This window comes from Labrus mixtus, chromosome 19 (genome assembly GCF_963584025.1).
Source record: "Labrus mixtus chromosome 19, fLabMix1.1, whole genome shotgun sequence".
Taxonomy (NCBI): Eukaryota; Metazoa; Chordata; class Actinopteri; order Labriformes; family Labridae; genus Labrus; species Labrus mixtus.
In genome coordinates, this window is record NC_083630.1 from 17153094 (window position 1) to 17297272 (window position 144179).

At 39.4% G+C, this 144179-nt stretch overlaps 5 protein-coding genes and 3 long non-coding RNA genes across 17 annotated transcripts; 3 read left to right on the plus strand and 5 right to left on the minus strand.

The window, feature by feature from the left end:
• Window positions 1-5233: 5233 nt before the first annotated feature.
• LOC132994190 (uncharacterized) lies at window positions 5234-14804 on the plus strand. The gene is made up of 15 exons (XM_061064384.1): window positions 5234-7829; window positions 8801-8942; window positions 9148-9288; window positions 9377-9425; window positions 9587-9723; window positions 10017-10120; window positions 10399-10509; window positions 10669-10932; window positions 11158-11237; window positions 11382-11594; window positions 12127-12196; window positions 12277-12408; window positions 12564-12637; window positions 12863-12932; window positions 13541-14804. Exons 1-15 carry the CDS (start codon window positions 5442-5444, stop codon window positions 13685-13687), a joined length of 4122 nt encoding a protein of 1373 aa, XP_060920367.1. The 5' UTR covers window positions 5234-5441; the 3' UTR covers window positions 13688-14804.
• Window positions 14805-15790: 986 nt separating this feature from the next.
• Window positions 15791-75839, plus strand: LOC132994075 (disco-interacting protein 2 homolog C-like). 4 transcript variants are annotated; one of them, XM_061064189.1, is made up of 38 exons: window positions 15791-16460; window positions 31515-31586; window positions 32251-32355; window positions 33138-33263; window positions 35599-35895; window positions 36721-36843; window positions 37708-37854; window positions 40424-40543; window positions 42831-43028; window positions 43988-44079; window positions 44896-45006; window positions 46860-46983; window positions 47481-47590; window positions 48003-48105; window positions 48225-48289; window positions 49352-49445; window positions 49586-49705; window positions 51056-51170; window positions 51811-51950; window positions 55250-55386; window positions 55840-56048; window positions 58404-58518; window positions 58921-59122; window positions 59240-59340; window positions 60175-60255; window positions 60369-60492; window positions 60614-60735; window positions 60970-61081; window positions 62214-62323; window positions 62644-62774; window positions 63295-63463; window positions 65387-65557; window positions 66074-66135; window positions 66225-66282; window positions 70074-70148; window positions 71060-71234; window positions 71325-71448; window positions 72564-75839. In XM_061064189.1, the coding sequence occupies exons 1-38, from the start codon at window positions 16382-16384 to the stop codon at window positions 72814-72816; spliced, it is 4872 nt and encodes a 1623-aa protein (XP_060920172.1). In that variant the 5' UTR covers window positions 15791-16381; the 3' UTR covers window positions 72817-75839. The 4 variants fall into 4 exon arrangements, with proteins under 4 accessions (XP_060920172.1, XP_060920173.1, XP_060920175.1 ...); XM_061064190.1 differs by having other exon boundaries at window positions 35620-35895; XM_061064192.1 differs by lacking the exon at window positions 40424-40543.
• A 670-nt stretch (window positions 75840-76509) lies between these two features.
• Window positions 76510-99903, plus strand: LOC132994065 (vasoactive intestinal polypeptide receptor 2-like). 2 transcript variants are annotated; one of them, XM_061064170.1, is made up of 13 exons: window positions 76510-76670; window positions 83086-83185; window positions 84997-85104; window positions 86779-86876; window positions 94658-94755; window positions 95728-95866; window positions 96013-96163; window positions 96319-96379; window positions 96750-96819; window positions 97017-97108; window positions 97759-97897; window positions 98453-98494; window positions 98581-99903. In XM_061064170.1, the coding sequence occupies exons 1-13, from the start codon at window positions 76608-76610 to the stop codon at window positions 98752-98754; spliced, it is 1335 nt and encodes a 444-aa protein (XP_060920153.1). In that variant the 5' UTR covers window positions 76510-76607; the 3' UTR covers window positions 98755-99903. The 2 variants fall into 2 exon arrangements, with proteins under 2 accessions (XP_060920153.1, XP_060920152.1); XM_061064169.1 differs by lacking the exon at window positions 76510-76670 and adding an exon at window positions 82675-82910.
• Window positions 99904-103636: 3733 nt separating this feature from the next.
• Window positions 103637-106855, minus strand: LOC132994066 (C-C motif chemokine 3-like 1). Of its 3 annotated transcripts, none has more exons than XR_009676615.1 (4): window positions 105440-105464; window positions 104106-104238; window positions 103971-104029; window positions 103637-103874 (listed from the first exon to the last, which is right to left on the minus strand). XR_009676615.1 is itself a non-coding variant. In XM_061064171.1 (4 exons), exons 1-4 carry the CDS (start codon window positions 106852-106854, stop codon window positions 103834-103836), a joined length of 393 nt encoding a protein of 130 aa, XP_060920154.1. In that variant the 5' UTR covers window position 106855; the 3' UTR covers window positions 103637-103833. The 3 variants fall into 3 exon arrangements, 2 of the variants coding, with proteins under 2 accessions (XP_060920154.1, XP_060920155.1); XM_061064171.1 differs by lacking the exon at window positions 105440-105464 and adding an exon at window positions 106695-106855; XM_061064172.1 differs by lacking the exon at window positions 105440-105464 and adding an exon at window positions 105732-105922.
• A 1612-nt stretch (window positions 106856-108467) lies between these two features.
• Window positions 108468-109985, minus strand: LOC132993936 (uncharacterized). Of its 2 annotated transcripts, none has more exons than XM_061063928.1 (4): window positions 109804-109985; window positions 109585-109690; window positions 109325-109399; window positions 108468-109220 (listed from the first exon to the last, which is right to left on the minus strand). In XM_061063928.1, the coding sequence occupies exons 1-4, from the start codon at window positions 109880-109882 to the stop codon at window positions 108887-108889; spliced, it is 594 nt and encodes a 197-aa protein (XP_060919911.1). In that variant the 5' UTR covers window positions 109883-109985; the 3' UTR covers window positions 108468-108886. The 2 variants fall into 2 exon arrangements, with proteins under 2 accessions (XP_060919911.1, XP_060919910.1); XM_061063927.1 differs by having other exon boundaries at window positions 109585-109693; window positions 109804-109983.
• Window positions 109986-125786: 15801 nt separating this feature from the next.
• Window positions 125787-129040, minus strand: LOC132994294 (uncharacterized). Of its 2 annotated transcripts, XR_009676646.1 has the most exons (4): window positions 128965-129040; window positions 128547-128651; window positions 126395-126467; window positions 125787-126061 (listed from the first exon to the last, which is right to left on the minus strand). It is a non-coding gene; the product is annotated as an uncharacterized LOC132994294 (long non-coding RNA). The 2 variants fall into 2 exon arrangements; XR_009676645.1 differs by lacking the exon at window positions 128965-129040 and having other exon boundaries at window positions 128547-128776.
• A 2413-nt stretch (window positions 129041-131453) lies between these two features.
• On the minus strand, window positions 131454-134776 carry LOC132994355 (uncharacterized). 2 transcript variants are annotated; one of them, XR_009676656.1, is made up of 6 exons: window positions 134622-134776; window positions 134078-134308; window positions 133181-134041; window positions 133014-133137; window positions 132060-132132; window positions 131454-131728 (listed from the first exon to the last, which is right to left on the minus strand). It is a non-coding gene; the product is annotated as an uncharacterized LOC132994355 (long non-coding RNA). The 2 variants fall into 2 exon arrangements; XR_009676657.1 differs by lacking the exons at window positions 133181-134041; window positions 134622-134776 and having other exon boundaries at window positions 133014-133125; window positions 134204-134483.
• Window positions 134777-136147: 1371 nt separating this feature from the next.
• Window positions 136148-137763, minus strand: LOC132994429 (uncharacterized). The gene is made up of 2 exons (XR_009676699.1): window positions 137532-137763; window positions 136148-137389 (listed from the first exon to the last, which is right to left on the minus strand). It is a non-coding gene; the product is annotated as an uncharacterized LOC132994429 (long non-coding RNA).
• Window positions 137764-144179: the final 6416 nt, after the last annotated feature.

Sequence of the window (144179 nt, forward strand, 5' to 3'; positions counted from 1 at the left end):
AGTATACCGATTCTTCACAGGGCTCTACTGACTCTGAAATAAGTCTTTCTCACAGGAGCCTCTTCATCTGCAGCTCCAACATTAATGGTCTTCCTTACAGGAGAAACAAAAGCATACCAGTACCTCAGAGTATGGAACTCTAAATTGACCACAGTTACAACCAGACATTGGTGTTGGGAGTGGTTTGAATTGAGAGAACGTAATGAATCTTCTTTCTTTTTATACAATCTTTACATAACTTTTATAATAACCCACTATAATTATCATTTTCCCTAACACCAGGGAAAATCAATAAGAATTAACCGTTATTTAAACAAATACATATATTTATACTCCCCTTTTGATGAATGATGTGAATGAGCCAAGTAATGGCTGAACATGATATTTGATTTAATTTCTCATACAATTTGTTTTTGTTTTGAAGATTTAAAAGTGAATTCATGTGTACTTCAGGGACATGTGAATTTTAAGTTGTATAAGCCTGCAGGGATGTTACTATTAAACAACACCTCAAGGTGACTCTATAGAAGTTTCTTTGGACTCTCCTGTTTTGAATTTTGATAAATACAAAATAGTTGAAACACGTTGTTTGTTTGAAAGTGAAGTTTAAATTAAAAGAAGAAGCAATACAGCCTTCTTGTGTGCGGTGAATTATTTTACAAAAAATGTATTAAGGACAGACATGAGAAAATCGCCTAATAATTATTAAATTATGCACTTCGAGAAAATAGTAAGAATATCGAGAATAAAGTAGAAATATCGAAAATAAAGTAAATAGCCTACAATTACGAGAATAAGTTGAACTGTTGAGAAAAGATCGAAATGTAGGCTACAGAATTTAGAAATACTCTTTTCCACAGTTCACCTTTTTTATCCCTGGACTTTGTTCTAGATCTATACAATTCGACTTTGTCTTCTGTGCATAAAGACAAGAAATCCTCCTCTTACTATTTATGTTTCTGCCTATGGGGACAGACAAATATCTACAAATAACAACATTTCTCCACATTTAGCCCTAAAAAAAAAATCACTTTTTATTCACATTTAGAGAAATATTTGTGAACTTTGTCATATTTACTTTTGTGAATAAAAATGTAAGATAATTTCATTGGCAAATATAAATGTTAAATATTATATCTAAATGTTGAATGTTTTATCTAAATGTTAAATGTTATATATAAATGTTAAAAATACATGTCCTGATTCTAAATATTAAGCAATGTTTCTAAACATTTAGTTTACATTCTAAATATTTATCTTTGATCCTATATATTTAGCTAAGATTGTAAATATTTATAATCAAAGCTAAATATATAGAATATAAACTAAATATTTAGCTAAGACTCTAAATATTTAGCTAAGATTTCTAAATATTTAGCTAAGATTTCTAAAAAAAAAAAACATTTATATATAACATTTAACATTTAGATAAAACATTCAACATTTAGATATAATATTTAACATTTATATTTAACATTTAGATAAAACATTCAACATTTAGATATAATATTTAACATTTATATTTAACATTTAGATAAAACATTCAACATTTAGATATAATATTTAACATTTATATTTGCCAATTAAATTATCTTACATTTTTATTCACAAAAGTAAATATGACAAAGTTGACAAATATTTCTCTAAATGTGAATAAAAAGTGATTATTTTTTTTTAGGGTTAAATGTTGTTGTGTTGTTGTTGTTGTTTGTAATACCTGCCTGGCACCTGAACCTCTTCAGTAGTTTCCATAGCAGCTGCAGGATGTTTCTTTTTGCCCTTCAAAATCAACGTTAACCGGCGGTATCAAGACACCACACACCGCGAGAAAGGCGCAGAAATCAAGCCTGACATAAACGCAACAAGAGGAGGACAGGTGACAGGTGGGTTACTAAAATGAAAACAGTGACAGAAGTCGTTTTGAGCAACATAAAGTGAAGATACATTTTAAAGTTTAGTGAAACTCGCTTTAGCCGTTAGCCTCTTCAACGTTTATTGTGATGCTTCGCTCGATCGGACGTTGGCTAACTCGGAAACGTTAGCTGCTGATTTCCGCCTGAAATCACCGAAAGATTTGTGATTGAACAGCTTCATTAACTTGACTCACATTTGCAAAAGTGTGATTTTTATGTTGCAATAACTCTCAGAGCTTCATGCCAATTGAAGAGGACCCACACTCTAAACCGAAGTAAAGCACCTCAAAGGTAAAAGAGCTTAAAACAAGCCAGACAACTGCGTTAGCTTTTTTTTTTTTTTTTTTTTTTAGCAACACCAAAGTTTCTTGCAAATTGTTTTTAATTTGTGTTTTATGCTTAAAGTTGTTTGTTAGCTAAGCAGACAACCATGCTGACTAATTATGAGTACAAAGTTCGCTCACAAGTTGCGGTTAACGTTAAAATCCGTTTGTGTCGTCCAAAAGTTCGTCTGTTTTGTGGAGAAATTGTGTTGTTTCCTTTAATGATGACATTTTTGAACACAGAGATATATATAGACATCTCATTTACTGTTTATGTTTAAAAACCATATCTGCAGACCCTTCAACTTTAACAACACGGTGTTTACTAGGATCTTTATTAAACCACAATCATTCTTGCAATTAGGCTCTATGTGTTTTGGAAACCTGTATTTTCTGCAGCTTTTTCATGACTAAATGTATTTTTTTATGCCAAGCCAACCTTATGTAGTCTGAAGTTTTCAGAATCTCTTTGCTTTATAAACAGTGAGGTTATAGCTTTGAATACAGGTCGGTATCAGCCTATATTAGGAAGACAATGATAAAGGTGATCAATCAATCTTTATTTGTATAGTGACAATTCAACAACAAATGTCATCTCAAGACACTTTACAAAAAGAGCAGGTCTGGACCTTACTCTTAGTTATATTATTTAGAGACCCAACATTAATCCGCCACGAGCACAACACCATCAACATTTAGCAAAGTTACAGTGGCAAGGAAAAACAAATGTTGAGCAGAACCAGACTCATGTTGATCAGCCGTCTGCTGAAGCTGTGTTGGAGTTAAGATTGGATAAAGGGAGATACATAAACAACAATAAAGAAGAGTTATAGCTACATCGCCAGTGGGAATGGTAAAAGTTATTGTGACATTAGCAGTAACAAGAATGTACGATAATGGACCGATCATTTCAATATTAACATGATCAACATGAAAAACAAATGGGGAGGACTGATGTAGAAGTTAGATTCACATTCACTTTTATACATGGGTTTTTTTATGAACTAATTGTTAAAACAGCCGTAAGGAGTAATGGAAAAAGTCATTGTTGACTCAGTCATTAGCTTTAGCTGGATCTCAAACAAACACTATGCTTGTGCCATCAGTGACTTTACTTCTGTCCAACCTGCAGTTTTTACCCAGACACTTCTTAGCTTGAGTCCATACTGAGGTGTTTTGGATTTGCAGGTTTTATTCATGCCAGCTGGTGTTGTGACTCACTTCCTTCTCTCCTCCACTCCCCCTGCCAGTCTCCGTGGTGACCATCAACAGCAGCAGCAGCACTCGTCCCCTTGAGTTAGCCACCAGCCCGTGTCACATGACTTCACACCAGAATCAACTGTGTCCAACTGATCCACAGGTGCAGTTAACGCTTGGAGCACTTGGTCCTGGATACTACTACTACTACTACCAGGTAGAGTAACATATATCCTTACTACACAGAAAGTATGACAACTGAAAGGTATCTCAAGTAACAAAACTATCCTGCAATTAGGTCTTCATACTGTATAGTTGTTCAAACTTGTTTTAGATTGTCTCCAAGGATGTAAGATTTTAGCCTGCTGACGAAGTTTGATCAGTTTTAGCTTAACATTAATTAAAAAAAATGATACTTCCAACAAAAAACAAAACTCAATAACTTCAGCATCTCTATTTGAATAAGTAAACACTTTCAAAACTTTAGACAGGGAAAAAAACAACATGCATATTGAGTAGACATAAATTATATCAAAAAGTTATTGTAATATGAATTTGTTATTTATAAAAGTATCAGTAATCCCTAGCAAACGTTTAATTTATTTAGAACTCAGTACTAATCTGATAAATTGTACTGACACTCGTTCAGGCGTGCCATGGGGACCTATGGAGAGGCCATGGAGTAAGGGGAGGGGGAAGAGCAGCGAGGGTTAAACTGATGTAAGTCAAAGGGAAAGGTGTCAGTGGGAGGGGGAGAGGAGTGAATGGTGGGACAGGGAGGAAGGAAGGAGGGGGGAGTTCCAAAGAGGGGGGAGGAGGATTGTACGCTCCTGAATTGCCGCTCTGGGATTGGTCGTTGCTGGGCCATGTGCTGACCCCTCAAACTGTAGCCTAACTAGGGCTCCCGCATACATTCATATACATACACACACCACATACACACATATAAAGTGGTGTGCAGCCCTCTTTTGAGTGGCAGGGACATGTGAGCTCCTTCACATTTGCTATTCTGGGCCGGGGAGGGAACAAAAGGGGAGGGGAGAGGAGGGGGAGAAGCAGGGGGGAGCAGAGGGTCTTTTCTCTTTCTGCATGTGGCTGAGCCATCGTGAGGAGCTGCTCATGATTATTGTCTCGTGTTGTGTGGACTCACAGTGTGTTCGGCCATAGCAGTCTTGTGTTTTATTCCCACTCTAGGCCAGAGAAGATGGGGTGCTGCTTTAGTAAAGAGCTCAACCTTGGCCCGCAGACTGAGAGGAGCAGTCTGTTACAGACCCCGATCCACGACGGGCTGAAAGAGGTGACAGAGCAGGTCAGACAACATGCTGCCGCTGTGGCTCAACAAGTGGGCTCAGCCATGGAGGATAAGAGTGGGGCGGACAGAGCAGAGGATGAGAAACGAGCTCCAGAGTTGGACAACAAAGTTTGTAAAGAGGCAGTCAGTGGGGACAGCTCCACGCGGAGCGAGGACGATCTTAAACCAGCGAGCCCTCACGAGGAGAAGGCGGCTATTATTATCACAAGCAGCACAAACACGCATACAAACGTGGACGCAGAGACAGACGGGACACAAACTGCCAGGGCCAGCTGCGGACCGGACCCGTATATGGAGATGCCCACACAGAGTCCAGTCCAACAGAAGCCTATGGATAATGCCGAAGTCAGAGCTTTATGGTTTACTCAGCTCCCTGATGAGCAGGAGAGGAAGACACCAGTGAGCTATTGGTCTGCTCCTGCCAGGTTACCTGACTGCCAGGGTGATGTCACAGTGAGTGAGTCGTCACAGGGGACAGACGATCATTTTCAACAACGGCATTTTGAGGATGAGGAAGTGTGTGTTGTTGCCACAACACTGGGTCAAGGTTTCGAAACGAGGACCCGGAGCTTCTACAGCATTTGTTCTATTGACGCCGATGACCTTGACCACGAGCACGTCCACAGCCAAAAACAAACAGCTGGAGCAACACCCTCACCGCACACAGCCGAAGAAGAAACAGCTGCTCTGCCCTGCATGTCTGAGTCCTCATTCCCCAGCCAATCACACAGAGATCAGACCGCAGACTGTGAGTGGAAAACAACTCGCCGGTCACATGATGACGAAGCGACTTCAGCCCAATCAGGTTCTGCAGATCAATCGTCTACCGTCCCGCCACGGACGCACTCGGACAACTCACTCCCAGCACAGCAGACCGTCTCGCCTCGTCCGGTTGAACCCTCCACCAATCACATAAACATGGAGGAGTCTCAGGAGTCCAAAGCACAAGGCTCCCAGCTTGAAGACATGAACTGTCAGACAGCTGCTGAAGACACAGATGAGTCCAAGGAGGACATGTTGATGACATCACCCACTGATAAAAAGGCATCTGTTGAGGGATCAGAGGTTAAAGTATTAACAGAGGACAGTGTGCGTGTATTGGAAGAGAGTGTGTGCTCGGGGAATTACATGGCAGCACAGGGAGACTTCAGTGCCACAGAGGGAATATTGGACAAATTCCAGGGGGAGAAGTTGGATCAGAGTGGGGATTCTGGCTTCAATCCTCTGCAGGAGTCTGAGCTGTTAAAAGAGCATCAGACACAAAGCTCACAATCAGCAACTGCCACTCGTCACCTGAATCCTTCTAGTCACAGCCCCAGTCCTTTAAAGCTTGACTTCAAGCCGCTGCTTAAAGAGGAAGCTTCTCTGCCTCTGTCTGAGATTGAGATGGTTAAATCGTCCCTGCAAAGTGAGGCCATCCCTGTCACTTTCTGCCACAGCGAGGATGTCCGTGACAGCAGCGCAACAGACACGACTTTAACAGAGGTGTCCTCAATGTCAACCATCTCTGCTGTATCATCATTGCCCATCGAGCTGACCGCCTTCTCCTGCCACACTACTCTGACTCCTCACTCAGAAGTAAAAAACACATGTCAGCCCTGTGACGCCATCACATCTGACAAGTTAGATTTCAATTCAAATTGTCCAACATTGGAACTGATGAGCACAAGGGCTCCTAGTCAGCATGATGACAAACAGCCCAACATGAAACCAGAAGATTCTGTATTTCTTCCGAAGCATGGCTCCGATGATCCTTTTCAGGACTCCCTCATGAGCGGAGATGACAGACAGGCAGTCAAAAATCTGGAAATATGTCAAGATAGCAAACATGATGTGATAGGTGATGTGAAAGTTGTTTTACCTGCAACGACTGGAAGCGCCTTTCATCTTGAAACAAGGGATGAACATTGTGACATGCTGTCAGAGCCCTGTAACGACTTCATATCTGTAAATACAAACTTCCCTGTTCACAACCTCGAGGGCCTTGAGAGCAGAATTGAGGATTCAAGTCTCTCTCAGCCTCCTGCTACTGAAAGTGAGCTATCTGTTTCTACTTCTTCTACTCCTCCTCCCCCTTATTTGTCTCTGTGCACATCATCTGAGGAATTTAAGCAAAGTGTTTTACCCGAAACTGAAGCTAAAATCATTCAGAGTGGATGCAGACAAATCCAAGTGCAGTTAAATGCACCAGAGGAAAAATGTATGCATGTACCGGTATGTGAAGAAGGAGACACGACAGCTGCACTGGAGTCACAGACTTACCCGCCCCTTTCTGTGCCAATCAAACATGACTCTGCAGTTTCAGTAGAACAGCAGCTACATACTCTTCCAACAGCCTCTGAAAACACAGCATTATTAAGCGCCAGTGTTTTCTCTGACAGTGTAAATCCTCATGTGGATATCAGCCCACAGAATGATACTGCTGACTGTTTACCTCAACCTGGAGAATTATCAGATGGAGTTCACTCAGAGGAGATGAATGAGGAGAAGATGTCACTGGGGAAGCATCCTGTCATCAGTGAAACTCAAAATATTTCAGTTACTGATGAGACATCTTCCCTAAAATGTGAGGTCCAGGACGATAGCAGCATGCATGACCTATATGTGGTTCTTAATGACCGTAGTTGTCCAGATGACAACAATTCAGTTTTAAACTGCAAGGAGGACAACACCCGGATAAATGTGGACCCAGGTCAGATTGATGCTTTTGCCTCAACTCCATCATATGAGATTCACTTCCTGCGTCAAGAGCACACAACTTCTGAGGAGGGCGAGAGAGAAGGAGGGATGAGGGAGATGGTGTCTGAGTTGCTGGGAGAGGATGCTGATGCATCCATCTGCCGCCTCTATCCCCAGCCCTGGATCAAACTGGGTCTGGAGGAGAGCTGCGGAGGCTGGGCTCAGGGCCCGTCTGAGGCTGATCTGGGTCAGGGTGAGGGTGAGACTAAGACGGAGTCGGAGCAGATCCCGACCTTGGTGTCAGAGCTCCAGCCCTCTATGGCTCTGCTGGGAGCGTACCCCTACAGCACTGTGATGCCTCAGGGACCCTGTGTGTGGGACTGGCACACAGACTGCACCCAGTCTGTAAGTGTTACTCTAGGGATGTTACTATACCAGAGTTTTAAACTTTATTGTGATAGTTGTAAAAATGAAATCATATTGATACCAGTTTTGAAACAACAGCAATAAAATTCAGTAATTTCTTGTTTAACTTACCACAAAAATTGCAACCAAACTGGTTGCACAATGTCTAAATATAAACACAAATGTTGCCATTATATTTTTTATTGAGACATTCTGCAGGAGTTAACGTGCACATTTTGATAAATTCTTCATCATCTTAACCCCTTTCTTATAATGAAATAGATGTGTTTTTTTTTTTTAACTTCTGGACTTACCAATACTGTTAATCATTTACAAGAAGTGTACAAGAAGATATTCAAGAAGAAGATTATATTGTGTTAGAACATGTGGTTTCAAAAGTGGCAAAGTGTTGAAAAGTACAGATGCATCAAAATTTTGATAACCTTAGTTCACTGTGCACGGCAGAGAGTTTGGTTCAGTTAAAGCTTTTCTTTCGATGTCTAATCCTAAGTAGAAAAATATAGATGCATAACTGATTCATGGGCAGACAGGTTTTGTTTTCTATTGAAACATTCACACAAAGAATTCACTCTGAGCAGGTCAGCATGAAGCATCCACTACTGGAGAGAGGCACAGAGTCCTTTTTACACAGATGTTACATAAGGGTTTTATGTCCTTGATAGAGGCACAGATTTGTATAAATCAGAGAAGGAGTGAAAGAACAATAAGAGTCTGATGCTACAAAGTGAGGCTTATTGAGACTCTTCTAGCCTCTTCAGTTATTTAAACAGATTATATAAGAAATGTATGAGAAGAATTTCTATCTCTTCCTGACTTAAAAGACCTGCAAAAATGTGGGCCATTATCTTGTCTGTGATGTTGTTTTCAAATTAAATATGCCTTTCACATATTTCACATTTTATAGCGTTTTTACAGATACATTTAACTTTCATGTTTTGTATTTGTTTCAGACACCTGTTGCTGCCCCGAGCCTTAACCCTGACGCTGAGGTATGGACCAATCACAACTTTAGCCTTGACATCTCTGGCCCCACCTACCTGCAGACCCAGCAGCCATGGCTGCAACTTCCTGATGATCTGACCAATCAGGAAGGTGGGATGTAGTTACGATTTAAACATACCTGGTTCAATATTCTATTTAATCAAATTGTGAGGTTTACACTCCAGTCCATTTATTTTGTGATGGAGATCAATTTATTTTTTGATCCTGACAAAAGCAGCATGCATTTCTGAATGACTGTCTGCATGTAAATCATGGTTTGTGTGTGGTTGTAAGATTATGTTGGATTATTTATAAGGATACATGCCAGAGTTCCAGATGGAGAATGTTCTCCTGGCTGAGGGGGTAGTCGAGGCAGATCCTGGCACACTAGAGTACCAGACGCTGACTGCAGAAGCTCCTGCAGTTAACGGAGAGCTGGGTGGACCTACTGTCAAAGGTCAGTCCAATCCAGTTGTTACTTCTTTAAACTGTTTCTTTTTCTGTAATGGGACTGACGTTTCATTGACTTTATTTTTTAATTTCAGATGAGATCAGACAAGAGCTTCAGAGCGTACTGGAGTCCTGCCTAACCAGGTAACATCTCACGTCACACCTTTATCAACTCATGCTATCAAATATTTAGGGGATGAATGTGTTAAAGAAACACGCCGCAGATGGTACCCCCCTAACACTGCTAATAATAAACCATATATGGTAATAATATTTTTCTTAACCATCTATCTGTCCCTCCACAGGGAGAACCTTGGAAACGACTTGTACCTCAATTCGCAAATGGATAGTGACCAGTATGTTTCCATAGCAACTCTGGCCAGCCTTGATAAGATCAAGACTTTAAGCACGGACTTGGACCTCATCTCCGAAATTCTGAAAAGTCAGTAGTTAATTCTGTTCATAAGCATGCTAATGAGATTATTTTGTATTTTGGGTGTAAATGTGTCCTCAAGAAGAATTTTGATGATTTACTGAATGAGAGAAATCAAAAGCATGTGTGGAAGTTTATCAACTTTAATATCGATTTAAAAAATAAAATAAAATAATTCTTCAGTTGAAACAGTCCAAACATGAGAAAGTTAAATCAAGATTTTCTTCTTGCTTTTAAAGCTAAAAGTGAGACCAGTGGTTTATTGTTGTCCTGAGATATTCTGCTCTGTTATTGGCTGACAGCGCTGCCGCTGGTCCAGGTGGCTCCGTGTGGACAGAAGGTCCGTCCCCGTCAGAGTAGATGCGTCGTCATCCTGCGAGAGATTCCAAAAAGCACACCTCAGGAGGTAAGAGCAGCCTGCTACACAGACACAGCCCTACACATCACTTGTTAACTTCTAGACATGTTTTTACAAATCAATGCAAACAAAGGTTAGTCACATCTTCAAGCTGGTGATTCTTTTGAGCTGTGAGTAGAAACCTTTGTTTATTGTTTCAAATGATTGAAAGGAAGTCCTGACCCTTTCAGTAAGAGTTGTAATGGTCATACTGTTAAAATCCAGGGTTTTTAAATGTAACGTATGGACTCAATGATTTCAATTTAAACTTTCCTGTTGTTGTGCAGGAGGTCGAGGCTCTCTTTGAAGGGGGCAACCTGCCAAAGTTCCTGAGCTGTGAGTTTGTGAGCAACGATAACTGGTTCGTCACTTTTAAATCAGAAACAGAGGCTCAACAGGTAAAATACAACCACAACATGCGGTGACTATATTATGTTTAGAATTCTCAACCATAATTGACCTTATTTTAAGAGAAGGACTGGTACCAAACAGTGTAGTTTGTGTCATTGAAAACAAATGATTCACACACTAGCGTTAATGTCTCTGCTCGTTGTTAGGTCTACAAGTACCTCAGAGAAGAGGTCCGGGTGTTTCAAGGAAAGCCGATCATGGTCAGGATCAAAGCCAAAGCCATGGCTGTAACTTCTTTCGCACCAAAAAACGGTTTCAGGCCTCCGCAGCTGGACCAGTGTGGCACCCAATACAGCTCCTTCTTTCCCCAAAGCACCTTCCAGCAGCCGTGCCACACCCACATGCCAGCACAACAGCTGTACGACTTCACCAACGAGGTGTGGCCTACCGGATACCAAGAAGGAGCTGAGGTGAGTCCTTTCAAGATGAGACTGTATAATGGAAAGATGTGCCAGGATGATCATTATAACAGCAATATGTTTTTATTTATACTTCAACATCAAAAAGAGTAAGATTGATGTATTCGCTGTGGGTTTTGGCTCATTGGACGTGTTGACCTTGTGGAAACTTTCCATCTTGTTTTTCAAATTTTTCACGAGCAGTGAGAGTTATCTTTTGTTGTTTTTTGTCCGCAGTCTTCGGCTCTGATAAATGACTTCATGAATGGATTATCAGCATCTTCCATCTTCAAACCTCACAACCCACACAGGCAGAGGTAAACTTATCATTCTGTTTTTCTTCATCTGATATTGAAATAATGGGTATAAGAAGAAAGCAGTCATGTAATTATGAGCTGTGAGTAGAGCAGCTCACTAAATAAGTTGATCATGGGTCGCTTTTGACTATTCATTTTCTTCAGGAGAGGCTCTAGGTGGTCAGGTTCCGGAGAACGTTGGCAGTCGTCCAGTCAGAATGGTTCTTCCAACCAGTCAGAACAAGCACCGGCAGAGCGCTCGTTTTCTCCGACAAAGCGTGGTCGAGGACGGTCGAGGGGCAACACACGCAATCCGAGCAGAGGTGGAAGGTCGGAGCTCAACAAGCCGGGTGTGTCATCTGCCTCTGACCAGGGAAGGTAAGAAAATAAGCTTTCACATCGGCCCACACAAAACAAACCAACAGAGTTTGATTGATCCTGACCAAACAGGTGTAGTGTTGAAGCACCTCTGGATCTAATTCCATCTGTCAAGTGTATTTGTTAGGATGGAGATGTAAGCTTACACATAAAAAATAGAACATAAGCAAGAAAACAGTCAAGCCAAAAACAACATAGAACTGCAAAGACGATCAAATGATAAAGACAATAAAAGGAACAGCTGGTGGATTTGGGGGTTTAGGCTTGAATTGCACTTAATCTTCATGATGTTGCCGTAGTTACAGCCGTGGGCCTGCAAGGAAGGGATGATTTATAACTACAGCGTCTGTTTTCTGTTTAATTCACTCTTAATGACATTTAAGAAATGTTGCTCTTCTGAGCAGCACCCCTTACAGTCCATGAAAGATGTGCACACCTTCTGTACTATTTTCACCATTACACTTAAATGCAGGTGAATTATAAAGCAGTATTTGCTGTAACATCTCTGACCTGCCGTGTGTGTCCTCTGAAGGAGAGGAAACTTCAGCCAGAGGAGAAGAGAGAACGCGAGGACATGGGACAAATCTGCTGGAAACGAGCGTGTAAGAAGCCTGCGAGAATTGTAAGTGATTTTTAAGATAATTTTGTTGAGACTCTGCATTGACTGTGTGTGTTTGTGCAGAATGCATCAAATCAGTCGCCTCCACGTAAACCTCCGTCTCCTCCTCTGGAGCTCGGGCTGTCCAGCTTCCCTCCTCTCAATCCTGCAAACACTGCCATAGCAACGGTCCCTGCAGCTAATGACAGCGTCAAGGTAACCAAGCCTCTCTCTGTATGCCCGATACACACGCACACTCACACACACTTTTATCTAAGTATTAAGCATAACAAGATAATATAGTCTCTTTTCATAGATGAAACCCAGACTGATAAACCTTAACAACACACATGTACTTTTGTTCATCACAGAGTCCAGCCAAAAGCAGCAGTGTGTGTCCCTCAGTGCCAGCAGAGCCAGCAGAGCCCAGCCCACTCTCACAACAGTGAGTATATATTAAATTCTGCAGCATCTGTTGTGGTTCTTCTTTGCTGCTAAAGTAAAACATGACAGAAGAAGCTTGTGCTCTGGCTGCAGATGTAGTTATTTTTTCTCTCTTGCCTCGCTCCCTGGATATTTCAAACGTGGACTTTGATCTGTTTGCCAGTTGTCATGGTGCCAGCTGTGCTCTGAGCTGTGTGTAGTGAGATTGTTCTGCTGCTCTCTGTAGGAATGTGAAGGAGCATGCAGAGACGACCAGTGAGGCCAAACCAGCCCGGCCTACACAGGAAGCAGTCACAGTAAGACTTGTTCAGTTCATTTATGATTGGACTTTTTCTCCCATTTTTATTTAAGAACTATTGTAGCATTTAAAAAGCATTATTTTAAGAAATCTGAATAATAACTAGTCATTGCATCAGAAACACAGAATAGTGACAGAAGAACATGGGAATATATTTTCAGCTAAAACCAGATAGTTGATAACTCATTAGTTACTGAGAGACAACAGTCCAATTGGCATTCAGCCACTTTCTAAATCACATTGCGTACATTAATTGGCATTGTGATTTAAGCTGGGAAGTGGGTCAACATGCCTAATGGGTTTTTAACAATATAATGTTTGATCATTTGGATGGCATTATTATGAACTTCTAATCAGTATTAATAAGAAGTACAAGTAATAGACATGTGGAGGACTTTGAGAGTTTACAAAACTGGAAAATATGAAATGAGAGTAGTGTTACTTTGAACTCTCCATTCATGTATTCAGATTATTCTGATTAGATCTCAGACTGACTGTAGAGAGAACAGAACAGTTAGATGTGTGATCTGTTTGAAAGCCTTCAATGTGCACGAGAGCAAAGGTGTAAAAGAGACTCTGACCCCGTCCTGTGCTCTGATTGGACAGGACTCCAAGAAGCCGAGCTACGCAGAGATCTGCCAGAGATCATCAACCAATGATCCGGTGCCGCCCAATGACCTCCCATCTTCACAGACAGAGCATACCCTGACCTATCCAGGCCAAGTGTCCGGGCCAGCTCTGTGTCCTCTGTGATCTTATTGGTCGAAGCGAGAAACTTTTTTGAACCAATTTTGTCCTTTTGGCCTCATAAGCTGAGAATGTGTTGTTTTACTGTCCTAATTACACAAAGCAGCTGCCTTTTACTGTAACAAATAACCTGTGTGTACAGAGAGATGTTATATAACACACAGTGTAGCAAGAGTTTAGGGGATTATTACATTCAGCACCAAACTTAACCTTAAAATCAATTAAATTTAGGTCTAGATTTAGAAACGTAGCCCTTTAAAAGCACTGCTGACATTCACTGAAGCGGGTAGTGGTGAAAGAGATCCGACTAATGCTACTGTGGGTACGAAGTCTCTGACCACTCAGGATGTTAAAACCAATGTTTCAGGTTTTAGAAAGGCAGCTGTAGAGAATCAGAAACTGTTGATTTGCTACTTTATTTCAGTTTTATTTCTTGGTTTGTAGTTCAGATCAGTTTAGAGCCGGGTTCCATTTTGATTTAGTCTTGTTTTGCTGAGGGCACTGGCACTTCTTTTTCTGCCGTCTGTGTGCGTTTGATGTTATTACGCTGTACAGGATGTTCAGCAATGATTTTTCCACACACACCTCTGGGTTATTCTTCAGTTCACACTGCTGCTGAGGACACACGTGATGCTTTTTCTCTAAATATTAATTCTACTCAGCCAGTTTGTTTCAGTTTTCAGAATTTGGTTTGAAACAGACATTAACTTCCACTTGAAAAGCACTGAATATTAATACTTTATCCTTGCATGATTTTTTTATTTCATTTTAAGAATTTAATTTATGCCATATTTTTTATTTCATTTGAAAAGGAGTGCTTTAGTGTGTTTCAGGTTTAGTCTCACCTGTGTTGGAAAGAAGTCCAGTTGATGTGCTACAGCTTCCAAATTGATCAGGTGTAGCAGTTATTAATTGTCCATCAAGGAGCACTGTTTCAGCACTAAGAAGTTAAACTCTATTTGATAACTTGAATTCGATTGTAATTAGCCTAAAGCTCTTTTGTTAAACATAAAATTTTAAATGTTGTCATGGAGAAAGAGCTGGCATGGTTGTGGCACATGTTACTTTGTCTGTACAGATGTACATATTATTGAACAATTATTAAAGAAGTGCCTTTAAAGTTTCAAGTATTCGTTTTTTGTCTGTGTTAATGCAGAACTTTTAAGTCCGACCTTTCAATGCTGCGTTTAGTAGCCCACTGCTTCTTGTCTTGAATTTCTACATTTTATAAAAGTTTTTTTCCACATATAATATGTTTTAAAGCCTTAATATTCTATATGACATTCTGTATTTGAAACTGCTGCACCAACATACCAAGCATCACTAAACTGAATTTCCATGTAGTTATTTCTGCTAACCAGCAGATGGCAGATGAGTCCCATCATAACAGCCATTAGTCCATTATGTGTCCCGGCACTTGTTTACAATGAGGATGATTTGATTCCTGGAAGACTACAGTCTTAATGAATGTGGTGAGTAATACTAATGAAATACACCAAATTAGAAGCACAAATTGATGCTCACTTATGTGTTACTGCCACATTAGGCTTGTTCAATCATACAGGACTTAATTAAAGGCTGCTTGACCTTTAATATTAATCACATTATTCTGTTGGGGTTTAGTTTCCACATGCAGATAATGAATAAAGAACGACCACACTCAAAGGCAATGTGCAGGGCAATGCAAAAGAAAACGATTACTGCTAGTATAAATACATCTGCAGACGGTGTTAATCTTTAGAAAGAAAGATAACTGTAATGCCTCTAATATATATAAAACATTCAGAATGTTATCAGAAAAGGTTAATCTATTCTGCAAATGGAAATTAGTCACATACTTTGATTTTTTCTGGTTTAACTTTGTTTCTCCAGGAAACATACAGCAAGAAGTTTGGAAAAATAAAGAAGACTTTTCATGTTAGTGTTCCATATCAGACATCTAACAGTAAAAACATTTTTTTAAATTCAGGTCTTTGTGTTTGAATATTTCACAGAGAGTGTACTCTGAGAGAATAAATGATGAACTAAAAGGAGGTAACAAAAGCACTGATGAAGATCACAAGTTGTGTCTGAAAGCACTTCAAGATTTAATCAAACCTTTAGACATTTAAAGTTATTCATGTATTTTCATAGTTTATTTTAAAGTTTTATGTAATAAATGAACCTAAAAATACAGTTTAATAATCATGGTTATTTTTAAAATATTCTAACATGGACTAAGTACTAAACCGCACGTCACTGTCCTCTAGGTGTGGTTGCTCGCTGCGCCCCCTGTCGGTGATGATCTGCACCGCCACCCCCCTCCTCCCCCCCCTCCTTCTTTCGTAGAGTCACGTGACACCAGCGGCAAGAAGCTGCAAACAGCTCTGACTCTGGGGCTGCGCGAGCCTCATCATCATCACTATCACAGATACAAACACCGCAACGGCAGCGACGAGAACCGACCGAGCAACCGGGGTCTTTACCGATTCAAAGAGCCGGGCGCCATGGCGGGCCTCCGCTAAAACGAGACCGAGATTTATCCTCTTTGTTCTCCCTCGACGCTTCTTAGTCTTTCCGCGCCTCTGCCGAGGAGGGGCCGCCGAGAAACAGCTCTTCCTTTCCGAGCGAAGGAGGAGGCAGGAGTAGAAACAGCAGCAGCGGCGGCGGAGGCGGCAGCAGCGCTGTAACCGGGGAGGTGTTTTCTACGGAACGAGACGAATGGCGGACCGTGAGGCGTCGCCGATACCGCTGGAGATCCGAGCCCGGCTGGCGGAGCTGGAGCTGGAGCTGTCAGAAGGTAAGAAATTATTAAATTCATGGCGAAAAAAAGCGCAAGCCTTCCCCCCCCCCTCCTGTTTTCCCTCGTTATCCCGTTATCTCATCACCACCATCATCATCATCATCATCACCATCCACACCGGGAGCCTTCCTACTAACGGAATCTAGCCGTTCATTCCTGCGGCCCCCTCCTCATCCACCTCCTCCTCCTCCTCCTCCTCCTCCTCTCGTCCCCTCCCGCTCCTCCCATCCAGATGTTTGTCAGCCACCGACCGGCCTGCCCAGCTCTCTGTAGCCGGGAGAGGATGAGCGCAGAGCGGGAACACACTGCGGGATTCGGCCGCTGCTCTTTGTCTCCGCGGAGGTGCAGCTTTTAAAAAAAAAAAAAAAACACCAACACTCGACCAGGCCTATTCGCCCGAATTGGGTCCGAAATCCAACCCGTTGTTTGACCTTGAGACGTTGACACAATCAGCCGAGCCTACCTGTGTGTGCGTATGTGATTCTGTGTGTGTGTGTGGTGTGGGTTTATTAATAGCATTGCGATGCAACGCTGCGTGACAGAGCAGCACAGAGGGACAGTTTGGCGTTTGATGCCCGTGATCTCAGCCTCCTGCCTCTGTGTATTTGGGGCCTGCAGAGCAGCTGAGGAAGAGGAGGATGCTCTGGAATATTTTTCTCCCTCCCTTCTTCTCTTCCTCTTCCTCTTTTTTTTCCATGGGCAGATACACAAACTCTCCTTCTGTGGGCCATTGAATCTCAATCACAGCAATAAACCCTGCTGTTATTTCAGCATCTCAGATAGGAACATGGCATTTCTGCCTTATATAATGGGGATGGCATCTTTTATTCATGCAGGCTCAGGAAGGCCTACATTGTGAGGCTGGAAGCCTAGATACATGCTGGATGTGAGCCACCCTTTTGCCTGAAATGTTTCATTTATTGTTGATAAATGTGCGCCAGTGTTAAGAAACACAGATGTGTGTATGTGATTCTGAAACTTGGGTTCATTGTGTCGCTTCGCTGTGCAGAAAATAATTAGTTTTACTCGTCTGTCAGTCTTGTCAGATCTGCGGTTTAACCTGTCTTACCTGCAGTGATGTGCAGCTGTAGATACTGTCTCATGACAGAGACGATTAAACACTGTTTCAGGGTGTAGATTCTGGGGCAAAATATGAATAAATTAGTGTGAAATTTAAATGTACAGACAATCGGGAATCTGCAGCTTTAATCCGCTAAAAACATCAGCACAAGCCTTTGAAGCAGTGAAACCTCGACAGATCAAACTGTCCCCTCTCCTTCTGATCAGCCTCATCATTCATAAAAGCCTTTATTTTCACCCACTGCAGTGACACACACAGACTTTAAGGTAAAACTGAGGCAGCTGCAGGCCGATTGGTGCTACTAATCCAGCTGAGATTGTTTATCAGAGCAGAACCTGCTGCTGGCAGATGTTATTAATGATGGAGACTGCAGGAGGAAGTGGGTACGTCACGCCCAGACGTCAGACAGCATGAAACACTCCTAACACTCAGGTGTATGAAGTCTTGTGTGTGTGTATGTGTGTTCAGGACTGACAGGGTTATTGGTGGATCACAGCAGGATGAAAACCTGACAGGCGTGATGGACGTGTCGGTGTGTGCGTCTGTCACTGGTGCTCTTCCAAAACAGAGGGCGAGAATGTGTTTGCTACTGTTCATTTATGAAGAATGTAAGGCTGTGTGTGGTCACTTCAAAATAAGGACACAGTGTGCAGGGTAAATTGATGGCATTTTTTTTAAAGAGGATTTAAATTGGTTGGAAAATAAAACAGTTTGTCAGTTTTACTTGTTTTACATTGTTATGTATTTAGTGTCAAACACTGTTTGAAAAAAGGAGCACATTTTCAAGTTTGATGCTTATGATACTTAATAAATGGCTTAGATAAGTAAATGATCATTTCAGCACTAGAACAAATAGTTCATAATAGGAAACATCCCAAAATTCAGGGACATCAAACAAGTATTTGAAGGGGTTTACTAAGTTTTTAAACCACAAAGACCTGCTCCCCAATAAGTCGAGTGTCTGAGGACACAGCTCTTATTGAAATGCAAAGTATTAAACCGCAGGCAACAATTTCCTGTCAGTTTTGATGGCTTGCGCCTCGGGATGAAACTTTTTCTACGTCTTTGAGAACCTGCGCTCCACCTGTTTATTAGATAAACTCAGCAATCAGCCCAGCTGTGGCAGATAAGCCTCTGCCGCTCCCTCGCTTAGTGTCGCCTAAATCATATCATCCCTGCAGTGTTGCTGTGACCTCCAGGCATTACGCTGCTGTTCTCGAGCCTTCAGCTGCTGCTCTTTTGCAGATGGGACAAACAGGGCTGTTGATGGTTGATGTTTCTGTTGCAGGACAGCCTCTTTAACGGCCAAAATGTATTGTTGGTTCAGGAGTGGTCTGAGTGACAAACTCCAGCACTGAGATGTCCTGCAGACCCTAAATTAAACATTAAAGATATATGCCAAAGCTTGCAGATGCTTCTGTTGTGATTAATGTCCTCAGGAGATATTTTGTTGAGGATTATTTGAGCTAAAACAGACGCAGGATTTGTGTGAGGTGTCCAAAGTGTTGAATAATGAACTGCCTGACCAACAGAAACAAAGAGAAACAGATTTCAAATGTCCACACATGCATTTCAATCAACATAGTGCTATTAAGGTGTGACTCCGACAGCACATTTCTCTTCTTTGCTGAATATTTCAAAGCATATCAAAGCTTGGTATAGTGCAGTGTCTGTATTTTCCCCAACAACACTCATGGATGTACAGTTTCTGTGCTTGTGCGTAAAAACAACAATGTGCAGCTGTTGCCTGAAGCGCTGTATTTTAGGTCATTGTAGACTTGTTTTTCTATATCTGCATTGCCTCACGATGCACAGAAATCACCTTCTTATTGTTCATGAATAATCTCTGATAAATTATATTAGATTATGTTGTTAATTTAATTAATCTGTATGAATTGAACTAAGTAGTTTTAAAGATGCTGTGGAATATAGTTTGTTTCTGAACATGAATGGAACTGAATGACTCTGATTTGACTCTGACTCTGTCTTACTTTGGAGGCAAGCATAGCTGTGATAAAGAGAAAGGGAATATACAGTATATATATAATTAAATATGTAGACGTGGTTTAATATAAATATAGTTAATAGTTTTACTGTTGTTCTGCTGTACTTATCAGCAGTTAAGCGCTCAGTGAATCTGTGGAATTATTTATATACCTAAATCGATTTCTAAATCCTACATCTGTTCTGACTGTGTACCTTTTGAAGACAGCAACATCTGAAAATGAACTTCTGTATTCAACACATTCAAATTAAAACAAAAAGAAGACTCCATCTTGATTTGGATATTGTCAGAAGAAAGGCACCAATCAGTTATTTCCAGTTCCGATCCAATTCTGCAACATATACCGATCCAATACTGATTCTTATATTTTTTTTAGAACCATAATTAATAGTGTTGTTGTCTTTTGTATCGTGTGTAAGGTTACACACCGCCGTAGTAAACCCAGCATTGCATTTCTTATTGTAAGAACAAATAACAATTAAAACTATTCAAAATAAATGTATTTGAACGTTGTGCTAACTTCTCATACAAACAGGTAGCAGAAACAACTGTAAGGTTTTCAAATTAAATATTCTAATCTAAAGTGCAAGAATTGTACTTTTTTTTATCATAGGAGCTGTTCCATCTCGTCTGAATGTCTGAATGGAGACAATTTGTGGGCACTGGCCGTTCGGTCTGAAAGTCTTTAAAGCGAGACATGTGTTGTTGTCAGTGTTGTTCATGGTTCAAGAACCTTTACCAGGAGTTAAATTATCTGTTAAAGTGTCCTACTCTCCAGAACATCTGCAACCTGTGTTTTGAAATGGAAAAAACAATATAATATGTTTCTCTTTGACAAGTTTTTTGGGGCTGCACCCGAGCTGCGTCAAATTTCAGCTCACCAAGCTCACTGAAATCCTAAACAACCCCATGCAACCCTGACATTTTCTAGATCATTTCAGAACATTTTGGACCTGAAATGTTCAGGACTTAGATGTTGCTCATACACTTACAGCAGGAGTTGGTCTTTGTCAAAAGCTCGCACAGCTCAAAATTTTCCATTTGGTTAATGTAAAGGACAAAGAGAAGTTGTCCTCTGTAATGGTGACTGTCTCTGTGTTAATATCACGACAACATAAGGATATTTGTACAACACAAACACAACAGTGGAAAACATAATTCAGGGAACGGCAGCAAACAGTTAAAAGTATAAAGCAGATAAACTCCCCTGAACGTGAACAGCATCATCGCTGCGTCCACACATCGGTTCATTCCGATTTCACACAAACTTTTAACCTGCGGACTAGCAAGAAAAACTCAGTTTGAAGGTCAGGTTAGTAGATTCTAAGGTTTGTTTTTCCTATATGCAGCCTACCCAGTCAATGTCCAGGAATTTTAGGGGGTGCTGTGCATGTATGAATGGAACTGTAGTTAAAATCAACATACCGGTAGATGACCTGAAAACTCTGAAAGTAGGCTGTCTACCCAACAGCCGGTGCCGAGGAAAATGATGATAAATAATCATCTAAACAAGAGGCTTATGTAAGTAGAAGTTTGATGTGGTGCTGAACTACTTGGTGCTTTTTCTGAAACATTTATCTGAAGAATATTAAGAGGAAGACTTTCTCAAATGTTTGATTTTGTCTAAAAACAAGAAGCTGTACAGAAACTTCAACTAAATAAAACTTACTTTAATCTTAATTTGTATCCAACTAAAGAAAGCAAGTGACACTGTTTATGTTGAGACATTTGGTGCTGGCTTTGGTCCTTGACATTTTTCAGCATTGAGGTTTGATACTCAGCCTATTGATCACTAATGCAGTATTCTAAATTTGACTGAGAAGTCACAGAACAAAAGCCATGTGTTTCCGGTTTAGAACTGGAAACAAACCAGTGACAGCTCACAGAGGCCTGCGTTGGTGTGTTATCAAAAGAGAGCAGCTGTCAGTCATTTGTTCGAGATGACGTTGGTACAGCTTCATCTGACTACAATGGACAGAGTTAAACTGTGGGCTGCATCCGTGGGTGTGTTGTGTTTTTATGACTAAGAAAACTAAGAACAAAAGATTTATGATTGACTAAAAATCAATATCATGATTTCACAAGTCTCAAATAACAGTCAGTTATGTAATAAGCTATCATCTGGTCTCCTGAAAAACTTTAACTCTGTTTTTTTTGCTAATCTTCTGAAAAACCGTGTTTTAATATGTCAAATTAGTAATGAATAGGTTTTTAGCATTTAAAAAGTAGCTTGTTTTAACTAAAGATATGCAATTCATGTGAAGATGTTAGGTGTTTAACAAAAAATATTTCTCTCAACATTAGCAAATCTAGTTCATCTGAAATTTTTAAATATGTTTAATTTTCTTTTCTATTTATTATTGTATTTTTTGCCACCGTTATTATATTTACTGATGAGAAGACTGAGTATAAACACACAACAGAATATGGTTTATTATCACATTCATGTAACATTAAAACAAGTAATATTTTCTTCCAAAAATAGATCTTAGCTTTTTATTCATGAACATGACTCTTCATGGACTGGTTTTTCTTTTTCAAGACGAGGCTACTAAAGGAGTCATAAAATAATTACATGATTTAAATGAATTGAAGTAAAATGTTGAAAATATCACCCCACCCCCAATAACTAATCTTACAAGAGTGCCAAATGACCTGATTCCTTCACTGTCTGTTCTCACAAAAAATGTAGGACTAGATTGTCTGTTCAAATAGCTATTATCAACCCCTTTGCTAATTATTTTACGTTCACCTAAAATCTGATCAATGCAATGTAGTCAGACCAGACAGCAGAATATAGAATAAATGTCGAGGATGAATGAAGAGAGTTTTGAATTTTTTTGACCCAATACAGTAGTTTGTTGCTTGTGTTTTTGTCATTAAGAAAACACCGAAAAATGTTATACCATTTTAGACCAATTTGAATTTTCATTTCCTTGAACAACTGATTGACATAAAGTTCCGATCACACAGCATATTTCTACCAGCTTCCAGTTTGTTGTTAAGAGAAGCCAATATGTTATCATCTCCCGGCCCAAAGTCAGAAAGCACTCTTTCCTCTATGAATTGGGACTGCATCTAACAACAGCTAGAATACTGAATAAGTATTTTTCTTTCTTTTAAAATGTCATATTCTTTGTGGTGCTGGTTTAGCTCAGTTGGTTGAGCAGGCCCCCTGTGTACTGAGGCTACACTACTTCGTACAAATCGCACGTTTTCTGCTGATCTTGACGCTGGTCGATGCATGTCATCCCCCACTCTCTCTCCACATTTCCAGTCTATCTTCACCTGTCTTGTCAGAAGAATGACAAAAGCCCAAAAATAATATTTTTTGAAAATTCGGTAAATCATTGAAAATTAGCCAAAAGTGACATCTTACTGTACGATTTTAACAAAACAAGCTGATAAAAGCTGAAAATACTCACATTAAAGAGTTTGAAGCGGGCAAATGTTAAACTTAATCTGCCCTTTGCTCCTCCATGGTGCATTGAATGACACTAAAAAGAAGTAAATAAAAATTGGAAAAAATCCAGCAGCTCAGAAACAGTTTTCTCTGTTTGTGCGTCTGTCAGATTTGATGATTTAACCTTTAAATTAGATCAAAGTGAGGAGTGGGAGAGATGTGGAGAGAGGTGTCAGGCTGAGCAGTTAATGGATTAAGAAAATGATGTCTAATTTTGATAATTAATGGACCATTAGTGTCGTTTATTGAGTGAAAGCACTTATCTTTGCCTGTTTTAGCTTTACAAAGCGAAAAGTTGAGTCTTGTAGCACCGCATCAAAGGTTTATTCATATCACCGATTTGTGAAAGGTTAAGCCATAAAAGTGTAACAGATTATGTAAAATATGCATCAGTCATGGCATCAAACTGCTCATTTTAACGATAAAAAACCTCAAGGATTCGAAATAACCAAAAAAAGCATGTATTGATATATTTTGATTTTTTTTAATATATTGGCTCTGTTTTTTTTTTCAATTAGAAAATGATTAATATGTGGTGCAAGTTTGCAGCTTTAAATATGAAACATGTTACTTTCGATGGGTCTATGATGAACATTTTACGTAAGATGACAGTAGAATAATAATCTTAAACTTATTTTTAAAGTTTTTTCATTTTTTTATTAAGTACATTTACATTTTATTAAGTACGGCCGATGATGATGCTACATTTTTAAGGACATAAAGAACCCAAATTGACAGGAAAAAAACGTGATTTCCTCTGTGCCCTGACTGTCAGCACCTGTGTCCGATCAGACTTTCGTGTGGTTAAAAACAACACTTTTGCTCTTGGTTTTAGGCTTATTATTGATAGTCCTCTGGTGGTATAGTTGGCCTGTGTGTGTGTGTGTGTGTGTGTGTGTGTGTGTGTGTGTGTGTGTGTGTGTGTGTGTGTGTGTGTGTGTGTGTGTGTGTGTGTGTGTGTGTGTGTGTGTGTGTGTGTGTGTGTGTGTGTGTGTGTGTGTGTGTGTGTGTGTGTGTGTGTGTGTGTGCGCTCAGTCCACCCCGGTCCCTGCATGTGAGTGTGACAAATCAAGTTCCTCGCTTCGCATGACACATCGGACAGTACTGTCCCAACATTTCTTGTATATCTGCATGTGTTTGTGTGTTTGTGTGCGCCTATGTGTGTTTGTGTGTGTGTGGTATGCCTGCTGCTGAAGGTAGATTTGGTTACCATGGTGGCTTTGTGGGTGGACTGACTGTTTATGATGATGCGATAAGGGAGATAGGAGTAGATTAAATAAAGGCAGGATGTTGAGGAAAAAGAGCAGAGAGGACAATCAAGCAGAAATGAACAGATTAAGATGAAACTGACATTGAAGGATAGACAAAGTGATGGATTTGTTTTTTCGCTTTTCAATTTCAAAGGTTTTTTTTTTTTACACATGCCGACCAAACAACCTGTCTGTCGATTCTTATTCTTAATTCAAACATTATTTTAACCTGGGGGAACTGTAGTGAACCGTTCAAATAAAAAATATGTAGCCTATCAACGCATCAGACTGTCTGAAGTAGGTTGTAGTTGTAGTACTCTCAGCATAACTTGACCATTGCATGCACCTTTGACCTCAGTAAATTAAGACAGTCATTTTGTAGAAAAAAGTAACAGGCGTTCAATTCAGAAGATGCAAACTTACATTTGGGAAACTCGTCTCTCTGCAAACATCTGCCCACTGCTTTGGTGGAGAGAAACAGGGCGTGTGAGATACCTGCAACTCTACAAGAAGGCTGGCAAATGGTTGTGTGTACCGGGAATTTCTGTACGCTCTGAACGGGTGTTGTCATCAGCAGATAATATTGTAAATAAAAAGTGAGCTGAACTCCATCTATCACGTTATAAGATTAGACTAGACGTGTTTCTGGTTATTGACCGGACCAGGCATGTGGATGTTATGCAGTGAGGACGGAAGGCTACAGGTGCTAGAGCTGCTAATGTTAGCCACGCACAGCAAACCAAATGGTATTGTTAACCATAACACAATTTTAAATAAATAGAGCTAAATTTTGTGTTTTATTTCCTGTAGACTAGTTGTTAAGACTGAGTTCAAAATCTCAATTTAACCAAGTAGGAAATTAGTTGGAAATTTCAGAAGTAAACAAGGCAGGTTTAGGGAAATTCAGCATTTCATCACATTGAGCTGGGCTCACACTGGTTTCTTGTGCTGTCGATTTGTGATGCAGTTGCCCAAGATAGATTTTTAAACCAAGTGTAAACAGGGTTAAAGTTTTCCTGGTCTGCATTTTCTGTTGCTTACTGGTTTGATGCATTCCAGAAACACTATGTTAATATTTAATCTACAAACATATATTCCTTTTTAAGCGCTATAGTTTTAATGTCATGAAGTATTTAGATAGTTGCCTGTTATCTTTCTCTGGATAGCAAAACTGGCATATTTGGGTTCTAATCAGTTGAAAAACCTCTCATGAAGATATTAAGTCGTGCTTTAGAAAAATTAAAACAGAGTTTGAGTCTTTAATTAATTAGTTTGTTCTGGTGGAAGCTGTTGGAAGAAGGCCAAATCTGCAAGTTTGTTCTTCAAAATAAAACAGAGGATTCAATCAGTAAAATCAGTGATGATTTGTTAACCACAGGTGATATCACATGTTTGAATTAAACCTAACAAAATTGGTTGTTGCCGTTTTTCAAACCTTTTAGCTAAAAAACATCAGTGGGAGAAAAAACTCCAACCCGCAGTGGGCCGCTATCGATTCTCTCTCAGCTGTGTGCCGTTAAAAAAGCAGAGTGTCAGAGAGCAGAGAGGAGAGGGAGCGACAAGAAGGAGCAAAGTAATTAGGCTGCCAATACAGACTGGTACAACACACACTCACATCACACACACATCACAGATACAAACATATGCACTCATCCTGGCAGGTATCATTAGCCCACTTCTCACATCTGACGCTCCAAATCCAAGATGGCTGTCTTGGGCCTTCTCCTGGAGAACCGTTGCTTGGCAACTCCCTCCCTGCTCTGCTGCGCTGCAAGTGGAAGATGGCGTCTCCCTACGGACGTGTGTGTGTGTGTGTGTGTGTGTGTGTGTGTGTGTGTGTGTGTGTGTGTGTGTGTGTGTGAGAGAGAGAGAGAGAAGAGAGAGGGAGTAGAGAGAGAGAACAGGCAGGAACGTTGTTATGCTGCAGTTGATCTGAGAAAAGGCCTCCCTCATATTTAACACACACTCATACACAGGCACAGAGCAGCACAGATGAGCAGATTGGACCCAGATGTTCTGGCCATCCTCCACGGTTAGATTGTGAAATGCAAAGTCTGTTCATTCTCAGTCTCTATCTATCTATCTATCTATCTATCTGAGGGTTTGTTTTGGTTGTAGTTATTAAAAACATGGATACCAGACACTCCTTTTGTTTCCTTCCTCCTGTTTTTCAGCCACATTTCTTTCACGACTCTCTCTGTGCAACACTTAAACCCCAGCGCTCTGCATCAGACCCGTCTGCATACTGTCCCTGTTTACTTTATTATTCCAATTGCAGTACCATTGTGCATGTTTGCGTATTGCAGAAATCTCCATACAGTGAAGAATGGATTGGTTACAGTGCGTGCTCAGTGGAGTTTTGTCAAAGTGATTTGAAGTCCGGAGACTTCTTGGGACTATTTTGTGTATGAAGCTGAGAAAGACATTGTTTCTTTATCTAATATTTATTCTTTTTGTAAACTTGATTTTGAAAATTGCAGTTGCCAGTTGTCAATATTTGTTTACAGTGATATTTGCTCATTTGTGCAGAGCTGCCACTGTTCCCTGGAGCCATGGGCTCCCAGAAAGAATCTGTGTGCAGACAGCTAGGTTCATCTTTCAGCAAATAGAGTGATTGAGTCAGTGCACAGTTGTGATAATTCTACTTATGGGAGAGGAAACAACAGGTTTAAAAGCAGCGAGACATCATAAAAACCAATAAGACAGGTGACTCAGGATATTTCAGAAAACTGGTGGATATTGTAAAAAGAGTCAGCACTGGTTTGATACTAATGTGACTTATCTACCTGTGCTCCAACCGATTGCAGAATAATGAATCTTCAATTTGTGCTGCAGAAAGTGTTGAGAGTGTTTCTTAACCACCCAGTGTTTTTTTTCTGTATGGTATGTTCTGTCAAATGGTTCTTGTAGAGATGCAAAACTATAAATAAATACTTAAAATATATAATCAGAGCACACTTTTCTGAATAAGCTGACGCCATTTTTACATAGAAAATCTCCTCAGCGCACAAACGTCCACTGTCACTCACGTCCACTGAACCAAACAACAGCGTAACTTTTGTCTCAGCGTGTGATTTTACGTTTCGTTATGGTGTTACAAAAGTGCCAAAGGCATGACAAACACCGCGAGCTTCTCGTATATAAACTCAGACGCATGCACACACAGCGATTTTTCATACTGCCGAATTTGATGTTTTACAGTGACGCTGTTTCGGCCCCTGTTACACGAATACTACTTCTTATGCCGGCTCAGCAATGGAACCACCTTGCCCCACCATCACCATTACTTAGTTTTGTATTGATAATGAGGTGTGACAGTCCTATCTTGTACAATGCAGTTTAAAAGAGGGTTATTTGATTACTACTTTTTTAAATACATCATTGCCACATGACAGAAAACATTTGAGCTACTTCTGAAAATGTATTTTGGGCCCTTAAAGGGGCTGTATGTAACTTTTTAAATGTATAAATTGTTTTTTATCACCCATTAATAAGCGAACGGTTAACTGATGTGAAAAAGTAGATGTTCCCATCTGTGTTGCCTGAATAACCTTTTTTCCCCGGGTCGTATTTTCCGCGAAAGCTCCAGGAAGTGACATTTTATGCACGTTCTCAACGTCCTCCTCACTCCGCTCCGCTTACAGAGATCAACAGAACAAACTCATCACACACTCCCGCTACAGCCAGAGGCCGCCTTCCACACACTTCTATCCGCCCGAAGAGCTCTCAAAGGGGGACAAACTCATCACACACTCCCGCTTTCAGCCAGTGCCTGCTGAGACTGTCGTTTGTAGGATGGAGAATGAATACAGACACACAGACTCCTTCACAGACTTTCACATGTGTATGACCACTTACCTCCTCTGTAAACATTATGTCGGTAAATATCAAGTGTTTCGTGGCCGATGATGATGCTCGTTAGTGTACGTACGAGCACGCGAGCGAGAGCGAGCAACAGGTTACTGGTGCAGTTCGCCTAACAGCCATGCGGTATCACTACAAACGTAGTATTTTTGAAAGTTACATATAGCCCCTTTAACATTAGTAACTGATTAGCTAACAAACTTTGAAGGATATATATTTTCAGTTTCTGGGTTAGCCTGGTTATATACTTCAGTAAATCCCATATTTGGTGAATCTATCTTCTAACAGGCTCTCACGTTCTCAACATTATGAATACCTTCTTCCTCTTTGCTTTAGAGCTCCATCATTGTCAAAAACTATTGTTAACACACTCAGGAACCACACTTTTGTACTGGATGAGATGTTCCTTTATCAAAACAAACAGCATGCTGTACATATAAACGCCATCCCACATACACCGACCTGCTGCCCAAAATACTAATCAGAGCATCATATGTGGATTAAACTGTTGCTTAAAAATAGTCCCCAAAAATGCCTCGAGAGTAAAGGCCTTAAGAAGCTATTTTAGGAAATTACTGAGCCTTTATAAAGTAGACATTAAACACATATGACCTATTTCATTATAACATCACTCAAGAAAAAGATTACTATATTGAATTAATATTGATGAAAAAGTAAAAAATGTCCACTATAGCATGTATTTAAATGAAGGAATATTAGCTACAAATCCAGTAATTTAACACTAATTTTGTTATAAAAGGGCAAATCTTGAGTGAGCGCCTGAGCAGGGTTAACTTCCAGTTAAACTCATGGTTTGTTTTTTTCCCTTTATTCAGAGGAGAATATTTCTCATGGTGTTAAACGATGCACATCTGTCAGCTGTCTTGCTTGTAGCTTATTATCACACCAGCGTGTTTCTGTGCCCAGTCGTCTTTTGCTGAATGTCTTTCCCTGTTGTGTTTGATTTGTCTCCCTGTTGTTGCAGAATTAAACATCTCTGTGGCATACAATAATGATCAATAATTGGAAAGCTGGTGTGCTGCAGTTAAGCGGCATTAAATGGGGACAAACGAGGACGTGTTAGCTAACATTAGTGCTGCTGCCAGAAGCCTGGGGCTGCGACTGGCAGGTGGTAGTTGTCATTGTTGGGGGTGGGGGGGTGGGGGGTGTCATCAGTTGTCACCAAGGTAGCAAAAACTCCCCCCTCACCCCCTCAGGGATTGTAATGAGCTTGTCTATGACTGCCCTTCCACACTGACCTCTCTGTTCATCTCTACTATTGTCATTATGACCAGTTAAGTCCTCTATCGCAGCCTATTTATATTTACAATGAAACATCGTGATTTAACTCTAGTTTAATGTTTTTATTATGCAGTTTAAAAGAAGTGGGAATAGTTTATCATATATTTTATGGATTCCAAACCGCTCACGTTTTGGGCAGGCCAAAGTCTTTGTTAAGTTCCTTGTGTTCGTTGCTATCAAACTGTGCAGGAGGCATGGCTTGTGATTTGTTGAAGGGGATCTCGAAAGTTAGTTTATCAAAAGATAAATACACAAACAAGATAATTCTTTGTATCTCAACATAAAACCTAAAGGGACAGCTAGTGGACAGCTTTAGCATGAAAATCAAGTTTTAGCTTTGTCTGGCTAATGTGCTGTAAAAGAAATGTATGTCAACATTAAAGTCTATTTTTTGATTCAGTGGCACTTTAGATAAAAGAGTTAATACAAAGCAGCAACCTCAAGTGTAAAAATAAGCCAATGCAGAAGTGCAAAACCTGCAGTTTGTTGAGTGTCCACTATAGCTCTTTGCCTGTTGTTGACCAAAAGTTTTATAGTCAGCATTTCCAATATGGCAACTACCATCGATGGGATCCCATAAACAGCTCTTCAGAAACCAAGTGATGGTGTCACTCAGACTTTCCCCATGATTATTTACAGTCTATGATAAATGCCAATAAACATGGATGTTGTTCAAGGCTCGAGGCAATCAACCCAAATATAATGCAGTGTTTTATGTCAAAGCTCAGACACCATTTGAGGATAATTCTCATTCAACGAGAGGTCCTCTATGAAGCAGGGCTTTTAACTGAGAAACTACGTTAAGAACATTCTTTGTGACATTTTCTTATTAAAATATTCATGGTACCCACTGCTTCCCAAAACAAAATGTGGTGAGAAGAATATTATTTGATTGTCTGTTTCAAAAGTAACAAAAAATGTTGGAAGCCGTCCTCCTTGATTCTATCACAAGATTCTGTAGGTGGTTTCGGGCATTGTTGTGGACACAGATCATGAGGATGTTGCGACATTGAAAACTCCTTTTGGTCGGGGTGACTTTCTGCAAGAGTAGCAAAAAATAGTTTTAGTTAGGGTAGCAAGGAAAAAAAATACAGCCCTGTCAAAGACTACTTCAAGACAATATATTAGAGGCGAGAATTTCATCACTCGGAATCAGAATCTTGAATCATCTGTATCTGGATTTATGTAATTGCATCCACTCTGTTTTCTCTTCATGCACATTACTGAGCGCTTTGTTTCTTACTCAGGTTTTTTGTGCTGTTACCAACATACATTTGGTGATGTTTTGGGCATGTTGTGCAGAGAGCTTGGATATGACACCAATCTTACTTACCTTAACTCTAAACGTCTGGCCCTTCTTTCCTTTCCTTGGCAACAAGGTGACCCTTAATCCAGGCTTGGCGCTTGTCTCGCTTGTCCGTCGCAGTTCTCCACGACGTCTGTTTTGCCCTTTAGGTTTTCTTGTGTGGATGAGTCGATCTTACCGTTTCAGAGACAACAAAATGGAATGAAAGATGGACAGAAAATATGTTAAACTGTGGTGAGAATTTCAAGTATAAGTAAGTGTCCTGAAGTGAGAAAGCACTCAAGTAGAGTTCTTTATGCTAATGTTGGTCCTCAACATCATAATTACTGAACAAACAAACTAGCATATGGCTTAGGGAGGTTTATATGGGAGCTGCTGCAGGAGGAGGTTGACTGACTAACCTCTACCCCATAACAAAATGTGCTACATTATTCTTTTTGTCACATTCTCCATTTCCATCAGTATTCATCACATCATTTTTTTTATGTTGTTTCTGTTATGTTTTACATTTTATCTCTAATTAACAGTCTAGACAGAGACGTTCAAAGACTGGGAGAGACAGAAAAGGTTGGCTGTCAGGAGACGAGTGTCTCAAACTGAGGGCGATGTGATTCATATGGTGACTGTCCAACAAGCCACCAGCATTGCCCTTAAAATAAAAGATTCAATCCTCCATAAAACCTGTTCTTTAACAAATAACTTTCTGACTAAATTACCAAAAGCAGCCCACACCGCAGTCGCTGGCTCTCTCACTCTCTATCTATCTCTATTTGTTTGCAGGGGACATCACTCAGAAGGGTTATGAGAAGAAGAGGCACAAGCTGATCAGGGCATATGTTCCACATGCTGGAGGTAATTTAGCAACCTCTGACCCCGCCACACACACAGCCCCCCTCCTCCCTCGCTGCTAAAATCTTCACATATATCACTACGAGGATATCGATCTGGTATCATGACAACTACAGTAGCGATGATACTCTCTTCTATCGATTCAGTCTTCAGCCGCCGCCATTAGTGAATGTAGGTTAAGACTCCCTCGAGCTCAGCTTGGGCCTGCTCCTCCGTATCTCAGTCTCTCTTCACCTACGCACTCTCACACACACACACACACACACACACACACACACACACACACACACACACACACACTTCTCACTGCAACTAAAACACACTCACATCCATCACACAGCTGGGGGTTTTCTATCCCAGACATGGGTCCCAAAATGTTCAGGGATATTCCGTCAGCGAGCAGCAACACACCTCGCACATTGTTCTACTTTTATTTCATGTTGATTTTAATTATTTTTCTTTTATGAAGTCAGAAAAATATCATTTTTCTGCCGATTCAATTCATCTCCATGTTTGTTTTTCCTTCGTGCACTGCTCTTATTGCTTTTGTGAAACCTGTATGTGCATATCTGTGTGTGTGTGTGTGTGTGTGTGTGTCTGGGTCTGTGTGTGTGTCTGTATATATGTGTGTGTGTCTGTCCGCCTGTTTGCCCTTTTGCCTCTGTAGGTATGGAAGGGCCCATGTCCCATCGGGCCCAGCTTGGCCCGCCCTCTGCTGCACGTTTCCACCGGCGACGGACCTCCGGCACCAGAGATGAACGCTACAGATCAGGTACAGAAGCTACACCGTCTCAAAAAATCATAGTTTAGCCGTTTTCATTTAGTTAAGTACTCTCATCTTAAGACAGTATGTATTGCCTAACAATTTGGTACTTCTGATATTATCAATCATTCAAATAAAGGATGTTGTATAGTTTTTCCACACGTGGTATCAAAAAATTATTGTTATATCAAAAATTTTGTGAACCTTATCATGCACAGGACATTTTTTTATTATGACGGCAGATTAGATTAAATGGATCCTTCACATAAAACAAATAATTAAATCCAAGAGTGGTTTCCCAGTTAACGCAGCTTTGAATTCTTCTCTTATGTAAACATAACACAACAAAATGAATGTTTAAAAAAGGCCAGAGCGTAACTTCTGAGGGAAGTACTGCATGTCTATGAAGTTGGGAGATATCCGAGTGTCAGATTTATAAAGAAGTAAAAACGAATTGAAATTTCAGTTGGTTCGAGAGAACTCATTGACACCTTCGTATAAACTGACGTAAGAAGAACTAAACCATGTCAATGACTTGACTACTTCTTGGCTTTGCTATTTCTGGTTAGCTTTGATTATGACTAAATTAAACTATGGCAGAACATTGTAAATTACTTTTAGGTTCTATAAGATATTACTGGTATTATTCCTCGCAGCCATGGTATATTTGGCTTAGTTATGCTTCCAGTATGTTAATTTAAAGATTAAAAAATACACACCTACTAGAGCAGTTATCTGAGCCAGGAAATATTCTTTGTGAATGAATCCCTCTGTTTCTCTCTCTCCGTAAGACGTCCATACTGAGGCGGTGCAGGCCGTGTTGGCACGTCATGTGGAGAGGAAGGTCGCCGTGCCGATGCCTTCCAAGAGACGCTCACTTGTAGTGCAGACCTCCATGGATGCTTACACGCCTCCAGGTGACGAGACACTCACATGCCCTCCTCCTCCTCCAGCCAAAGCACAAACATATACCCACCCTTTTACAAAGGAACTCCTGTATATCTATATGACCAAAGCTAAGGGAAGTACAATTTTGGAATTGCTCCACTATACTCCACTTACTTCAGGTGGCTGTCTACTAGTACTCGACTCACTCACCTGCAACTGACAAGCTAAGGCTGTCCGAGCTGTCAGCAGGGAAAGGATTTTTTAAAAAGAGAACAATTTGTCTTTAACAAGAAACCGCTGTCACAATGCTCTTTTCAAATCTGCCGGACTCCATTGACAAAAATAGTAATTTATCTTTCAAACACAAGCGTTGCTGTTTCACTGCAGCCTCCATCAGGTAGTTTGTCTGTCTGTGGGACTTTGATGTTTTAGGGGTTAAGTTCAAATCTGACACATTTTGCTCACTACACAGCAACAAGAAAAAAGTATCTGATTGAGGCAGCAGCATACGAGCTACTCTTGTCTTCCAAGGTTAAATTTCAGTATTTTTCAACGTAGTCTGGTGTGTTTAAGTGATGATGAAACAACCGATTCTGGCCGGAAGAAAAGAGTCTTCATTATTCAACAAAAAGTTCTATCTCTGTAGGGATCCTTCATGTGATGTTGTTGGCCAATTAAACAACAAACAAGTCCCTCTGTGGGGAAAAAAATACTTTAAGTAGAAGAAAATGAAGAAGAAGAAGAAGGGCAACCTGAAAGATTAGGTGGGAGGTATTTTAACTCATTGGCTTAGGAAATCTACTGGAGAGAATCTTAACCTTTTGTACCTATTAGTCATTAAAACACCACATAAAGGTTAAAAATAGCTGTCAGGTTGTCCAAAAGTAACACAATTGAGCATTGAAAATCTAATATTTTTCATTGTAATATTCATCGTTGGTGGAAACTCATTGAGGTGAATATTATTTGACTGAAATTTGCTTTTACTTAGAATTAATTGTACGATTTAAAAAAGCTTTAGAACTGAAAAAGGCAAACACACACACACACACACACACACACACACACACACACACACACACACACACACACACACACACACACACACACACACACACATTGGTTATCTGTGCTGAACTGGGTTGTACTAAGCCTGAAATTTGCCCCTGGAGAGGCTGCCCTGTGCCCAGACAGGATTAGGTTGTAATGCTGCGTCTCTGCTCCTCGGATGGATTTTTTATTCTGACACAGAAACACACTCACTTCACCAAAAACTGCAAACAAGCACATTTCCTGAGGCATGCATACTACTGACAGATTTACAGTAAAAACAAACCGCAGACAGCCGGTCAGCTACTGTAAATGTGGCCTGTCATGGAAAAAGAAAAAATACTGATTATTACCTTTATGTTTTCAAGTTTCAGTGCACTCTGTAACCACCGGACGCTGGCTGAAAGGTTGAAGTTGACCTTTAACTAAAATCTGAGCTCATTATATTTCACATAATCAGAGATGAACATATCATTTGGTTTTGATTTAATTTTAATGAAGGAAATGTAATAACTTTGTTCAGCGGCAATTTCCCTTTTAACCTTTTGAGAAAAACCTTAATCCAACTTGACACCTCCGCAGAGCGTCACATGAACCTGAAATCAGGTTAGAGACATTTAGAGAAAGAGAAGAGTTCAGAGAAATCTTGGTGGAAAGTCTTTTTCTAACTTCAGATTTCTGTTTGAATTAGTGTTAATTCAGCCTCTCTTTTTTTCCTGCTCCTGTGTGCTCAGATGATTACCTCTTGTTTAAAGATTAAGTTTCTGTCTCTGTGGCTCTTCTCTGATGTGCAGCCTGAAGCCAGTTTTAAACTTAATTGCTTCTTGTTGCTCTTCTACTTAAGCTGACTAATTATTGACATTTTGGCTCTGCCAGCTTGAGAGCAGGAGTCTGCTCTGCCACTCATGAAACGTCAGTGATTAAAGTGTTTCTTAATGCTCTGCTTCTTTACTTGAGACAATAAACTATACATGCAAAGGTTTATCATAACAAGGCTCACCTGTGGAGCTGCTTTCTGAATGACCAGCATTTGAAACATTTAATAAATATTGAATTTTAATATATATATTGGCCACATTTAGCAAACTTACAGTGGCAGAAAGCAGGGGCAAAACCAGCCTCATGATGAACAGCCATCTGCCGAAAGTGTGTGGGGCTTGAAAAATAGGAGAGGAGGAGACGGGATAAGATGCAGGAAGAAGGATAGGGTTGTGGACTTCACTGACTGTTCATGCTCTCTGTTAACATTTTTAGTGTTAATGTTGTGCCAATGTTTAATGCTGACCAATAATGTCTGACACTGACTCTCAATAGGCCTGTCCCCCCTGTGCTCAGACTCCTCGTCGGGCTCAGAGGAGGAGGCGGGGCCGGGCGACGACATGTCGGGCATGGAGCACTGGATGAGCCGCCCTTCCCATTTAGGCCCCGCCCACCTGGGCTCCACCTCCTCCTCCTCCTCGTCGACGCAGAGCGGAGGCAGTGGCAACGCCGGGCGGCTAGCCGACTCGCTGGCGCACGCACACATCTCGCACCTGGCGCACTCACACCTGGCGCACAGTCACCTGGGCCAGTCACACCACCAGCAGAGCCACCTGTCCCAGTCACACCACGGTAAGACTGAACTGTTTCCTACTGGGTTTGTGGAGCGGGTTTGTTTGTGTGTCAGTACAACTGAGACAGAAAGAAGCCTCATTTTGTCTAAAAACCATTAAAGCAGCTGTTGTTCTTTCTGATTGATGTTGGCTCTTAATGAAGGGTTAAAAACAGAGTTAGGCTGTGAATGTAAAGAAAGGACTCTTCTTCTGTGCATTTTAATGTTAAACCTCTGGATTCTCGCTATTGGACACATTCTCCACAGTAAATGCCATGGTGCACTTTTATCGTTTAATTTTAATTTTAATTTTAAAATTTCTCAGACTGCAAGTAATCAGTCATTTTTAAGTCATTAAATCACATCCGTTGGTCGTCTAAGAAATGTTAGAATTTTTTTTTTAATGTGTCTTAACAGCTTAAGACAACATCTTTAAATATCTTGTTTTGTCCACAACCCAAAGGTCATCAATTTATTGTTGTAGAGGAGTACATCAACTTAGAATACATTAACCTGGAACCAGTTTGAAACAGAAATTCACAACTCAGATTTACAAACCTGGTTGATTATTGAAAGAGTTAGCAATTGCATTCAGCGTTGACAATTACTTTCTTAAGTGCAACATGTTTCACTTTTTATTATCCAGCTCTAAATAGAGAGGCTCACTCTCTTTATCTTCATTTATACACCAAATGTTGCTTCTTTTTGGCTGCTGCCTGATTACCTTTATATGTTTTTACTCATGACAATCAAAACTACACGCTAACTTTAAAGACTGATTGCAGTCTCATGTTATTTTATTTATAAACCTGACTATTACTCCTGTACTGTGTGTGTGCATGTAGGTATCGGCCACCTGTCTCTAAAAAGGAAGGGAGTTCTAAGTGTCGCAGAGAACGGAGGATCTCTGAGACGATCCTGTGAGTTTGGATCTGACATGCTGTGGCCGCCACCGCTGGAATCAGACGGTAAGACACAGTAAACACCGACCAGAGAAATTATTTCATCGTCACAAATGACATAACTTTCACTTCTTGGACTCAGAGTTCTAACTTCCCAGGAAAACAGACAGTTTATAGGTCAAGTCAAGTTTATTTTCTGTCTGAGAATGCACACTCTCAAGCCTATTTAAGACTTGAATCAAGGGTTTATTTTAAATGATGGTTTCCATTTTACTCATCTTATATTTGAGTAACTTAAAATACAATACTGTTGACATGTTTTCTGCTGAAAGTATGAGTCCAAAAGAGTCGTCAACAATTGCTTGTGAAGTCACATTTACAGTTATTAATTCATGATTACCCTAATGCAAAATTAAAAAATCACATTTTGTAGAGAATGTCCATGCTATCTTATGTCACTACCTCATATAAGTGGTTGCCATCAAAAGCAAGTTAAGGCGAAGAATTGATGCCAGTTTATAAATGGATAGTAATATTTACCTCACGTGTGACAAGCTGCTGATAAAAAAAAAAGTGTTATTGAAATTTGTGACAGTGACATTGAACTCATACTTTAGTTTAGTTTAGAGATGTCACATGTTGTATCAAACATGTAGCATTTATTTTAGTGTGAGTACACAAAGAGAGATTGTTTGGAGCAGGTATTGTGTTGAATAGATTTCCCATCCTGCCAGACCTCATTATCTCCTGTGTGTGACAGGAATGTGACCTAAATTAAAGAGCAAAGAAATGATCATCATAACGTGTTTAACTGTCCGTTATGGCAACAAAACAAAACACTCGACAAAGAGCTCAGTGATAGATCTGAGTCACCACTGGCTGTTTGACTGTTTACATCTCTCTTGCTGTTCTCTCTCCATCTGTCTGCAGAGAACCACTCGGCCCCCCCGGATGTGACGGGTTACTCGTCCGACTCGTCTCACACCCACACGGAGCGTCACCACATGTCCAACATGGGAACCATCGCTAGGAACACACAGAAGTACGGCAACGCAGAGCGCATGGAGACCGGCGATGGTAAGCGTCAAACCCCCCCCCCCCCTCTCCTGCTGTTGAACCTTTAGCTGCTCCCAAATGGAGCCTCTGAATAAAGATGGTGAAGACAGTCGGACAGAAATAGAAACTCCTTAATCAGGAGGTGAGCTCAAATTGGACCATCGCCTCAGAGAACGGACCAATTACACCGTGTCTGTTCATGTCACTCCCCTGGATGAACAGATTGGTCTTTTTTGTTTTTGTTTTACCTTTTATGTTTCAAGGAAAGCTGAGTGAGCATCTCTGTTCTTTTTCAGCATGCTTCACGATCACGCAGTCACAGCTAGTAAAGTGAGAGCTGATCACACTGACCACAGTCTGTGGTCCATTCAAGCTGAGAATTGAATGAATTGCTTAAGAAACACATGGGCCTCATGCGGGTAGCGAAACACAACCACATCTCTTATTTTAGTTTGTTTCCACGATCTGCTCCTTTTTTATGCTGAAAATTGATCCCTGAAATTCATCAGTGACAAAAGCACTTAATATCTTGCTTTTACTTGTCTTATATAGAGCAACATAGGATCTTATAAAAACTTGAATGTCATATAATCAAATTTAGCTCATTTTAAGTGATTCCTTGATTAATATAAAACATCAGTGGCCCGTTGCACAAGCTCTGTTCAAGTTCGTCCACACTAAACCAAATGCCTTCATCCTTAATCTTCAGCTAGGGTCAAAGAAAAACGCTGTCGTGGAGTGGTAAAATCGTTAACAACAACGTGAGGTTATTGAACTGCGGTAGTGTTTTGTGTATAGATTACATCTTCTCTGCTCATGTCAAACTAAAGCACGAGTAAAATCAAAGTCATTATACATTTTTGAGGGATGTAATCCATTACAGAAAACGCAAAGCTGACACCAAACAGCGGGTTAAACCCCTCCCTACCTCCTCATCATCCACGTTATCTCACCTCTCAATACGATCACCTTGACAACCGTATTTAACAGAGTACTTTACACCTGCTAGGAGCTAGGTGTAAGACTTAAGATGAAACGTCTGTCGATGTTGGAACTATCTCAGCCGGTGCAACACCTTCAATGTACTAAGTAGAGCCTAAACTCAACTTAAGTAAGAACTTATGTTGAAACTAGCTACGTTAGAACTTACTCTAAGCTGGTGCAACTCATTGCTGGGCAGGTTAGTCATATTAGAAAATATTGGTATTGGCGTATTGAGCCTGATATTATCCTTTGTTTTAAACCAGCTGCTTTTTTTATTTGTGAAGCTTTCATGCACAGCAGCACAAGAAGTGCATCCGTGGTTAACTCTCCTCCTCTCCGCTGAGCTCAGTGCGTGTAACAAACTGAGTCCACATAGGAGGCTGCAGTGCTGCTGCTGCTGCTGCTGCCGCTCCTGTATCTTTATTCAGAGTTTGCCTTGGATAACCTCCATAAATAATCGAATGCATTACTTCCATTTACTTTTTGTTGGAGTTATTGAGAGGAACTTTCATCTTACCGGTATGTCCATTTGGGCAAACTCTGTGGAAAAAGAGACACACCATAATCCTTTTCTGATTGCGTCCTGTTCTTGCAAATACATTTTCTGAAAAATAACCTCATCCGTCTTTATTTTAAACGTCTTACATGCAACTCGCTAGGAATGTTTGTCGTGGAAAGCTTTAAAAGAGGTTGTTTTGGCCGAATTTTGTTAATTGCCTCATCTGAAACCTACAGTACCTTGCAGCAGGGATGATAGGAAAATAAATAATGAAACCGAAAAAATCAATCTATCTTCAGCCTAAGTTTTGTAGCCAATAGCGGTATTCATGTTTATTTCAGTCTGTTTCATTAACAGCATAAAATCCTCACAGGATATTTAAGACAGGAATATTAAATTGATTAAGGCAGTTCTGAACTGCCTTGTTAATTTTCTACAGTCACAGAAAGTCAAACTGTAGTGAATGGTGTAAATAATTTGACAATCTGATTGTACACATATTTTTAACGTGTATTTCTGCCACGACTCGTGTCAACAATCTCTGGATATTCAGTTCTGCAACTGGCCGTGATCTCTCCCTGAGCTCTGCTGATCACACAGCCTGTGCAGGTGTTCTTACCTGGTAACATGCATGAAGACATAAAGTAATACTTTCTGTGGCTGACACACACTGCTCAGGCGTGTTAAGTTGACCAAGCACAAGTTTGGTTACCAAATAACAATAAAAAACAACCCGACAACAAACAATCAGCTATTAAACTGAATTTAAATATGAAGTCGGAGAGTAGGGTGAATAGGTTGAGAGTATTTGATGCATTTGGATATGACATAAAATAGGAAATATGACAGAGATTTAGACAAATGCTGCTGAATGAGGCCCAGTGTTTCTAAATCTTGAAGTACATTTTCCAAATTTCTAGAAATTTGGACCAGAATTCAGGAGATTTTAGTCCAAAAAGACATTACGTTTGAAGGATTTTCTCAAGTGAGAAGGTAAACAAGACTCTCTTGCAAGCCTTCCAGGCCTCAACTCTTCCTTTCCACTGTGAAGACTAAGCCCCAAAACTTTTTCCTCACGGCGTGTGTATGTGTCTGGGGTTCTTACAGGTGTTCCAGTCAGCAGTCGTGTGTCCGCTAAAATCCAGCAGCTCGTGAACACGCTGAAGCAGCCGCGCAGGCCTCCGCTCCGGGAGTTCTTTGTCGATGACTTTGATGAACTTCTGGAGGGTTAGAAACTGTCTTTGATCCTGCATGACTCGTGTTTCTGTCTGTTTGGTTTTCTTTTTTTTTTTAAGTTGCACTGTGTTTTTCCAATCTATCTCTTCATACACGGGAGTCATGAGTCATGGTTCTCTGAAAGTCTTGTGTTGGACATTTGAGAACCCTGCATGGTCCTTTTGTACAGGGGTTCGGCTACCCTCCAAAATGAGGCCTTGTGAGGGAGATACACCCGCGTTAGGATTTAACTGCAACCATGAGTGTAGAATATTATTTACTCAATGCATAAAGAAAACTTATTTAATTTGATTAAACTGTGATTTCAGGTATCTAAATAATTTCCCCCTCATCCGATTTTCTACTACTTATTAAGATTTTTGCTTTGAAACATATAAAAATGTTACAAAATATGTACGAAATAATTAGTAAATAGTAAATAGTATGTTGAGTGACATATGATTTAATTGGCAACAATTTTCTAATATTTTTAAAACCATGCAAATTACAATCATTGTTCCAGCTTCTAAAATTTGACAATTTACTGCTTTTACATTTTGTAATTTAAATGTATTTGTAATAGTTCATACCTTTAAACTGTTGATAGCTCTGTCAATAAGTCCACACAGATAAAGTTTATTCACATTTAAATACAGCCTCGTAGATTCAGTACGTTCACCATCTTGGCATCATGGCTCCCTGCAGCATGAGCTTGTGCACAGAGACAAAGATTGTGGAGTGATGATAGCGGATATTTCTCCCCTGGGACTAAAGTCAGAGCCTGCTGGCTGGATGCTAGAGAGGCGGTGGGGCTGAATAAAGAAAAGAATCAGCATCAATGAAGGTCGGAGAGATAATGCAGCAGCACTCGCAGAGCAGAGGGAGAGAACCCAATCCGCCTGCTCCTGCACTCTGAGAATCTCTTCAGTTTTTCTTGTTAATGTTAACGCAAGCGTCTCCACTAAAAGCAAAACTATGACATTATAGATCTTCTTTATAGTTCTGAAAAGTGTATTCACTTTCTAGTCAGCAAGCGTTACTCCTTAAATTGCTTCACTTTTAATTTTGATGTTTTCACACCATCCTGTACCTCCACATCTGCCTAACACCCTTAATGTCAGTGTAAAGAATGACTCCGTCCAAAGAGTAACATCAAAGATAACAGGGTCCAGATGTTGATCTGACTGCTCCTGAAAGGACACAAAGTTCTTCACTAAGCACCTTCAAAATGTATATTTTACTTGAGCTCAGAGATGTCTGCAGATCGTCTCGTCTGTCTCCTGTTTACTTTGCTCTCACCACCTGGCTGCTTTTTCTATCTTTGTCTTGAAGTGTTGTCTCTAGAGGATCTTTTATTTCAGAAACTGTACTGTCTCCTTGCATGGAAAACTATTTTTCTGGCTGTCTGTATTCACATTTGATGACAATGGCTCAAGGTTGAATCCTGCCAAATCCTGACCCTCAGATGCCTTTCTCTCAGCCAGCCAGGGGATTTAAAGCACCCACTTACTCCTATGTAGTGAAGGTGAAATTACAGTTTTTATCAATGGAGTCTTGTAGCTGATAGAGATTTCAAAACTGCATCTCTGTAGAGATCTTCTTCACAATGTTGCTGGACACTTAAAATAAGGATGTGAGTCTGTTTCTCTTTCTCTAATGGAGCAATCAGACCAGTTTCAAAGCCTTTTGTACCTGTTACTCATTTAGACTCTGAAATACTTCCCTTAATTTGCTTACTTTATACTTAATATTGTGCACTTTCATGTTCTGCCATTCTATTGCAGCATTAGAGTGTGTTTATTCACCCATACACATGTTCATATGTTTACTATAAGATATACAATCAGTCTGTAATCTGTAAAATTAAGTGCAATTAAAATGTAACAAGTAGTGATAAATAATGATAGTTAGTATTCAAAGTAGAACAGTCTCATAAGGTGTCATATATTGACAGTCATCGCTCCCACCACAGTATTGCACTTCAGCTCAATGATCTATGAGTATGTTACATACACATACTAGTTTTAAAATCTTTGGAGCCATTACTTTCCATTAACACCAACAGCATGTCTTATATTTTGCATTTCCATTTTACATCTGTGTTGATAACAGGCAAGTTTAATGAAGAATCAGTGTATAACAGTGTGATTACAGCTTCTTTACAGCTCCCTGTAAGTGCTGAAATGATTCCATGAGCTGTTTCCACAACCAGCCAACAAACTGTGGAGCAAACAAAAAAAAGGTTTGTGAGCTGACTGCTCCTGAAAGCTGACGACTTTATCCGTCCTCTGACCTCCAGTCCAGCAGCCGGACCCCAACCAGCCGCGGCCGGAGGGGGCGGAGATGATGCCAGTTCGGGGAGAGGCACTGGGGGTGGTCACCAACTGGCCCCCGTCCCTGGAGGCTGCGCTCCAACGCTGGGGAACCATCTCCCCTAAAGCCCCCTGCCTCACCAGCCTGGATACAGCAGGGAAGCCCCTCTACGTCCTCACATATGGTAACCAGACGCTACTTTAGTTCAAACAGACATTTACTTTATTGGTTAACAGTAAAATCAGATAATTAAGTTACGTCTGCTGCTGCACTCACGACGAGTCACTCTGAATGTTTCTACTTTAAGAACTGGTATCCTTGTAACGGCTCTGAATTTCTCCACAGACGTTGTTGAAGTGTCACTAACATCCCTTTAATAATTTAAGACCTTATAATATTAATAATAATAATGTCAAAGTAATATCTACAGACTTTATCAACGGATCATTTATTGTAAAGTCATACAGGGGTGGAATTGTTTTCATGATCACTGGAAAGTTTCTGTATGACATCAGGGGGAAGTGCGCAAATAAACGGCGCAATTAGTGTCTAAAAATATATTTTTTAAATCAAACACAGGCTGAAACCGCAAAAAATATGAACACATTTTGAAATGTAAAGAATCTGAAACACTTCTGCATTGGTAGTCCCAGCTACAGGTTTTGGACTGTATATTTCCAAACCTGTAATTACATAACAACTAATACTTGTGACTACAAACATGAAGTGTATTTCTGTCCTTCTCTTCAGGATAATCTGTCATCACACTAAGTTGATGGTGCTCAGGTGTGCTGGAAAATAAAATCATGCAAAAGGAGAGCTTAGCTCCAGCACACTGTCAGCAGGGAATTAAGCACTTTTATTTTGTTTTTATATAAAAAATATTTCATATTTTCCTGCACCTGTCCACCTGAAGTGCATTAGGCAACACTCACTTTTAAGTATAATCCAGGTAAACAGGACCAATTCTCTTGGTACCTCTGCCGACTGCTTAAAAGTCTTAAATGTCACTTTAGGTTGTTTTTCTTTTCCCCTGATCGACTTTGTCCTCAAAATAGAAATCCAACAACACACACACACACACACACTCCCTCGCTCTCGCACACACTGACACATTTGTATCCTGTGTCCTTCTCTCTGCAGGAAAGCTGTGGTCTCGCAGCATCAAGCTTGCCTACAACATCCTCCACAAACTGGGCAGCAAGCAGGAGCCGATGGTTCGGCCAGGTGATCGGGTGAGTCACGCTCGCCCCTCATCTAAAAGAAAAATCCCTCAGTTTTTACTTTTCCGACCTTTTTAGGCTCGTGACATTGCTTTTTGTTAGTCCAAATTGGACTGCAGTGAATCATCAGTGCAAGATACTTGAATAAAAAAAACAATATTATGTCTCTGGAGCCACATGTTGTGTTTCAAATCTTTTTGGCAGCCCACATAAATGCCAAATCTTGTGTTTTTTTGTATGTATTTGCAAACTGGTGGAAACAGCTAACCTGATTCTTCTTCACATTAACAGACTGCTAGAATTGCATAAGAAGTGTTATGCTAAGCTAGGCTAATACTCTGAAAACCCCAGATTCATAATTAATAGGTAGATGAAGAGATAGATAAATGAAGTTTCTGCAGCATTGTCTCTTTTACGTTCATGCCAATGAAACACACTGAACTTAATGGATAGATGTGAGACTGGTGTTGATTTTACCATCTTACTCTCAGCAAAAAAAATCATGAGGATGTCTTCCAAAAGTCAAATGATTCTTTTGAACACGGACAGAATGACATGGCAACCTCCTTATATTTATCAAAACAGTGATTTAATTTTCTTCATTGTATTACTTTCAACAGTTTGCAAAGCAATGGCAGAGAACATGAGTCATCCAGCAAACTTAATAAACACCAGCTGTATTTAGTCTTCAGATAAATGCTATGGTAACTTAATAACAACTCGTTCTTGTAGCTCTCAGACTACTGAGAATTAAACTTATGTATCGGGCTGCAGAGATTGAAGCATTGGCTGATTCTCACCCGTCTCTGTCTCCCTTCCCTCCCTCAGGTGGCATTGGTGTTTCCTAACAACGACCCTGTGGCGTTCATGGTAGCCTTTTACGGCTGTCTGCTGGCAGAGGTGGTCCCTGTTCCAATAGAGGTCCCTCTAAGTCGCAAGGTACATTTTAAAATCCCAATCCATCTGTAAAAATATCTTTAACAGTCTGTCTGTAGCTTATCTGGATCGTACGCTGCTGCCGCCCAGTCCCCTTCCTATATTTTCAGTCAGGCACAGGATTAGTTTCTCTGTGGAAGGTCAGGTAATTTTATTTTTTAAAGCGCAGCAGTGTATCCTTAATCCTCTCTGTTTCAGCCACAATCTGTGTTTTACCTCGAAGTCAGCTTCTCCAAATGCCTGCTGTGTTTTATTTCACTTCTGTTCTATGTCAGGAAATGTCTGTATTTCTGCAAGCTGTTGAAATATTAGACATTTTCCGACCGGAGGAGGTTTTTTTAAAGTTGTAAATACAGTTTAATAAACCTGTCTTTTTGTATCACAATAACAAGGAAGGATCACAAATCTCAGAAAGCTGTCCAGACTGTTTGAGCTCCTGCTAGAGATTGAATTCTCACCAACAACAGCCATCTTATAAAAACAGAAAAGTCTATTAAAGGAGCCTTGGACAAAAGGAAATAAAATTCAATCTCAAATCTCTTTTTATTATCCTAAAAACCAACACTACACAACAAAACCACAGCTACGACCACAATCCTCCATGTTGTGGTTTTCACTGTTGTGTTTGGTGTTGCTAAACTGCCAGCCAGCTTACCATACTTAAGCATTCCTAATAGCACTGCTAGCTCAAAGAAACCCTGGGCATCATGTTATTGGGCAGTTTCTGTCTTGGAGCTCCAGACGAAATCTTTGGGCCAGAGCTCAGAGTGTTTTTGTTCTCCAGTCTTAAGTTGTTTGCTTGCATCAAGTATTTCTGAAAAAGATCGAGACTGCACTGAGAGGAGAAAAACAAGTCAGAGACCCAACAAGTGTGACAAGCCAGAAACAAGCCCTCCTGCTGCCCCGCCATCACACACAGAATCCTGTCATCTCTCAGGTCACAGCTGCAGATCTGTGAGTCATCACCTCCTCACACCTGACATGTCTGAAGGGTAGAAGCCCCGACACCGTCAGAAAGGTTTCTGAAAGCTGAAAAACAAAATGCCTGTTATATGGGTTTTTTTCAGCCGCTGGCTGTATCACTTGACAGTTTCTGCTCACTCTGGAGCCTGTGTGAGACATGGCGGCTCGTCCTTGCAGCACTGTGAGTGTAGGGTCGGCATGGTTACGCGGCGGTTAATGCTGCAGCAGAAAATGTCTTTTGCTGCACGTTGGTCACCCCTGCTTTTCTGCTGCAGGATTTTCCATAAAATATCTCTTTCGGCTGCAGAATCACAGCGGCAGCTTTGCAGCAAATCTTACCTCTCATACCCTCACCTGGGCTGCATGTTAACAGACAACTGCAAGGTTAAAAAGAGCAAATGAAAACTAATGAGTCAAGGTGTTCATGGCTTTTTTTGTTTAAGCCGTCGTTTTGTGTGTAATGGTTTTGGAAAAGTAGATAAAAAATCCTTTATATCCTTTCCCTTTTTCTAAATCCTCATGATAAATAGAAGCTATTGTTTGTCTGTGATTGAAGAAGATCCTCAAGAAGAAGACTTTTCCTATATTTGATTTATTATCCATAGATGGTATGAAACATGGACGTAGTCTCAATGACATCACTCTTTGGTTTCTGAAGAGGCGTTATGAAGACCTTAAAATAGGCGCCATATTGGAAATGTTATACCATCCTAACTCTCAATCAGTCTAGAAACAGGCAAAGAGGTGGAGTTGAGGGAGGAGAGCCTCCTGACAAACAGCTAACACGTCCACCTGCACATTTATAAAAACTATTAGGATTCATTAAATCAAAACTGATGAGTTGTAAAACGTTAACCCTCTACAGTTTTTAACAAACCTTTATCCTCCAATAGGATGCTGGCAGTCAGCAGATTGGCTTCTTGTTGGGCAGCTGTGGGGTTACCGTGGCGCTGACCAGTGACGCCTGTCACAAAGGCCTGCCCAAGAGCGCAACAGGAGAGATCCCGCAGTTCAAAGGTGAGAGTGAAAACCATCAATCACCGTTGAATCGTGAAAGATGTTTCTCTGTGGGGGAGGGGAAGTCTGTCTCAGTGCACATAATGAAAACGCTAAAGAAAAAGAGGCAGCGATGTGGACTCTCGGGGCCCAAACTTAAAAAATAATCATAACGCTACATAAAAAAACATTAAAGGGAAATTTTGTTTTTATTTCTATAATGTTTTAATCAAAGCTCCTGTGAGGGATTTTTATCTGGTTATGAAACAGACTGACATTAATGCTGATGCTTCTTTTAGACCTACGGAAGCAAAAGAGAAAACAAACCAAAAGTTCTTCACAGTAATTGTAATATGTGAACTGTGAATTTAAATTTTTTTGTATTTAAATAACAGATGGACCATTTGAATTTCAGATACAAAGTGCTTGTGTCAGGGGTGTGAATATGTGTCTTACTTTGTTAATTAAATTGAACAGAAGAATGAACTTTCCCTCACTTTGGCCTCTCCTTCCTGCAGGTTGGCCCAAGTTGTTGTGGTTTGTAACCGAATCGAAGCACCTTTCCAAACCTCCCAGAGACTGGTTCCCTCACATCAAAGATGCAAACAACGACACTGCTTACATAGAGGTGAGCTAATAACCACACAATGAAGACGTGTTGGAGGAAACTTCAACACAAGCTGGGACTTTAGTCTGTCTGATGACTGAGGTTAACATTCCTCTGGTTTCCTTACCAACCGCTGCTGTTTGAGTCGTGTTGTGCTGCAGCTTTTCCAGATTTAATGACTTAAAAAGCTAAATTACAGAAAAGTGATTTAAAACATAGTTTGTTAAAGATACACTATGTCGATTTCTGCCGCCATGGGGGCTCTCAATCAATATTACAATAACAAAAGATGACGTTGAGGCTAGCGGGGAATCATGGGAGTTCTGTAATCATTCATTAATTTGCATTTTAAGATTTTTTTTGAAATTCTACAGAGAACTCCACAATTTCAACTCATCATTTAAAATCTGATCGTCTGTTGTTTGTGTGTCAGTATAAAACCTGTAAAGACGGCAGCGTGCTGGGAGTCACGGTGACGAGGATCGCTCTGCTCACACACTGCCAGGCTCTCACACAGTCCTGCAGCTACACTGAGGGTATGAGAGCACACACGCACACACACACACACACACACAAACACACATCCTCACACAGACATGCTTCAGTGCCAAGGTCATAAAGTAGACATCTAACAATTTTCTCTCCCTCTTTGTAGCGGAAACCATCGTGAACGTTCTGGACTTTAAGAAGGACGTAGGCCTGTGGCACGGCATCCTGACGGTAAGACCTCAGTGTTATCATGGACACCGAGTTCAGTCACCTGTAAAAATGTAATTAAAAAATCAGCAAAAGTAGACAGACCTTTGCCATTATATGTAAAACACAACAACAACCAGCAGCAATCCAAAGATTAGAGAAGGAAGGATAGTAACATAAAAATGTGTTTATGCACCCAGACACATGCAAAGATTCATGAACATACTATGAGATATAAATCTAACAATGAATACATTTATTTTCTGAACTGCGAAAAGCTAAAAATATAACTGAAAAATTAAGCGCAATTAAAACATGATAAATAGTAATACGTTTGTAATAGATCATGATAAATGTAGCCACAGTGGTCCAGTCCCATAAAATTCTTGGTACAGGGCACCGGTTTTTCTCAGTGGCTAAATTGTGCGTCCCATGTTCAGAGGCTACAGCCCTCGCATCATCGGCCCTTTGTTTGACTCACATTTACTGCATGTCATCCCCTCAATCCACTGTCCTTTCCTCTCATTTCCCCCAAATATTAAAAAAATAAAATAAAAATAAAGCGTTGGCTAGCAGTCTGCACTACTTTAATAAACTGCTCAGGTCTGTCTGCGAGAGCAAATAGACAGCTTCAGCTCATCCAGATTGTTACTACAAAGTGTAAAAAATGATCCAAAAAATCTCAGCATATATATCAAGTTCTGGGATACACTATGTTCCAGTTTTTCACAGAGTTAACTAAGAAACTCTGTTTCTGGTCCACAAACCACAGAAAGTTTTAGATCTTCTGATCCAGTGCAATCCCTTCAGATGTCTCTGGTCTGCTGGCTCCAGATAACTGGCAGTTTGTCTCAGTCTGAGCTAAACACAGTGACGCTGCCTTAAGCTTCGATGTTGCTCGAGTTTGAGACAAATTGCCGGAAGAGAAAAAATACGAGACCAAAAACCTCCCTGTTTCCATCACTCTGGATTATTTTTCCTTTTAAATTAAATGTATTTGTCAGTTTATCTGCAATATGATTCCTTTGAGTTAACCCTTTTAGCTTTAAGCCGTGATGTGTCATTATTTGTGCCCGCATTGTGCAGAGTGTGATGAACATGATGCACGTGATCAGCGTCCCCTACTCGCTGATGAAGGTCAACCCTCTGTCATGGATCCAGAAAGTGTGCCAGTACAAAGGTCAGACTCACACTCCACCTGCCACTCTGCTCAGTCATTTCTCTCCATTCAGCTGTCAGTCAAACAGATTAAATGCTAATGTCCTCACCGTCTCTCTCTGTGTGTGTGTGTGTGTGTGTGTGTGTGTGTTCCCCCTGCAGCTAAGGTAGCTTGTGTGAAGTCCAGAGACATGCACTGGGCTCTGGTCGCCCACAAAGACCAGAAAGACATCAACCTGAGCTCGCTGCGCATGCTGCTGGTGGCCGACGGATCAAACCCCTGTAAGGTCACACTGAGCCTCCACAGCCGAGCGTTTTTCTCTAACAGCAGAGTTTAGAGAGGTGTATCTGAGATAGAGAATGTCAGAGAAGTGGATAAACTCTCCAGGGATTCAGCAAACTGGGTCACTTTACAGGAATAGAGCAGAAGGTGTCCGACTACGAACATTTGGGACAATAAATGATTTTAAGCATGACTGGAAAGGAAAAAAAGACTCAAAAATAACATTTAGAAACCAGAGAATTTCTGTCTTTTCTTGTAGTTTTGCAATTTTTAGTCCTTACTCTAACTACTGTTGTCAACATTTTCAATACTTAATAATCGAAAACTAGAAATGACACAACGTTGACTGCCTAGGACTTTTATTTTTGTCGAAGTGGTATCAAAACAGGTTTCAATATCATTTTAATTTGACTAGAAAAATTCTGTTGTCAAAACATGAAAACATTTTTAACTGATCCTAGAAAACAACCTTAATGAAACCTTCAAACAACCAAAGAGAAACCATATATTATTAATTAATCCTTATGAAACAGCCCGTGTTAGCTCATCAGTTGTTTTCAAGAGCTGTGTCCCAGTTATAAACTACTCCTTGTCTGTAAGCAGCTTTTGAAATATGAGCACACTCAACCTACACCTGAGTTCAATCCACTGATGGAGACTGATGCAGATAAAATCACCTCATGAAGTGGACCCTCGAGTGGAAATTATTTTTGAGAGTGTTCACACAGAGTACACAAACCAAATGAAGAGGCTCTCAGAGGTGGAAAAATATTAAATCAAACGGAGGATGGTGGAAAAACTGCTTCAGGTAGCTTTCAAAATAAAATACAATTATTAGAAACCTTGAAAAAGAAATCAATTTGATTTCACTAATTTACCAGGGTTATTGAGTACTGTAAAACAAAGTCTATAACATACTTTTTTGCTGTCAGTATGAAATGAAGATTAAAGACAGAGCTTTGATTTTCTAAAAAAGGAAAAAAGGCCCCAAAAAAACTTGAAAGAAATTTCATATGATGCTCATACAAAGTACAACACATGGTTAGAGACTTAAACAGCGACTTTCCTACAATTCTGGCATCCGGTACTTTACAATAAGTAATTATCAACCTCTGGTCTTAAGTCGATTTTTTCAAAGTTCCAATGTTGTAAGTAGAGGCATTTAGATTGAAACCATTATCAGTAACTGTCCTGATCAGTGAGCTGATATATTTGATGCAGACAGATTGGTTAAGAACGTAAATGAAGGGCAGTCTGAGTTCCTGTTTAACATCAGCAGTTTGTGTAGAAGTGTTTCATCTCCTGAGCTGAAACATTTGTGACAGTTTGTTTGTGTTTCTGTCCGTCAGGGTCCATCTCCTCCTGCGATGCCTTCCTCAACGTCTTTCAGACTAAAGGGCTGAGAGCCGACGTCATCTGTCCCTGCGCCAGTTCCCCTGAGGCCCTGACAGTGGCCATCAGAAGGTACACACACACACACACACACACACGCACACACACACACATATACACACACAAGCTCTGATTTACCTACACTGATCATGCAAACATCTGCATGTGCAAACACACACACACACACACACACACACACACACACACACACACACACACACACATATACACACACAAGCTCTGATTTACCTACAATGATCATGCAAACATCTGCATGTGCAAACACACACACACACACACACACACACACACACACACACACACACTGAAGTATGCAAACAGTCTCATGCACACACACCTATTCAAACACACCCACATAAGGTACACCCTGTAAACACACAATCACGCATATTCAAATACACACAAAGAGGAGAAGTCCATTTCCCTCTGCAACACACACACTGTGATCACAGCGCAATAACTAATCAACCAATCACAGAGCCGGATGGTGCTGCACAGTCAAACACGCACAGACATTCATTTACATTCATAGTGTGTACACAAGTCATCACATAAAGCTGCTCAGTGACAAACATTTAAACAAACACCACACTGTGTGAATGTCCATATCTGCACTGCAGCTCTGTTCTGTTAGTTCATCAGTGTAGTGCAGATTAATAATAGTGTGGGCGTGTTTGTGTTTTGTGTTCAGGCCGGTGGAGGACAGCAGTCAGCCTCCAGGCCGAGGCGTTCTTTCCATGCAGGGTCTGACATACGGGGTCGTCAGGGTCGACACAGAAGAACGCCTCTCAGTGCTCACCGTGCAGGACGTGGGGACTGTCACACCTGGAGGTACGTGTGTGTGTGTGTGTGTGTGTGTGTGTGTGTGTGTGTGTGTGTGTGTGTGTTGGTGTCTAAAGTTGCTTACAAATTGCCAGTTTATGTTGGGATATGCACGCCCCTTTTATGCCTTGTCTACAATGTGCGGTTGTGTAGTGACGACACCGACGATGTGTGACATCGGTGCCGGCATGGCTGAACAGTCTGTGTGTGCATGTACAGTATGAATGTTTGTGTGTTTGACTCTCCCACTGTTCATCCTTTCTCGAAAAACCGTATTGCAATGTGAAATCACACACCAGGAAGCCATTATTATGCCATTGCAGATGCATGTATAAGTACAAAGTCTTACTGATGGCAGGACGTTGTTGCAGAATCATGATCTGTAAAGGGCTTAAGGTGAGGGTTGAGTTAAAAGATTAGACATTTTAACAGAAGGTGGAGTTTTAAGAAAGAAGATTTTTGTTCCACAAATGAAGGAGGTCATACTATGATAGAGTTAATACTTTTGATTTTACACGTTGATGGTTAAAACAAAATGTTTGTGGTGTATATCTGGTTGTGGTTATCTCGGGCCTCATAAATCATTATACCATAAAACTTTAAATATAAGCCCGGGTTATTCATAAAAGTTTTACGGTAGTTAAAGTTCAGCAAAATGGAGGCAGTCTCTGAGAGTAAAGAAAAAGAGAAACGCTTCTTCAATGATACATGTTTCCAACTTGTCACTTTGAGCACTCTAAAGTTGAGAGTTGCATTACAAATGTGAAATGTGCGATCATAAATTGCATCTCAAGTTGTGTTCCCAGTGAAGCACCAAAAGTGTTTTTGTTCCAGCTGAAATGTTTAGAAAGCATCAAACACTGAAAAGAAGGTAATGAAACAAAGCAGTAAATATCTGTTCTTATTCATGATCTTCTTGTTTAGTTTTTGTTGTGATGGCTCTTAGCAGCAAAATTGCGAGTGCCAGCTGCTTGTGATCAGAAAATTTACATCTGATCTATCTTGAGATCTCATTTCTTTTTTATCTGCGTCTTTATTTTACCCAACAAAGCTGAGTGTGAAAAGTATTGTTTTGATCAATATTGTCTCATTTACAAATTCCAATCTTGTCATCGATTGTTGTTTTGTGTGTTGTCAACGGAGATTACTGACCAGTTAAAATCTTGTTATGTATCACAACCTTGCAGCTATATTCCTTTAACAGTCAGAATCAAATGAAGGCTAATTACACACATACAGGTGTGTGTTTTCTGTGTGTTAATGCTGAAGGCAGTGACCACTGAGCTCTCTCCTCCTCTGAAGAGTTAAACTGTCGGCCCTCAGCGTCGTCTCGCACTGAAAAGCAAAAACTCCATTAAGTCCATCAAATCGTAAAATTAGTTTTCAGGGCGTGTAAATGTGCAGCCTCTCCTTTTCATCAATGTCCAATTTTAAGAGCGCTCTTTCTCCTCTTGACCAAACGAGTTACGTGCTTCAATGCCGATTCAACAAAAGTTTTCAATATGGCAGCCGTCTTTTGTCATCAAGGGACAAAGTCACAGTGATAGTTTTAACAAGGTGATTGAGGACATAAAGAAGCTTTTAGGACCTAATAAATCATCTTTTCAGCTCCTAATGAAAAGTCCACGAACAACAGTGAACCCTGTTATACAGAGATACTGATATAAAGCAGTAAAGAAGCCCTGTACACACACACACACACACACACACACACACACACACACACACAGCCCTGTCCTGTCCTACAACCTCCTTCATTTACATATCCATTTGGTTCTGGTACTCGGCTCTTGCTCTCCTGCAGGATTAACAGCGTTATAGACTTCAATGAGTCAGGGCGCATTTACACTAGCAAAATCTACAGATTCAATTCTGAATCTCTCAAACAATTTATCCCAAAAATCTGTTACATATCCTACAAAGACAAGAAAACACCTATTTTCAAAATTACTTTAAAGACTATCAATTAACACCTGATGATAAACAAGTGGACAACTATGGATGAACGTTACTTTAAAGATGATTTCATCATACGGTGCAATTATTACAGGATTTAAGAAAAGGCTTTTTTGTAATTCCTGAACATGTGGTTTTCATACGAGCCATGTGTAAGCTTCTACTCTCATGCTTTTATGTTTTCTTTATGTGCCTTGTATTTATATTCCTATAATGAATAATAAAACATGTTAGGAACTAAGGTCCTGGTGAAAATGACAGTAGGACTATAAAGACAGTAATTATTAAATATAACTTTATACTAAAAAAAGTATAGACTTTAGTTTTAAAAAGCCTTTGAACAATAAATGAAAGCTATACCTCGATAAGTATGAACAGATATGGATTAAGAGTTGCACTCTTGGTTATGAAACAACAGCAGCATAGATGAAAGCATTACAAGATTTAAATACCGTTTGTGTTTACCCATTGAAGAAACATGCAGTGTATCCCAAAACTTTCAGGCATAGAATAAATAACAGATGAAAGAGATAAATATGATTTAAATCAAGCCCTTTTCTTCCATCATACTCAATAAGGAAAGCTGTTTATTCCTCAAATGATTTTTGTTATTGCAGACGAATGACGTAAAAAAAAGAATTCACACATGAGAAAGTGAAAGTCTGTCTCTTATAATCCATAAAGCAGGCAGTAATCTGCAGAAAGACGCGTGTAAACCCTGCTGATCAAAACACTCAGACTGCTGCAGCGAGTCAAACATCACTGTCACAAACTCTGAGCTCCTCTCTGCAGAACAGACACGTCATGTTGCTGTCAAAGTGCACCACTCAGTGGTAGACATGGGAACTACAGCCTGACCAACACCTGGAAAACAAACCTGTTGGCTTTGCTGATGTAGTGTTTCTGACCAGCCTTACAATAAGAGAAAATCCATCTAAAAACAGAAGATTAAACATCTTGAAATGTAAACCACATGTTGATCAATAACTCCTTATAAATCCTCACAGATACAGTCAGTTATGTGTATTATTTGTTGTGAAAATAACAATAAAATATTCTTGCAAGAACTCCTGATTTTGAAGTGTTACCTGCTTTGAAGTTCTCATTCCCTACTTCCTTGGGTAACCTGGTTATGGGTAGACCCAGACAGGAGTAGATGTCATATCTGGGTCAGAAGAACCTACTTTAAGCTCAAACTGTGACGTTAACTCAGTTTATTCCCATAAACAGGTACATGTGGAGCAGATGATGCCGCTCTGTTTCCCCTGTGTGGAAAATAATGTTAGCATACTGGCAAGAGAAGATATTTCAAAGATGTTAAGCCTGTATTCTCGCTCTCCCTCGCCCCTCAGGTTTGGTGTGTGTGGTGAAACCAGAAGGCGTCCCTCAGCTCTGTCAGACGGATGAGATCGGTGAGCTCTGTGTCTGCTCCATCGCCACCGGCACCTCCTACTACGGCCTCACAGGCATGACTAAGAACACCTTTGAGGTGAGCTTACAAAATACAAACAGACTTCAAAGTATAATATTTGACATTCTGAATATTAATACAGGATCTATCTCAAATTCAGCTCTGTGTTCACAGTGACATGACGGCGCCTCCTTCAGCTTGTTATCGTCTGTTTAAAACAGACGTCCCTCATATTAGTAAAAATGTACATTAGTTACTGAACTCAGACAATTTTAATTCAACAAAGACATATGTTGTTAAAGTTGTTTGTGTTTCACATTAAAAACTCTTTTATTTGACATGAATCCTGAAATATCTTGAGCTACCTTAAATTGAGTTTTTCTCGATGTGAAATAAACTGTGACATTCAGCAGGGATATTTTTTTGGAGTGGACTCCTCTACAGTTGCCGTTGGTTTAAAACATTCACTTATAAAGAGCAGCAGTGTGGCAAGTCAATAGAAAGTCCTCATTTAAAAATCTGTGTTTGCAGGTTTACCCGGTGAGCTCCAGTGGGGGGCTGATCAGCGAGTACGCCTTCGTGCGGACCGGCCTGCTGGGATTCATCGGCCCCGGCGGCCTCTGCTTCATCACGGGCAAGATGGACGGCCTCATTATGGTGAGCGGGCGGAGGCACAACGCCGACGACATCGTCGCCACGGCACTGGCGGTGGAGCCAATGAAATTCGTCTACAGGGGCAGGTGAGAGTGGGAGACTGTTCTCTTTATTTTATGCTCTCACATGTGGAGCAGAACACCCAGGGGAGCGTTCAGAAGTCACTCCACGTTTTAATCATTCCCTTCAACAGTAGTTGAAAACCAGCCAGATGTCCAATACTGAAACATTTACTGTCGTGATGATTAACGAGCAATCATCCCACGCATAATAAATCTAATAAAGTAGAGCAATAGTGGGTGCATCCAGAAACAGTAATAGGGGAAAGTTTAATTGTGTCCAAGACCACCGAGGGGGAAATCCATCTTTTAGCTGACAGAGTCTGATGACGTTTAAAGTATAAAGAAAAAGCTCCTGTAGCAGAGATGAAGTCCCTTAGTTCAAACCTACCCAGATTAAAATGATTGTGGATTAAAGAATTTAACAAAACTTTGATTTACTTTCTTCTGAAGGCCAACTGGAGTGAAAAAGTAGGTAGGTCTGGGGTCTGATGGCTTGTCCCCTGTAAAATAAATTAAGCAGTCGAATCAAGAACTTATAGAAAGATTGTACTGCATTAGTCTGTTTAATACGCTGATCTTAACTAGAGGTGTGAGAGAATGATGAACAGTCACTTTGTTACTCACTTCACATGAAATACCTCAGAGGAAAAACAATAATTCTCTTCATTGATCAAAACTAGATCACATTTGATTTTAAGTGTCAGCATATTCATTTTTTAATTTTCAATGACAGTTCAAGATGGACTTTTTAATTCACTCATGTTCTACCACTTATTGAAGAGCCACATTGCATTGTCTGCAGGCTAAGCGAGATATTCAAGTTGCCCTCTCCTCATCAACAATTCCCAGCTCCTTCCAAGGTCTCCTTAGGCGTTGAGCTCAGCTGACCATATTTGGACTCGAGGGTGGAGCTGGAGAGGAGTGAGGAGTTAGTAAATACTTACTAGCTTTATTTTTGACTTTCGGGTAAGACAGCTGAAGAGAGACAGGAAGTGTTTGGAGGAGAGAGTGGGCGGTGACAGGCAGCAAAGGCTCATGGGGGATTCAAACTCAAAACCGCTGCAACGTGGACTGCAGCCCGACTCAACTGCTAGGCCACCATGAATACCATAAACTAACTAAGAAAATGTTAACAGAGGAAGAAGTTGGCAAATTTTCTCATCGACTTGTATACAATCCGACTTCTTTTTTTACGACGAGTGGATTTGCCACCTACTGGCCATTCGAGGAAATTCCACATCTGGCTTAATTCAGGGTTTTAAAGCTGGAGGCTGAGTTTATTTCTAATCTATAAAGTACAACACGTATAAATCACAGCTTGTGACATCAACTCTTTACATTAACAATCAAAAATGAATAGAAAAAAGTTGGGGAATGGGATTAAATGAGTCTGCTGTTTGGCCGCTCATGCAAAGCTCAGTCCCTGTCATCTTGAAGTGTCTGCCTGTGTTTGTCATGTCTTGATGTTTTATTACCTCCAGCACTGGAGAACCACTGTTTGTTTACTATAAAACCAGCCGAGTGTTTGTGGTGTGATTAGAATATCATTCCTCTCTTGTTCGTTCACTCCGCCCTGTACACGACTGAACCTGTGTTTACATCTGCTGCAGCTCGGCTTTAAGGCAGAATCAATAGAAAGTACACTGCGGTATGTGGAGTGAATCAAGGACAACACCTGCATCCAACAAACTCTAATCCCTCTGCAGTGAAACAACCTTTAATCAAACATCCAACATCTTTTACACATAATGATTGATTTTCATCACACCTGTGTTTCAGTGTAAGTTATTCTTACACTTAAAGCTTGCTCTATAGAAAAAAACATCTTAAATCACTTACTAAAGGCTCCTGTAGTCTAGTTCTAAACACTTTTCTACCAACCATTTCCTGATGCCAAATTTGTATCTTAGGGACCCGACAAGGACGATTAAATAAAGTAAAAAAGATGCATTTTTATATGCAGCGTTGCAACAAGTTTTTTGTCACGTGAGCTCAAAGGAAAAGAGTGAAATGCCCCTGCAGAGACAATCACATTTGTATGCATGCAAAAATATGTACTGCTAATGTGTGATCAAACTGTTGTTAATATTTTTCATCTTGTTGCCCATAATTTATCACTAACCTGTCACTCAGATTCACTTTGAGGTATTTAGGGGAATAAACTAGCTAGACATCCTCTCTCTGGATGGATACAGGGGTCAATAGAGACTTTACACCATCAGCTTATAAATGATTTTCTTACATGTAACAATTTTTTTTAGCCAGTCTTATTTCCAGTAAAGGCTACAGTATGATGAAATAGATAAAAAGATGATGAACTAAAGATGAGGTGTAAAAGAAGGCTGCACTGAGTCATGTTTTTTCTCCTCCGTCCTGCAGGATAGCGGTGTTCTCTGTGACGGTGCTTAGGGACGAGAGGATTGTGGTCGTGGCAGAGCAGAGACCTGACTCCACCGAGGAGGACAGCTTCCAGTGGATGAGCCGCGTGTTGCAGGTACATCACCTTTCACATTATTGTAATCATTCCACTTATTCCATTAAACACTTACATTTCTTTTTTAGTTCAGAAGATTAACAAAGATTCAGTTCTTGTGTGAATTATTGTTCATTTTCAAACTAACCTAAAGAACAAACTGTGAACTCTCTCCTAACAAAACAGTTGCCATAGTGTTTGTGATGGCTGACAGGTGCTTTCTTCATGCAGAACAGATTTAGGTTCAAAATTCAATAAAGCAGCTTTATTTTAGAGCTTTAGCAAAGGTGGGTCAGGTAAAGACAACACAAAGGTTAAGCCATAATTTCACAATAATTACGCATCAGCAGATAATCCCACCTTCCTCTGACGGCCCCTCCCACCCTCTCTCTCTCTCACACACTCTCTCTCTCTGGTCAACAGGCCATTGACAGTATCCACGGCGTGGGCGTGTTCTGCCTCGCTCTGGTCCCCGCTAACACTCTTCCTAAGACTCCACTGGGCGGCATCCACCTGTCAGAGATCAAGCAGCTGTATCTGGAGGGGGGGCTGCACCCCTGCAACGTCCTCATGTGTCCCCACACCTGCGTCACCAACCTGCCCAAACCCCGGCAGAAACAACCAGGTGGGAAAACGGGGTTTGCGTTCATGAGAATGTCATCTTGTCTGTGCATGTTTTTAGGTTTGAAGATGATTCTTGTTAATGTGTGTGTGTGTGTGTGTGTGTGTGTGTGTGATGCAGAGATCGGACCTGCCTCTGTGATGGTGGGGAATCTGGTGTCAGGGAAGAGAATCGCTCAGGCCAGCGGCAGAGATTTAGGACAGACTGACGACAATGACCAGGTAAAAATCATAGACACACAATCAATGCTTTTTGAAATAATATTCAATTCAATGGATGGCTTATTTTCCTGAAACCCTTTGAAATCTTGATGAATAAATTCAGTGCTGCTAAAGGTCGAGCCTGTTTTGATGAGTTACCAATTTAAATTTTGACATTTTAGAGTAAAAGCACAGGTGACAATTTTGACTTCATCAGGAGTTTCAAACAACTTTTGATCAAAATCACTCTTTAAGCTCCCAGACGAGGAAAAGGTTTCTGTAAAGTGCTTGTAAATGTATTCTTCAGGGGCAATTTGACGCATCAGCAGATAGTTTCTTTCCTGCTTTGAGATTTCTCTCTATGATATCGATTAAAACACTTTAATGTTTGATAGACGGCAGAGACTTTTTGCTGCTCCAGTAAAAAGTGATGCTCAGTCAGCAGTATTGATACAGTGAATACAAATGTTTATTACATATGCATTTCCCAATTTCAGCTCAAACGTGTGAGAACTTTGACTACTTGTGTGCACAAATGTCCAACTTCTCTGTGAGACACTTTATTACTATTACTATTTGTCTTCTTTAAAACTGTTTGATGCATTTTTATGGTAAACATGACGACGTCTGCACTCACAGTAAAGTACATCTATAAGTGTATTAGTTATTATCAGTAGTATTGTATTATAAGTCACATTTATTACTAAATCACAGCTTAAGGAGATGAATGTGTTTCAGCTCTAGGCTTTGGTCATCACACTGATTGCACAAAGTCCAAACACTTCAATTCAAAGTGCTCAGGGTGACAAAATCCTGACTGTTTGGGATAACCTGAGCTCTAATTGTGTTTCTCAGTTCCTGTTCCTGTCCGAGGTTTTGCAGTGGAGAGCTCAGACGACACCAGATCACGTCCTCTACACCCTGCTCAGCTCCAGGGTAACAACACACACCTCTGACCATACTTCTTAAAACTCTCTTGCTGAGATAAAGCGATTGATCAATTTATCATACAATGCTGATACTTAATAACCTTCCCTCCACTCCTCCAGGGGGCGGTGTCCAGCTCCCTCACCTGTCTGCAGCTCCATAAGAGGGCTGAGCGAGTGGCGGCTCTGCTCATGGAGAGAGCGGGTCTGCAGGAGGGAGACCACGTCGCTCTGGTTTACCCGCCAGGTCAGACACGATGCTGAAGACTGTTTCTACAGAACAACATTTTTAAATTTGAGAGAACCAGAGCGATCCCTCAACCCTCTGTGTGTGTGAGTTCACGTGTGTGTTTCTGTGTGTCCTGTAGGTATCGACCTGATTGCAGCTTTTTATGGCTGTCTGTACGCCGGCTGTGTTCCCATCACCGTGCGACCACCTCACCCCCAGAACATCTCCACCACCCTGCCCACCGTCAAGATGATCGTCGAGGTCTGACATTTTTCTACAAAGTGACACTTTTTGGTTTTGAGTTTTTAAATTGCTCGTTTTTTTAAAGACTTTGATTGACATTTTTTAATGTTATTGTTATTTTTTTTATTTTCTCTCTTTATTTACTCCTGCAAAATTCAGATTTTAGTAAGAGATGAGCAGGGTCAATAATTAGATAATTAGTTATAGTTAAATATTTATGTAACCAGAGATTCTTCACCTTTTCTCTCTCAGGTCAGTCACTCAGCCTGTGTGATGACCACGGCGGTAATCTGTAAGCTGCTGCGCTCAAAGGAGGCCACGGCCACCGTGGACATCAGGAACTGGCCGCCTGTCCTCGACACAGGTACAGCTGATTTTCTTACAATCACTCACACAGAAATATGTTCTAGGAAACTTTTAAGGATTATTAAACCCACATTTGGATTATCGTTTAGATTTACAATTTTCCTCTTGCCATATTTTTCTCCACTGTATTTTACAGGAAAACTGCTTAGTTCTGACAGGTGCTGCATCACAAGATATAATTTACTCTGCCTGTGGTGGTCAAGAAGTGTAGAGTACCTTTAAACCACAAACTCCAGTGTTTTAGTCAACCATAGACTGAATTAAAGTAGACATGGCCTCCAAATTCATGTACGGGCACTGCACAAACGTCAAATGGCCATTCTTCTTTAATGGCTATTTGCTTCAAATCTGTAGTCCACTGGGGCATCATGGTGGCTATGTCCATCTCTTAGATACAGTATACAAGCACACCAGCAGCTCTTTACCCGCTCCATAATCCTGCACTGATCTTATTTGTACACCCACAGACCTGCACACCACCGTAGGCTGACTTACTTCAAGTCTTAAAAAATGGCAGCAGTATTGTCAGATTTGTTTCCTGCGCAGGTTGATCATCGTTACTGCCCTTTAAGTACTTCCCCTGTCTGCTTGCCATCTCTGGTGTGTGTTGCACTTCAAGCCTAAAATATGTGATGTTGTTTGGATCCAGATGGAAGCAGTCCATGTTATGTGACTGTTTACTGTTAGTCTCAGGAGTCCTTAATCTGGATGGTGGATGGTTGTAAACTGCTGTACACATTCAGTCAGCAGGATAATTTTTTCCATTTTATGAAGATGAACATGAAGTTTGAACTCCTTTGTCCTTTTAGAATCCATTATTTAACACTGTCTATGAAAGCAGAAAAAGCACAAGGTTTAGTATTTCTGTGCATATAGATAAAGTTTCAGCTGTGTAAAAAAAAAAAACTCTTCTCCAGCAGCACATTTTAAATCATTGACTGCTCACAAGCTGCTATAGCTGCATTGTGGGTTCATCTTCAGGTCAGTGTTTCTGAAATGGATGCAACTCAACAGACTGTCCTCTTGAGTGTTATAAAACATATGTCTGTGTGTGTGTGTGTGTGTGTGTGTGTGTGTGTGTGTGTGTGTGTGTGTGTGTGTGTGTGTGTGTGTTCGTGTTCTTTCTGCAGATGACCTGCCAAAGAAGAAGCCTCCAGCTCTCTATAAGCCCACCAACCCTGACGGCCTGGCCTATCTGGACTTCAGCGTGTCCACGACCGGGATGCTGGCCGGAGTTCAGGTCAGCTCAGCGCTAATCCTCATCGCATGAGCAAACCGCTAACAGCCTCTTGTTCAGTCGCCCGCACACATTTTTCTTCTTATTCAGTTTATTCATATCTATTTTTATTGTAGAAGGAAATGTAGAGAGGCAAGAAACATGATCTGAGTAAAATCAAAGCAGTCACGTCTGTCTTTCTCAAACCTAACTCAGGCCTGAACCGTGAATAAGTCTGAAATATAAAGTATGCATTTTAAGAATAATCGTCTGTTTTCTGCCTTGTTTTGTGTCCGTCTGTGTGTGTCTTCTTTTGTCTCTTTTCTTATCCTCCTTCTCTCTAGATGTCCCATAATGCAGTTGGAGCGTTCTGCCGGTCGGTGAAGCTGCAGTGTGAGCTGTACCCGTCCAGAGAAGTGGCCATCTGTCTTGATCCGTACTGCGGCCTCGGCTTCGTCCTCTGGTGTCTGTGCAGGTTTGTGCGTTTATGTCTTCTTACACTAAAGAGTGCACGCTTAGTGGACTAAAGGGTTAAATGTCATCACCCGCCTTAGTCAGCATAAGAGTTTCAAGTCGGCTAAACGAATGATTCATACTTTCACCGACGATGACGTCAAATGTGTCGTTTAAACTGCAACGCAGCCGCCGTCACCTTCCACCTAAATTATGAGTGATATAAAACAAGTTGTCTGACTTCCTTTGAATAACAATAACAGAGAGCAGCAGTTGTGAAATATTTATCTGTGAAGCTCCACCATGTTTGCTCTGGTTCCAGATCTCAGCTCTGCTCAGTTTTAAATCCTCAGCTCGTAAATTGTAAACTTGGCGAGGGCAGAATTCTGCACCTGTTTCGGTAAAATAAATGAATGAGGTTTTTCTCACGTTTCTATGGAAAAACCGACAACAAGCTTTACAGTTTACTGTATACAGGGTTGTTTTATTGCATGTTACCATACTAAAGGTCTGAAAGAAAGTATGTGTCTGTTTTTGTGTAGTGTGTATTCAGGCCACCAGTCCATCCTGATCCCTCCGGTGGAGCTGGAGTCAAACCCGGCGCTGTGGCTGCTCGCCGTCAGCCAGCTGAGGGTGCGAGACACTTTCTGCTCGTACAGCGTCATGGAGCTGTGCACCAAAGGACTCGGCCTGCAGACAGAGGCGCTCAAGGTCAGAAACACACTGATACAGTGACCGTTCTAGGAACACTTGTTACATGTCTTTAAACATATTTAACCATTTTAAACCAAAGGAGGCTCTCAAGGACGCAGGACACATTTAAAGAACTCATTATGGTCTCATATGAGTCCAAAGACCAGTCAGGTTTTTAATTCATGACACCAAAGTTGTTCTTAGTTTACACAACCTTAGCTTTTAAACAGTTTGACGCCTTGCTGGATGCAACAATGAAGATTTACATCATATTATCAGATATTTTCTTGAGTTTTTTCTATGATTTTATGAAACGATTTCAATAAAATAACTTTTCCAGGAACTTAAAAATATTTACATGTTTCTATAGAACTAGTTTTCAGGTGACAGTAAAGTCCCTCTTATGGGGTCTTCCTTTTCTCATGGTCCAAGATTTATGACGACAAGCTCACTGCAAAACAAGAACAACAACATCTTATTCCAAGGTATAAAACAGAAAAAATGAGGCCTTTATTAATTATAATGAGTACAAATATCTGCCAATGAGGACGGCAGCATTTACTTGTTGAGTGTATTGAAATAAGATAATCTAACTTATTCATTCTAAAGTCAAATTTGCCTTCCCCTCTGGCAGATATCTTTACTTATAACAAGCAGGGCAGATTTTTTGTGTTTTATACCTTGAAATAGGATGTCGATCTGGACTTGTCAGGAGAATATGACCTCAGTTAAGGGATATTTTTGACTCAAAATTAGAAATACACTTTTTAACTTTTTGCGGTGCTGAAAACAAAATTAGGCTCTGCTCAATTTGTAAAGCTTAGTGACACAAAAACAATTGAGAGCCACAAATATCAATATGAAGCTGAAGGAGCTCATAACTTTTTTTTAGACAAGGCATTTTGAAAGAAATAAATCCAAAAAAAACTATTTTATCTAACTTGAAACCGGCTCTTGATTCACCATCAGAGCCCGACTGTGATTCTTCTTATTGCGGCTGATCATCAGTACCGTTGGACTCACCACTGTGAAATTAATGACAGACTGAGAGTGTCTAACAGACTTCAGCCTCTGCAGAGGATCAGGAGTAATGAACTCACACTCTGTCTCTGTCCGCTCCGCTTCAGGCTGAAGTTAGCAACGCTCTGATTGGTCACTGCTGAGTTAATTTTAGTGATTTTCTTTCTTTACGTCTCCATGGAGACTGAAGGGCCAAGCACAGAGCGAAAAGTACAAATGTTTTCTACTTACAAACACCTTCCTTAATCTGTCAGTGACATAAAACACACCGTTGCTCTTTATTTCAACTGTGATTGAGTTCTTACTTAACTCCCAAACCTCCTTATGTCTTATAGTAGGCTACAGACAAATTAGAGACTTGTTTCAAGGTGTTTTTTATTACGCTGCAGCGACAGAACAAGAGCAATTTTTTTTTACTTATAAAGTAAAATCAGAATTAAAAAGTCTTAAGTTAGATTTATCAAATTCAAGTCATTAAACTTCTTTAAAGACACATTTTTATAGTTGATAAGTCTTAAATTCTAGGTGTGATTTTTACTAAGACATGTCTGATACTATACTTAATAATAGTAATACTTCCTCCAAGCAGGCGGCCCAGGCTCGACTCCCACCTGTGGCTACTTTCCCGCATGTCGTTCCCCATTCTCTCTCATCGATTTCCGACTCTATCAACTGTCCTATCTCTCCATTAAAGGCACAAAAAGCCCCAAAATAAATCTTAAAAAAATTAAAAATAAAAGCCCATAAAATAAAGAGTACAAGAAAGAAAAGTAAAGACAGCTTTAGATGACTTTGTAAAAAACAGAAGACAGTAAACATAGACATAGGGCTGCAAATAAAATATCAATCCATCTCCTCATTAAAATCCCATTAAACAACTTGAGTTTAATGCTAAGTTTTCCTCTCTCGTCTCTCCTTCAGGCTCGAGGTCTGGATCTGTCCCGGGTTCGGGCCTGCGTCGTGGTGGCGGAGGAGAGGCCCAGGATGTCTCTCACACACTCCTTCTCAAAGCTGTTCAAAGACCTCGGCCTCCACCCGCGATCCGTCAGCACCGCCTTCGGCTGCAGAGTCAACCTGGCCATCTGCCTGCAGGTGAAGCACAGACTCACTTTAAATAAGCAGAGAGATACTTTGAATGTAGATAATATTCATTGTTATCAATAGGACACTGTCTCAACTCTCATTATGTTTCATATTAAAAGTCATTTAATCTAAAACCATTGCGTAACTTGTTTGTGAGGTATGAAGATTGTTTTTGTTCTGACTGAAATGTGAGAGACAAATGTTATTAAATACTGACGCTTGGTATAAAATCATGATGACAGATTATCTGAAAGGTCATGATTCAAAACAATGAATTTTTTTCCCCATGCGTCTTTAACTTGATGACAAAAAAAGAATAGAGAAAAACATTTATATTCCTCACAGAAAACGATTGAATGAAGTCCTATTTTTTCTTCAGAAAACAAAATGATTCTCAGGTTTTCTGAATTAAAAAAAAATCTGCTCTGTATTTCCAAATGAACAACATTGTTAACTTGTTAATTTAAGGAAACAGCCCTTTTCCCGTGTCAGTGAAATAATGATCCGTGTTGTGATTGGCTGCAGGGCACCTCAGGACCAGACCCAACAACTGTGTACGTGGACATGAGAGCGCTCCGCCATGACAGGTACTACAGTCTGTCCTGGCAACATTTTATTTAGTCAATTTCTCTCTTTTAACTTTAAACTGAGACATTTACACATTTGTGTGTTTCAGGGTTCGGTTGGTGGAGAGAGGATCTCCTCACAGTCTGCCGTTAATGGAGTCTGGAAAGGTGAGCATCATGCAGGTTCACTTTAAGATTATTAAACATGTAGGATGTGAACAGACTTTGTGTTTAAGTGTAGATGCAGTTTGAGTAAATTCAAAATGTTCAAACCAGAGTGTGAACCAAATATGGTTGACCTGATTCTGCATATAAAGATGATATAGCACTCAGACATTATGATTGGCTGAATCACTGGAAGTATACAACAACTGAAGGGGATTATTATTTTAAATGTACTCAGTGACCCATCTGAACACAGTATTTTTAAAATCCTTATTTAAGTGTAAGCTGGACATGAAGGCTGCATTTAACTTCATGATGAAAATAATGAAGCAAATGCAAAAAAAAAAATGCAGTTCCTCGATTGTCCACCAGAGGCTTGCTGCAAAAAAAATGAACAAGAAGAATTCAACATGTTCACAATCTGAATCAGAAAAAATGTTTTTGTCTCTATAACTAATTTCTTTATTGGTAAAAACTGTGCAGGGAGAATTTTGTTTTATCTCTCCTGTTTTGATTTTATCAAGGCGAAGACTTGTGCATTATACATTTTGCATATTTTGGTGTCGTTGAGTTGACTGACATGTGGGTGTGTTGTAGCTGTTATGGCCCACCTCGGCTTCACCTCTTTCCCTGTATCTAGGTTGATCAAAAGTTAGTCTGAGAAAGCATTTCAAACATGGTGACCGCCATTATAACGTCTCTTCATACATCGGGGGGTGATGTCACTGAGACTATGTCCAAGTTTTATACAGTACATCCTGACAATCAAAACTTAAACAACACAGAAAATGTATGGATGTTCTGTCCCATTTAAGCTTTTATTTTGTAAATGAGTGGGAGTAAAAAAAACAGAAAATATATGCACAGTAGAAGGAATCTCTTGCGTTTAACCTCTCCACAGATTGAGATTACTGTTCTCAGAGATGGACCTTAGACATTAAAAAGATGATTCAATGGACTCCTTCACACAGGCAGAATCCAAAGAAAGTACTGGAGCACAAAGATCACTTAAGGCAGGTGTAAGGACTAATGTTTTAGATGCATTGCGTATTCCTCAGAGTCAAGCAGTACAGTTACCGTTCTGAAAGAATGAAATACCCTCCTACTCACAGAGAGTCGTCTCTCATTAGTGCTTACTCACCACCCACTTCTAATTCTAACATAATTTCATTATTTAGTTCATAAATACATTGCAGTTATCTTTTTCTCTGCACAAACAATTGCACAATACAAATTGAAGCAGATCTGGTACTTAATGTTTTTGTCAAAAAGCTACACAAAAAATAAGTATCTGCACAAAACTGATTTCTTTCCCTTTGAGCCTCCACCTAAAAGCTGTTTACAAGACATGATTCAGGAGATCAAATTAAGGCAAATGACATAACTGGGATCTTTGAACAGTACTTTCTTTTTTCCCAAGGAGCGCATTTTAGAAAGAGGCAAGCTCACAGTGAAGAAAAATTGAGATGCACCAAACAGCAGCAAATTATAGACGGGCAGAAGATCGGTTTATTCCTGTTTTTTGGCTGCACGTCCTCCCACGTTCAGTGAGTCAAAGCAGACAGCAGGTTCTGAGTCCGTGACGAGCCCAGAGGCGTCCGTCCTCACTGTCTGTCTGAGGACGTGTGGGTGCAGGAAGGATCATATCACATTCATCACATCTCTGAAACCTGAAAACAGCCAGCAGTGATGTCACAGCGTCCTGTCACACGGTAAAGTTCACCCGGCTGCAGTGGGTTAGAAGTGAGGAGAAGCTTTACAACCAACATCTTGTTTTATCAGATCAACATTATTTTCTCAATACAGCTGTACAGCTTACTTCAGAGTTTAAAAAGATACTTGGCTCATGTTTTAGAGACAATGGGACAGAAAATATTATTCTAACTCTTCAAGACATCATGGCAGAGAGCGAAGAAAGAAAAATGATCACAACGTGAAGTGTATGACTCGCCCACATTTAGAAGATTATATTCAAGGGTGTTTTATTTTTGGAGCAGGTTTAAGAACGACACAATTCGCTGCATGTAAGTTCACGCCTGATTGCAACTTGTACTTTTTGTGATTGTTCAGCTCCGTCTTCATCCAGACTCCAGCACTTCAAATCTGCTGCTTTAATCCAGGAGCAAATTACTTTGTACTCATCCCATCACTTAGCAGCTCTTGTACCAGTTTCATTGCAGATCTCTCAGTGATCCCCATCAGAGAGGTCAGCAGGAGAGCTGGCTGAGGCTAAATATAACACACTCAGAGGCAAAAGATTTGTTTTCAGTGTCTCACAACTTTGTCAGAACAAACGAAGTCTTTATGAGCAGAAACTAATGTTGTTTGTATGAGTGTTGAAACTCTTGGTTCAATAACGGTCACTGTGTAGATCAACAAGGTTTGTTTGGGATGTTGGTGCCCAACAGAAGCTTCCAGAAGCCAGCCTTTAATGTCTTGCTTTTCCAGTTTAAAATTGCCCGTTGCAAATGAGAGAGAATTTAGGCTTTTAAAATGTCTAAATTTGCAGGGCACGGCCTTTTGGAACATTTAACTTTCCTCAAATTTTGGCCATTTTGGTTTATGTGTGAACTTCTTACCATCATGTTTGACCTATTAGCTAACCAATCACAGCGGGGAAGTAAAACTGATTTAAGATATTGAACATGGCAAACATTCAGTATGATATGTTGAACACTTAAAGCTCCTGTGAGGATTTTTTAGCTGGTAATGAAAAAAAACAGAAACGATGTCTCTTCATGAGTCCAGTTCTTGAACTTTTGCAGACGGGTCGCTGTGGTCGAGGCTTTTCAACAACACGTAGTCAAACCCTATAAGCATACTGTGCTTTTTTGTCAATTTAACTTTAAAAGGATCCGTAATTTACAAAAAAAAGGACAAGACTTGCGACAAGATGATGGGAGCCGAAACTTGTGAGGCAAATGATTACTGAGGGAATAAATCAGGTGAGAAGTAGAAAAACTTTCTCACAGGTGTCCAATCAATCAGTCTGAAACAACGTCTGAAACTCCCCCTGCTGGGCATTAGAAAGAATGCAGGCCACCTCCTCAGCTTCACTTTTAGAACATGGAGGTTGCATCAACCTACATATATATATATATACATATCTAGTCTGATGAGAGGTCAACGCTGCCAGGCTTCTTTTGAGTTCCTAATATTCTGAAAAGAAAAATGACTAAAATCAGCTTGAGGTGCTTTGACTTAAAATTCAAGAGATCGTAGAAGCTCATATATAACAAATTAAATGAATCGTTTACAGGATGAAAAGTGAATGGTTTGAAACAGTTATTGTTCCCTGTGAGGAAATAAAATCCATGTTTCCTCATGAAGCTGTGTTAAACAGACGGATTCTTTTCCTGGGTTTGATGACATGTTGGTGTTTCTTCTTCCCCCACGCTGACACACAAATAGAGGACGTCATGTTTGTGCTGGTCATCGATCAGCTCGCTGTTTATTTTGACTCAGTGCATGTGGGAGGAGGACAGAAAAACGATGTTTCCCAGTCTGTCCTGTGTTTGGATGCTCCTTGAACATAGAGTTTTAAAGTGTTTCTGTTTGTTCAGTATGTGAAAGATTAAATCTGATCAGCTGTGAAGTGTGATCACAGACGTGCAGAACTTCACGAGCTCTTTATTTGACCACAAATCAACACACGCCTGAACTGAACTGTTGAGGTGAAAGCAGGCGTTCAATTTGAACAGCTGGGTCTGTTTTTTTTTTAAGTTGTTTTGATGCTTAAATCAAAGAGTATGGCTGATGCTGTAACCATGGCAACCCATTCTTTGTTTTTTCAGATCTTACCTGGAGTTCGTATCATCATCGCCAACCCAGAGACCAAAGGACCTCTGGGAGACTCACACCTGGGAGAGGTCACGCTATACTTTTACTACTTTCTTCTTTTGTATTTCATCCTTTTTTCCTTCTTTTTTCTTTACTTTGAATCATCTCTCTCTTTAAATATTCACTCAAACTTAACTTTGTTCCTTTCTCTTTCTCGTAACTCATTTTTTGTTTCCACCTTTTCCAGTTTTCTTTTCTTATCCTTTCCTGTTATTCTTTTTTAATAATCTCTCTGTCACCGTTATTTTCCATCCTGTCCTCCGTTTTCTTTTGTCTTTCAGTTTGTACTGCTTCCTTTTGTCTCCTCATTGCTCCTTCCTTTCTTATGAAGTCTCTGTTTCTTTCCTCTGTTTGCCTTTTTTGTTTTTCTTGCTCCTTTTTTTCCAACTCTTTTTCTTTTTCTGAACTTTTCTCTTTCCTTCATGTCTGCCTTTATTTTACATTTTCTTATCTTTTTATTTTATTTATTCGCTTCTTTGTCATTTTTTTTGTTGACTTTTTTGTTCCTTTGGGTTTTCTTTTTGTAATCGATACCTTTAAACTCTTTTCTTGCAGTATTTTTCCTGTAACAGTATTTTCTGTTCAATCTCTTAAATCTATCTTTTTTTTTTTCCCAAACTTTTCTGTTGATGCCTCTTTGGTTTTACTCTTTTTTTGATTCTTCCCTCCTTTCTTGAACCACTCTCCCCTGAGGTTTTTCTCCTGAAGTTTTGTCGGCATATCGTTAAAAACGTAAAGTTTAATCGAGCTGTTGGTCTTCATGTTTTCACAGTTTGTAGTTTTGTAGGATTTATTTTCTCTCACCTCTCTGAAACATTCTGTTCTTACCTACATTTCTGTCATTACATTTTTGAAAAGATTTCATTGAAACTTTTTGCTCGTGTTTCAAATCATTCTCTCTTCCACCAATGGCTTATTCTGCCTCTGATTGGTCCTTTAGATCTGGGTGCACAGCGCTCATAACGGCAGCGGTTACTACAGTGGTTACGGCGAGGAGGTCCTTCAGTCCGATCACTTTAACTCCAGACTCAGTTTTGGAGACACGCAGACGGTCTGGGCCAGGACGGGATACCTGGGCTTCCTCCGCCGCACAGAGCTCACCGACGCCACCGGAGGTTCGTTTTCTCTCCGAGTCCTTAGTTCCCTCTCTGCTTGTGACGCCAAAACTAACATGGCGTCTCTTTTTGTTTCCTCTTGTGAAACAGAGAGACACGATGCTCTGTTCGTGGTGGGAGCTCTGGAGGAGGCCATGGAGCTGAGGGGGATGAGGTACCATCCCATCGACATCGAGACCTCCGTCATCCGCGCACACAAGAGCATCATGGAGTGGTAGGCAGAATTAATTAAAATAATATCAAAATGTAATAAGCAAAACACAATATCATGTTCTAATTTCTTCCTCAGGTTAAAAATGTCTGACAGAAAAGCATCATAATGAGCGACTGAATCCTGGTTTTCAGATGTAAAAATACAACAACCAAAAATCAGCTTTATTTGGTTTAGACCCTAAAAACGTTTCACAATCATCACTTTAAAATGATAACTTATGGAAATAAAGCTTTTTGTGAAGTCATTGAGTTCTTTAGAGGTCATGATGACTTAGAAAACTCTGAATGACGCACGCGCCTGTAAAGAAAATCTAAAATAATCAGAACTTTGCTGATTTATTACCACTGTCCTCACTTCAGCGGGGCTCTAGAAGTACCTACATGTAGGTCAAGTAGCAGAGACGGGCATTTTGGTTTGTTGTTCAAAAAAGCTCTCTGAAGCACAGGAGGCACTTTGCTCTCGCTCAGGTTGTCTCTTCATAGCTCCGTGTACAGGCAGAGCGGGGTTTGAACGTTAACCGAAACCAAATTTAACAGTGAACGTTTTTGATAATGATTTTTCAAAATAATGTCCACCTCAAAAATGACTCAAAAAGATTAGTGAACGTGTGCCCAGCCCTGTAAACAGTGTCATATTTATACACAGATCTTAGTTTCTTGTATTATAAATGTTACACTGCACTGTGACTAGAAGGATATGTTCTCAGAGACATGTGGTGCAGTCAAAGAAACATTTCCCTCTGAAATGTAGGGGAGTAGAAAATAGTGAGACTTTAAGACTCCTCTAAAACAAAGGTATTTAAAAAGTACAGAGTTGCAGGGGTTTTACAGTCAAAGAGACGCAGGAAGCTCCGACAGTCCTGCTGATCATGTCCTGCTCAGACTCAGACTCAGAGAGACGCTGGTGCACAAAATCAGACTTCTAACAGCCACAGTGTCTGATAGTTTGGGAACTCTGACAAAGTTATTAGCAGAGTGATTGTCAGACTGGACATAAGCTTGTTGTGGAGTTCTGCTGCCCCCTAGTGGTTCACATGAATCAATAACTGCAGCGTCAACAGCAGAAACAGTGCCGTTGATGATACATAAATCATTTGCCCTCCTCCTCGTCTTCAGTGCCGTTTTCCCCTGGACCAACCTGCTGGTGGTGGTGGTGGAGCTGGAAGGCTCCGAGCAGGAAGCTCTTGACCTGGTTCCCATGGTGACCAAGGCGGTGCTGGAGGAGCACTACCTGATCGTGGGCGTCGTCGTGGTGACGGACATCGGCGTCATCCCCATCAACTCCCGCGGCGAGAAACAGCGCATGCACCTCCGCGACGGCTTCTTACAAGACCAGCTAGATCCAATCTACGTGGCCTACAACATGTAGCCTGAGTGTGTGTGTGTGTGTGTGTGTGTTTTCGTGTGTGTGCGTGAGAGAGAGAGAGAGATAGCATGCGTGTGTATGCTGTGCATATTGCCGTTGTTGTTCCTTTATTTCCCCCAAATCAACATGTACTGTATTTTTGAACCTGCGTACGGTGTGGTCTTAAGTCGTCTGTTTTCTTTAAAGTCGTGTCGTGCCGGTTGGATGATTGATTGGCTTATTGATTGATTGCTCAGTGGTGTTATGATCATTTTTACACCCCATTTAATCTCGTGACCGTCACCAGGAGCTCGTCACTGTAGAAAGCCTTAGGGGGAACACTGTGTATGGGGCGATGGCTCTGGTCGTCACACCGCCTGTCGCTTCTCAGAAGTTTTAGGAGATAAAAGTAGAGCGAGAAAAAAACTAGAGACTCGTATCTGTCATCATGTTTTACTGGTCGAATCAAATAAATCCAGATTTGTGGTTTTACTTCAATTAGGACAGGGGCAGCCAGAGAACTGTAAAAATATAAATATTGTACATAGACATAATAATCTATATGGAGAGGAACCTAAAACACAATGAGGTGTAGTAGCCCCTATATGCAGCTCTCTCCACCTGCACCCTGTGTGTGTGTGTGTGTGTGTGTGTGTGTGTGTGTGTGTGTCTGCAGAGTGTGTGTCTCTGTCTGAGAGTGTGTTCACCTGTCTGTGTTTTATGTGTGACGGGGACATTTCACACAGTGTAAATGTGATTCAAGGGACAGATTTTATGCTTAAAAGAGGAAAAAGGGGGAAGAAAAAAATATACAGATACTTAAAACACTTTAACAGTTTAACACGTTTAAGCTGCAAACGGAAACACGCAAAAAAAAAAAAAAAACAACCAAAAAAAAGCTGAGTGTGTGTTTCAGTGTCCAAAGTTGACTTGACATCGGAAAACCCGTTTCCAATCCGAAACTTTCAAACACTAAAATAAGTTTATAAAAACATTGGAGGCGATGCAGGAACAGAATCTTGTCCACGTTCAGTCAGCACCGCCCGGTGTGACGGTTTGATCGGAGCTTTGTGTGTTGACTCATTTGCAGAAAAAGAGAGGACGTGTTAATGCCATAAACTTTGCAGAAGAAGCCCACATAGACACAGTTACAGCATCTTCTGATTTTTCACCTCCAGCTGAAGTTCGGCAGTTGTCTTGTGTTTTAAGACAACTTAAGAGACGGGCAAATGGAGAGAAGCCTGGCTTTAGCGAACGCTAAGTTCTCGACTCGAGCTAGCTTAGTTGGCGCGGTGCATGTGTCATTTATGCCAAATGTGGAATTCATTTGGAAGCTAATTGTGTCTAGCTAAGAACTCGCTTTAGAGCTCCTATGAGGAACTTTTGGTGATTATGGCGCCCTCGTGGACAAAGCAGTATGTGTTTGCTGTTTTTTTTCCTGTGCACGTGTAAGTAGAGTTTCAAACGAATCCTTTCATCCTGCCTTGTTTTACAGTCAAATCTTCACTCATTGAGACTCTTTGCTGTGAAAAACGTTAAAAACATTACTGCAGCAGTTTATCAACCAGCCCATAGCAGCCAATTCTGAAATCTTCAGAAATAATTCATCTTTGTGCTGATAGTCTTGTTTTCTTTTGTGGTCCATAAAGCAGCTGAAAACTCCTCACAGGATCTTTAAACAAAATGAAGCCAACAAAAACAAACAGCCGACTTCTCTGAGTGAATTGTCGTACCTCGTCGTGCAGATCGAAACGTGTCGATCACAAGCAGCTTGGCACTAAAGAAAACAGTTTTTAGTTTCATCACTTACAAAATGAACATCATGCTGTTTGAAGAACTGAAACTAGAGATTGTGACCATTAGGGATGTAACGATATACTCAACCCAAGACACCATATGCATCACGATAGGGGTTCGTGATATGATTTGATCACGTTTTCTAATTGAGAAAATCCCTACTGCAACTATTGGAGTCGCCCCCTGCTGGCCGCTAGTAAGAATGCAGTTTTACGACGTTCCATTTCGGCCTCGCTTTGAGGCTCAGAGGCCACCGCAAAGGCGTATATACAGTCTATGGTTTATGCAAAAATTAGATCAGTTTAAATGATTTCAAAGTTGAAACATTAAAGTACATCATAAGTGCAATGTTTATCAATAAAGTACTGTAGTTCATTTCAGCTAAAGTGCAGCAAAGCTTGAACATGAACCATCATCATACATTTCTAAATGTATCGGTTAAGGTGTGAACCGAGGTGCACTGTGTGAATATTGTTATTTAAAGGGACTTTATGAGGAAATCAAAGGGGAACTGAAGACTCGGCAGCCTTTGGGTGTTCAGGTGTTGCAGTTTGTTTGTAATTATTTAGAAATTATTTAAATATTAAATTTAAAAAAACAACAGCGAAACCCTGAAATTAGGTGTAGTCACCCTAACGTCATGGGAAGCATCAGCACTGCTTAAAGTCTTTTCTCAACCTCTGACCCTGCAGGTTATAAAGACGTTTATTCAGAGGGTTATGAATGGATCGAGCAGCGTTTCTTTACATCCTCGATGACTTCATCTCATTGTTCTTCATCTTGGATTCTTTCTCTTGTTTCGTCGTCTGTTGTCGACTTTTATTTAACGAGAAGAAAATAAAACTTTATGCATATCAGGAGTTTGCTTAGCGCTTGTTTGGCTGTCATGGCAACTTTGGTTTGTGGGTAGCAGCGTAAACACTCATGTTTCAGTCCCTGTGTGTGTGTGTGTGTGTGTTTGTTTGTTTGTTTGTGTGTGTGTGTGAGGTGGAGGACGTTGGATATGAAGGAAAATCCCATCAGAAAGCCGGAAGACTGGATGGGAGAGAGACTGCATGGTGTGTGTGAGTTTGTGTGTGTATGTGTGTGTGTATATTGTATGTAAATAGTGTTGATTTTGTACGGTACAAGTGTGTGTGACTTGTTTTGTACACATGATAAAAGATTAAATGACACTTTTATAAGAGCCTGCTATTGGCTCACCGTCACACTATACAGTGCAATAAAGTGCTTTGATTGGCTAAAACTCAGACTGTTTTATTTGTATTATTTGTATTCCTTCTGTGTGAATAGTTGCTCTGTTTACTTTGGGAGATTAATGCTAACATAAAAGAACACTTAACACAAATATAAAAACTCATAGACACGAGTAATACAGTTGTGAAAAGTAATGTATATTTATACTTAAATGTATTTGAACATCAAGTAAATTTAGACTTTATTTTCTACTTTGATTAAAACATTAATTGTAACTAGAGGGATTATGTTGCATCTTTTATTACGTGTTTTACAAAGTGGTAGGGGCAGGATAAATACTGGAATGACAAGAATAAAATAATCTAACCTCCACTTTCTTATATTAAAAGTAGTTCTGAGCTCAGCCACACGGTGTCGCTGTTCTAAATAAAAACACACAGCTGCTTCAGGTGTGCGGGAGCGCGCATCTGTGCGGGGTGTCCCCAGGGGCAGCGTGTGTCGGTGACGCGCACAGATTGGAGAGTGAACTGGGAGTGAACCGGACCACCGCCTCATTTCAGCTCTGTGAAATGGACTCATCAAAACAAACCATGATAAGTTCAAGAAAGCGCTTCACTTTGGACAGTTTCAGGTGAAACTTTGGTGCGTTCTGTTTATTCTGGGAAAAAATTGTTGGAACTTTTTCGGAAAACTTTTTTCTTTTTTTAAGAGGCTCAAATCGTGCGTAACGCTGAACACCGACGGCATTTCAGCGCACGTGCTTGGCTGCTGAGGATGGTGAGTCGCGAGCTGCTGCACGTTCAGGTGGATGAGGTGTGACCATGTCGTTTACGCACCGGCTCGCTCTGCTGCTGCTGCTGCTCGGCTTCTGCTTCATCCACACGGTCAGTTCATCACTAATAAAACAAACCCTTATACTCATTTGATACGTAAACAATGTCACATATTTACTATTTGGAGTAATTCAGCGTCTTAAAGTCTTTTATCGATGTTAAGAGGATTTTATTGCATTTTAAGTATTTCTGTAATATTCCTTTAAAATAACTGAACATGTTGAACTCCTGGGGCTCCACATTTTTGGTTTAATACGGGTTAATAGCATAATAAAGCTTTGTTGTATTTAATATTCACGGTATAGGTAAATAGTGACCTTATTCTAATTTGCTAATTCTTCTAATGTCCCCTGCGATAAATAAATAAATAAACCTAAATGTATTTCTTTGGGATTTCTGAAGCTGTTAGGCCCTCTAATTTCCAATTAATGTAAAGTGAATAGGGCAGCAGCTTTTTATTTGTTATTATTTAGCAATATACCTTTTTAGGGAGTTTTTAGTGCACACTTTAAAACGATTTCTGTCATATCTGTTTTAAGTCAGACAATTGGAAGTAAGTAATTAAAAAAGTAATTAAAAGTAAATTAGTATTAGTAAGACTTTATTTTAAAATAGCCACACTTTTAGGATGCAGTGCTCTTATTTTAATGCTCTGATGCTGCTTTATATTCTTAACTTTAAATTTGTATTCTTTCCGGATTCCTTCAGCTTTAAGTCATTTTAAGTTTTGATAGTCACATTTTCTTTACAACATTTAAATCTTCTGTCTTTACTGTCAAATTTGGAACTAGGGTTGTTTGCATTAGATTGAGCATATTTGCTGGTCTTGTCCATAACTGATGAAAGCGTTGAAGTCGAGAAGTTTTCACAAACTTGTGGAAAAATGCTCATCTTATTTTCCCAGAGCCTTAGTTGCTTTTTTGTCACCGTAAGTGACAAAGACAGGGAGGGAATTCTTAAATTTAAGAAGCTAAAACCAGCAAATATATTCTATTTTTGCATGAAAATCACAGAAAACGATTTATCTATCATAAGTATGTTTGGGGATTAACTTTCAGTGTTTGATAAATCATTGCATCTTTAAATGTAGCTTCATTGGAGTATAAATCAGCTCCATCTTCAGCCTGTTATTTTTAGTACAAACACACAATGATAAACTTTACATTGTGCAGCTGCAGCTCAGTTCTGTTCTGCTGCTCTGTGTGAAGACATTAATAATGGATTCACTCTCTGGCTGCTGCTGGTGATTAATTCTTAATACTCTCATTGTAGATCTATATTTAAGCTTCAGTTCTTATACAAAAAGTCATTGTCTATTAAAAGCTTTAAGATCCAGAACTGTCCCTTTAGTGGAACTCAACAGCAGACAACTCGAGTGGAAGATAAACTCAACATTTCTGCTATAGATGCTGAAGAGGTGATGTCAATGCTTAAAAAAGACTCAAGTAAGAGAAAAAGTGACTCATTTAGGATTCTCCAGAAGATAACAGCAATGGGAATGTCTAGTTGTATAAACCTGCCGTTCTGCTGAGTTTATGGATTTAAATGAAGACTTCTATTTTTTTCTGTACTTATTTCTAAAAGGTGGTTAAGAAGTATCTGAAGTGTGTAAAAATAAAAATAAACTAAAAAGGAACAGAACTGGACAAAACAGGAATATTTCTCACATGTCACACTTTCACAATCAAGACAGAAACATGTCAGCTGTGTGTGTGTGTGTGTGTGTGTGTGTGTGTGTGTGTGTGTGTGTTACAGTATAAATATGTACTGTTCATGCTCATGCTGAACGTTAATGACTCCTGCTTCCTAGTTATCCATCATATTGATCTTAGTCCAGGGGTAAAGTCCTGCTGCTCTGAATGTTCATCTCTGGAGGCTGCAGGAGTGTAAAAAAATGTAAAGTTATGAGTTTAAACTGCTAAAAATGTTCATTTAACTCGCTATTTTGAAAGATAAAAGGAAACTTGATGGGAAGTTATAATTCATTTCTGACTTCCTAGATGGACATCCTCAGCTGTTTTCCTCACCTCCTCTCCTCATGTTCCCATGTCCTCATGTCCTCATGTTCCCATGTCCTCATGACCTCATGTCCTCATGTCCCAGCCCCCCAAAAAGCCTTGTGTCCACTAGTAGCTGCATCTTTAGTTGAAAATCATTGAACTCTTGAAACATCCCCATGCTCATCAATGTAACTTCTCCCTGACCGACCAATCAAAATCCAGAAGGGGCAAGACTTCATATTTGAACTTTAGAAATAAATCCTTTTTCTTCTCACTGTTTATCTCATGCACACAGAGTCATTGTTTTCACAGATACTATTTCCAGGTCTCAAACTGCTGCCAATGTCAGGACACAGTTCCTGTCCATTTATTTTATCAAATGTTTGCTTTGTAAAATGTCCTTGTATAAGTGAATATTAAGCAACCAGAGCAATCTAAAACAGACCTAACGGGAACCAAGATAACTTTTATATTCTAGAAACTAGTGCTGCTGAGATGCACTTTGAAATGGAGGCTGTTGGAGCTGACAGCGAAAAAAAAAAAAACAGTAAGTGGACACAGGTCCGTAACTCTTCTCAATCATCCCTTCAAAAATTTTAGGATAGCTCTTATTTTGATTTGAAGAATTAAAGCCCCTAGGTGGAGTTTTTAACTCTTCATTAACTGCAAAGGCAAAGAAAACCATCTCTAATATTTTATATTTAATGCCCGTGTAACCAATTACATGTAATGTCAGACAAGACGATTGATATTCACATTGAGTGAAACTCTACCGACACATAGAAATACAGGACAAGATCAGATGCTGCTCAAAGGGGTACCACATAATCGACACAAACCGAATTCCTTTAGATTTAGAGTAACATTAACTCAATGATTGGCTGTGAAAGGCTGAAATAATCCAGCTGGAGACTCTGCAGTCTAACTCTTGAACTTTTGCATTAAAAGTCCTGCAGAGTGACGTCATATAAACTTCTCTAATGTTCTCCATCACGGCTGATCTGTGTAGTTTAAAGTCATGCAGAGAGGAGAATAAAACCTGATGTGTTTGAGTCACTCAGTTTACTCGGGGATTGTTTAGATAGAAGCTTTAGCTCGTCACTTAGGGGTCTTTCAGATGTGATATTACGTTTTTACAAGTCAGGAGATAACAGCAGCTCAGTTACTCCAGAGCGGAGTTCAGCCCATTAGAGTTATGTTATTTGGTAAATTGCAGTGGATTTCTTGCATTGCAACATCTCTAGTAAACATATTAAGATGATATGCAGCAAAAAAATGTGGGGCTAAATAAGGTCGAAGTTTGAGGTTTTGTTGAGGTATTTGGGTGACAAGAAACTCAAATATAGTTATCGTAATTTCCTGAAAGATTTCATCTATAAAGGATGTGTGTCTTTATGTGTGTCTTTGTGTTATTGTCTGTAAACTCCAGTCCCCTCTGGTGGTGGAGTAAATCAGGTGAATCAAGATAAGATTGTCCCCGTTACCATTTTCTAACTATTGTTTATATTTTGAGAAGCGGAGATAGAAGAAAAATGCAATCCCACATCAGACAATTCAAAGTTATTGTAAAACTAATGAGATTGCCTTGAACCGTATCTGTCTTCATCAGTATCATCAGCCAGGGATGTAAAACAAACAAAAAAAACATCTAATGCGTAATATTTGCTATTAAAGTATTCTCTGGTGTAATATTCTTATACCTCTAACATGTTTTATTGGTTTCTGAAGTGAAGCTTCTGAGAGGGATTCAATGAAAAGCAGAAACGTTCACCTTAAAATCAACTCCTTAACTTGAAAAACTCAAATCTTACCGTGTAAGATTTCAGTATCTTCAGATAAGATGTCATTGCTGCACTGTCAGCAAGCAAAATCCCCTCTTACCGCCTGTGAAATAACATTATTGTGAACTACAGCTGGCAGAAAACCAAAACCACAGCAGGTTACATCAAGTGCAGTTCAATGTTTTTTTTCTTTCTTTCTTCTGAGCAGCTCAATATCTGATGATGCGTTGCCAAAAAACTGTAGACAAGGACTAAAAGTCTTAAATGTACCTTGTTTTCTGCTGTACAATCTGTGATTACAGTAACGTCTGCTGGAAGACTGAATCACAAGAACTTAAAGGTCAGGAATTTAAAGGCGTACTGTTGAAGATGTATAGTTAACAAAGCATCTCGATACATCATTATATATTTTCATATTTAATATGTTTGATTAGTTTTTGCAAAACTGATTTTCTTCTCTTTTAAAGCTGAAGTCGAATGAAATGAACGACCAAGAGTTTTACATCATTGCAATTAAAAACCTCCGCTGTAATGAAGGAATTTAAGTAGATCGTAGATTTGAGAACAAAGACCAGTGTTGCATCTTGATGTTTGAATGTAAAAATGTATCACTGTGAATAAACAGTTGCAGAATTATATCTACAAACACTCTTTGCAAACAGCTCTGCCTGAATGTATGACTTTAGTAGAGGAGATTTAGATAAATATATTCTGTGTATTCTCTGTGGCCTGACCGGAGCAATGAGTTGGGCAGTGGTAGCATTAAGTATGTGTGCACACTAACTTCTGTCTTTTTAAATCTACTTAATTAATACAGATTTAGTTTTTTTCTAAGAAAAGAAAGGGAAAAACATCCTTACAAATAGGTAAAAACACATTTTCTACACTGAATTATTTCAGGACTCAAAAAGGATTTATCTTAAAAAGTCACAGTATAAAGAGCAGACAAAAGAAAATGTGCTACATTGAAATGTCACAAAAGCTTGTAGAAGCCTGTCTAAACACAACTCATGAAGCTGATGACAACATAAATCCTGCCTTCGACTGGGAATCATAGATTTGGATTATAGGATGGTAGCAGGAGTGACCGATCAGATGTCAAAGAAGGCCCAGGCCACCGTCTGAAAACGGCCCTCCAACAAATCCTATGAAACCAAAAAAAACAACAATGGATGTCCCTCTGAACAAGTATTTTCTGTATACAAGGTCATATATATGTTCTTCCTCTGTGCCATAGAGCTCTATTGTTGTCAAAAATAACATTGACAACATTTTACTGAGCCAAACTCTCGCTCTGGTTAAACCTGTGTACTTGACTCAAAGTTCAGGGTTTTAAAGAACATTTAAAAAAAAGACATATCGGAACCATTAGCTATTAGAGATGCTTCATATACACCATGGACCTACTTAGAGGCTCAGACATATAAATATATATTTTAGTTTCATGCATCCATTCAACCCTCAGAGGTCTCCTGGGTGACGGGTTGATCGGCTGTTTGGCTGCAATAGAAAGACTGATGGTGAAAACCTCAGAAGTAAACCTTCAAAATGTGTGATTGTTAAAAGTGACTTGACATGTCTGAAACACTGAGCTTCAGTATTTCAGTGTAAATAGTAGGGCTGCATACATCCATTTATCAAACCTAAACACTTCTTACACTTTAAACCTGAACAATTTGAAAAAAAGCACTAAATGAAAATTCCTTGAATATATGTATTAATCATATATAATAATAACGGCTGTTGTACACTTTGTGAGGTAAACAAGATGAGGCTAATACACAACAAGCTGATTCTGCTCTGGATATAAATAAAATGTAACCATTCAAAGAGGGCCCAGACCACCCTCTGCATTGCAAATATGAGAGTTGAACCAAATACAGCTCAGTGTAGGCACAATAGAGAACAAAGCATATGACGTATTTCTGTAGGCCAACCCGGAAGTAGCATCGCCATGGGGTCTAACGAGAATTCACCTATGGGATTTTTGCATTTGGATCATTGCAGAAAATAATCTCTGTGTCAAACGCACGTTTCTGAAGCGTAGGCGTTTTGTTCAGCAGGATCATCTTCACAGACGAACGCCATTTTTATGATGTTTGAAGCGTTAATGCGGCCGACCTACATGAGACATCTCCGACTAGTGAGAGAGTTCCCGGCCTCTGTGTCCGGCGTGATGACGTTTAATGTCCCCGACAACCACTGAAGTCACATTTAGCCACTTGTTAGCAACCGCCTTTTTAAAGACGTGTAAAAACTTCACAAGTGGGTGTATAACCTAACGTAGTTTATGTGGTCTGACAAATCACCAACATCTCTTCAGCTTGTGTTAACCACAAACCTTATTTCAGGCGTCTAACCACAAACACATTCAAAATCCCCGTTGACTTTTAGACGTTAGACCCCATGGCGCTCAAATGCTAACTTACTTCCGGGTTTTAGGACTCATTCCTGTGGCGCTCTGTTGGCTCTACACTGACACTGCTACAGCTCAAATAAAGCAACACCAGGTGAGTAGATTACAGAACAACAATCTGAAGTCAAGAGAACTCAAGCACGTTCAACAAATATCTGTGTGTACACAAAGGCACGGAGAGACAGACTCTGAACTCTTAGAAATGACGCAGGAGGTTTGTTCGTTAAGGAGATAATATTCACAATATTTATTTGTATTTCTGCTGACAGATAAACGCCAGGTTTCCTCTTTGCCAGTTCTTCTGGGAGATGGAGAGAGCTAGGAGAGAGTGTCAGACACAACTGCAGCAACTGACCCCTTCAAGCACAGGTACACACACACACACACACACACACACACACACACACACACACACACACACACACACACATCGTCACAATTCAGAGATGTTTTGACATGGTTTAAGGATTTTTGAAGCATGTCCAGGAGGGGATCATAAAAGTGTCCTCTTTGCTGGCTGCTCCGCTGTAATTATACCAGAAGTTCTCTCATAGGTAGGTACAAAAGTACACACACAGACCTACACACACGCACTGAACCAAACTATATCCTTACCTTAGACTTGTGTCCCCATAAGAAAGCAAGTCCCCACAATGCACCTTTATGGCTGAGGTCCCCACAAATTCAGTAAAGCAAACACACACACACACAAACATCTGTTTATTCTAATACACAAACACACAATAAACCTGACACTATTTGAATTTAACCCGAAAGACTTGTGTGCTCATAAGAGAGTTAGGTCCCCACAACACAAGTAAAACAAGAACACACAAGATCTATGTGTATTTAATGCGGCCTGTTTTTTTGCAGCCCAGCATTCCAGTCATGTTAGTCACTGTTAATCTTTATACTTTAGAGCTGATGAGAATTTCCAAAGAAAATCCTTGTGTAAAGTGTGTGTGTGTGTGTGTGTGCTTTTTGTGTTCCTTAAACTATCGGGGGTGATTTTGCCAGAGAGTTGGATTAATGATTGCTAGCAAGTGTGTTGCAACACAGGCTTGAACTATTTCCATACACACCCTCTGTTTCATAAAGCTGACCTCGATGTAGACACACACTTACATACTGTATACATACTGTATATACTACATGCAGTGCTGAGGTCATGCATGTTTGAATGTTTCCCCATGTTGATAATAAAAAAGTTTTATTTGTGTGCGAGCAGCTTGTGGACTGTGGACGTTTTCTCACGCCTGTATATAGTTGTGTGTACATATGTGGGAGTATGTATATGTAATAGGGCTGCACCTTTTATGGCTCAAATGTAAATCATGATTTTTTTTCTTCCTGAGAATAGAGATCACGACTCTCTCACACGATTCTTAATTTTTCCAACTTTTAGTGAAAACTGCGCCTGGGGGTCTCCCCTAGAAGATTTTAAGCACCAAACATTTCTTTGTCTACATTATGATAATGTGATTAATTTCTGACTGGTCTTGCAGGGATGACCTTATTTCTCTTTTTATTAGGTTCTTGTTTTTGTCTTGCTTTAAGAGGGGTCGGGACAGATGACAGACACACCCACAGGAGGGAGAAAGAGACAGAGAGAGAGAGAGAGAGAGAGAGAGACCTGATATGCTCTACGAAACAACTCCCAAAGTCAGCAATGGATGCAATTTCACAATGAATCATGCAGCCCTTCTTATCCATCAAAATTACTTCTAAAACTCAAAACACTCCGGGCTAATGGGCAGCTCTAAAAACACGTTCTGTCTGTAGAAAACCTCTACAAAACATTAGATCTGAAATCCAATCTTCAAAGAACAAAATGTTGTTTTTTTTCCTGATTATATTCTAAATTATTTTATTCTGAGAATAGAAAAATAATGGGCTATTATTTCTTGGGTTAATGATTTGTGTTCCCTCCTGAATGTACAGCAGAGCTAAATGTCAACACTTGAGAGTGCTTTTGTGATGATTGTTCCCTGACTGTTTGTTCCTCACCAGGCACCAGATCAGACAGTTTGAAACTAGGAGCACAGCCAAATAGGAAATTGTGGGCAGTCTGATTAATACCTCTCGTGTGTCTGCGTGTGTGCGTGTGTGCGTGTGTGCGTGTGTGCGTGTGTGCGTGTGTGTGTGTGTGTGTGTGTGTGTGCGCGTGCGTGTGTGTTCAGGATGTCATGGAGAGTGGGACAATGTCTCTTGTTGGCAGGGCGCTGATGTCGGAGAGGTGATGACCCTCCCCTGCCCCTCCCCAATCCTTCGCCTGTTTGGAAAAAAAGGTGAGCTTTAAATCACACACACACACACACACACACACACACACACACACACACACTGCAGAGATCAGGACTTGAGTTATAAACGTGGACTTGAATCATCGGACTTGCCCCTGATAGACCTAAGATCTGACTCAGACTCGACGTCGATGATTTTCACCCAATCTTTTGATTTAGAATTTTTGGCACATCAACAACACGAGCTGACTGACATCAGGTGCGCGAGTGGCCACACAGATGACACGGATGGCGAGCACGTCACCTGCAGCTGCTACCGTGCCATGCGCCATTTGTCATATCTCTTGGTTTTAATAATATCACTCGAATCCTTTAATCAAAGAATCACCACGCAACCTCTGCTTAATGAAAATAAAGGACGCTGGATCGAGCCCATCAAAGTGTTCCGGGCAGCTATAAACACGCCCACACACACACACACACACGTCAGGTTCAGCTCGGCTGCATCAACTTTTCACGTTAGCTTTGATGTTATATGCCCAGTCAGTGAATCCCTGACCCTCACCTGTCCTGGACTGAACCGTCTGACTGTGACCTCCGCCAGACGTTTCCTTCACATCTGATTTCACAAACATATCTTTCAGTCCACTCATTCTGCTTCATCCATCATGTCGATTACCTCCTGACCCTCTACCTTTGATCCCCTTGACTCAGTCACGTAGCAGGGCGATAGGTCTTTCATCCCTCCTCCTCCTCCTCCGCCTCCTCCTCTTCTTCTTTGCTCAGCTTTTCTTCTCAGCACTTGCTTGCTCTCTGCACATCCGTTAGCCTTATCTGTATCTGCACCTCTCTTCAGTTCTGATTGTATCACTTTGCTCTGCGGTTTTTAATGCATTTTTGCAAAAATAAACAAGCTTACAAACAAATTACAAGCTCCAGTTTCAAGAAGAAAAACTGCTCTAGTCAAAGCAAATTGTGTGGTTACTTTTATTTTTTGTATTCCATCTAGAAACCAAAAGATGTTATAGCTTCAGTCGTGCTTTGAACTTCTCCTCACCTTCCCTCCATCTCTTTTGGATCCATCACTTTGCTCTTCTTCATCACTCCCCCTCTCCGTCTCATCATCACTGAGTTTTTTTTTGTCCTCCTCCCTCCTCCCTCCATCCTGTGCTGATCCCGCTCCTTCAGTTAATGAGACTAATTATTTGCGGGCCAGCTGACAACATCTGGGCTGGCCGACTTTCCCTGTGCGTTCCCCTTCGCAGCATCTGTCAGTGATCTGTTTTAACTACCTTGCTGCTTTCCCTTCAGTAGTCGGCTCGATGCTGGTTAAAAGCTGTGAAAACCACACAACACGGCAGAGCAGCGTCTGCTCTACAATCAGAAGTCACAAAGTGAAACTGAGACTCGCCTTTTTCTGCTTACAACTGATTTTAAGAGAATGTAATTAATGACCACTTTTTCTGCACAGAATAATGAATAATAGATTTCTTGTCTCCAAAAAACAGATAAAAGCATGATTTTGATAGATGTCTCTACACACTCTGTGCATTAAGGCTCTCTTACTCAAACTGAGGTTTTTCAAATTAAAGATGTTTGCTTTACAGATTGTGAAACAAACCTGTGATTTAAAGCGTGTCTATGAATCAAACGACTGAATCAACGTAAGGTCCTAAACTGACAGATATATCTATCTCTATCTGTATTTTTGTGTAACAGGTTTAATCAGCAGGAACTGCACAGAGAGAGGCTGGTCGGATGTTTATCCCGTCATCACCATCGCCTGCTGGGCAGACGACACAGACGAACCAAATGAGGTGAGTTCAGCGTCTGTTTGACGATTTCTATGACTGCAGAGTGTGTCCTGAGTTATAAGTTTCATACCCACTGTACTTTTTACTGTTGCAGACTGATCTCATTTTTACATGTGTTGACACCATGGACTCTATATTAAAAAGTGACATGGCCACAGAAACGCAACCAGTATCTCGTGCTCTTAAACTTTAAAGCCTCAGGTTTTTTTATTTTTGCCTTTCTTGACTTGTTTTTTGAAGACATAAGCGATCATGAATAACTCCCAAGAAAACTAAGACAAGACATTAATCAGCTGCCTTTTGTAAGAAATACTCATGAAAGTAAGCAACATGTTGATAAAAGTGTAATGCTTTGTCAAACAACTTGTAGAGACTAGTAGTTTTCTTGCGACACATTTTATATATAAAGCTCATTTCATTATTAATGTGCTTTACATTGAGGTTAAAAACAGCATACGATTTTCTTCCACAGTCATGAATAAGATGAAGAAATCAAATCAATTACACTGCAAAGCAAGCATCAATAACCACAGAAGTGATCACATACATACATATAAACACACACAAACAAAAGATAAGCATTTGTATGCTTTGGAGAACAGATATGTGTTGAGTTTAGCTTTAAAATAGAGACAGTTGTGATGTGTAACAGGTAGTCTTTTCCAGAGATAAGGACCAGAGTAACTAAAGACCCCCTCTCTGGACTTTGATCTAATTCTGGGTATGGCTAAAAGACCTCCACCTGATGACCTGAGTGGCCGTGTTGGGTTGGAGTCTGTGAGCAGGTCAGAAATGTCCTCAGGAGCTGAACCATGTAGCGCTATATGGACTTACAATAGGTTTTCCAAAGTGAATTCTGTGTTGTACCGGGAGCAAATGGAGTTTTTAGGACCGGAGTGATATGTTCAAATGTTCTTGTACGTGTCAGGACTCTGGCTGCTGAATTAGAATAAGTCAAAGTCATCACAGATTGTTGGGATAATCCTACATAGAGAGCGTAATCTAACCTGGTTGAGATGAATGCATGGACTCATTTCTCGGCGTCTGTTTGGGATGTGAAGGATCGAGTTTTGATATGTTTTTTAAATTATAAAAGTTTAGTTGCTTCTATATTTTATATCAATTCAGCTCTCAAGTGTTTTTTACTGTTTTTGTCATTTTAAGACTTTAAAAAAAAAAAAGATTTATGAAATCTACAGGAGAATCTAGAAACGCTGTGCGCAGAGGTAAAACCACAGTCATTTCCTTTTTCAGTTTTCTCAGACACAAAGTCCCAAACAAATGCATATCTCAGAGTTCATATTCAGCCTGTGGTGTGAGCATGTGCAATCATATCTTGGTTTGATCCACTTTCAGCAATAGGTTGCAAACACAGGCCAAGTGTTCAAACAGCCGATCTTTGTTTATCTGGTTTTAAAGGGCTGACCACAAAATAGCTTTGTATGCTGTATTTGTGAAACTTGCAGGTTCCGGTTTGATAAATGTAACTAAAACTTGTGCTGAGCTGTTCATTAACACTTAGGAGTCTGAGGTACAATAATGCAGAATATATTTTATGATATATTCTCGAACTGAATGTATTTCCTACATATTTCTTCAATTGAAATGTTTTTTTCTAACAGGGAAAAAAAAAGTCCAAAGCATACAACATGCTACCTGACTGTATTCAGAGGCTGCTTCAAATAAGAGAAAGTCAGAAAGAACTGAGAGGGAAATGTACGCTCACATAAACTAAGACAGAGTAGATGTGTGGAATTGCTTAGAAACGGTAATAAAAGAGTGTAAGACACAAGATGATTATCAAATATAAAACTCAAGTATGAACTACAGAGTGTATGTCAACTGTTTGAGATCTTTTACTGCCTTGAAAATATTTCAAAGGATCAGACAAAAGATGAATGTAAAAAGGGTAATGTGGGTGTAATAAGTTAAGGCTTCAGCCTCCACTTTTACAGTCCTGTTTTGTTTTTTGTTTCTTGAAAAGCATTAACTTAGTTTTTGTTTTTTTTGCATATTAAGTAATGAAATAATAAACCAAAACTATGACAAGCAAAAACTATTCTTTAACCTTAAAAATGTTTTTTTTTTTTTTTTTTTACTTATATTGGGTTCCTTATGACAGAAGCTGGAGGGTAAAAACTACATCCATACATTTATTTTCTTCCACTCGGTTTTCTCTTGATAATGACTAATTCCTGTTGTTTCTATGAGATGTTCATTTATTTTATGTTGCTAGCTCGAGACTACATCACTGGTTTTCCTTTGATAACTAGTTAACTTCTCGAGATATCAAGAAAACGCTTTTTCTGTTTTTATAAGGGAACTAGACTGTTGTTTGATAATACTTGGAATGTAATTAACATTTTGAAACCGCAACTTTTTGTCTTACAAAATAACAAACAGAAGAATCTCACTTATCCCTTCTGCATGGCTTCAAATCATCCAGTTCAGTTGACACTCTGACACTGTGCTGAAGTTAAAGGCTGACTTCATATCATCTCTGAAAAGATAAACACACACGCAAAGAGGATGCTCTGACAGTGATAAATGAGGAGGAAGGTTGGGGTTGAGAGAGGAGATCGGATGTGAAGAAAGAGAGGAGAGAGAGTTTTTGGCTGACAGGTCTCTGACCTCCAGCTGATCGCTCGGCTCAGCTCCTCTTTCTCTCTTCAGACCACCGTGAAATCTGCCTTTCCCTTCATCGTCTCCGCGCCGTGTTTGTAATTCTAGTGTTAGGAGGACATGCCTCGTAAATGTTGAAAGGGTCAGTTCAGCTAGAAACAGAAATAAAGCAGACTTTTTTTGTCTCACTCACATCTTGTCAAATCTAAACATTCAGATGGTAAAAGTTAAGGGGAAAATATTCATGTTTGACATGAAAACAACTATTTCTAAACTAGCATAGCTATGGATATATTTTCACATTTGACCAGATTTAATAACGCTGCTGTACAGGGTTGCTTCAAACAAAGTTTGTTGCAAACAAAATAATGTGCCTATCCATCCTTCTGTCTGTCTATATCTTGCATGACAATTCAGGTACACTGGGCGGTGAGTCATTGGTTTTACCATTGACAGTATATTAAGATGGGCAACATCACCTCCTTTCCTTGAACCAAAGTGAAGCCAAAATACCCCCATGAAGGGAGCTGACATACTGTACTTTGCATTTGGAGCCATGCCCCCCCCCCCCCCTACTTAAAGACACATTAACCCTCTGAGATCAAAGCTGTCGTATACAACATATGAAATGTCACCTGTACATCATCAGCTCTAGAAATGGAACGGTACGATGAAGAAACTTAATGTAAAATCCAAACAGGAAGAATCTGAACTGTCTGTGTTTCTGCAACATACAGGGGCTTTTTTCTTAGGTGACCAGTATATATTCCATGATGACTTATGTATACATTTCAGTGAAATACTGTAACTTCTGTTAGCTCACTCGGCTAACGTTAAGGCTACCATCCTGTTTCAGTCTGTTGACCAATTGGAGGCTGTATCTTCGATCAGCGGACATTTAAGGGCCAATGAGAAGCCGGTGCAGCCTAAAAAAGACGTTACAGCCGTGTCTCTGCACAGAAATAGAGATTTAGTATTTGATGCGGAGGTGAACAGAAAGCAAGTGAAGTGTGTGTGAGGGATGGTTGTGATGTGTTCATATGTTCGTACTCTTAGGATCCTAGCGGTGCTGTTTTGAACCTATTGGAGCTTCTGAATGCTCGTGCTAGGGTTCCCTATGAGGAGTGCGTTTCAGTAGTCAACCCTGGTAAGAGACAAAGGCGTGAATTCGTTTTTGTCAACATCTGGGAGAATGAGTGATGGACAGAGTTTTGATATGTTACATGTGGGCATCAGGTTCCTCAGTTGAACTTATTTTTTTAAGCACAACCAAAGCAAACCAAAAACATTGAGTGGACTACTTTTAAGGATTGACAATTTGCCACACCAAGAGGAGAACGAGCTTAGAGACTTGTTTCAGACGTTGCTTTAAATTCTCCTCTCTGCTCCTGAAGTTGAGTTGAAGGGTTCGGTTACTGGTCTCAGTGAACTCTTCTTTCTAATCCGCCCCCGGTTGTTCCCGTACCATCTTTTTCTTTTGCAAGATGAAGACAAACTGGAGGAGTTTTTTTTTCCCCCATTTTGGCTGACTGCTCTGAGGATTATGGAGCAGAATGACACATCTGAATATTTAACCCTGTGAGCTGAGTGCAGGTGGTTGCAGGAAAAAAAGGAAAGCTCCCATACAGACGTTTTCTTCTCCCAGAATGGTGAGTCATGTCTGCTGTGTCGGTGTGTATCTGTATATTTTAAGCCCCTGTCGCCCCAGGGCGTCCTGTGTGATGCCACGGAGCTTATTTTCTGACCTCTCCAGTTATTGCTTGTAGTCAAGGCTGCATTCCTGAAGCTTCTGGTTTATTCTGAGCTTTAAATGAACAGGTAACATCCAGGTTTAACCGAACATCCTGAGCACTTATTATGTCCCCAATGAATCGTGCCAAACACTCGTCATTGTTCTCTTATTTTTATACCGGCCACTTGCAGGGAAAATCATTTAAATATGCGCAGATGTCCTCTTAGGCTAAAAGATTTAGTTATAAGTATTGATGGTCAAAGGTAACTGTGATGTCTTAAAAATGTTTATGGCAGTGACTCAAGAATTCTTGCTGTAATTACAACACAATTTCACAAAAAATGTCTGACAGGATAAAAGGATTAAGTGATGGCCAAAAGGTCAAGTTTTGTTTTTTTTACATTAAAATAAATTAATAAACTCTCTTCTAGATATTGTTAACATGATACTTCAGCAACATCTGGAGGAAATCATTGAACATTTGCACAAACATCCTCTTTGCACAAGAATGAATGGATTAGATTTTGCAGATCAAATGTTGAGGTCACAATATCCTCACGTCCTTCTCATTCTCCTAAACCAGCTTTATGATGAACATGGCACATACAACTGATTCATTTAATTTTTAATTAAACCTCATCTGTGTTTTAGTTAACTACAACTTGACAGGTTGGTGGAGGAATACAGAGGCAAGACGAGTTATAAACAGCATTACAATTAAGCAACAATACACCTTAAACCAGTAGTTTCAAAGGTAGAGTTAACGATACAGTATGAAGGATTTTAACCCTAAAATATCTAAATTTATTAAAAACTGACTAAACCTGTCATAGTAATTCAAAAATAAAGAGGAGGACCCACGTGTAGAAATCAAAAATGATTTATTAACAAAAGTCCAAAAAGCAAAAGCTTACTTTTTAAATGTCCAAACAAAATCCACAAATATATACATATTCTCAAAGGACAGATCCCAGACGTTCCAAAAATGTCTCTTGGGAAAACAAACCAGGGTTGGCAGAGGGGGTCTGGCGGAAGGACTCTGGGACAGAGATCCGGATCAAATGGCAAGGTGGCAGCGCAGAGGGGGAACAGGGACGTCCTGGAGGAAGGGCGTAAGGCCAGGAAAGTTCAAAAGGGCAGCCAGGAGGTTTAAGCTTAGCCACTGATGGCAAAACATTGGCAGGGTCTCAAACAAGGACACAGGAGTGGGCAGGGTCTCAAACGAGGACACAGGAGTGGGCAGGACCTCTAACGAGGACACAGGAGTGGCCAGGGTCTCCAACGAGGACACAGGAGTGAGCATGGTCTCCAACGAGGACACAGGAGTGGGCAGGGTCTCAAACGAGGACACAGGAGTGGCCAGGGTCTCAAACGAGGACACAGGAGTGAGCATGGTCTCCAACGAGGACACAGGAGTGGGCAGGACCTCTAACGAGGACACAGGAGTGGGCAGGGTCTCAAACGAGGACACAGGAGTGGCCAGGGTCTCCAACGAGGACACAGGAGTGAGCAGGGTCTCCAACGAGGACACAGGAGTGGGCAGGACCTCCAACGAGGACACAGGAGTGGACAGGATCTCCAACGAGGACACAGGAGTGGGCAGGACCTCCAACGAGGACACAGGAGTGAGCAGGGTCTCCAACGAGGACACAGGAGTGGACAGGACCTCCAACGAGGACACAGGAGTGGCCAGGGTCTCCAACGAGGACACAGGAGTGGGCAGGACCTCCAACGAGGAAACAGGAGTGGACAGGATCTCCAACGAGGACACAGGAGTGAGCAGGGTCTCCAACGAGGACACAGGAGTGGGCAGGACCTCTAACGAGGACACAGGAGTGGGCAGGACCTCCAATGAGGAAACAGGAGTGGGCAGGGTCTCCAACGAGGACACAGGAGTGGGCAGGACCTCTAACGAGGACACAGGAGTGAGCAGGGTCTCAAACGAGGACACAGGAGTGGGCAGGACCTCTAACGAGGACACAGGAGTGGGCAGGACCTCTAACGAGGACACAGGAGTGAGCAGGGTCTCAAACGAGGACACAGGAGTGGGCAGGACCTCTAACGAGGACACAGGAGTGGGCAGGACCTCCAATGAGGAAACAGGAGTGGGCAGGACCTCTAACGAGGACACAGGAGTGAGCAGGGTCTCAAACGAGGACACAGGAGTGGGCAGGACCTCTAACGAGGACACAGGAGTGGGCAGGACCTCTAACGAGGACACAGGAGTGGGCAGGACCTCTAACGAGGACACAGGAGTGAGCAGGGTCTCAAACGAGGACACAGGAGTGGACACACTCTGCAACAGGGGGCTGTAGGCACTAAGCAGGCACAGGGGGCAGAGGGCGCTCCCTCTATTTCCCCCCTGCCTATTCTCTGACTTCCTCAGTCTTTTCCTAAGTATCCTCATCCTCCGTTTTCCTTCTCATTCCTCTTCCCCCTCCTCAGCATCATCCTTCCCTTTCTTCTCCGCATTCTTTGCAAACACTCACAGACCGGCCTTATGATCCTGTCCAGAACCCTCAGGTGTGGGATGCCCACTCTGTGACTCTAACGGAGCATCTCTGTGTTTCCTGTCGTAGAGACTGAGGTTTTCCATCTGGAAAACTTTCAGCTCAGACCAGACGTCACTGCTGGAACTCAGCATGTGACAACTATAGACAAACACATACCACACACTGCAGATACTGGACGCACAGTGATGACAAGCAGCTAAATTTAACTCTCACTGACAGACAGAACCAATGCATAAACCTCTAAGATGTAATTCTACACAGTCTGGTATGACAACACATTCTTTAGATTACACAGCTGTGGTTATTTATATAGTTATTTATAGCATCTGTAGCACTTTAGCCTGATTTATACTTCTGCGTTGAATCTACACCATAGCTATACCGTAGTGGCCTACTACACTGTGAGCACTACAGTACATATTTGTGCATAGGTCTGTCTGCGTAGCTCTGCAAAACTCCGCCTACAAAGCCAGTAGGCAGTGTGATTTCAGATCGCCAGTTTTCAGTTCCACCGCCTACTTCACTTGTTTGTGTACAGGAAACCATGGCAACTAAAACATATAAAGTTGGAGTTGGAGCTGATAGATATCGAGCAGTCGATTCTAACGCAACTATTGCAAAGAAGAAGAGAGAGGAGACATCTGAGGAGAAGGAATGTACAGCAGCTGAATCAGTAGAGGCAGAGGATGGGGGAATCAGAACAGGAATCGTTTGTTATTGCCAAGTACATTTAGACATATAAAGGATGTTTTAAATGCAGGACAATGGTCCTACTCAATGGAAACAATTACATCATTAATAAGAACAACCTAAATGCAAGTAATCTATACACCATAAATCTCTACACCTGCCTCTGTTTGTCACCATGATGTGTTTAATTCCACAATAAATATTTGTTCTTTTCTCTGTGTGTTCAGCTGGTTTTCTACAGGATGGTGAGGATATTGTCCACTCTGGGACACAGCCTGTCACTCATCACTCTGCTCACCAGCACCTTCATCATCTGTCTGTTTAGGTAAACACACACACACACACACACACACACACACACACACTCTACACAATCTATTGGGACAAATCATGCCACCTACAACACGATGCATTAACACAATTATGTGTGATTTTTTTCCTAAAGGTCACACACATACTTATGCACATGTGAATAAGATAATCAAAAATAACGTGTTTTAAAACAACACAATCTTTGTCATTTTATGATGGAAATTATTGAAAATTATCGAAGCTTTGAAAAAACTTCAGCTCTTTAGTCAGGGAGAGAGAGAGAGAGTTTTTACAGTCTAGAGGAGTTTGTCTGCTGTTTTTTTATAATTAAAGTCAAGAAATGAACACATTTTAAGTGCTTAGGACTTAATTTTTTTTGTGGTCTTGATAGACAAACGGGTATAAGTATCATCTGGTATCATTACAATGCTACACGAAACTCTTCATAGTCCGAGATGAAATGAAATCACATTTATGACTGCTCATGACATTTGTGCTGCTTAAGAGTAATAAAGTGAAGTCAATTACTGAGAACAAAAAAGATAGATAGTATAACAAGTAATTTTCTGATGTTCTGCTTTCTACATCACAGGAACAAATAAAAAATGTTACAGTTCTACTAATTTTTTTCCCATTTCTTTCTGAATTACCATAAAGAGGAATGTGTGTGTACCTGAGAAATACACCTACACTAGCCCATACATGTAAACAGTCCAAAAAAGGTGTCAGAACTGAAACATTATTACATTATAAGCATCCATATACACTCTGTGACTGTTTTGTAACACAGAGAGAGAGAGAGAGAGAGAGAGAGAGAGAGAGAGATGAACGCAGCAGCTGGATCAGCTCTAGATGTTCACTCGGCTGCTTACAGTGTTTATATCCCTCATCATTCACTGGATTCACACCTTGACGCCCCCAGTTAATGCACTTGTTGAAATTCTTATTTGTGTGTGTGTGTGTGTGTGTGTGTGTGCGTGTGTAGGAGGCTCCACTGCACGAGGAACTACATCCATCTGAACTTGTTTGTGTCGTTCATGCTGCGAGCCGTGGCCGTGCTGATCAAAGACTCGCTGCTCTTTTCAGACGATGAAGACACAGACTGCAGCACACAGCCCTCACTGGTGACTTCATACAGAAACACACGTTTCACTGTACTTTAGAGGACCTTTAGGCTCATTACGTTTCTCTGCTCCAGTAGTATGTCCTCTGTTTGTGCAGAAACATAACAAAATAGTGAGTCGTAAATTACGTTGTTGTGTTTTTGAAGGCGGGCTGTAAATCCAGCCTGGTGTTCTTAAACTACTTCATCATGGCAAACTTCTTCTGGCTGCTGGTGGAGGGTCTCTACCTGCACACGCTGCTGCTCGTCATCCACAACTTCACCTCCCGCCTCTCCGTCTACATGCTCATCGGCTGGGGTAGGCTGCAGCCCAACAGGAGCAACAGAAATACTTTTGTATAAAAATGTTTTAGTTAAAGTATGTGTTGTATTTCCTGCATGGCAGCTCGTTCAGTGTCTGACAGACTGAGAATACAAACAGCCATGCTCTCCGGTCCTCTCGTTGTCTTTCAGGAATCCCGTTTGTGTTCATGGTTGCGTGGATTGCTTGTAGGATTAACCTGGAGGACACAAGGTGAGTCAGTGCTCTTTATTTTATTGATACAGAGTGTTTAATTCCGCTTTTTAATGAACTATCAGCCTCTGGTGGCCTCTACCGGTGCTGCAGCCAGGATCCGAAAAGATGCAGTCATTTTTTTGGGTGAAAATAGAAATGAACATGATTAAATTTAATATTCAAGTCATTTATGGTTGGTTTCTTGATGACAGAAATAAACTAATAAACCAGTTAAACCTGCTTAGTTTGATCAAATCTAGAGTCATTGTTTTCTTCCCACAGCAGATATATTTTTTCTGAAGTGGTTCATGGTACTTATTGAAAGCTGCAATAAATAAATCATTTAATTAATTAAAGCTATGAAACTAAAAACTTTCCTCATTTTCAGGTGTTGGGAGATGAATGAGCACCCGATTCCCAACAGACTGATCAACTGGCCCATCATGGCATGTGTCATTGTGAGTTTTGCACAAACTGATGATCATAATAAGTTCATTAACACTTTCTGTCATAGCCTCCTATATTTTTTAAATAACTTAGAGTATTTTATTTAAAGCACTATTAATCAAACTCTACGGCTTATACACTCCTTTTAAAACAGTCTTAAACAACAAATGTTACAGTTATTGTCTCCTGTTTTTGTTTTTTTTACAAGATCAACTTCATCCTGTTCATCAGCATCGTGCGCATCCTGGTGCAGAAGCTGCGCTGCACCCACGTCGGAGGAAACGGACGATCACAGTACAGGTACTCGCCCAGATATAAAGCTGTTTCCCACACGAGTTGGTGGTGTGTAGTAACCTGTTTTTGTCATAGTTGAGGTTAATATAAGGTTTATATTTGAATTGTGCTTAATTCTCCAATTTGTTTTAGTGTGTATAAAAAATGACATTAATCTGCACCCACAAACACCTGCACTTTTCCTCTTCACATCGGCTTGTCGCGCCCCGCCTCATTCTGCAGCTTAGTTGTTTGTGTGTTTCTGCTCTAATGAAATTTTTCATTAGCAGTAAGTTAATAAGATAAGATGCTTCAGTTTTCACTTCAATCGATGCTCTCTCTCTCTCTCTCTCTCTCTCTCTCTCTTTCTCTCTCTCTCTCTCTCTCAGCGATGATTATATTGGTAAAAACTGGGTAGGGAAACACACTTGGGCTGCAATAAATGTAGACAATACTCGGGTGGAGACCTCTGTGTGAAACACTGTACATGATATATTTACGTTGAAAAGTTTATTACTAAGATGTTTCACCTATTTGACAGATTTCAGTCAACACAATGCATCATCTGACAGCTGTGTTTAATGTTTTGTGTCATTAGCAAGTATGGAAAAGACAATGTTTTACTTCACACAATGCCTTTTACCTGTAACTGACTTTTGCCTACCTGTGTGTTTTAGCCGTCTTGCTAAGTCCACCCTCCTTCTGATCCCTCTCTTCGGGGTGAACTACATGGTGTTTGTCTACCTGATGGAGCCAGCTGACAAAAGCATGAAGAAAGTGAAGATCTTTTTTGATCTCGGCCTCGGATCATTCCAGGTAACAAATAACAGGTTTCACCTGTGACCCCCTGATACAGGACATAAATCCTTGGGAATACAACTGTTGATAATGTGAGTGGATAAATGTACTCAGTAGAGAGACAGTTATGCAAATCCTCTGCATTGATTGGTTGGATGTCAGTGGGTTGAGCCAGAACTTTAGAAAACTCCAACAGTATTATGCAAAAATACATTTGTTAAATAAACAAAGCCTAATGTTCAAATTAATCTCTCTAGACATTCAAAGAACACAGTTGTTGTTAAAGTTTGGTGTTTTTACTCTCCTTAAAACTCGGCCATAGTTAAAAGTGAGATTCATCTTAATTTTGGATTTTTGACTCAGGCTTCAATAAAGTTGAATTCAAACCCAATCCAATTACTGCTGCATTTTTTTTGTAAAGATGTAAACTGTTACTATAAAAAAAACCTTGAAAAACACATAAAGTGACTTTGAAGTACTTATTCTTTGTTATGTTAGTTTTCTTTTTTGTGGAAATTCTTTGTAATTCTAAAAGATGATTCTTAACTTTAACTGTGCATGTCTTTCTTTTAGGGTCTCATCGTCGGCGTCCTCTATTGTTTCCTAAACAGTGAGGTGAGTTTACACTCGCAAACAAACCTCTTTCAATGAAATTCTTTGCTTTGAAAACACTGACTTCTTCTTTGTTTGTGTGTACAAAGGTGCAGAATGAGCTGAGGAGGACGTGGAGGAGTTTATCTCTGAAGCGTTACGTGGGGCGGGACTACAGGCTGCACGCCACATCTGTCAGCAGAAACGGGAACGAAAACTCTGCTCAGTTTCCCCGTAACTCCCGAGCTCCATCCATCCTGCAGACCGAGACCACGGTGCTCTGACCGAGGACAGAGACGGGATGTTTGTGTGAGGATGTGCAAAGCTTCACATACTTAAAGAGCCAAAGTTTTACTTAAGGATGCCTTTGAAGCGTGTCTTTGGCCGCTGCAGCGCCTCAACTTCTTACCTACTAACTTCTCTGGGGTGAAGGACTTTTTATAGCTGTGTTTTCTCCTAAATACTTTTTTCACAGCGCTTCTGGAAAACCAACGACACAGTTCCTGCAGAACAGAGAACTGCATCAAATCGTTCACTTTTTATCATTCCTTTCATACAGTGAAATATGAAACAAAAAGATGTTGCAAAAGACCAATATTTGTCTGGAATAATGCGCTAATAATTTGTTTCTGAGGGGGGAAAAAACGTTGATTTATTCAGCTGTTATACATTTTCTGAAGAAAGCTGAGTGTTTCGCTCTTTGTGCAACCAAATACATGTATTTGCCTTCATATAAATCCTGGTTTCATTGCAGCAGATGTTTTATACAGGTACATATCATTTTTATGTATTTTTATGTGCAAATTTGTGGGTTAATATTTCCTCTTGTGAGGAGAGTCTTGTAAACAAAAAGTGCAGGTACACACTGGTGTGGAGGAACCCTCCACACCAGTGACCAGCTCAGTGGTAGAGTCAGTTATCCTCCAACCGGAAGGTCAGGGGTTCGATCCCCAGCTCCTGCAGTCTCAGGTCTGAAGTGTCCTCGGCCAAGACACTTCAACCCCACATTGCTCCTACTGCTTCATCAATTTGTGATACTGCATGTAAGCCATTATTAGAGGCCAACACTTTGAGAATAAATCATATAAAAAGAATCATACAAATGTCAGAGAAACATTGCCATTAATATGTTTCTATAACAAAGGATCTGCAAAATATCTAGATGGAGAAATCAAGTTTTTCCATTAACAGTATGAATTTACCTGAAATGCCTCATCCCAACACAAGCAGGGATTCACTTTTACGTACAATAAGCCAAAAAGCATATTTTGCCTTTGACAAAGAGGGAATCTTTTTGTATTTTGTATTGTTTTTTTAAACAGTTGTTTGTAGTATTGTTGGTTGTATTCATGAATTTGAGGGAGATTTGTGTCATTGAACATCACCTGTAAACCTGTGACTCCATATTCTTATGTATAAAAGTTTGCATCTCAGATGCTTTGTCATGTTTATTCTTTCTCAGATATTTACACAATCAGCGAACTGCATTCTAAAAGATAGTGTTTTATGAATATCTATGGATTGCCATTTTTTAGTAACTATTGTTTGATAATCTGCATAATTTATGCAATACGGGTCCCAATATATTTAAATCATGAAGTGCAATCACCATAGAAACATTAATACTCTAATTTAGAGTGTTTATGTCCACTTTTAGGATATTTAACAGTGAAAAAACATAATTTATAAGATAATTGCAGATAATTCTTTGTGTCTACATACTCAGGCATTATTACTCACATAAGTAATGAAATATCAAAGAACATGGCCAAAAGCAGGGACAAAACAGAAGACATAGAGATATGTATTGACTTACTGTTGGTTAATAAGTTGGAGGTGTTCATAAAACTATGATCATCTTGGATGATATTTTGAAATGCTGTTAAAATGGGATTGCATTTGATAACCAGGACAAATATATGTCATTCTCATTAAAACACCTTTTTTCCCCCAAATTACATTTTATAGACACAGTTGTACAAAAATGCCCATATTTTGTTTTACCTCATGTTTTTTTAAAGCATTCTTAACAAGAGAAAGGCATTTATTTTGAACCCCGCTGCCACTATTTAAAGAAGAATACATCTTAAATCTCAGTTCACAAACCAGGAACAGACACTTGTCTTTCTGTTTATGTTTCCATTGACCAAAAGTAAACTCCCCTCTGCAGTGTGTGTTTATCTGCACTTGACAGCTTCCCACTGACCTGTGCTATCCAAGGTCAGAGATCACCGAGGAGGAGAGCATGTTGCTTCTCTGGTATATAGAAGAAAATGAACTCAAGTGTTAAAGTAGTTTATTTTTAGTAGACTTGTCTTCTTTAGAGGGTCTCGTATTTACTTTGGATTTTAAAGCATTTGACATATTTGAGATATGCAAACATTTCTAAGAGTCAGATACCATCAGTATGCAGAGTTAGAGACAAGCAGTTCTGATACTTGAGTGATTGATAATAAAAAAAAACGTTAACAACTCCTATTATTTGTGATTACGGGTTGTTCATCATGTTTTCAAGAGAAAAAAAAAGCATTTTGAGAGAAGGGGCTAGATCTTTCAGGCTGCATAGCAGTTGTTGGGAAACAGTATTAAATATTAAACAGTTAATAGAATGATACAGTATGCCTAAATAGCAACTTAGCCTAGTTTGTATCTAATTATTCTAAAAAGCAGAAAAGACTGCTGTAATAGTGATTTATTGATGGCAGGCTAGCCTATTTACCCTGTTTTAGAAAGGTAATGTACAAGATAAAGCTATAAATTGTATCATGATTCAAGGATATTAATAAAAACCTACATTTTCTTAAACAAGAGTAATCTGTCAAATAAGTAAATTCTTTGTGGCAAACTTTTTAAGAGTTCAGAAAATGTTCCTACCACTTCTACTCAAACTAGTTCTAGCTAGTTCTAGTCCAGTTAATTTTCTGTCCGCCTACAAGCATTCTGATTGGACGAGATCAAACCAACCGCCGTCCTCATGACCAATCAGTTCAGCGTTTACGAAAGTGAACGTTTGGTAAAAGACAAAATAAATATTGCATAAATTAGGACTTGTACACGGGAATTTATATTTCTGAAGTGTGAAAATGTAAGTCATTATGAACAAGAGTAACTTTCGACCTATTATCGTAAAAAATAGGGTAAGCGAGCAAAATGTTAACTAACGTAATATGCTAATGGTAAATGACGTTTTGCTAAATTGGCTATTTGTTTTTCCTGAGGTCAATCTGTAAATATGAGGAGCTGATATATATCATGATTGTGACATTCGTATTTTTCTCATATAGAAGCTATGTGAACTAGTAATCTTTGAGTTCATCAGATACTCGTAGATAAATACCTCCGAGAATGTGTTGACTTGTGCCGTATGTTAGCATTGTGTTTAACTGTTCTGTTCTTTTTATTTGTGCGACCAAAGTCAATGCTTTTCATAGATATGTGTCTCTCACTACTGCACTGATAACCCTTTTAAACACACAACAACTTTTTAGGTTACAAAACAATATTTTGGGTGGTCAGGTGTACCAGTAACAAAGTACACAATAAAAAAGGAAACAAAAAACTAACTAATACTATTTTTTTTAACTTTTTTATTTTGTTGATGGAGTAGCTAAACCATAGATTATATTGTTTTCACAATAAGTCTCCAAAATGTGGTGAATAAGTACAGAACTCTATTGCCTGAAAGCTTTTGTTTTTCTTCGTCTACAGTGTTTGTTTCATTGTCTGGTTTGACATCACTTCTCCTCATAAGACAGTTTACCTTTACACAGAGCAGACACAGTTTCATTTAACGTATAGAAAAACTCACCTGTTCTTTACTCTGTGCTGTGATTTCATTTAAACTTATGTCTGCGTAGTGCGTACCAATTCAACTGTGAGTTTTTTTTTATTTTCTGCCTGCTGTGTTTATTTATAAGAATGTTCTTGCAGCTTGCCTGTGTTTCTTATAAAAGCTTTTTTTTTTCTTTGTCTCTCAGGATGTTGACCCAGCATCCAGACGCACTAGACTCAGCATGTCAGAAGTCACACCGGGCTCCAGCTGATAAAGTAAGTCAGATTTATGGTGTGTTTCTTTATTGGAATGTTTCTGTTATTTTGACCAGCTGGAAAATTAGGCCGCATTATTTATTGTTAGACACACTTAAAAGATCCTAAACAGAGTATCCAAAACATCAAATTTCAGTTTTGCATTTCAAATTTACTTTATACATGTAGTGTCCACTAGATGGCACTGGAGTTCACTTTATAGTTGAAACATACTGTAGCAGTATAGGCCCATGCTTTGGTACTTCTTCCCATGTACTATGGCAACCTAAATTCAAAAGAGGAATAAGAATATTAATCAAGCTTAATCGCAGTGGAACAGTTAAACAGGATCCCCTTTAACTTCATCTCATGTTATATTCTTTTAGTGAAGAAAGCATGTATTTTTACACTCTTGTGTTGATCCTTATGGCGCAAACATTACAGCATGCATGTTTGGATACCTTTAGCTGATTGAATCTAAGCCTGAATGCTTACAAATGCAACAGCAGATTTATGGGTTGTGTGCACGGCCTAAGTGTTTTGTTGGTGTTCACCAGTGCATGGAATATAATTAGTCTGACAGGTTGTAAAAGTGTGTCCAGATATGTTTGTTACTGGTTGTTCTCTGGGTCATGGGAATGTGAGAAAGGAGTTTTTATAACTGTTAATGGTTAAAAATTGAGGCTGAGATCATGAAGGAGGGTAGCATCTTGCCACAAAACCCTTTATGGGAGTAATAGGGAGATGTTAACAGAGAAACAGATTTGAGTATAGGGAGGCCATGCAGGTTTTAAAGCAGAGAACTAACATTTCATCTGCTCTAGCTTCTTTGTCACATCATCAAATTAAGGGTGCACATTTCCGCCTTTTTTGGTTTACATTTATCCTTGTCATCTTACCCACAGTGGTCTTTCCATACAAGCGCAGCCAAACAACTGACACAACAGGGAAGTCAAATATCTCTTAAAAACCTCCTGACTTCCTTGATGTTTCGATCTCTTCTTCTTTTCTTGCTGTGTTTCTCCAAATGAAACTAACAGATAACTTCAAAACTTAGGTTTGATATAAATTAAGAGTGGTGGGATCTGTAAAAACATCAATACATTTACAAAACAAACGACAGATAAAGAGAAGTCATACTTTTTTTGTTTGGGGAGTACATATTTATTGCTTGATGCGTCACTTTCTGCAGAAATATATGTTTGAGCTAAACAAGAATAGAGGTTTTGTGCATGCCGGGAAGTATTGCTCTTAGTGAGTATACATAATAGTAGCTAGCTGTGTTTTTTTTTGGAGCGGGCTTTCTGCAGCGCGAGGAAAATGTTTAGATCAGAACTTCAGATCTGCAATCTTCTCAGCTTCTTCATTTTGGCAGTGACTAGAGAGCAGATGGGAGAAGAGATTGCATCAGTGTCATTGTACATATGTTGCTTCATCAACTGTGTTTGTGAGTGTGCTTGTTTGAACAACTTACGTTTCTGGGCCCATTCTTCATGAGGATCAACGCAGACACGTCCATTTGGCGTTTTGAAACTACAGAAAAACATGATATTATTATGACTCCATGTGTGTAAATTTGTGAGTTTTGGACATTTTTTTAAGAACTTACATCAAAGCCTTAAAACAGAGAGCATGAGCAGGCACTTCATGATAAGTGTCCCCGATCACATCAGTGCTGACCACAGCTTCAGAGTACGCCTTGCAGCATGGGCGAGGACAATGTTGTTTTGATGGGCCACGCTCTGAGGACAGAAAATAATGCAGGTTGATGATATAGGAAATACGGTCGATATGCCTCAGGCACGAGTTCATAACAGCTGACTTTATTCTAACATAACTGGAGCTGTCTTCAAAAGTCAAAGCAGAATATGCTTCTTGCGCCTTCCCTGTGAGAACAGACTGAAGCATCAGAGCGCAGTCAGCATCGGGCCAACATCTTGCTCCAGACACACGTTCAAATAACAAGAAAAAAGTGTCCGGATCTGTCTCATTAAAGCGTGGTAATAGACGCAAGTTACTAACATCAAAGCGATGCACAGAAGAGCCACGGGACTGTGCGCCCTGCTCCTCGCCAGACAACATGCCATCCCTCACCAAAGACAAACGAAATTCCTCCAAATCTAATTTAGCCTTCTCAGACTGTTGACGGATTCGTTCAAGCTCAAGCTGTTTCTTGATTTCTAATTCCTGTCATGTTCCATCCGCGTTAACAAAATCTCGTTTTGCTGCTCAAACGTCAAACCGTGCGTCGGAAAAGACAAAGCAGTAGGATTAGGTGGCTTTTCTTTATCGTCCTTCAGTATTCCTTCCTCAGTTAATTTACGTTTTATCGCTGATTTAATGTTGTCTTTCACACGTTTGTCTCCGACAACCGTCACAGAAAAATGCTCCGCAATCAACAATTCGATTTCAGACATTTTAATTTACTATTTATGTGACAATGAACCGGAGAAAAACAACAACAAAAACAATTGTCAGCTTTGCGCACACACGGAAACCAGCAGACACAGAGACACTAACCCGTGCGCACCAAGAGGACCACTCCTCAACCCAATGTGGATTTTCCCCACTATCTAGACATAAACCCAGCTACCTAAACTCGACCCTATTGCAGCTGCAGTGGTGGGTATTTATGCACTAGTGACCGCTGGCTCAGTTGGGCGACTAGCAGGCTAGCAACCTTCCCGAAACCACGGACATGCTCCCAAGCAAAAGCTTCACCCACGTTCACCACACTCTTGAGTTTTCCCCGCACAACGAACCCATATGAGGAACGTCGCTTCAGCTTACCAGGGGAAAACACTCACACTATATTACCGATTACGCACAGGAAACTGTCAAGTGCCAGCCGGCAGTCGAAACAATAAGCAGCTGACAAACAAACTCTCTCTCAACGTCAAGGTAAGAACAAACAATCCAAAAGGCTACGAACAAACCACTTACCCTGCACTGTTATCCCAAATAGGCCGTCATTTCCAACAAACAAACTCCTGCTCATAAACACAACAACAGACTCCTGCGCGCACAGCGAGCGCTCCAACTTTACGCACACAGACTCCACAAAAGTTTGAAGCACAAAACACCTCAAATCCAAGCAAAAACTTGCTTAAAGGTAAACTGAAGTCAATTTGAACGTTTAACATTTAATTGAGCCAAAAAAAAATAATGATCCAAACGAACAACCAAATTAACCGATCAACCAAGTACCAAACAAATACAAATCAAACTTTCTTACCAAAGTCACGGCACAAAAGAGAAAAAGGCGGACGAGCCCCCAATTTGTCATAACCTGGCTCCATGGCCATGACAAATATGAGAAGGAACAACTTCAATTGAGGAAACAATGATTTATTTGCACAATGCACCCACAACCATAGCACAAGCAAACAAATGTCAAAGTTTAGGCAAGAGAGAGAGCGGGAGAAGCCACCCTGGGGTCGGGCTTTTATGCTCTGCCAGGCCCAGGTGCTCTAGATTGGACCATCCAACTCCTCAAGAACTAGGGGGGACAGAATCAATTAGTTACAGCCTGACTAAGGCAGTGACTGTCACAATACCATAAATCCTTAAATAGTATCTAAAATGACAAGTCAATACTGTGAAAGATAAGTGAAATATCCTCGATGAGTTCTAACAGAAGAAGAAGAATTATAATTCATTTGTCCCGTTTCTGTTTCAGTTTCTAATGTGATACATTTGTTGAAGAGGTTAGTTATGAAAAAACTATTTACACTAAATCTCAACACCACTAGTTTGTCTGGTTTCATATTTAGAGGTCAAATTATGACTTTGTTATTTTTTCTTAATTTGCAAGCACAAAGCACAACAAGAGCACTGAGTGTCTGTAAAATAGGTTGGCTTCATCTCATCCGTGTGGATGAAATCAAATTCAGAAAACAAACAAGTCAAATTGTTTGACTTTGTTTTTGTCTGAAAAAAATGATCTCAGTAGAAAAAACATCAACAAGGAACCCGTCATCCTCAAGAGCACAAGAACGAAACATAACAGATGCAGAGCAACCCAAAACAAGATAAAGTCTTTACATAGAGGACGTGTGAAGCAGTAAGACGATTATGATGCAGCTGTTGAAAATAATACAGTTACAACATACAATAGAAATAATGCATTTTAATTTCTGTTATACTGAAGCAAGACATTTGAACACAGTTTCATGTGTTGTGATAATTTTGTACTCACTTGGGGGGCACCCTCTGCTAACTGCAGAGCAAAAGAAACTCAGAAAGAACAGAAAGAGAGTGATGTACAGGATCCTCGAGGACATTTTGGCTGACAGACTGACTCGTGGACGATTGACTGCATTTACACAGTCTGATATCAGTAAGCCCACAATGATCATCTTTGGGGTGGCGATATGATGTGGGCCGTAATGATGACGCTGTTTTTCATTTATCTGCACATGTATACACTGTGTGTTTGTGGTTTTTTTTACACTTTAACACCTCCCCCCTTTATCAGATCATCTTTCCTAGCCCTCTGAGCAGCTTCAAACCACCATGCTTGTGTCATTTCTGAGAAACAAGACACTAACAGTTCTAAAGCACACGCAGCCAAGTGTGAAAAGATGCACATCATGGTGGGGGTTGCTACTTGTTATGCAACACCATGAAAGATTTATATGAAGGGAGCAGATCATTCTTGTTTCAAAGTTTTCTGTTTCTATAGTAAAAAACTGGAAATATCACACATTTTTTATTTAATCACTGCTTAATTGGACCAAATTTTGAGGAAAGATAAAATGGAAAGTTCAAATGAAAAGAAACTTTAGATTTGTCCTACAGTTTCCCTTTATTTATCTCAACTCCAGTTACCTCGTCCAACACTCTGCAGTACTGTATTATTTTTTTTATGCCTGCCGTACATTGACTCATACAATGTTTGCATGTAATCATAGCAAGAATGTTTGAAATTAATGAAACGACACACAAACACAGCAGAAGACATTTCTCTCTCAGTTTGCTTAATAATGACCATCAAACATTAGACTCTAACACTCTGCAAGTTTAAGGCGGTATACTCACGCTCTTGTTATTTCTCGCATGCAATGTGTTACTCTCAGAGCTAGAATGGTGATCGTGGCAGGAATGCATCTGTTGAGGGCTAATTACATTTTGGCACAGCCACTGCTTCTCTCCCTTTTAATCTCACAAGATTCAATCATTCATATCTTAAAACGTTGTTTGAACCAGAACGATTGTATCTGCGTGGCTGGATAGAACAAATTATATTGTAAATATGATAAAAGATTTTTTAAAAGATGGCAAAAACAATTTAAGGACTCTGGTGAATTGAGTTGAACTTGCACCTGAAACACAGTAAAAACTATTTATCAATCAGGAAAACTGAATAAGGAGAGGAGATGCTTAAAGAGAATTGCAATTTGTTTATGGATTGTGCACAGAAGACTAGTCTTTGATAATTTGACACCATTATGATCTTACGTTAGGGGAAGAAATCTTAAAGATCTTAAAAGGAAAAAAGGAAAATCTTAACTCTTAAGCCTGGCTGAGACTTCAGTATAATCGGGACGATTTGAGGTCCGATTCCCCCCTTCACGACAATCTCAGGGGTGTTCCCGACTCAAGGCTGCACAGGTTATTATTTAATTATCAGATTATCTTGTAGTGTGAGTGGTATAACGATCCAATCTAAACGTCCACGATCTGCTTAAAGATCGACGGGGACGCCCTGATTTGATTAACATATAAATCATTATTATTATTATATAAAAAAGGATGCAAGAAAATCTGACAATTTTTCCTGTGCAAAAATGAAGTTATACTTTTAATAACACAGCTTATTATTGGTTTTATTAAGTTCTCATCAAAATTCACATCTGCTATATGGTGTGTTTGATCCTTATCTGGATAAAACTTTTAGCCATTATAATTTTTTTTGTAAGAAAGAAGTCCTATTAGATGAAGATACAGTCTTACAGATGAACACCAGATGAACGATCTCATGTGCAACATTTATTTCAGATTTTTTTGTCACAACTTCTTTAGAAGAAAAATAAGCTCAAGAATTCAAATAAATAAAAATCCTAAAATATTTCAGTGAACAAGTTCATAAATTGAGTTGCTTACAGCCACATCATTAACATTACACTCTGTACTTATGTAAAGTACCTTATAACCGTTCATAAACACACTTGGTAATAAATACATAAATACTTTTATCAAGACTGGTCAATTAAATTAAACTAATAAATAAATCCACCTAAAATATTAGACAAATGATAATTTAACATAGTAACTTTTTTGCTTTGCTTTTTTAAATATCAGCTTGTTACAGTTTTGAAGCCATAATCGTAAACATCTTGATGAATTCAGTCTTCATTTTCATTGGCTGGTGGAGGATCAGATGCAGATTTACTCATCCTTGTCCTCTGAAAATGTTTCATCAGCTGGCATCTCAGATGTTGGGGCAAAGGAGGCAGGAGAGGTGGAAGACAAAGGAGTGGAGGATGAAGAAGGAGAAGAGCTAGAAAGTGGAGAGGAGGAAGAAGGAAGAGAAGAAGAAGAAGAAAGAGGAGTGGAGGATGAAGAAGGAGAAGAGCTAGAAAGTGGAGAGGAGGAAGAAGGAAGAGAAGAAGAAAGAGGAGTGGAGGATGCCGGACGGGAGGCAGTGGAGGTGATGATGGAGAGGAGGGAGGGTGCTGACGAAGGAACCACTGAAGAAGAAGTTGCCCGAGCTTTAGCTCTCCTGTTGGAAAGATAAAAGCAGAAGAAAAGTAATGAGACCATGTAATTGGGATTCAATAATTAGATTATGAACGTCATGCCCATAGTAAACTATAATAAACTCACTCAATTGCAGCGATCTCTTGGCGAACCCATGGTGCGGTCAGCTGGCTGCAGTAAAGACCTGACTGTGTCTGAAAGCTGTGGGAATCACAAAAAAGACAAAATGATTACTTTCTAAACTCTCCAGTTCAGAATTGTCCAATTATTATTTATTTTGTGAAATTAGCTTGATTAAAGATTATCCATATTAATGTGTTTTATAGAAGCCATATTATAAACATGAAATGAATGAAGTAGCATGTAGCTTTGTTTTTCTCACTTACATGACAGCGAGGACACATGGAGGTTTCGGCCTCTGGACCATGTATCCTGTGATTGGTTCGGTTATCTTCAGTTTCGTGACAGTCTTACAGCAGGATGCCAGCTTCTCTGCTAAAACAAACGAAAACAAGAATTGTAAAGATGTCAATTTAAATTGCTCACAAAAAAAGGAATATTTGTCAAAAATTTCTATTTCTACTTTGGCTCAAGCTAAATCTCACCTGCTGATACATACTGAACCACCGCCACAAGGACCAGGGCGACAAAGGTGCTCTTCACCATTTCTCTGCTGTTCACCATTTTCCAAAAAGGCTTTCGGTTGAAGATGAGATTCAAAGGAGTACAGATGAATGAAGTAGTCTCTGTTCCTCTTTGGAGAGCTTTGTAAACTGACAGACGTCCGGAGGCTTCTAATACTTAAGGCCTGAAAAAGCAGAAGCGGTCACTGCAGTTAGTCAATGCTCACATTTTCTTTTTCCCACTTCATCTTAAATATGCTAACCCGATGATGACGGGGATTTCCATGAACGGACCCGAGAGCTTACGAACAGGAAGCACTTTCATCATAGACTTCGGAAAATGAAGTCACATTTTCCTGAATAAGTAATTGCGGGGGTGATAGGAATCCCTCCCAGGCCAGAGGTCATCCTCGTGCCCAGACATCTTTAATCAGCACATTTATTAAAGTATTTATAAAAAGAATCAATCAGCAAATTTTAAGCATAAATTATCCTCATTGTCAGAAATAAATACATTTTAACTTCCAACTATGAAACCAGTGCGGTTCTTTGTAAAAAAAAAAAAAAACTACAGAGAGTTAAAGATCACATTTTTACATATTAAAACTTATTTTCATTTTGAGGAAGTGGTATCTGTAGCATTCACGTCATCAGGAAGAGAGCTATCATTCCTGGTATGATCTCTGCTTGGTCATGTGGCGTTCCACCTCAGTGACACACAGACATGTCACAACATGACCCTTTGAGTTTCCATGGTATGTTATGGACTGTATAGCAGTGACATTTTGTAACTTTAGAAACACTGCTGATTGTAAAATATCCACCCTCCTGGAATCAGTGGCATTGTAATGCATTCAGTGTCACCACTCTCATCACTTCAATATCAATAATTCTTCAGCTTACTGTGTAACTGGAGCAGCGTATAACTTCTTTTCGTTATGCTGTTTGGGACATTTCTTGCCATTATTGGACAGGACAGGTGTAGAGGGACAGGAAATGTTGGATTCAACACACGACCACTGGCGCCCCGTCAAATAAAATTGTGTGCTTTACGATTAAGCAAATTCGGCCATCAGATTGTGACAAACTTTCCTTTTTATCAATCTTGAAAACCCTGCGGACAAACTGGTCCATCTTATCTCTTTCCTGATCCTCACTTGTTTGATCCTTACTTGTTTTATTATTATCTTACTTTTATTATTGATTTTATTGCTCAGGACCGGAGTACTGCATTTCGTACCACATGTTTCTGGAATGGCAATAAATGAACCTTGAACCTTGGTCCATGATTTTTTCATGTTGTCGGGATCTTCTCTCAAAATGTCACTGTTTCTGCAGTGACGTTTTTAACCTGTAGTAGGAGTGTGCGATATATATTGTTAAAGATAATATCGTAATTGTTGTTTTAACGATGTGCAAAATGACAACCTTGAGTATGTCGCTAATAGCCTGGTTTGTCAAGCCAAGTTTGAAATGTCCTTTTACTTTTTATTTGTCTTTGGGCAACATTTAATAAAGTAAATCCTACAGGCCACTTTGAAATAGTATACTCATACCTGCACTGTTTGACCTCTGGTGATTTCAGTTTTTTTTTATGTATATTTACTTGAATGGTTCAGTTAAGTTAATTAATAAGACCTGTTTTTATTAAATAAGTCGTTTTTATTAATAGCATTAACAACATCTAATATACTATGACCAAGAGTGAGCTAGTACAATACAAGGCTTTAAAGTTTTTTGATTTGCAAAGATATCGAGGTATTATTTTATGTCAATATCGCACACCCCTAGCCTGTAGCCTGTAGCACTGCACTGTGCTGTTATGTTGTAGTTCCAGGTATCTGTGGTGAAGCTTAAAGCTTTTACGTCCATGAACAACATTAGTGACGTCGAATTGTACCGTGGTCTCAACTGTTTTGTCACTTTCAAACCATCAGTGGGAAGTTTCTCTCGTCTTTGCAAAGCTGCCGACAAAATGTACCACTTCATTCTGTTTCATTTGCCTTCTTTGTTTGTTTAAACTTGTCGTTATACCAACACCTCTCGACACATGAGCTGTGCGGATATCGATTGTAGACATAGTAGTAAGTGGGACATACATCCAAACTGTTTAGCCTTTGTTGTTAGCATCCTCCATGCTGTGTTGGCTCTGGCTAGCAAAATGCACATTGATGATAGTGACTAGAGGTGGGAAAAAATAGATTTATATATCGAGATGCTTATCTTCTGAGATTTTAAAATAAATTCATAACTTCCAAAAATCTATATTTTTTTCGGCTAATCAGTCACTCCCTGCTAAGTGCTAAGGCTAGCTCTTTAACTCGGTAGAATGCCAAATGGAGCAGCAAGAAATTCAGCCAGTCTCACAGATGACTGGAGTAGATCCTGAAGTAAACTAATGGTTCTCCAGTTTACTGGAGACTAGACTGTACTTTCACCTTTTACTCGTTTGATTTCAGTGAGTCTGCTCTGATCTGTCAAGGCAAATATCAGAAGAAGAAATATCTAAAGAATAGATAACTTAACTTATATTTCTTTTTACAGATTATCAGCACTAGGTATCAAATCATACAAATTTCAAGTATAAATAACTTACATCTATAACTTTACATGTTTGGAAAAAAGTCTGATAAAATGAAGATAAAAACAGTTAAACACACGATGCAGGATCAAATTTAAAATATTTTATTTCTTACAAAAGTTTTCACAACTTTTAGATGAAAGGTTATCAAGCATTTGAACAAATAAAAAACAACATATTCCCCCCAAACATTTTCATAAACTAAATATTTAACTCTAAATGTCATCATTCAAAAAAACACAAATTATAAAACTGTATACAGTAACTTGGAAACATTGATAAATACAATTGGGTAATAAATACATTAGTTCTTCTATACGCTCGTCAATTAAAAGAAACAAATAAATAATGTCAATGTTTTAAAGAAGGATGCATTGAAAGAAACTAAAAGTTCAACATAAAAAATAATTTAACATAACTATGTTCTTCAAGTGCTTTTTCAAATATGAGTTTTTCTGTGTTTTCATCCGTTGGAGCTGAAGAAGATGAAAGATTTACTCTTCCTTGTCTTCTGAGAAAGTTTCATCACCTGGCATCTCAGATGAGGAGGTGAAGGAAGGAAAAGTGGACGAAGTTATTGGAAGAGAAGAGGAAGGAGAAAAAGAGGAGGAAGGAGGAGGAGGAGTAGAGGATGAAGGAGGGGAGGCAGTGGATGTGATGATAGAGAGGAGGGAGACTTTGGAGGAGGGGACCACTGATGGTGTCTCTTGAGCTTTTGCTTTCCTGGAAGAAAGATAAAGGAAAACAAAGGAGATGGTTGAGGATATATCGGAGATTAAATTATTTCATATTGTAGTGTAATAATTGAGCATTAAAGTAGTATTATTTATCAAATTTAACTCACTTGAATGCAAAAATCTTGCGACGAACCCAGGGAGCGTTCAGCTGGCTGCAGAAAAGACCGGTCTTTGTTTGGAAGCTGCAAGAATAAAAAAATAAAAACAATGCATAAGTACTTTTCAGATTATTTCCTCTACAAATTATTTTCTGACAGTTGATCAAATTCATAGAGCATTCAACTTCTTACTCACATGATAGCTTGGACACATGGGGGATCAGCCTTCTGGACCAAGAACCCTAAGATTGGTTCAGTTATCTCCTCTCTGTCCACTGTCTTACAGCAGGTTGCCAGCTTCTGGGCTAAAAACGAATTGGAAAGGATTGCTTAATAAAAGAAAATCTACATATGCTTTCATTGACTCAAAAGAAGGAAAATATTTAGTTAATCTGAAGGCTAATCTTACTTGCTGCTCCAGGCTGAACGACAGCTCCGAGGACAAGGACAACCAGCATTCTCACCAACAGGCTGCCAGAGTTTTCCATTTTAAAGAAAAGATAAGGTGATACAGGATAATATGCTTAAAGATAATTTTGGTGATATCTGCTGGTTTCTCTTCTTCGTTCCTCCCTGGAGAGCTTGGTTTTGATGCAAATGTCTGGAGACTTCAGATATTTAAGGCCTAACAAAGCAGAAGTGGTCCCTCCGGTTAGTCACCTTCCGACATTTTTCTTTTCCCCTTCTGTCTGTTTTTCTGAATGAGTGACCAGATGATGACTGGGATTTCCATGAAATGAGAGTTTGTTTGGGAAATAAAGCTGAACCAGGTTTAAAAAGTGTTGAATCCCACCCAGGCTGGGCAAAATGTTAAAAATCAATCAAAAAAGTTATTCAAAATTTGTGTCTTTATTGAGTAAATTTTACTTATTTCAAGACAGGAATGTTTAAGCTACCAACAATTCCTACATTTTTCATTTATTTTTTTTCAAAACAAAAAAAGGAAAACTCCTTGACACAATTGGAATTATATACAGCATGTGCTTTAGCCGCAAGGTCATCAAACCGAGTACTATTGAGTGTTATACCCGGTTTACACTTTACAATTTCAGGCTGATTAAGACACAATTTTTTAGTTGTAGGACTCATTTTGCAGTTGGGACAAATTTTGTGTTGTTATTGTAATTCAACACTAAAAATGTGACATCAAGAAATCACTAACAGGAGGCTGAATTATAAGATAAGATAACACTTTATTCTCCGTTTACACGGAAATTTGTCTTACATTACAAACTTGGAAATCCTCGCATCCCAATCAGATCACATCATACTCAAAAGACAGAATGTAAAAACAGCGTAAGTTACATTAAAAGAGAAACAAAAAGAAAGCCCATTCATGTAAAACAAAAGACACTGAGGAGACAGGAACTGACTTGTAATTGAACCACAGAACTTTTACATTCTCCGCAGACTTTCAGTTTGATCTGTTCTCATAACATCTAAAAGTGAAAATAAAAGCCTTGACCAGAAAACAAAACTTAATCAACCACAGTCTTGTTACACCATTTGTCTTTTTCCAAGTGATTTGAAGACAGTCTGACTAACAGAGCAACATCCTGTAAATGGCTGAAATATTTGGTTTCATTTGGTGTATCAGAAGACAAACTTAGTTGGTATAACCAGCCTTTTGGTTGCTATTTAAGACCAGTGAGTGAATAATTTGCAGCCAGCTGCACCTCTTGTCTTCTTTACCACCCCATGCATTTTAGCTATATCATCTCTGTTGAAGAACACACGTGATTCTGGTTACAGGAATGGATAGAGATACATGTTGAGAAGTTGGGGGTGTTGCACATAAGCTGTTAGCAATGTGGTAAACCTTGTCTACAGAAGCTTGCATCTATTTTGAAACAGTGAAAACATAAATAGTCTTGCAGAAACAGCATTTGTGGTCAACTCATTTTTACCGTAAATCTTTTTAAATAATTAAGCAAAGTTTATTTATTGAGAACTTCACAGACGTCATCCACAAAGTGCTATTCAAGGACACACCAAACAGAAAATAAATATTGAAACAATAATGCAATTGACACTATAATAATAACAACAACAGTAAAGAGTAGGCAAGACTGGAACATGAACCCCAATTGAGAGCATATGATTAAAAACACAGCTCCCAGATACAATAAACAGTATAAAAGTATACAGTGAATTCAAAGATGAAGGATAATTAATGCCTGTCTAAAGAGGTTTGTCTTTAACTGCCCATGCCTTCGACCTTTTGCAAAGTGCAAAGGCATGGGCAGAGCATTTCAAAGTTTGAGAGCTGTGGCCTGGAAGGCTTTAACACCAAGGCTCTTTAAATTCATGAAGAAACTATTTTTGAGTAGTTTTAGGGAGCTGGAGAGGCCGGAAAAACCTAAAACAAAAAGTCAAAACTGTCACCTAAATCTTAGAATGATATATGTCTTGGAGAAATGATACACCAAAAACTAACAACTTTTGTTTTACATTTTTATTACCAGACATGGTTTATTTTCCCCATCATGAATGATTAAACTGTTAAATGTGCAGCTCAGCAGAAATCAAACCGGTTGAGGAAAGTACAAGTAGAGACAAGTATTTGAGATTAGCCATCACTTTGCTTTGTTTTCATGATACAAAGCTTAAAATAAACCAAACTTCCTTCCTACTGTGTTTTTCCCCACTTCTCATTCTCAGTTGCAACACATAGGATGTTTTTTTATAGGGATTCACATGCTGATTGTGTCTTGAATATTCAAGAAAACTCCTTATTGAAAAAATGTGTCTTAGTCCAGTTTTACAAACCATGTCTGAAATAAATGTATCTAAATATAAAAAAAACCTCAGTATTGTGAAAGAAAGGAGTTGGTAACAGTAAAAGTATGAGTTTTCAAAAAAACACCCTTCTAAATGTGTGCTTGCATCAATATTAAGTATGAATGGATATTTAAGTGTTGTTTGCAATCATTTCAGGACATATTTGATGTGAGCACTACATAAGGAATGTGACATAGTTTCAGTCATGACACGCAGGTACACAGAATTTATGAGCTGCAATTTGTTTTTAAGCTGAAAAATGAAAGATATAGGGCTTCCACACTTGCAGAAAACTCCTGAAAATCTCCTGATATTTGCATGAGCAGCTGTGAACGCAAACAGCCACATTTTTTCACTTGGATTCACCCTGGAGTTTCTCCTACCAGACCATAGTATTTTTTCCGCAGCAAGTCTGAGTGGACTGATGTGAGAATGCAGCAGGATATTCTCTGGAGGATTCACCTCAAGCCAATGGGAGGCGATGGTGACGTTTATATACTGTGACTGGAATCAGTGCATTGACTGCCATGATCTCCCTTCACATAATTAAACAGAGAGAGATAAACACGGTAAAAAGTTTTTACACCAGTGTATTTTGTAGGCAGTTCAAGCGTTTTCCTTTCCTCAGCAGCTTACATCGTCTGCATGAAGTCATAAACCACTTCCCCGTCTTTCTTTCAACACAGAGCTACCAAACTAATTTCCGGTATAAGACAGAGCTTGCAAAAGCAATGCCTGAGCAGTTTTAAATTAAATATTCAAAAAGATCAGCAAGGCCATTCCAAAACATGTCTGTACTTTTGTACTTTGTGGCAATGTTCTAATTTTTTAAGCATGCAACACTGCATGAGCATTGTATCGTTTTGGTGAACTGTGCGGTGAAGAGAGACCTCAGCTTGAGAACTGACTCTCAGCACTTGACAGAAGTTACAGTACAGGCTGCATTGACTTAAAGGGGTCATATTCTGCTTTTTCTGGTTTTATATGCTCTTTAGTGTGTTTTCCAAGTGTCCTGTGTATGTTAAGGCACATCTATGTGCAAAAATTCAAAGTCCACGGAAACGCGTCCTCCTGTTAGCTGCAGCATTAGCTGCATGTAACGCTCGGTTCTAGCCCCCCTTGAAAAAAAATTACCAGTGTGACGTCTTGTCAGTGTGAGATCACTGATCTAAGCCCATTGGCTCGTTGTGGCAAGCCCAGCAGCTCATGTTGCACGCCCATTAACTTCTGTAGCACGCCCACGATATGCCGTAGCCTGCGGTAGCACAGTAGTGCTAAGGTGCAAATGTTTATGCTCCCCTCAGAGCAAACGTGGCTGCATTCCCAATATGATAAAAGGGGCGTGACATTTCCGAGAACCGTGCTGAGCGACTGACCAATTACGGCAGAGCCGACCGGCTGACCAATCAGATCAGATATGGCACATGTGGGGACTCTAAACGTGGGCACTTCAGAGCCTTAGAGAGAGAGTCAGAAGCGAGCCGGTGCATGGAGCGGCAGTACATGAAAACAGACACTGATTTACAAGATGCAAATAATTTCATCAAAAGCGTTGGGATGTTTACACTAAAATACACAGGAAGAAAAAACCTCCTAACTCAGGACCTGGATACATCCAAGTAGCAAATCAATTCAGGTTCAGAGTCAAAGGAAAGCTTTACATATACCTCTAATGAAAGTCATTAAGGAAGTCTAGTTGCGTAAGTGACCAGGAAAAGAAAAAATGAACCATAAGATCATGGAGGCTGCTTTTACCAACAGCTTCCTTGGTTAACACTTCTGCTCTGTGTAATCTGGGCTTGTAGAAGGGGGTTGTCGTGTCCATGTCTTAAAGCGGATAAGGGGAGTATTGCACTCTTCAACCTAGCTTGTTTTTTATGCGAAAGAAGGCAACAGATCTAGGTGACTGTTGAACGACAGGCCACGTATGAACAGGTGAAAACTTCAGCAATACATAGAAAATAGAAACTTATGGTAGTACCAATTTGTTTTGGATTAGTCCTAAATAAGTAATTGAAGATGACAAATCCAGTCTACTTGAGCTTTGGAGACCTGGACCAAGCTGTACCAGTATTTTTTTTAAAAACAAACAGGTACAGTTAGGTCAAACTTTGTCACTGTCACAGGTGTGTTGGCCTCTATTTGATTTCTTCTTAGCACTGGTTTGCCACTGATGGTGAGATGGTTAGGAGAAGTGTCCGAGTATCCAAATCTGAGGCCCAGTTCAACATGTGAAGTGGTTTCTTTTTACGAGAGTACGGGTGTTTTTCTGAGCTGTTATGATGAAGAGAGTTCAGCTTGAGGAGGATTCCCTCAGTTTACCTCTTGATCGATCTACCAGCCCTTACCTGTGGTCATTAACTCTGGATATCGACTGAAGACACACTAAATGGATATAAGCATGGGTAAAAGTGTCTGGAACTTGTTAGACTGTGTTGTCATCCAAATGCATCAAATAATTGAATAGATCAATTGCCAGACAACAAAAATTAGAAGATTTAGTTGGAAGGTTTTTAATGAATGGCGTTTGTGACTTCATGGTTTCCACATACTGTATGAGTTAGGACAATATTTCCTGAAAATAGTTGAATTACTTCCTGCCATTCATTCAAATTTGCTTTGAGTTGTACAAAAATGCAGAAAAGGGGAAATAATAATGCCAAATAAGAGTTTCAGAAAGGATGACTGGGTCATGTGGAACATCAATCATACCTCCGTTTCACACAAAGATTTATACACATTCAATGTGTAACTAAAAATTTCAGCAAAAAATGCCCTATTTGTAATCAGTTGAATTGTCATGCCCTTCATATGTCACAGGATGTAATGAATAGTCATTGTGAATCTAGCAACATACCATGAAATCACTTTAGCAACCAGCTCTCAGACATCTTGTCTGACGCAGGTCATTGAAATAGTTACTGGACTGGATGTGGTCAGTATGGCCGGTAGATACATTTACAACATAGAAAGTGAAACTAACACATCAGCATGTTTGACATTTTTATAGCACACAGTTCATGCCAACCACATGTCATTTCCATGGCATAAAACTTAATGTATATCTTTTTTATGAAGATTTAAATTGAATTGTATCTATTTTAACAGTCCAGACTAGGGTTGTCATGATACCAGAATATTAAACTTCAGTAACATACTTGTAAAACTTCAACTCCAAGCAAACTCTGTCTGTCACACTGTCTAAATTGCACAAATACATTGGCAATGTTTTGGTATTGAATCCTAATCTGTGAATTGAAATGGAACACCACTGCGCTCGTTTCTCTCACAGCTGCTTTGGTTTAAAATATGACTAAAAATCTGGGCCCGTATTCACAAACATTCTGAGAATCCTCTCAGTGAGCTCCTAACTTGGCTTAGAAAAACCTTTACAAGGATCTAGTCTAAACCTTTAGGGGAAATTCTTAGAAAATGTCATGATTCTAAGACATAAATGTCTGACTAGATTCTATGATTAACTTTTTTTCTACATTTTATTAGATTAACCAATCACAGCTTCTGAAAAAATGTGTTATACCTAGCAACGGGGTCAACCACGCCTCCTTACTAAAACAAAAGTATCTGACTCTTCCTCGCTCAGAGGTACTCTAAGAATGTTCCTAAATCACTCCCAGGCTAAAAATCCTTGCTAGGATGTTTTAAGCTAAGTTAGGAGTTCTCTGAAAGGATTCTCAAAATGTCTGTAAATACAGGCCCTGTACTTTTGGATACTATCCAGTCTAGTGTGGGACTAGTCACTGATTGTAAGATACGTTTTATTGGAGTTGGTAATCTGTAAGAGAAAGGACAAAAAAGGAGCCTTTCGATGAGTACTAATTAGGCCACAACAAAAAAAGATCTGTAACTGTCAAAGGGAATGGGCAAGAACCAAATATCATACCAGGAAACTGAAAAGGTCCATAAAATAAACGAAACAAGAAAGAACACTAACATGAATCATTAGTCATGAAGAAGTAAGAATCAGAAAAAGATCTTAAACTCTTGTTTGTTTTTGTTTTTGTTTTTTTTGTTAAGTGGCTTTTACATCCTGGATAGTTTACACTCAGTCTTTTGGGGCCATATTGGGTTTCAAGAAGTTTGGACAGGCCATTGTCTCTTTAACGCACATATATGTAAAATAGATGTTTGGTATAATTGATGTAAGTATTTAATTGGAAAATTCAGTAACAGATATTTTTTTCCCAATTGGATGCAGCAGAAATAAGTTGTAACCAAAAAACTGTTTAGTTGCTATTCTCTAACATTTTTTTTTAACAGTGTACAAAAACATTCAAGAGTTAAACAACGGTCGGAAGGCTAAAATGTAATAATATAATTCAATATTGAAGCAGAACTGAATTTGATTTTCTCAAGGCTGGGAATTATATTTTTGTATTTATAGTTTATAGTTGGATTAAAGTTTTCAAAGGTTAGCACCACTTGAACAAAATGGATACACCACCAGTTTGTGGACTCATCAAACAGCAGTCAGTAAAAGGTCAGTGTTAATCAGAGCTGTGTCTCCATCTACAGGGCAATATAAAGTTTGCAGTCCTAATTTCCAAATTATGAGGAAGATAAAGCTTTTAAGGAATTGTTAAAAAAGACAGCAGGTTTTCTCTACTTTTACAGTATGCTTTCATATCAAGGCTGCCAACTGGGAAAGGCGCTGAGGAAAAACATAGTTAAAACTACTGAATGGACCGTTTGATAGCTTGTTTTTTTTAAAAGCCTTGTAATTTGTGCCTTTATTATAGAGAAAGGACAGTGGATAGAGTCAGAAATCAGGGGGAGAGAGAGAGAGAGAGAGAGAGAGAGGGGAATGACATGCGGTAAAGGAGCCACAGGTGGGATTTGAACCATGGACGCCCGCTTGGAGGACTACAGCCTCCATACATGGGGCGTGCACACTAACCACTCGGCATCAGCGCCCCAATAGATTGATTTTTGTGAAAAAATAGAAAAGGTCCTGATACGGATGGCTTGTCTAAAGTGATTAGTTGTATAAGTAAATCTAAATGATCTGTAAGAGGCCTAAGGTACGGCACAGTGTAGGGGCAGCTGCAAAGCATTGCATTGCAATGCAAAATAAAAATGAATGCATAACGAAAACATGAAACACACAAACACAGTTTCTTGTGTTTGTGTGTTTAATTGTTTACCGTGTAAGTCTGCAATCCGTTTTTATACGTTGACTTTATCATAATATACTTTTAGCTTGACTTCATCATCCCTAGCGTTCATTTTGTTAAATTAATTTAAGGATTATATTTAACAGTTGTGGGTTCACTACAAAGTTATGCAAACAAACATAAACCTGAAGTAACTACCTCTTCTTCCTCTTTATTGTTGCTTCATCTCTCCTTTCACCATAACCTGACAAAAAGCTGTTAGCATGTCATGCAATAACTTGATAAGCATTAACCTGTGAGTGTCTTACAGTGCTGATTTATAACAAAGTAAATTGACTCAAGTACTATATTTTATGTAGCTACAAATTAGCGTCCGTTTTACTCCACCTGACTTATGTCTGGATAAACTACTTGTCTACATCAAAGAAGGTTAAATGAATCATCATTTTTTTCTCCACTTCATCAATTTTGTTACTAAACACGTACATGTTTTTTTCTTAAACATAAAAAAGGCTATTAAAAAGTTTTGTTTGTTTAAAAGTTTAACTAGCCACATAATATAAGTTCAGCTGAAACGATTACAGTAAATCAGTTACTTAATGTACAGAAAATCAATTGGCACAATTTTGATATGCATCTTTTTAACGTAGGGTGCTTTTGAATTGTCCCTCCTATCCCACTATTTCACTATCCACTTTACCTTAACCCCGGGGAAAACGTCATGAGGTTAAGGAAAGATGTTAGGAGAAAAGGACTTAGGGAAAGGCGATCGCGTTGCTCTGACAATCCAACCACATTTCCACTAGGCGACGTAATTAAATGCGACGGGCCGGCGGAGGTTAATGACGTGGGTCTGCCGTGATGAAACAACAATGTTTCGAAAATGGACTACTAAAATATCATCTAAAAAACTTTCCCCTGTGCCTTCTTACCGGTGAAATAATCCTAATTACCACAAGGTTGGGATTGAGATAAAAGAAATATAGACTACCAGGCTACAAGTAAGAAAAATGAAACCATCAGCTTCCTGTCCACTCAGAAATCAACATCAAAATAAGTATGATTGTATGAAATTAATTGTTACATTTATGCACGATATAGCCTACACATATTGTTTTAAGCATACAAATACAACTGCACAAAGCATTCTTAAGTGAATTAAATATGTTCAATAAAACATCATCTGGATAAAAATGTCTGCTTATCCCATCATCCCTTAATTGATCTGAGCCCCTTTACGGTCATCGTTAATGTTCGTGAACGGTCGGATGCGCGACTCGCTTTAAATGTTAAGACAGCAAGGAATTGTGGGGCGGCATATCTCATCTCCTTTCGTAAAGGATGGTCCAGTGCTATCCTAAGCTAAAGGAGGTTATAAAGGAAGCACTGACCCACCTTTCCTTAGCTTTTAGAGAATTCGAACGGCTCTCATCATAGCCGCCACTTAAATGCTTCCGGGTCATTTCACTCAGTTAGGAACCTTCCTAAGCAAAAATGACAATTTGAACGCACCCGTATATTGTCTTATCAGATGATGAATTTAGAGCGGAAGATGGATTACAGTTTGAGTTTGTTTTTATGAAATATTGTTAGCAACGGACTTGATATCACAGCCTGATCCCCCCCCAAGTTAGCACCTTGAACTAATTGTGTTCCTCCAGGCCACCTTCTTCCATTGCTCCTAGGCACACTTCTAATGATCATGTTTAAGAAGCTTTCAGCAGTGGACTGGGGTCAGCAAGGACACCCTGACCGTTCTACGGCTACACAGCCCCAGACTGCGATGCACTGTGTGTTCAGTCGCCTTTCTATCAGAACCAGCATCAACATTTTCCACAATTTGAGGTCCAGTTGCTCCTTTGTTGTATGAGACCAATCGGGCCTGCCTTCACCCCCCAATGAGCCCTGACTGCCCATGGCTCTGTCACTGGTCTTCTGGTTTTTCCTCCTTGGACCACTTTTGGTAGGTACTCAGTGACCTTTGCAGCCTGGGAAAGACCCACTAGAGCTGCAGTTTAGGAGATGCTCTGGTCCAGTTGTTTCGAGATAACAGTTACAACCTTGCAAAAGTTACTCACATTCTTACCCTTGCCTATTTTTCCTGCTTCTAACACATTAACTTGAGGGGGAAAAAAATCCCCTGCTGCTCAACATATCCCATCCAATGACTGGTACTATTTTGATTTAATTACAGAAAAAAATAGTGGTGAATTCATGAAAAACCAAAGAAGCATTAATAAAGAAATTATTTGGAATCCCAACATCCAATAAATGTCTTGGACATAACTACACTTGAAGTCAAATACCCATGTGCAGTCTTCAGTAAAAACAAACAGAAACTGTTGGAAAAACTGATCCTATCCGTCTCACTGCAAATATTGTGTACTCAGTGTCAGATGTTGGTTGTGTTATATTCTTTAGTAACTTCTTGTTTAGTGGGGATGAGAGCTTCAGCTACTGTATGTGGTTGTCTTGGTTGTGTCAAAACATAACAGGTCCGCTTCCCATAGTATACAGTAACCAATGGGCCCAGGTGTACATAGACCTTTGGTGACATAGTGTACTCAGCGCAGAAATACCCATCCATGCAGTGCTAGAATACAATACTAGAGCACTGCAGTAACCAGAAAATCAGGATTCATTACTATTTTCAACTTTGCAAAACATCAATTTTATTTCAATTATTTCAACATAAAGCTGGTTTCAAAGTTGCAGAAAGTCATATAGAAAAAATCTATATAAGAAAAACATGTAAGGGATTTAGCATTATATTTCATCAACAGAATTGTTCCCAGCAGCTGCACCATTTTTCATTGCTCCACATCAATTGTATTTCTTATTGTTCAGGACAGCTTACTTGCTTCACCTATGTAACAGCCGGAGGAATAACAGTAAGGTGTGCCTACAAAGGCATCCACTGTGACAGCCAAGCACACACACAAAAATAGAGAGAGACACAGTCATTATTCAGCAGTAACATTAAAAAACATCAAAACAAACTACTACTCCTACTATTCTCTGGCTTTGATAACTGTTGGAAATATTTGAGGTAATGTAAGTATTCAACAACAGAAATATATAACATAGTTTTAGTCAATTGTTAATTAACTTGGATATTTTAGTGTATAAATTCTACATATTACACCTGTAAGTAATTTTCTTTGTTAAAGAGTGTGTCAGAGCTCTGAGACTTAATTCAACTTCTTGAAAAGGAGTGTAATATGTGACCTTTAAGTTGATGTTAATAGCTCCAGTCTGTATAAAAAAGGGGGCTGGGCTGGTCAAAAAGGGATCAATGTCACTAAAGAAGTAATGGTCAAATATAAATATATTTATTTATATATTAACCCTTTTGGGTCCAATTGTTATACGTTAAGTATTAAGCTACAGTAGAAAGGAATGCAAAATAGTAATGCATCCTCTGTAATCATGGCAAACAGAAGTTTAACTTACAGCAACTGGCTTCAACTTAAGTTTAAAAGTAGTTTAATTACATGTAGATTAATAGTCCCCCACACTCTTTGCTGACTATTATTGTGTTCTTACTCTATGTACATTTTGGTGTAGAGACGAGCATCCCTGCAGCCAGGGTGAGCAGACAGAGTTGTGCACAGCATCAAACCTGACTCTGGATCTCAGTTGAAAACTGCTCCAGTGTTTAATTTCTGAAAGTCTGATGATGAGTGAACAAGAGAGGTAGCATCTTACAAACTGCAGCGTCACATCAAAAAAGGAACTTTGGTTGTCTTGCAAGGTTCCTGTTGATCATAAACGGTTGGGTATAATTTACCCTATTCAGGGTTCCCACTCCTTTTTTAGAGTTCATTTTCCAGGACTTTCTTGGATATTTTCAGTGACAATTTAGCTGGTATGAAAGGAACACTTTGTGTGCATACACCAACATGTTGTTTTCTGTTGAAATCTCTTTCAAAAGATGTGCAATCTATGGCTATACTAAGTCCCCAAGAAGCTGCACCAGCAGGACTTAGTATCTTTCTATCTTTGGATGTTTTTTGTTCAGCACCCAGTACTTCAGTTTTCGGATGTGCATACTGTTTGATATTTTTGTACAATCTATAGCTATAATCATGAACTCTGACACTAATGGAGTTGGAGTCTTCAACTGGGCTGTGACACTCCTAAAAAAATTAAACATTTCGTATCATGATACGGTCCATTTTAATAGCAACGTGCAGCTCTGTGTCTGAACAAACAATGCTAAGAAACAATATACAGTAGTACACTTTGACAGTGTGAGAACCCTACTTTTAAATTCAGTAATATATCTGACACTGTTGTAAAATCATTGCAGTGGTGTGGCAGTAAAAGACAAACTGTATTATGTGGTAAAAGACTGGGATTTAACCCCCTCCCCATGTGGAATCTCTGAAGCTGAGCAGAGATTGATTGACAGGCTAATAGATTCAGTCACTCGGTTTTTATGATTGTAAATACAATTTTTGGCCTCCATTGAAGTTATCCACTCGAGCCAATTATATTAATTACCAGTTACTACAGAATGGTATTTATGCTTAATGCCTGATTCCTGTGAGTGCAACAGCAGAGAGTTTAAAACAGGATGGAACGGTATATTATATCTAGACAATAAAATGACAACTAATTAGTTTGAACACATTTGACAACCTTGACTAAAATTGGAAGAAATACTTCTAATATGTGTTTGGAAAAAACATTTTAGTAGCTCTCACTAACTTCATGCTCACTTATGACCTGGACATAATTCAAGCTGCAGAAAGAAATTCCATAAAAGCAAGAAATGTAAAGAATATATTCATAAAAGCCATAAGGAGTTGTTCATCGCAGTTGATCACAGTAGCTGCGTGGTTTTTGCTGCTCCACATCAATTCCCATTTCTCATTTTCTTTATTCTGGACGACAGCTTATGTTGCCCTGTGGAGTAGAGAGGGGGAAAGTAAGAGAAACAGAAAATGTAATTACTGTATAACATCATCATCATGTGTGTCACTGTTTGTCATTTTCCTCATATATGATTTTATCACACTTGACTTTGTTGGTTGGATAATCTGCTTCCGACTGAGGTTAACTCTGACTGTGTGACTTTGTAGGTTTTATATTAAGATGGTGTACATGATTATCATTATACTGCATCTATTAAACTTCACTATTTGTTATTTAGCATATAAGCATGAAGCATTTTTCTGAAGTAAAGCTTCAAAAAGTTGAAAGTGGGGCCACAGAATGGTTTTAATGCCGAATTCTTACCATGTCCATCTCCTTTTTAATCCACTTTGAATCAGAGTTGATACACTCCCAATCTCCACACTTAACTCGAACCCTGGAAACAGAAATGAAAGGATTGAAAATGTTAGACATTTCATTACCTGAACGTTTTGTGTCTGGTTCTTGTTTAGAGCTCTAATGTTGCTTTCCAATTTCTCAAGAGTTGTTTATCAAACACTGATTGCTCAGAAAAGCAACTCTGTAATCTGAGAAGAGCAAAAAGAAGCTAAATCCACTAATAGAGTGTACATGGTCCTGTTTAGTATGAAACCACAAAAATCTTTTTGTAGCTACAGATGTGTTCTACTATATTATTTTATATTAATCGTGATGCAAAAACCGTCAGACGTGCAAAGCCTGATAAAAGACAACTGGAAAGGCATTATACAGCCTAAACCATGGTCACCTGCTGAAACAAAAACATAAGTTATTAAAACTTAAAGTAATAATTTTCCCACTTCATATGAAAATGTATACAGAGCCTCTTTCACTTGAATTATCCTTTAAAATGAAATGCTAACAAACTGTGATGCAGACTCACAGCAGAGAAAGAGAGAACTGTGTTCATTTTACAGAGCAGCAGAAAACGACCGAGTCTGGACTGAAATGATGACGTGATTTTAAATTGACTGACACCACTGAATAAGATGTTCGTTTTTTGGAACCTGCTGTTCATTTAGATACGGGCTGAAGCATAGCCTGTGCAATAATTTAGAACTGTGAATGGACAATTTCAGTGTAAAGGACACCTTGTAGCCGTTCACAAGTACTACCCAGCCCATGGTATACTTCGCAATAAAGTAAAGGGTAACAGCAAAGGAACCAAAAGGTGGCCAATCCAGAGTGTTTATGTATCATTAGGTCATTGTTTTTAAGCAGATAAAATGACTTTTAAAGATAGGCACTGAAACATTTATTATTTAACGCTGTACTTACGCAAAGTTTCCTTTTTTGCAGCTCCTCCTGTATTTCTGTTTAATGCACTCTACCACTGGGTTACTTGTTCTCTCTACGGCTTCAGAACAGCAGGGTGGGTTCACTAAAGCATCTACTCCCCCCCTCCCACACACACACACACACACACACACACACACACACACACACACACACACACACACACACACACACACACACATACACACACACACAGACAAAAACAGACAAGACGAGAGAGACACAGTCATTATTCAGCAGTATCATTAATACTCAACAACATAAAACAGCAGTGATTTAGGTGATAATCAATAAGTCTGAAGAAACAGGAGTGGATTTCTTTGTGTTGTGTTCCAACCAAAATTCATATTTTTTTGAGGCTGTCCCAGCATTTGCTGTATTTTTGACACAACCTTGCCAGGCTTATGATGAGGATTTCTGTTTAGTTTATGGAGGATGAAGAACATCAGGTCCTCCATGGCTGTTGTAAAGTCCTGCACAATGGAGATTTTACTTAGGTCATCTTAAACCTTAGCATTTATTGTCTTCTTCTCAGGCTATAAAATAACAAGAAAGAGCAGCTTGCATGTTTCCTGAAAGAGGAAGTCTAGGACAAAAAACCTGCAGAAGTATACGCAATCTTTAAGTGAGTTTATTGCTAAATGTGCCCACTTTTTTGCATGGCAAACATAAACCAAATAAATACTTTGATGTTCATTGGAAAGTGTGAGGAAAGTTCACTTTGGTCTTGCATAAGGAGTCTACAAACTGTCACCTTCAAAGCAGCAATACTACTAAGTTAGCCAGGTGACAACTTCTTGTGTTCACTTGGCACCTCCAGCAGACAAAGTGATACCTCTTTTATCGCTTTGCTTTTCTCTTCATGTACATGTATAAGCAGTGTTTTCTGAAGAAAAATATCTACAGCATACCTTTACAGCAATCTGCATAAAAAGGACTCATTAAAGGTTCAGCCACAATAAAAAAAGTAACATTCAAATAAAGTAAAGTCTTTTTGAATAAAGCCTTTTTAAGTTCACTAGTTGCACCAAGGAAGCTAAAAAATGAGAACTACTTGTATCACTACAAACGAAAGTTGAAATAACAGCAACTTACCATAACATACAGTTTAAAGCTGGTTTAATAACATGTTCTTTACCACTACCACACACTCTTGATATAAAATTCTTGCTTTGTATACCTGCAGAGACGAGCATCACTGCAGCCAGAGCGAGCAGACAGATCCAGCGGTCTGCAGCGAGAGTCCACATCTTCATACACTGCACGGCACCAAAACCTGAGTGAACTAGAAACATGGCACCTTATAAACTGCAGCTTCACACTGAAAGAGGAACTATTTGATGTGCCCCACTACTCCCCCTCACAGACAATGTGCATTTGTGGACAAGCAGAGGGGCAGTGTTGTGAGACGCTTAAGACCAACGTTGACTGACAAGGGACAGTAATATTATCAGATTTTGAATAAATATGAATCTGCTTCATCCACAGTTGTTGAGATATATTTTGGCGTAAGATGGATTTATTGATTTATTTGTATGCAGTGCTGAGACATAACAGAGATGACTTTCTGCTTCCAGTAAAGCTGCTCCTCAACCTACCGAAAAAAACACATGTCACTCTTTTGTTCATCTCCCTCCACTGGCTCCCAGTTACTGTTGAATCAAATTTGAAACCTTGCAGCTGGAAATATCGTTAGCAACTGACTTGATATCACAGCCTGATCCCCCCCAAGTTAGCACCTTGAACTAATTGTGTTCCTCCAGGCCACCTTCTTCCATTGCTCCTAGGCACACTTCTAATGTTCATGTTTAAGAAGCTCATTATTCTACTATACTTTTAGGCCTCTTTATGATCTCAGTGAATCACTCAAATGAGGCTTCTCACAGAGGTGCAGGCCCAAGTCCATTGTTTGACTGTCCTAAGCCTGCGTGGCCCAACACAGGTCCGCTTCCCATAGTATACAGTAACTAATGGGCCCAGGTGTACATAGACCTTTGGTGACATAGTGTACTCAGCACAGAAATACCCATCCATGCAGTGCTAGAATACAATACTAGAGCACTGCAGTAACCAGAAAATCAGGATTCATTACTATTTTCAACTTTGCAAAACATCAATTTTATTTCAATTATTTCAACATAAAGCTGGTTTCAAAGTTGCAGAAAGTCATATAGAAAAAATCTATATAAGAAAAACATGTAAGGGATTTAGCATTATATTTCATCAACAGAATTGTCACATCAATTGTATTTCTTATTGTTCAGGACAGCTTACTTGCTTCACCTATGTAACAGCCGGAGGAATAACAGTAAGGTGTGCCTACAAAGGCATCCACTGTGACAGCCAAGCACACACACAAAAATAGAGAGAGACACAGTCATTATTCAGCAGTAACATTAAAAAACATCAAAACAAACTACTACTCCTACTATTCTCTGGCTTTGATAACTGTTGGAAATATTTGAGGTAATGTAAGTATTCAACAACAGAAATATATAACATAGTTTTAGTCAATTGTTAATTAACTTTAATTAATTTAATTATTTTCTTTGTTAAAGAGTGTGTCAGAGCTCTGAGACTTAATTCAACTTCTTGAAAAGGAGTGTAATATGTGACCTTTAAGTTGATGTTAATAGCTCCAGTCTGTATAAAAAAGGGGGCTGGGCTGGTCAAAAAGGGATCAATGTCACTAAAGAAGTAATGGTCAAATATAAATATATTTATTTATATATTAACCCTTTTGGGTCCAATCGTTATACGTTAAGTATTAAGCTACAGTAGAAAGGAATGCAAAATAGTAATGCATCCTCTGTAATCATGGCAAACAGAAGTTTAACTTACAGCAACTGGCTTCAACTTAAGTTTAAAAGTAGTTTAATTACATGTAGATTAATAGTCCCCCACACTCTTTGCTGACTATTATTGTGTTCTTACTCTATGTACATTTTGGTGTAGAGACGAGCATCCCTGCAGCCAGGGTGAGCAGACAGAGTCGTGCACAGCATCAAACCTGACTCTGGATCTCAGTTGAAAACTGCTCCAGTGTTTAATTTCTGAAAGTCTGATGATGAGTGAACAAGAGAGGTAGCATCTTACAAACTGCAGCGTCACATCAAAAAAGGAACTTTGGTTGTCTTGCAAGGTTCCTGTTGATCATAAACGGTTGGGTATGCTGGGTATCTCAAACAACTCTATCTTCAACATGTTGATATACACTGACTCTAGACTTTCATAATTTACCCTATTCAGGGTTCCCACTCCTTTTTTAGAGTTCATTTTCCAGGACTTTCTTGGATATTTTCAGTGACAATTTAGCTGGTATGAAAGGAACACTTTGTGTGCATACACCAACATGTTGTTTTCTGTTGAAATCTCTTTCAAAAGATGTGCAATCTATGGCTATACTAAGTCCCCAAGAAGCTGCACCAGCAGGACTTAGTATCTTTCTATCTTTGGATGTTTTTTGTTCAGCACCCAGTACTTCAGTTTTCGGATGTGCATACTGTTTGATATTTTTGTACAATCTATAGCTATAATCATGAACTCTGACACTAATATTAATTGGAGTCTTCAACTGGGCTGTGACACTCCTAAAAAAATTAAACATTTCGTATCATGATACGGTCCATTTTAATAGCAACGTGCAGCTCTGTGTCTGAATAAACAATGCTAAGAAACAATATACAGTAGTACACTTTGACAGCGTGAGAACACTACTTTTAAATTCAGTAATATATCTGACACTGTTGTAAAATCATTGCAGTGGTGTGGCAGTAAAAGACAAACTGTATTATGTGGTAAAAGACTGGGATTTAACCCCCTCCCCATGTGGAATCTCTGAAGCTGAGCAGAGATTGATTGACAGGCTAATAGATTCAGTCACTCGGTTTTTATGATTGTAAATACAATTTTTGGCCTCCATTGAAGTTATCCACTCGAGCCAATTATATTAATTACCAGTTACTACAGAATGGTATTTATGCTTAATGCCTGATTCCTGTGAGTGCAACAGCAGAGAGTTTAAAACAGGATGGAACGGTATATTATATCTAGACAATAAAATGACAACTAATTAGTTTGAACACATTTGACAACCTTGACTAAAATTGGAAGAAATACTTCTAATATGTGTTTGGAAAAAACATTTTAGTAGCTCTCACTAACTTCATGCTCACTTATGACCTGGACATAATTCAAGCTGCAGAAAGAAATTCCATAAAAGCAAGAAATGTAAAGAATATATTCATAAAAGCCATAAGGAGTTGTTCATCGCAGTTGATCACAGTAGCTGCGTGGTTTTTGCTGCTCCACATCAATTCCCATTTCTCATTTTCTTTATTCTGGACGACAGCTTATGTTGCCCTGCGGAGTAGAGAGGGGGAAAGTAAGAGAAACAGAAAATGTAATTACTGTATAACATCATCATCATGTGTGTCACTGTTTGTCATTTTCCTCATATGATTTTATCACACTTGACTTTGTTGGTTGGATAATCTGCTTCCGACTGAGGTTAACTCTGACTGTGTGACTTTGTAGGTTTTATATTAAGATGGTGTACATGATTATCATTATACTGCATCTATTAAACTTCACTATTTGTTATTTAGCATATAAGCATGAAGCATTTTTCTGAAGTAAAGCTTCAAAAAGATGAAAGTGGGGCCACAGAATGGTTTTAATGCCGAATTCTTACCATGTCCATCTCCCTTATAATCCACTGTGAATTAGATTTGATACACTCCCAATTTCCACCCTTAACTTGAACCCTGGAAACAGAAATGAAAGGATTGAAAATGTTAGACATTTCATTACCTGAACGTTTTGTGTCTGGTTCTTGTTTAGAGCTCTAATGTTGCTTTCCAATTTCTCAAGAGTTGTTTATCAAACACTGATTGCTCAGAAAAGCAACTCTGTAATCTGAGAAGAGCGAAAAGAAGCTAAATCCACTAATAGAGTGTACATGGTCCTGTTTAGTATGAAACCACAAAAATCTTTTTGTAGCTACAGATGTGTTCTACTATATTATTTTATATTAATCGTGATGCAAAAACCGTCAGACGTGCAAAGCCTGATAAAAGACAACTGGAAAGGCATTATACAGCCTAAACCATGGTCACCTGCTGAAACAAAAACATAACTTATTAAAACTTAAAGTAATAATTTTCCCACTTCATATGAAAATGTATACAGAGCCTCTTTCACTTGAATTATCCTTTAAAATGAAATGCTAACAAACTGTGATGCAGACTCACAGCAGAGAAAGAGAGAACTGTGTTCATTTTACAGAGCAGCAGAAAACGACCGAGTCTGGACTGAAATGATGACGTGATTTTAAATTGACTGACACCACTGAATAAGATGTTCGTTTTTTGGAACCTGCTGTTCATTTAGATACGGGCTGAAGCATAGCCTGTGCAATAATTTAGAACTGTGAATGGACAATTTCAGTGTAAAGGACACCTTGTAGCCGTTCACAAGTACTACCCAGCCCATGGTATACTTCGCAATAAAGTAAAGGGTAACAGCAAAGGAACCAAAAGGTGGCCAATCCAGAGTGTTTATGTATCATTAGGTCATTGTTTTTAAGCAGATAAAATGACTTTTAAAGATAGGCACTGAAACATTTATTATTTAACGCTGTACTTACGCAAAGTTTCTTGGTTTGCAGTTCCTCCTGTATTTCTGTTTAATGCACTTTATCACTGGGTTACTTGTTCTCTCTTCGGCTGTGAAACAGCAGGGTGGGTTCACAAAAGCATCTACTCCCCCCCCTCCCACAAACACACACACACACACACACACACACACACACACACACACACACACACACACACACACATACACACACACAGACAAAAACAGACAAGACGAGAGAGACACAGTCATTATTCAGCAGTATCATTAATACTCAACAACATAAAACAGCAGTGATTTAGGTGATAATCAATAAGTCTGAAGAAACAGGAGTGGGTTTCTTTGTGTTGTGTTCCAACCAAAATTCATATTTTTTTGAGGCTGTCCCAGCATTTGCTGTATTTTTGACACAACCTAGCCAGGCTTATGATGAGGATTTCTGTTTAGTTTATGGAGGATGAAGAACATCAGGTCCTCCATGGCTGTTGTAAAGTCCTGCACAATGGAGATTTTACTTAGGTCATCTTAAACCTTAGCATTTATTGTCTTCTTCTCAGGCTATAAAATAACAAGAAAGAGCAGCTTGCATGTTTCCTGAAAGAGGAAGTCTAGGACAAAAAACCTACAGAAGTATACGCAATCTTTAAGTGAGTTTATTGCTAAATGTGCCCACTTTTTTGCATGGCAAACATAAACCAAATACATACTTTGATGTTCATTGGAAAGTGTGAGGAAAGTTCACTTTGGTCTTGCATAAGGAGTCTACAAACTGTCACCTTCAAAGCAGCAATACTACTAAGTTAGCCAGGTGACAACTTCTTGTGTTCACTTGGCACCTCCAGCAGACAAAGTGATACCTCTTTTATCGCTTTGCTTTTCTCTTCATGTACATGTATAAGCAGTGTTTTCTGAAGAAAAATATCTACAGCATACCTTTACAGCAATCTGCATAAAAAGGACTCATTAAAGGTTCAGCCACAATAAAAAAAAGTAACATTCAAATAAAGTAAAGTCTTTTTGAATAAAGCCTTTTTAAGTTCACTAGTTGCACCAAGGAAGCTAAAAAATGAGAACTACTTGTATCACTACAAACGAAAGTTGAAATAACAGCAACTTACCATAACATACAGTTTAAAGCTGGTTTAATAACATGTTCTTTACCACTACCACACACTCTTGATATAAAATTCTTGCTTTGTATACCTGCAGAGACGAGCATCACTGCAGCCAGAGCGAGCAGACAGATCCAGCGGTCTGCAGCGAGAGTCCACATCTTCATACACTGCACGGCACCAAAACCTGAGTGAACTAGAAACATGGCACCTTATAAACTGCAGCTTCACACTGAAAGAGGAACTATTTGATGTGCCCCACTACTCCCCCTCACAGACAATGTGCATTTGTGGACAAGCAGAGGGGCAGTGTTGTGAGACGCTTAAGACCAACGTTGACTGACAAGGGACAGTAATATTATCAGATTTTGAATAAATATGAATCTGATTCATCCACAGTTGTTGAGATATATTTTGGCGTAAGATGGATTTATTGATTTATTTGTATGCAGTCCTGAGACATAACAGAGATGACTTTCTGCTTCCAGTAAAGCTGCTCCTCAACCTACCGAAAAAAACACATGTCACTCTTTTGTTCATCTCCCTCCACTGGCTCCCAGTTACTGTTGAATCAAATTTGAAACCTTGCAGCTGGCTTACAAAACAGCGACAAAAACGGCTCCTCCTTACCTAAACTCTCTTTAACATGTCTACACTCCTTCACAGCCACTACGCTCTGAAATGAAAGGCGTATAAACAACCTTCACAACAGGGTCCTAAGTCTCTAACTAGACTCTTCTACTCTGTCGCCCCCCGGTGGTGGAATGAACTCCCAAACTCCATTTGGTCCGTAGAGTCAATCAATCTTTATTTGTCCCTTTGCACCTTTAAGAAAAAGCTAAAGACCCAGCTATTTCATGAACACCTACGCACTTAATGATATCATTGATGAGAATAATGCTGATGACAGTGGTTTTTGTTTGACAATGACAATTTGAGGATGGATTTAATGCATGAATAATAACTACAGGGATGTACACTCTGCTTCTTGCTCAGTCACACTCTCTTTTAATTTATCTTCTTGGCTTCATCCGTCACTGTCCTCTTCCTCTTGGCCTCAGCTTTGTATCAAACTTCACAGAGACGGGCTAACTGGCTAGAACTGCAAAGCTGTACACACTTCTCGCGAGAGAAACACGGCCGGCTGCCAAACATACAAAGTCGATTCAATGCGCTTTATAGAGCGAACAAATTTAAGAAGAATTTTTTTTTTCGAAAAGTTCAGAAGCACAAATATTTAATTCAAAACACATTATAAAATGGCCTTGCACCATCCCATTGATATGCAGGTCTAATGGTCCCTGAGATATTCTTCTAAATCACACACACATAGGACCATACACACTTCTACACAGAATGCAATCTGCGTATTTATAGGTCCCTCCCCTACAGTATTTCCCCTATATCCTGTACATGTAGGAATCTGCCCTTACTTTTTACATAAAATCTGGTCAAATTGATCATATATTCTCAATCTATTTCTTCTAGACTCTTTTTAATTAGTCCAGAAAAAGTCAAGTTTTTAAATGTGTTAACCCGATTGTCAACCTTTTACTCTGTGTTTTATCTCTCTGACCCAGAGATTAATCTTACTCTTTTAGGTTTTTTATTCTGCCGTGTCATTTTTAAATCTATTTAAATCTCCTGTGAAAAGGTTGTGTTTAACCAGTCGCCTTCCAAAGCAGAATTAGTAAATTAGCCGGGTGACAACTTCTTGTGTTGACTTGGCACCTCCTGCAGACAAAGTTATTTTCTCTTTTCATGTACATGTATGAGATATTTCATCCTTCTATCTTTGATAGTCACATGTATCATTCATCTAGAATATTGAAAACTTCTTTGAACATTATTTAATTTTAGAAACAATATTTATGACCTATTCAATTCCAGGCGTACCTATCTAAGTAAAATGTACCACTCTTTGAGAGTCTTGGCCATGGAAATGTGACACTGAGTCAGCAGTGAGAGAAATCCCTTTTTGTGAGTGAATCAGTCAAAGCTAGACATCACATGTGGAGGAAAACAAAAGTCAATCGTTGTTTAGACATGATTTATTTTTGGTTCTAAAGAAACAGCTCTGCTGTTCAATATAATGTCACACAATTCTTGTTTTATAGTTAAAAAAAAGTAAATACAAAAATAACTTAAATTTTAAATAGATATCTTTGAAAAGGGAATAAATAGTAAACCAGCTGAAAATGCTCGGAGTAGCTGCTCTGCTGGGAAGTTTTTGGTCGTGCAGACTCAACTTCCAGGACTGTGTTTCACTAGAAACCTTCACAGTGTTTTGCCTACAGAGAAGAAAAGACAAAAGACATGTCAAATTAGAGCTCATAACAATTCAGGCAATGCTTGTTTATTTGTTAGGAGAACTTTCTGTTTTCTTTAAATATTCCTCAAGTACTCAAACCACATTGTTGGTGTTGCTAAAAACAAGTGTTTTGCACGACCTTTATTTTTGATTCCCTACCAAAAAGATTTCCTCTCTAAAAATGCAGAAAGATTAACTTTCTTAGCTACCTTGCTGCAAACTTTTCTTTAAAAAGAGATGTGGCTCGTGTTGGAGTGTCTGTTGGTACATATTCGTTCAGAGGGTTACAGTCATGCTTTGAGTAAAAATCCACTTTTAGTCCTTTTTCACATGTGTAGACCAAACCATGCCTGCACTGAAGCTATTCATATACTATGGTAAAAGGTAAAACCTTAAAGATAATGACGGTTTACCTGTGAATCACATCATATGTCGTTTTTTGGGTCATATGTTAAATCTGGGTTGTCAAATAAAAAACTGATAACTCAGGCTGACAGATAAATAAAGTCAAAAGAACCAAATTTTCTGTATAATGTAGTTAAATCCTGTAGAAATAAAAAACCTGATGGGGTAGCTCAAATAGAAGATAAAGTATCTCGAAGTTTTCACAGTAAAGTACTTCAAGAAATGTACATTAGTTTTTGAGTAGTTGAATAGTCTTTTACTGCGTGGTTGTATTTGTTGTTGTTGTTTTTAGACTTGAATGATAAAAACTACTAACTAATATTATACAAGTGCAATTTGAACTGTTTCTTAGTGAAAATCACAAAGTCAAAACTCAGTCTTAAAAGTCTTAGCATGCACGCATTGATTATTTAGAACACCATGTTGAGCCGGTAATAAACCAGCTCTGGTATTAAACACATAAATCCAGACCAACACCTGAGTCTCACCTTCCTTATCATTTTCCCGATCCTGATGAATTTCGGATCGATGCACGCTATTTTCCCATTTTTCCTTTCAATCCTGGAAACAACCGAAAACCAACACATTTTTATTACCTGAATGTTTCTTAGAGTTAATTTTGCAAATAAATGATGATTTAATCTTGGTAAAAATTAAAAATGTCCCGATTTGGGTAACGTGTTTTGAAGCGTGCTGTGCTTACTGGAAGGCGTGGAGCCTGCAGGTCTTGTTTTCTAACTGTTCATAACATGCTTTGATGTCTCTTACGGTCACATTTGCGACCCTGAAACAGCAGTTCCCAACAACAGGGTTAAAGGAATTCACTGAAACACACACAGAACAATACTTTTGTTATTACATCTGCAATAAATAAACATTGTGGCGTTAAAATAACCTGTTACACACTGAAGTGCCTTTAAAAATACATTTACCCACTTACTCAAAACTCCCCTTCACTTTTTATTCATTTAACTTACTAACATATCATTTGAGCTCCATTTTATTTTTACAGTAATTTCTGTGTGGGATTGAATTTCTAGCTGACAAACACTGCTGTCTGCACACGTTTGAGCCCGAGCATTATCAAAAGAAGAGTTCAGTTTTACCTTTTGATGTAGAAAAGTTCATCACAACAAGCAGGGAGAAGATAAAGATCCAGCGGCCTGCAGAGAGAGTCGTCCACATCTTTAAATGTTGCTCGTTACCGTTAACTGGTTCTGGATTTCAGCTGAATGTGGCCTGTTTGTTCAGTTACTGAATACTCAAAGTCTTACGATGTGTGGACTAGAGAGAAGCGGCACTTTATATACTGTAGCTTCAAACAAAAAGAGGAACCACTTGTCACGAGTAATGATGCTCAGATAGAACAATCATGCTGCAGTGGTGACAAGACGGAGGACAGGGTCAGTTTGTCCATCATGTCCATATATGAGAACCGATCAGCTATCGTCTGATGATGTTTTAGCCTCTGAGAGGAAACAACTGTTGGTAACTTCTGGATAACCAGATATAAAGCCCTTCTAGTCTGACTAGCAACTTTAGAAGCAAAAATGAACTTGGTGATAAGAGTGGATTGCTGGCTACATTTGCATGCAGATATTTGTTTAGAGTCAATAATTAAAGCTAAATAGATGTATGATGACCGCTGATGAATTACATTACAGCAGATTGTATTCTGTCGCCTATCCTCTACTTGTACTACAAACAAAAATCAGAACACTTCGGATTAAAAAAAGCATTACCGGACATTCACATTAGAGACTTTCCAACATCTTTTTCCTTCCTGATATCTACACTTAAGTGTTGACCTTGTACAAAGTAAACCTCCAATACCAATGCTATAAGACAACTCATTTATTGGGGAGAAAACACTGATTGCTGACATCTGGGTCACGTAAACAAAAACACATTCTCTGCCTGCAACATTCGGTTGTTTTTTGTTCTCATCGTGTGACAATTTAATTCTGGGGCTAATGAATTAAAATACATGACTGATGCTTTAACAGGCATTGTCTAATTGGAACGGATACTGATAATGGAAATATTTGTATTCACCTCTCACAGATGCTTAAATTTAAACTGATCTGCAGTGACTAGAAGCATCATTACCTCTTTGCACTGTTGTGTGCTTCTGGTGTTGGTTTGGTCATATTGTTTAGCCCAACTGCAGTGAGAAAAAGGTAAACTAGATTTATACCACAAAATTACAAACAAATTGTTTCAAGAAGTATTTAAGGACAATCATCTCTTTAAACTTGTATCCCTTAGCCTTTTATGCCTCTACAAGAGAGTCAGGACAGAACCACAAATCAGAGAGAGAGAGAGAGAGAGAGAGAGAGAGAGAGAGAGAGAGAGAGTGGGGAACGACATGCAGCAAAGGAGTCACAGCTCAGAATCAAACCCAAGCTGTCCTGCAGCATCTGCACATTGTGCGCAAACTAACCACAAGGCCACCGACGCCTCCTGTCTGGGTTTTTTCATGGTTTTAATTATCTTAACTTGAAAGCCATCACTAAGCTGGTTCAATTTTAATTCTTTAAAAAGAAACATTAAGAAAATCAAACCCATCCTAACAGCCAAACACACAGAGCTCTTAATACACACCTTGTCTTCTCCCGCTTTATGCTGTGGGTTAGCATTTCTATAACTTCTGTCTGTCTGTGCGTTTCCCTGTGTTTGTGTTTGAATGTATCATGGTTTATTGGATTTATGTTGGTCAATATGTGATTATGTGAAGCAGTTTGAAAGTGTGTTTTAAAAAAGTGACATATAAATAACATTAATAACTTCAAATGTGAAAAAGGAAAGCCTTTCCATTAATGCAATTACAACCTCCATATAAATATAATATACAGTACATACAAAGTATGATCACAATAACATCAAATAGCATAGAAAGGGAAACTTAAAAGTGTCCTTACATCGTCTGTGTATAGTTTAAGCTGGATCAATAATTTGACATGTTCATTTTTCAATAACATTTTATGAGTTTGATTGTATTGTTTAAAGTTGTCTGATATATTTGAAGTCAAAAGTACTTTAGATCTTGATTTTCCTTTTTGGAAATGTGCTACCAAAAATATGATCACCATGACTTAAAGGCAAATGATGTCTTAAGGTCTTGACATAGTCAGTAAATGGATTACTTTAGTGGTACACGTTTCATTCATAATAAATATGAGCAACAAATGGGGAATCTCCAAAGCTGTCTGTCAGAGATACACTAATTATAACCCTCAGACTGAGAAAGAAGCTTTTTTTAGCATCCTATGTTACCATATTAGACTAAAAAAAGATTGGTCATAGAGGCATGAGACACTACTGAGAACCCTGAAAGAGGAATAACTCACGCACATGGAAGGAAGCAGCACCCAAAACATTCAAAGCAAATTTCCTGTTAAGTGTGAAAAGTAACAAATGCTGGATAATAGACATTAAAAGTCTTGTTTTGTGAGTCCAAATGATACATTATTTTAAAAACAAGAATTATACCAACGCTCATTATTTGAGCGGGTTGCTGTTGCAGAATGGAACCCAGAGGGGGTCCTTCTCACCTTGAGGGGGTTCCCCTTCTTTGACAACCTGTTCCTGATACATCACCCCGCTTAATACACAGAAACTTACTTCAGAAATCAATCATTGTGAAACCAAATTTGTATCTGTAAATGATGTTGATCAATTGATTGATTTGAAAAAGATTTATTTCTTCCACTAAACAATAATCTGTTGGATAGCAACAGTTGACTGCAGCCGTCTTCAGAAGAGTTAAACTAGCTGTTATTACTCACATTATACAGGACTTTTCCATTCATGGTAAAGTGAGACATGGTGAACAGGTCTGCATGAATCAGCGCAGCAGCTGATGGTTTTTTTTCCATCAGTCATTGTCTGTTGACCTTTTCTTTTCCATTTAACAGTCATTACAAACACTGTAGTATCCCACAGCACGGTCAGTGACATGTTTTATTCATGTGCCTTCTTCAGTTTGATAGATTTCTCTGTCAAATAGTGCTTTCACACTTGCACATGTTCACTCGCATGTTTGAACGCACACAGCCACATTTTTTCACTCAGACTTTATCTGGAGTTTCTCCTTCGTGCCCCTCAGTATTTCTTACCGCAGAAAGTTAGAGTGAGTTGATGCAAGGATGCGGCCGTATGTAATCAGGAAAATTCCCCGTAAGTGAGTGGGAGGGGCTGGTGATGTTTATTCTCTTTGATCAGTGCATGACCATAGGCTGTCTGCACGCGACCGCTACAACCTCTGTGCACGTAATGAAACCGCTGCATTATGTTTTCTGTTCTCCAGTATGTTATATATGTATGTAGCATTGATATAAAGGCAAATATTCTCAGTAAAGCGTTGTATGGCGGATCCTGCGTCATTGTTTTTACATCATGTCTTGACTCAGGAGACTGCCTTTCTAAACACAGCTTTTCAGTGCATCTTTAATTTAACTTATTTGCAGCTATTTATAAAAAGATTTATTAAAAAGTTACACATTTCTGTTCTGTTCATAAGAAATCAACTCCAGATATGAGAACACAAACAAGTGAAGTAGGACGTTTTGAAAATCTGATTAATTGGCGTTAGTTACCGGTATTTACAATTCCTCCAAGTTCACACTGATGACTTAAATCTGCTGGTTTGTCCAACCAAAATTCCAATCCGTCAATTATCTACATTGGTTTTCCTGTTCAGGGTCGCAGGGGGGCTTGAGCCAATCCCAGCTGTCATTTGGCCAGAGGTGGGCTACACCTTGAACTGTTCGCCAGTCAGACAGACCACCAGCCACACTCACATTCACACCTACAGACAATTTAGAGTCACCAGTTAACCCACCGAGCATGTCTTTGGACTGTGGGAGGAAGCCGGAGCACCCGGAGAGAAGCCACGCATGAGAGAACTACAAACTCCACGCACCCTGTCTGACGGGATTCTAACCAGGAACCTTCTCGCTGTGAGGCAACAGCGCTAACCACTGCACCACCGTGCGGCCTCCAACCAAGGGTCCAAACCATAAATGATTTCAATTTACCTTCACATTCGACAAAGAAAACTGATAATGAAATGAAGATGATGTCTATTTCAACAAATTGTTGCTGATTAGTTTTCTGTCAATTAACACTTGACTCATCCTCGCAGCATAAATAAATCTTCTTTGAATATGGTGGGTATATTTTTTCCATAATCCTCACAGTGGAAAGTCCCTGCTGGTCAGCCGCCTCTACAAGCCCCATATGTGACCAGAGTTTTGCATGCTAAAGACGGCAAAAAGAGGAAGAACAAAAGAGGACACAAGGGTAAAGAGGAGAGTTTAGATGGATGATATCGATGTTTTTGCATCACAGCAGGGTGTCACCTTTTCTTCTCAGTTTGTTTTTCATTGGTTGTGGGTTTGTAGCAACTATTTTGTACCGACAAACAGAAATTGTCAAAAAAAAAAACTCCATGATGAATTTTCTTCCTCTTTTAGTTCACACTCCTTCATTCAGAGACAGCACCTCACACAGTTTCCATCTTTTATCTGCTCTAATGTTATCACAACACGCAAACACACATGACTCAACATAGCCCTTAGCAACCACAGGCGTGTTGTTTTTACAAAGGTGGGGGGGTGTATAACGATATGAGGACAAGTTTACATTCTACATTAGCATAAAAAACTAAACAGACATGTTGTTTTTCAAAGTGTGACTGTAATTTTTTTAGACAAAATGTGTAGTGTAAAAATTCATTTAGAATCATTGGGCTAGTATTCTGTTTTAATTCATCACTATAGACAGCAGGTATTGCATCTAAATACATTTAATGAAGTAAGTAAACTTTATTTGTATCTCCCTTTTCACAAATTGCTTTATTTAAACAAAGAAGAACACAAAGAAATAAAAACAGAAACATAAAGGTGGCTCTCAGAGAGACATTATCGAATGGCCAGATACAATAATTAGCACAATAAAACAGAAATCATTCACAGTAAGTGGACTGGCTGAACTATGATTACTCATACGCCTGTCTTAACATATATTACTGTTAAAAACATGGAAATTCCCCTAAGTCTAAATTCAAGACCCTTTTTTGAGTATTTTAATCATAAGCCACTTTATACCTCTTTTAACTACACCTGTGACAAATTTTGTAACGAGTGTGCACACAAAATATATCAGAATCAACAAGTACAGCTCAGAAAATGATTCAGTTAATATATTATAAGATGTAGGGTAATGTGTAAAATATTTGCATTTAAATGTCTAAGAAAACAACTAGATGTAAGTTTTCATTGACTTGAGTTCCCAGAATGATAAACCCAGCAGAAATTCTTATTTATTGTCTTCAAAGTAGTTTTGAGTTTAAAATGAGCTTTAAGTAAATCAACTACAACACTTACTTCCTGTTTTAACATGAGTGTATGAGTAATAGTGACCTAATGGTGGAATATGCAGAACTGTCAAAGATGACATTTTCTGTGTCATGTATGTTTAGATATCTCTAATAATCTTTGCTTTCTTCTAACAGTGCTGCTTAAAATGCAGAAGGATAAAAGTACTTCATATGTGTTGTTTATACCTTATTCCATATTTATGTCAAGTATCTAAAAAAATGAGTTGAACATGTGATTGTAGTAAAAACTGACGACTGACAAAAAGGCAGTTTATGACATACTTTGTCACTTTTTTTTACAATTTGTATATAATTTTTTATCTATTCATTTGCAATAGAGATATATCCTTTTAAACCTTTTCTGGGGGGTTGAACTGCTTTCACCATGACTGGCCTGAAAAAGACGTGATTACTTAACTGAAACTGTTCACTGACCTTACGATTGAGAAACTATCTGTTGTTTCATCATCAGCTCCACTCTAAAATTCTCCTTATGACTCAAAAATACAAAGAATGATTGTTTATACAACATTAACCAGAAAAGAAAGCACTTTGAGGAATTTGTCATATTTTACACTCATAAATGAGGTCATCTCGTGTATCAAACTGGAAAGATCCTGTGTGACAACAAGACAAATATGGGAGTTTAACTTTGACCTACAATTATTTCCACTGTGATCTGTTGTACATGAACGTGAAGTTATTTATGTACCATATTATTATGTCGTTTTTAATTTTGTTTGACGTCTTTGAATGCCAACACAACTAGGATTGTTATTCATCACACTATTACTTTCAAGTCATAATTAGGATAATTTCTTCAAGATTTATTTTTTTTACTTTTTTTATTTGGGCCACCTGCGTGGAGTTAATCCATGCATATATAAAATTACGTTTCTAGTTATCATTACAGGGTTTTAAAAAGTATGAATTTTAGATTCTGGAATTATTTTTTATATAGTTTAAGAA

Bases quoted from the DNA above. Each gene is read 5' to 3' on its own strand.
- LOC132994065 (XM_061064169.1), top strand. From the start codon at position 82,818: ATGCTAACTTACTTCCGGGTTTTAGGACTCATTCCTGTGGCGCTCTGT. The intron at 86,877-94,657 runs GTGAGTTCAGCG...CTGTGTGTTCAG, and splicing joins ACACAGACGAACCAAATGAG to CTGGTTTTCTACAGGATGGT. The intron at 95,867-96,012 runs GTGACTTCATAC...GTGTTTTTGAAG, and splicing joins GCAGCACACAGCCCTCACTG to GCGGGCTGTAAATCCAGCCT.
- LOC132994075 (XM_061064189.1), top strand. From the start codon at position 16,382: ATGGCGGACCGTGAGGCGTCGCCGATACCGCTGGAGATCCGAGCCCGG. The intron at 47,591-48,002 runs GTGAGCTAATAA...TTTGTGTGTCAG, and splicing joins ACGACACTGCTTACATAGAG to TATAAAACCTGTAAAGACGG. The intron at 65,558-66,073 runs GTGAAGCACAGA...GATTGGCTGCAG, and splicing joins ACCTGGCCATCTGCCTGCAG to GGCACCTCAGGACCAGACCC.
- LOC132994190 (XM_061064384.1), top strand. From the start codon at position 5,442: ATGTCTGAGTCCTCATTCCCCAGCCAATCACACAGAGATCAGACCGCA. The intron at 9,426-9,586 runs GTAACATCTCAC...GTCCCTCCACAG, and splicing joins CTGGAGTCCTGCCTAACCAG to GGAGAACCTTGGAAACGACT. The intron at 12,933-13,540 runs GTAAGACTTGTT...CTGATTGGACAG, and splicing joins CTACACAGGAAGCAGTCACA to GACTCCAAGAAGCCGAGCTA.
- LOC132994066 (XM_061064171.1), bottom strand. From the start codon at position 106,854: ATGATCATTGTGGGCTTACTGATATCAGACTGTGTAAATGCAGTCAAT. The intron at 104,239-106,694 runs GTGAGTACAAAA...TTCTGTCCTCAG, and splicing joins TAGCAGAGGGTGCCCCCCAA to AGCGTGGCCCATCAAAACAA. The intron at 104,030-104,105 runs GTAAGTTCTTAA...GTTTTTCTGTAG, and splicing joins CTCTGTTTTAAGGCTTTGAT to TTTCAAAACGCCAAATGGAC.
- LOC132993936 (XM_061063927.1), bottom strand. From the start codon at position 109,882: ATGGTGAACAGCAGAGAAATGGTGAAGAGCACCTTTGTCGCCCTGGTC. The intron at 109,694-109,803 runs GTGAGATTTAGC...CGTTTGTTTTAG, and splicing joins GGTTCAGTATGTATCAGCAG to CAGAGAAGCTGGCATCCTGC. The intron at 109,221-109,324 runs GTGAGTTTATTA...TCTTTCCAACAG, and splicing joins CAAGAGATCGCTGCAATTGA to GAGAGCTAAAGCTCGGGCAA.